We start from the raw sequence: 122,237 nt of genomic DNA, 5'->3' as shown, positions 1-122,237 counted from the left end.
CCATCAGCCCGGCAAATTAGTTACTTTTTTAAAAAGTGGCGCACCTTGACGATGTGTGTGTGGTTCAGATTCTGCTATTTGCAATGAATGTCCAATTCAATTCAATCTGCTGTTTGAGTTGAGCTTTTTGCATTTTTATCGCTGTTTTCTAGTCTGAACTAAAAAAGGATGTAATATTGTTTAATATTCACACTGTTTGTGTGGGACAAGTGAACATAAGCAATCTAGGTCAATTAAAGCGGGATTCACCAGCCCTGGTACTACAGTATATAGCCAGAGTGAGGCTTGTCTTACAGGTCTCCCAAATTGCAAAGATTGGCAACACTTCTTAGACATTGAAGAACTGAAAATGAAGAGATCCCTGTACTTGAAGATTAAAGATTACTTATATTTTGGTCCCTGGTGGTCTCTAAACTACTTAAATCATCTGCTTAACGGATGGTGATTTAGTGGTAACCCAAAACTTCTTCTGGACAGGGGGTCTCTGGGACCTGGGCCGAAGGCTTAATCTTTCAATGTGTGAGAGAGACAAAAAAAAACTTCAGTTGGTATTGAGGAGAAGGGGAGCTTTTCTGGGGTCATACTGTACACATTTACGGCACCGGATGAATTTCTTAGTGGTGGTTTTCTTATCAGAGACAAAAGTGTTTCTAAAAATATGTATTTTCCATAAGAAGCTAATATACTGTACATTATCTCCATATATTCCCATTAAAACTACAGTTTGGAGTTGTATATGTAATGGTAAAATTCACTCATGTCAGTTAAATGCAGTTTGTGTTTGTGTTCATGCACATGTAAAGTGAAAAAAATGAAAGCCCTTATCATGTGATGTGATGTGTGATGTGTTTATAAAAAAGTACATTAAAGCTGGCTTTGAAATTTGAAAATACTAACCTACTTATTTTTTCAGTTTAGTTGTTATTCATACTGGGAGTACTGGACCTGAAACTGACTAGTCAATATGGTTATAAATTGCAGTACTTCTGAGTCAATTCTCTTTGAGAACATAGCTTAACAAAGATATGGAATTTCCCTTGAATTATAGCCTACTTTTAATCATACTCTCTGTATGTAATAATATGCATTGTCACATTTTCATCTGTTCTCTAGTCGGATGTTTCTTATGTAATATCCCCAAAAGTTTGAACATATTATCTCACTGGTATTTATCATTATGTATAATTAATTACATATGAGAAAAAAAACGTGACACTATCGAGGTCAAATACAATAATAATGAATTATATTGAGCTTTAAGCATTCTGGTAAGGGAATGTCCTACAGTGGCAGGCTGAAGGAACTGAACATTTTTAGGCTTGAACAGAGAAGACTATCAGGGTAGCTGGTTCTCTGATAACTACGAAACAGGTGAGAGGGACCAAGTGGCCTCATTCTCATCTGTAATCTTTCTTATGTTATGTTTTTTTTTAATATGTAGGCTTTTTTTTCTGTAAATACACACCCTGAATATGAGAGAATCTGGTCCAGGTATACCATATAATAAATCCATAATAAATGCCTTTAATAACAGGTACAAAGTCTTCAGACTGCAGACTACCACACCACCAACAGGAAATAGAGGAGAACCAGTTGATTTCTGAAGTGCAGTTATAGTCATTAACGGAGCTTTATGTTACTGTGATTTAGAACAGTCCACTGAAACTGCGACCAAGGAACAGTCGGTCCGGGAGGAAGTGGGAGGCTTGCTTCTTCTGCACTTCAAACACAACAGAACAGACATATTTTGTTCTTTGCAGACAAATATAAAAAAGAAACCCCAGCCACAGGTTCTCCGTGAGGACTGTAATGTGATGTCTCCAGCGAGCGATACAGCAGAAGAGGAGTGAGCTGAAAAAACTTTTTCTCTGTACTGTCAGTCATTATCTGCTGCAGGGCTATCCCCCTTTGGGATCACTGACATCTTTTTCTGATTGGTGCCCTTTTTTGTCGGCTGAGTTAATCTTAGGTACAGTATTTTTAAGCACAAATATATCCGTTCTTGAGTCTTTCATGTTCAGTTTTCTGTTTTACTTTGACACTTTCCCATTACCTGCTAGATGGGTCAAGAATGGTGAACTTGCTGGGCCATAATTCCACTCTTTCTCCACTTAATACTGTAATTAAAACCATGTCGTTGTTCGAACATTTTGTGTTGCAGTTCACAAGTTTAGTCCAACAGACCTGCTTTGCTGTACACTCTGTATACAACACTGCACACATTAACACATTGTGGAAATGCTAAAACTGCGGGGGGTTTTTCACTGTTTCTTGTGGATTGAGGCCAGTTAGTACTCTCTGTGTCTGGTGGCACATATTCAAAGTAGATTCCTTGTTCTGCAGCTTGGCATAATTTGAATTGCCATTATGTCATTCTGTATAACTTCATATATAATAATAAAAACATGTATTGAGGAATGCGCTGGGGGTGACTGCATAGTCACTTCATATCATGTGACTGAATTCAGCGCAAATGTTTAGGGTTTATGTTTTTTTTTTAGGACTCTTGATTGCTCCACACCTCTTTAGTGATTAAGGAAGTATTTCATTTCAAAGAAAACATAGGTAATTGAGGCCATTACAACAGCCTTTGAACTACTCCAACCTCAAAGATCTTGATGTGCTGATTAAAGCTTTTGAAACAGCCTTAAGGACCCTTTAATTCTGGGTTGTAATGCTTGTGAATTCAGCTTCTGCTAACAGAGCTGCAATTATGCAAGTTGGCACTATTGTTTTAACTGTGAATTAGCATATGTGCTAGATTCCTCTCGAAGCAGGAAAAACAGTTTGGCCATGTGCTGTCTTAGGTCAAATACTCTACATTTTGTTTTGTTTTCCTTAAGCTGAACTCTTTCTGTTGTCATTGTGGTGCTTGTCATAGACTGTAATACAAGTTTCAAGGATCTTTTTATTTCACGGTACATGTCTCTCAATGTCAGCGTCTTGCTGTGGAAATTCTAACTCTTGAGTTACAGTCAGATCTCACAAGCTAACATCTCAAAGCTGGGTCTGATCAGCACTGGGAGGGGAGACCTTCCACGAAAGCCAAGGTGCTGCTTCACGCAGTGTTGGCGGACCATCAGGTGGCAGTCTTCCTTCTTGGGTACCAGTGGCCCAGTATAGAGACAAGACAGTGATCTGTAGGAGGGTCTTCCCTCTGGATGAAACGATAAACCTAGGTCAGGCGTGCCCAACCAGTCGATCACAATCGACCAGTCGATCACAATCGACCAGTCGATGCCGGAGTGCTTGCCAGTTGATCGATCGTAAGAATGTTTGGCGAAAAATAAATGGTCTATTTGACTGTTTACTTTTTTTATAGCCTAAAAAATCATCCAGATCTGTGCATGGTAATGTCATACATTTTACTGCCCTTGTATATGTTTAACCCTTGTTGAATGGCTTGTAAAGGTCTCTTCCCTGAGTGCTGGCTGACACTGAAAAAAAACTTCGTAAACAGAGAGTGTTGCGTGTGTGTGCTGCCCAAGACCGGTCTCTTGGTTATTGCCACACGAACCCCACATGCGCTACAGCTCACAGTGGAGCGAAAAAAAGACTGGCCGTGACAAATTCGCCAACAGTTTGATAAGTTTGAGTGCCTATTTGATAACTGTAGTGTTTGAGCGAAAATGATGAATGTTGACCTGCAGGGACACAATAAAAATGTCATCGACATGATCAGCAGTGTCAACGTTAAAAAAAATTACAAGTGTTCTCAAGTAAGCTTCTCAGTGCCAGTGCTCACATTAAGGTAGGGTATTTTTTTTTCTTAAATGGGGAACATTACTTGTTCACTGTAGCATGAGTCACTTGCTTTTATTTGCTGTCATTTTAGTGATGGTATCGTTATTGTACTGATGTGCCCACAGTCTGTTTTTCCTATATCAGAGCTTCAAATTCACACTGGTTGATCATGCTGGATTGGCAAATGGAAAAGTAGATCTTACATTTAATAAGTTTGGGCACCCCCGATATACACGTTCTTGAGAAAACAGATCTTATCTAATAAGATCTTTACTAATAGTAAAAAGTAGTGAGGTGTGTGTAGTATTACTGAAAGAGTCAACCGGTCTGAAAATGGATGGACTGTTATATAAAGGAGCTTTTTATATACAGTGTGTTACTAATTCACATGATATTTATAACAAGGTAATAAAACGCTAGCTTGCTTTTTGCTTTACTACAAAGTGTGAAAGACTGTACCCAAACACACAGAAGTTCACCTTGCTCTTTCATATGAGGCGGCCTGCGTGCAGCAGGAACCATGACTTACTTTGTGTAGCGTACTGTAGGTGTATGATACTGTAAATGAAGCTCATTGTTTCTGTGGGGGTGTACAGTGTCAGGAGGAAGTGCAGTATTAATCAGCTGTTTTCACCTCCAATTTCAAACGTATTACACATGGCATTAAAGTGTTGTATTGTTACTGCTTAAAAAATAAACGCTTCACACTGTTTTGTTTAATCTACTGCATGCTGCTGTTCCTGGGCTCATCTCTTTGAGGCTGGATAATACTGAATCCTGCAGCAGAAAGAGACCTAACTGACCTTCCCTGTGTCTGGGAGGGGTGCTGGGTGATATCCTGAAGCGAAGATAACCTCTGAGCAGCCGTGAGGCATATAGTACTTGGCACATTTACTTGAATGTAAAAGGAGCTAGCGTTGAGCAGTTAGAACAGTCTTGTTAAAACTTAATGATAGAAAAGTACTGTGAGTAAAAGTAGAAAGTACTATATGATAACACACATACAGAAAAAGAAAGAGAAAACAGAAAAACAGCAGATTAACAATGAAACCAAGAGTAAAACTATATTATATATTGATGGCAAAAGACAAGAAAATGTTTTTAAAGAAATGTTTAATGAATTTAGGCAGTGAGCACCACAGGTAGGGAGCTACACAAGAGAAATGACCATTTATTGTGTGGAGTTTGGCATCAGAAGAGTACAGGACTGAAACATCAGATCTCAGATTAAGAGTTGGACTGTGTTTATGCGGTGCGTCCTTAAAATAATCTGGAGCTAGACCTTTCAGCGCTTCGTCCATGTGCAAGAGAACCTTAATGTCTACTCTACGTTTCACAGGGAGCCTGTGCCATTTAGAGGGTGGGAGTTTATGTGCTGATGCAAAAGGTTGTATGGGTGATAATTAAAGAGCACAGATCTTCAGAAACCATTTGCCTGTGTGTCATCGTCTGGACTGTCAATGTAGGATAAGAGTTCTTCAGTTTTCTGGGCAGTCAATATTTTGTACATATTTCCAGAACGGCATTCACCAGACAGGACTGAGCTGTTTCAGCATAGGGCTGAAGAGCTTAGACAGCTTTATTGTTTATACAAATGCTCCTGTAAAGCCTGAACACGGGTCATTTCCAGCAGTCATAATTAATCATTTTTAATTTGAACATGGATTGATTAACCATTGGCAATAATTATGCAAGGGGAGCCCAACTCCAGTCCTCAAGGACTGCTGTCCAGCAGAAGTGACTTTAGACCTCCAGCTTCTCAAGAACAAGTAAAGGCTTCAACTTGTCCAGTTAAACAAATAATGAGTTCAGTTGGGTAACTAAGGATTCAGGTGGAAAGAAAAGCAGAAGCATTCTGGTCATCTGGGACTGGAGCTGTGCACCCCAGAATTAAACATGAATTAGATCTCTGCTGAAAAAAAAAAACTCTGAATACGTCGCTTCACTATTAATGGTGAAAAAAACAAAAGTCTTGCGGTCACTTCTGTTTAGCGCTGCTGATTCACTTACATGCCGACAGCTGAATTTCTTTCCGTAATAACTTCAAGCAAGAGTATAAGTCATGGTGTCCAGGAATACACAGGAGAGGAATGACCTTTAGAAATGAAAACAGTGTTCATATTTCGTGCAATGCGGCTCTATTACAGATGCATATCGGTGTTGGGCTCTCTCGTGTCTTCCCCCGAGAAGCACTGAAAGGAAGCGAAGCAGGCTCCATTGTTTAAAGCTGATTAAGTCTTACCAGTAAAGCAGGCAGTCTGTACTTTTTCTGCCTGCAGTGCTCGAGCATGCATCCTGTTTTCTGCAGTATCACAGTTGCCCCTATTCTAAGTACCCGGTGTTTTTTTTTCCATGCCTGATAATTTCCCCTCAGAAAAAGATGAGGGTGATTATATTAGATTAATATTCAGCATACGTTCTGAGCCGACTCTCAGAAGATGTTAATGGTTTTAGGTGTTCTTTTCATGGTCTTCAACTGAACCCGGCACACTTGCTCTTGACCCAGGCATTAGTATCGGCAGTAGTAAAAATGGGATATGACATGGTGAAATGTAAGAAAGAAATTTTCGTCTATGCACATTAGAGACAACAAATTACAACTGATGGTTCTCTACTCATTTATGTGATGTTTGTTATGAAGTATACTCTCTGAAAAAAACAAAAAGCAAACAACGGAGGTAACCGATCACACCTGGCTTGACTCTTTTTTGCAGAGTGACTGATATATGTGTAGTGGCTAGGCTTTTGAGGCACATTCTAGGAAAAACAATCCAAAATTTTACTTTTATTAAATAAGCAAACTACAATTATAAGTGCGTTTCTTCCCGTTTAATAAATATAATGGGCATTATATGGTATATAATAGATTGCAGTAGCAGTATAAAACTTTAGAATACTAGAATATCAGAATATTCTGAAAGATATCTGGATCTTACTAATAATTTCAAGTTATATTATTATACTCATCAAAACAAGACTGGGCTGTATACAGCTGGTCACATTGAATAGTAACAATATTTTCTTCACGGATGTATGATGCAGTGTTTTATATAGAGAGTAGCCTAACTGTGTTATTTGAAGAGTGTTTGTTATGAAGTGATTTGAAGTGTTATTAAGTGCCACTGCTCTCTACTGTCATGATCGAATCATTGCAGTTTTGGCATAGTTGTTTTTCGTGAAAGTATAGATAAGCCTGTAGATATCTACCTTCTGTAATTTCCAGTAGCTGTGTGTTTTTGCACTTCCATTTTAAGGTATTCTATTTTTAGTGACATTATGTCGGTTTGGTAGTTTCGATTTGTGGTTTTTATATGGTAACACAGAGTAAACAGTGGAGGCGTTTACAGAAACTAGAAGACAGAGTAGTACTTGAAAGCACTTCGGTATTGCACTCATGCCATGTCGCTGAATGTCTCAAGAATGTTCCATCATGGTGGTTTCCCAGTCCTGTCTCACAGAGAAAGTGAAAATTATCAATGAGAGAACTTGCATTTTATACATGCGGCTAGAATTTAGAATTTTTGTTTATGATTCACTGTGCCAGTAAATCTAAATGCGTGTATTTCTTTTAGCAGCATTCAACAGGTGCTACCGCAATGTCCTTTTTTTGCTCGCTTTTATGAAACAGTAGGCTGGCTGTTGACATTACTAGCAATAGCCTGCCTGCTGCTTGGATATTAAAGAAATTCTCGGAATTCTGAGATGCAGCAGGAGTACTGCAAATCTGACAAATGGGGCCTCTCGGGTTCAAACACGTGTTTCTGAAAGCTATAGTTCCATTTAATTTACTTAATACGTTGCGTTAATATACTGCACTTACACTATATATATATATTCTTATATATTAAAATAATATACTTCCTACTGTGCATTCTGCTGTCAAGGAAGCTCAGTTGGGACGAGTGGAGGATGGAACTGTTGTGGTATTGCACACTCCCAGTGGTGGTCTTGGTTAAAAATGAAAGCTGCAGTCAAGAACAAAAGAGTGAGGTGCGTTTCGATTTTGCGGCACAAGGAAAGGAAAGGAAAACGACAGGCTGTAAATGTGCTGCTCCATCCGCCGATGGGAGCCCTGGAAAGACATGTCCCGTTGTAGGTCCAGTGAGTGAGCTGGGTCAATAAACGGGCTGTAAACTGGTGAAAGGTTCTGCTGAAAGGACAGCGCAGATCCATCAACATGATGCAGTCTTTAGAAAGTTATTTGATATTTTAAGTACCAGTGAGTTCTTGATGAGGCGTGTGAAATCTAATTACTTTTTTAAAGGGTGGCAGTGGTTCACATTGCTGTTTTGTAGCCCTGGGGCCCTGGGTTCAATTCTGGACCTGCGGTGCTGTCTGTGTGGCGTTTTGTGTGTTTTCCCCGTGTTCATGTGGATTTTTACCAGGTTCTTCCGGTATGTCTTTGGACTCTCCCACAGTCCAAAGACATACTGGTAGGTGAACTGGCTTCAGGGGAAATTGGCCCTGGTGTGAATGTGTGTTTGTATGTGCTCTGCAATGGACTGGCATCCCACACAGGGTATATTCTGCCTTGAGCCTATCGCTCGTCAGGATAGGCTCCAGCTTCCCAGTGACCCTGTACTGTACATAGAGAATGATGGATGCTACTATGTCCACATTCAGCACTTCCTGTTGCCATTGTCAATTAAATTACCAATGCAATTAAAAATAAGCCAACAGAATGTTGGGATATAAACCATACTCCAAAGAATAGAACTCAAATCAAGGAACATTACAGTATGTTGCAACTGTACGATGCACCACTAAGACAAGACTTCATTTAAAATACTGTGTTCAATTACGGTCGCCAAGATACGAAAAAGATGCTGGTGCATCGGGATTCAGTCCAGAGGAGAGCAACTAGATTCATTCCCAGGCTTAAAGTAATGTTGTACACTCACAAGCTGAAAGAAGGGGGTTTCAATATTCGGGGATTTCAAAATCCTCATAGACATTGACATAGTCAACCCAAAGGACTTCTTCTGAATCAACTCGGAAACACACTAAAGGGCACAAAAGTAATCTATGGGGAGGTGCCATTAAAATGTAGAGCAGGAGGCACCTACTTATAAAAAGGGTTGTGGTAGTGTGGAACAAGCCATGCCCAGCAGATATCCGGACTTCTTTCAAGAAACAGCTCGACGAGTGCTTTGCCTCAACTAGCTAGAAGATCAAGACCAAACAAGCTCTTATCTGAATGGAAATGGCCAAAAGGGTCTTGAATTCCACCTCTGTAATTGTCTAGCCATATGAGTAATGACGATGGCTCACAATGTCAATTTCATCATGGAATTTGTATGAGAATTGTTCAGACTGAATGCAGGCAGCTGTATTTATACAGTATATTAAAATGACATGCATTTACTGTATGTGTTTGTGTATTTACCAGTGAAACTGACTCATAACTTATCTTGTTTTAAGATGTAAATACACAATAGGATGATGAACTGAGGGCGATGAATGTACTGTACAATTTGTACATGTTCTCCCTGCTCCGCAATAAGGTCTACTCAATACCTACAGATCACACAGTAGCTACTGGTTCTGAATTTTTACAGAGTTTTAAGTATTTGAACAGAACAGACATTTATAATGAATTAGGTAAGCAAGAACAATATTACCTCTTCCAAGCACTGAGAACCCTTTAACTAGAGTTTGTTTTTAATTGAATAGGCAAAGACCAGACAAAGACAAATAATTACTACTGTAGCTGCTTAGCATGATGTATTTTGCAACGGTCCTCAAAAAAAGCAAAAATCTGCATCTTTTCTGCGTCAATCAATATTCAGTTTGATTTTACATCTGACAAAATGTAGCCTTCACAGAATGAGAAGAGTTCCTGTGCAGTGCTGCCCTTCAGATGTCTTTATATCCCTTTTAATCATGCCTTGGGATGAAAAAAAAAGCTCCTCATATAAGGTCTTTATCTGCTAAAAAGATTTACAAAGTATGTGTACTGGTCTCCTTGCGTGCTCAGTTCGAAAGCAAAACAGCACAAGGGCTCAAGGACAGAAGATAATGCAAAGCAGAAAGCATATCACACTGGATATTCAAAGGATGCCGTCTGTGAGCCCAGGCAAGACTAAGCAAGAGCTAAGAGCCTGCGTTAAACCAAAATATAAAAAACTAACTGTAAAACCAGTTAGATCAGCTATTTATTCTGTGTAATTCTATATAATGCTGAATCACTGAGTTACAGGACCATCACTATTCATTCACGGCATGGATCAGACGTCTCCATACAGCCTGCATCAGTTCACCCCAGGTATCCCTTTAAAAAGCTCAGAGAAATCAGTGAGATGTTTGTGTACCTGCCACCCCTTTCTTGTATCTCAGACAAGTTTAGAATTAGCAAAGTCACTGAATCTGTGAAGGGAGAAGTGAGAATATTTCAGACGCATGACATAATTCCTGCACAGTCAACATGCGGAGCATTCAGATTTGAGTGGGCTATGGGGTCTTCTGAACTGTACACTCAACACAAGACGCAAAATTTAGAAAAAGACTACATGAATCAAAAGCTTTAGTGGGCATGATTCTATTTGTTATTGGACATAAAAAGGCGATATATTCTACTTATTCAAAACATAAATACCAATCTCAAGTTCCATGTAATTGTTTGATTACAAGACTCAATAAGAAAAAGCGTTTTGATCAGATTTTTGGGCCCCATTTAATTTCCAGGTATCTAAATTTTGCTCTTCACGGTTTCAGAAAAACCGCTGCGATAAATCACAAAGAGAACGACAACATAAACAGTGTGGTCTGGATTGACGCAATCGCCAGTCCGCAGCTCTTTGGCACCGAAGAAGGTCACGAAAAGTTAACAGGAAAACCCCAGAATGCTCCTTCATACGGCGCGGAGCGTGCTGAATCATGAACGGGACGAGATATAGGGGATTTTCGAGATGCTCTGCGCAGCGCTGTGGGCGTCCGACAGGAAATGGTAGGGAGGCGGGGGGGGCATGAGACTGCTGCAGCTGTACATTGAGGAAATGGTTCTGAGATGCAAAAAGGGGTTGGTGTGGCGGAGGATATGGAAGAATGAGGTGCCCCGCGCCGAGGAAAACAGACTTGTTTTCTAACGTGGGTGTCTCTGTGTGGAGGGTGGGGGTATCCCACTGCTAGTGAAAACAACAATGCAGGAGGGACGGTTACGACAGTCACGTTTGTTCAAAGTGGACAGGTGAAACTGGAGGCCTTCGTTAATTATATTCCGCGGCATAAGAGAGCAGTGGAAAAATCACGGCATCACCTGATATCACCTACCATTCTGCCTGGCCCTGGAAGACTTGCATAATTCTGCAGCTCACTGTCATGAACAACTCTGTGGAAGAAGAAATGGAAAACATTGGAAAGCAGTGCAAAGGCAGCAGGTGTGCCGAAAGCACGGCCGTTATTTATATTAATGGCCACACAGTGCATTTTGAAACTAAAGTTTTGAATGATGAAAAGACGTTAGATAAACAAGGTATTGCTGATGGTGACTTTTCATTTTTATTTTCATTAATGTTTTTAACTGTTTTCTAGAAAGGAAACAACGCCCTGATAAAGAAATGGCTGTAAACCTCAAAGGAGTGTAACAGTGGGGACAGAGATTAACTCATATTCTCACACCTGACTGCTGCATCTTCCGTTTCCAATCATTTTAACTCTCGAATTTCCTCTGAAAAGAACTGTGCAAACACGTTATATGTACTGTGTCAGTTATATGTATACTACATGCATCGAAGTTTCTTTATCATCCAGGTATTAAAATTGTTGCTGAACCCTGGAAAGCATAATCCTCTGGAAACAATCCTTCTGCGACTGGAGAACGTCTTCCTGGTGTATTGTAATACAAATATATTGCATCTATCATGTACAGTACCTCATGGTACCACAGCGTTTCATATAAAGAGCATTTGGAATACTATACACAGAAAATTTCAATTGCTCTGATGCAAATTAAACTGCTCTGATGGCATCACTACAACAGCTGTCAAAAAATAGTTAAAAACTAAACGACGACACCCCTACAGAAAAGTTTAGAACATAACAACTTAAGAAAAATTGCAAACAAGATGACATTTGCTCTTGTTGCAGGTTTGTTTTGGTTTTTTTTTGCGATCTAAGTGTCGCATAGCGTCTTTCAGGACACTATGCAGACAGCCCAACCCGGAAGGGAGCGAACAGACACGGGGAGGAGACGAGGAACAGGGCTGGTAGACTAACAGGGGGGCGTGGCGAAGGTGCTCGAGGGGGCGTGGTCCGGGTAAACAGCCCAAAGGGTGTTCGTAGGGAAAGTTGCACCAAACCCCCTTTTAAATAAGCAGAAATGTATAAATATGTTAGATTTTCTGTAGTATTTTTATATGCAGACCTTCATTTGTATTGTCAGAGAAATAAGCTTTGATGACATGTATGTAGAAATAATTATTTTCAGATCCAGTACGTCCACGTCTTTTTTGTGAACTTAAGAATCTTAGCCACAAGAGGGCGACAGTGCCAATAATTCGTTTGGAAGATGAAAAACAGGTATTCGGGTACACTATATTCTGAATACAGAATATAAAACTAGAATCATTAACAGGAACAATAAAACTGATTTAATAAGCAGCATCTAACGATTCTGCTCCATAAATAATCCATTCCTTAAAGACTTTTCTTGTAGGGGTACAGCCGCGTCACCCAGATCTGACGTGAATCACACTCCTAGAAAAAGCATGGCAGCCGTTGTGCGCCAGCAATCTTTCAATTAAGCAATATTTCAGTTCAGGTAGGTCTGATTGTGTAAGATGAAAGTCCTCATCCTCAGGACATTCTACTCTTACAGATCCAGGGAGTTTGAATGAACTTTTCAATAATAATAATCCCTTACACTTATATAATGCTTTTCTGGACACTCCACTCAAAATTCTTTACAGGTAACGGGGATGATGCGACGGCAGCCATAGTGCGCCAGTACGCTCCCCACACACCAGCTATCAGTGGGGAGGAGAATAGAGTGATGAAGCCAAATAATAATACTGATATGTAGTTAGTTGTAACAGGTAGTAAACATAGTTAGCCATGTGTTTTGTTTAATTTAGTTATAGTGTTTTTACGTGACATGCGTCATGTCATGCGTAGTAAGGCTGTTGTGCGTCATTCCTGTTCCGGTAAGGCGGGAGAAAGCAGTATGGCGTAAGACCCAACAGCCTTGCTTTGCTGCTGGTGTCTTGGCTGTATGAACGTCTGCCTATACCTCTTGCTGGACCTCGTCGTCTTCGTTAAAACCCACGTTTACAATGCTACGACCTGTAGCACTGTTCCCCCAATCAACAGGCTAAGGTGTCGCGTTTGGGTATTCTGGTCAAGGGTAACACCTGCTTGATCACCCTGGAGACTCCCCACACCAGTACTGAGCAGGATCAGTGTGCCTAGCTTTATCTGACCAGATCTGCTCAAAGCCAGCTAGAAGATAGTAACCAAATACACAATACAAATGTCAATAGAAGCAGTTCGTGGCATGATACATAACATTAAGTCTCAGTTAAAAAAAAATATTGCAATACGGTGTGTGATCCATAACTTTTCAGTTAGATACCTTAAAAAAAACAGATATTTCCTTCAGCTGTCTTCTTCAGCTAAACGTTCACCCATTTCTTGCTGTTATTTTGTATTTTAATCAGAATTTGTTTTGGAAAGAATGACAACTTCAGAAGTGTAGTTATCTGAATAGCGTTTGGAGCCGAATTCACTAGGTGGTGCTATAAATCAAACAAGTGTATTCCCTCCTCAAAATTCAAACTGCGTTTTACCAACGAAGATTCTTTTTTACTGCTTTGGCATTCCTCTTTGTAAGTGTACCTTTTCTTGAATAGTTATTTGTATAAGTCCCTCTTTGTAAAATTGTGCTTATTCTTGAAGTTTTTTGTATTAGTAAATCTTATTTTGTTCGTCAAAAGGTATTCGCTCAGCTTTTTGAATGGCAACTCTTAAAAGGCTACAAAAAGGTGATCATGTCCAAACAGATACTTTAATAATTAAAGTTTATTTCGTTAATTCTTCTCAGAGATGGAGTGTGTAAACAGTGGACTCTCCGCCCATCGAGGAAATGGAGTTGCCCATTTCTACTCAACTGATTTTTTTTTCTTGCTGTAATCTTATCAAACATTAAAGTACAAATTCTTCCTCAAACCCTCACTGTACCAGTCTATTATTGTTCGGGCTTTGTAGGACACTTTCGGCCGAACCCTGCGCGACAAAAACAAATCGGTGTTCCCCAGCTCCCTTCCTTACAAAGTCCTTCGTGGATGTCTTTTTTTTAAATCCACACAATCTTCCAAAATGTAATCTTGGTAAAAACATCAAGAGAATAATACAAGAAGATAAAACAGCATGTCGCACTATAACCATGACTACACAAGACAAAACAAAAATAACGGTGAATTCCAGACTGCTACAGTATACAGGTCTAATAAGAATATCTTAAACTCTAATATTTATACTGAATATTAGAATACTAATTTTCTAAATGCTATGAATATGAATACATGAGATGTTGTGAATATGAATACATAAATTAATCTGTATTGTTGACATAAGTTCGTGCTTTTTATATACAGTATATTTGAAAAAGACAGGTGTGGTGACGGCTGTTGGTTAGCCGTGGTCACGTACAGTACAGTGTGCGGCCGAGATGTTTTCTCCCAGAACAGAGACTCCACATTTTGGAGGGCTGTGCGCCAGCGAGCTCTGAAAAGCTTCAGAATCGCGATTCACTGCTTCCTTTTTGAAACCGTAGACATCGGTGAAGAGAAAACACTCTTTTTCACACCTTTTTACCGTCACACCACGGATCTTGGGTGGGAAAAAAGGGCGAGCCTGCAGTTCCATTCAGTTTTTCATCAAAATACAGCTCTCCCACCCTCCGCAGCAGGCGCAAGGAGAAGAAGCAAACCATCAATATTCTCAGACTGTTTATTGTTTATTCGCTGGGAATGCACCATTCAGTTAACAGTATACCCCTACTTTCTCAACATATCAGTTTATTATAATTATTAAAGTATATTAATATAAGCATATTAAACACCGTCTCGGGCAATCCAGGGAACTTGCGAAGGGCTATACATTTTTCCCAGCCCCTTTCTGAGGTCTCCGGGAAACGTCATTAGTTAAACTCAGACGGCTCATACAGTCTCGGCGCCGCAGTCTTCTCAGGAATTTTATTTGATCGATTTTCACGTCTCGCCTCCCGTTCCTGAGAGCTTGTTGTGACAGCGTGGACGTGGACTGCGCTCTGGTCCGCTCGACAAAGGAAGGGCGCCGCCCTGCGGCCGTGGGGTGGTCTGTCTCACACCTGGCTGCCAGCCCCGGACACATTGTAGCCAGGCGGTAGGTTTAGCGCCGTGTTTCGCAATGCTGACCGGTCCTTGACACAACCTTAAATAACTTTACCTATTAAATTGTATTCCTTCCAAAGCAGGATGGCCTTAAAACAGCTGGTTCTTGTTACAGAAAAAAAAAGGTTTGTGCTTTCAACCCCTCTCGATCTCAGACACGGAATTGGACCTTGCCTCCAGCTCCACCCACGCGTGTTTGCCGGGAGCGTGGAACCGTTTTGCACGACATCTTCACACACACACAGCCAATATCACATCTGCCTCCATAAGTTATTATTTATTTTCTTTTTGTGTTACTTTACATATTCTTGGTTACCTTTATATTATATACATGCATACCTGTATACTTCTACGCTTATATATCCTCTATTTTACCGGCACTCATGAGGTTTATTAGTGCTTTGTCGCTGTCGTTATTAGTATCAGTACTATTAAAAGGCTAAAAAATAGGTAAACCGACATCATATCCAAACAGATACTTTTAATTCGGTGATTATGCTGGGAGATGGAGTATAAACAGTGGACTCTCTGATCATCGCGGAAACAGAGCTGTATTTTCCTGCTGTAATCTTATCCATCTTTAAAGTACAGTTCTTCCTCAAACCCTCAGTTTGCCAGTCTATTGTTCGGGCTCTGTAGGACGCTTCAGTATTGCTGGGTCATGCAAAAGAGAGTGGAGATCGGTTGCTCGGTGTCGATTGTTAGTGTCTGAGGAATCGACACCAGTGGGTTTTCCCTCTTGCTCTTGGGTTTCGTTTTGTCTGATCCCAGACCCGAATATTGAACAGGAAGTCTGAAAAGGTGCTTTAAACGACGGGGGAATGCGTAAAAGTAAGTGAAACTCTCGTAAATGGTCTTTTTCCGATTAATCGTCCTCTGCAGAGTAAGAGTTTTTTTTTTTTGTAAAGAAAAATAGTTTTGCTTTTAACCCTTTTTGTATGATGTAGGAACTAAGGTATTCCGTTTCAAATAAAACGCTAATAATAATGATGTCTTTTTCCGGGGGATGTAGGAACGGTTTTGTCTCATCTGTAGGCTGGGCATTTTGTGAACTGGACGTGTCAACGATAGATGTATCGACTGGTTTGACAGTAGTATTGGTTTTGAATACCTGTCCGGTATTTAACGCTTTCTAAATATGCTAGTCTTTTTAAAGGTAAAATATACTTAATAATGCCGATATTATTATGTGAATATTCACAGCCTTTTCTATAGGTTGTAGGCACTTTTCTGCTTCGTCAAACTTTCCTGGTTTGTTCTCTGCGAATACGCAAAAAGTTTTTCCTCTTGCAAAGGAATATTAGAAATAGACAAAAGTTAAGAACAAATACTCGATTACAAATATCTCCCATACGTACGTATGTTTCGTTTCCAAACTGTATTTAACAAATTTAATGTTTTCTTAAATAGTGTGGTTTTACCATGGATAGCGCATAGTGCCCTTATTTTTGCAGTTGTACGTCATAGCAAAGGAGGGACATTTTAACAAGATTAACGACTTTTAGATTCTATTTCATAACTAATAAGATTAATTAAGACCTAAGGGGGAGGTTGTGTAACCCAGAAACGAAAAAACTGAACCCGATCACGCATACCAAAGTATGAAGAGCGCACCTCCCATTTTCAAAGGAGCAGTATGTCTTTCATTGAGACAATTCACACATGGCAAATTTGCAGACGTACATTCGCAACCTCCCAGGTATTCTTGCTCAGCCCATCTGATTTGCTGTAGCCAGTTGTGTGTTTGTCCTGGCTTGGCTGGCAGCTATATGGTATGTGGCAAGTCATCGATTTCAGCTGAAGCTAAACGTATTGGAAAGCTTGCATGAGCATGAAGAAAGAACTGTTCAGACGGTTCTTCCGAGTGCTCGGCGAAGCCTGGAGGGATCGAATTGGGAAGGTTACGTGGGTAGCATTGTGATTGCTGTGTGGTGACAGGAGGGCGCGAAGCACTTGGAATTGAGGGCAAAAGCAGACACGTGTACTGTAACTGCGTTGTGTACTAGGCTGTTGCACGTTACACCGTGTTACTGTCGTACTGAGGCCTCTGCCACGTTGTTTCTCCGCAGGCTGTCTGTAGAGCAGCTTCTGGAGAGCGGAGCCATGGCTCTGGAGTCCATCCGTATGAGCTCCACGGACCTCATCAAGAAGGAACCCCTGGACTATGGCGGCTTCGGCCAAGTCTTCCTGTGCTACCATCAGAGCCATGCTCTGGTGGTCTTGAAAACAGTTTACACCGGGCCACCACGCAATGAGTAAGTCAGACTCGGCAGTGTTTTAAAGGTGGCTGTTCAGGATCTGTTATTCTCTGTGGACCTCTTTCACTGGTGTTGGAGAAGCTGGCCAGGATGATGGACGAATCGGAATAGAACAACATCTTGTTTTCTTAGGATAACAAGATACCTTTAGCTTGCACTGAGGTGGACGCTTACATTTTTGGGGTTCAAAACTTTGAATGCCAAAATCTGAAATGCAGTTCCCCGTGTCAGTAGGGTGTCGTCTGTGTATTGTCAGCTGGGTGCAGGGCTTCAGTTTTGACCAATAAAAAAGCTTGCAGGCCCCACCTGGATAGCTATTGTAACAGTTAAAATGTGAAACCAATGGCTTTGCTCTGATTGAAATGGATTGAAACTGCACTCTAAGCAAGATTGCAAGATTTTGCAAAAGTAGATGGCAATTTTAAAAATAAACAGAAAATGTCCTATATAATGATGTTGTGTTTCTGGAGGACCATAAACTACATCTTCATGGACCGAGTGCAATTGCCTATAGCTTGGGGATGCATAAGACATCAGGGTAGTGTATTAATATAAGTCAAATGTTCATGATTTTACCCTGTTTAGGACTTACCTTCACTGTGTTCACATCTGTTTTCATTTATAACATTGTTTTCAGATGTAGTTCTTCTTGGTGTAGAATATATGGCATAGGTGATCATCACAAATCGCTACATAAAGAAATTCCCACCTTTTTCTGCTTTCACTTTGCGATGTATTATGTGGCCATTGTTGCATTTGTATTGCTTTATTTGAAATAAGTTGACAGAAATTAAGAGACTCACATATACCCAAATTAATTAATTAATTCTGCAACAACACCTTTGTAGCCCAGATCGAGCACACTTTTCTTCACAGGCAATTGAGAACAGTAGGCACACCTTTCCTCAGAGGCTTGTGAGAACAAGCTTCCTAGCCGTGCTGCTGAAGCTGGTATCCCTCCTGCTTTGAAGAGGCAGCTGGAAGAGAACCTCAGATCAATTAGCGACTAGCAGCCAAGTCAACTATATGGACCAAATGGCCTCCTTTCACTTGTAACTTTTATGATGTTCAATATCAAGTACCTTTTTGTTTTTTTATTTTTTCACACACTCGGATATCTGCCTATTTGTTGCAGAGTAAGGGTTCAAGCTTGACAAACTGTGGCTTCCAAACCTGTAAAACAGTTGTAAGAGTGATTCGTTTGTGAGTCATGAAATTTGTGTAAAAATGGCCAACACCCATTGGAGTTTTTTGTTGATCTTTATTTTGTTCCCTCAAATTGTCTGTTCTATCATGTTGGCCTGTGTTCTGTAAATACATTGACGTCTTTATAAGCATCATCTCTACAAAACCGGGTATGCAGAGGGTAGTTTGGTGGTTTTTGTGCTACAATGTGAACCAAATACTAAATCACCACTTCCTGTTTCAAGTGGTGTTTCACGTCAATAGATTATTAGAAACAAGGCTGGTGAAGGAAGTAGGAAAATTCTCTATACAGTATTGCTAGATATGACCTATAAATGAACAAAACTATGTATACAGTAGCCACATTTTAATATCTCATTTAATATCTCTGCTGTGGTTGATCCAATGGTTGTGGTAATTAGTCTGTAGCTCAGGAATAGTAATTCCTTGTGCTCTTGAGTGCTTCTCATCCCAAAGAATCCCAAAGCTCTATGCATATAGGAGGGGACTCACTACTTCATAATATTCTGAAGCCCATTTTTATTAACTTGCTCAAAAGTACAGAGTATGTTAATCAGGGTTTTTTTAAATCTATGCATTCCATAAGCACATTGTTTTTCATTGTATCATATCACCATTGACTTTGAACAGTGTACTTGGGTGATTTGTTGAAGACTAGATTTCAACAGTTTGGACACAAAAATTGCACATTGTGGGTAATAATATTAGTAAGCTGTCCAATAAACATATGTACAGTATGTATTTCAGTACTGTGTGATCTTACCAACAAAAATAGGTGCAAATAATTAATATTTTATTGCTTATTGTCAGTCTCTCATAAGAGAGACTGATAACAGATAACTGAGGTCTGTTTTATTACAATGTTTTCAGTTCGCTGATGCATCCTTTTGTTTTTTACCACAGGAGCAGCAAAAAATCACTAATTTATGAAGGGAACATAATGCACAAACTGAACCATGAACGCATTGTCAAGCTGCTGGGAGTGATTTTAGAAGATGGCGCCTACTCTCTAGTGATGGAATATGTCCCTAAAGGCAACTTACTTTCTATGCTAAACAATGTAAGTGTTATTTGTTTGATTTTTTCAGGATTTTGACGGTCTTCTTTTGTAACAGGTGCCCTGACATTTTACTGAACAAACACGACATGATCCAAAACACTATGCTCCAGATTCACTCCAGAATCGGCAGTGAAAGTCACATGCTAGTAGCTTATGTGATCAATGTTGAACCAATACAAGACATCTTTGACGTTGGAACAAGTAATGGGTTTATTCCATGCTCAAAAGAGAAGAAAGAAAACACAACGTTTCGGCCGTGGAGCCTTCTTCAGGTGGGAGGGACTTGAAGAAGGCTCCACAGCCGAAACATTGTTTTCTTTCTTCTCTTTTCAGCATGGAATAAACCTATTACTTGTTCCTTTGCAACCTACGCATGCTGATGTAGCTCCCCACCTGAACTATCTGTGACATTGGCTTGGCATCAGCTTGCGGATGTAGTGTGGGGATTCGGTCCCATTCCTCTTGTAGAGCCTTGCGCCTGATCGGTGGTCTCTGAGTTCTACATTCCTCACACCATCTGCGCTTAAAAGCCATCATCACACAACCAACACGAGTCTGTGAGTTCTCCTTCTAGGATGTCATCCTGTCAGGATGAACCCACCGGATGGGCATCATGTAAGTTCGAAGGACTTGATTAGATGGGCCAGATACCATTAGGCCAGAGTGGTCTGTGTATCACCAAATGGTCAACCACTCCAAGTGGAGTTGTGTGGCAACTAGGCACTGCAAGGACCCCCAAGTCAATTGACCTGTTAGCGTATCATTCGGTACGTCTGCGCCATGCTCGGCAATGTCCAGTACACAGGTTGACACAAAAGCATGGTCTGCACACAAGCTTGGTTCATCATTAGAGACCTGAGCCCATGGCCAGCTCCAGGGCTGACGAATCCACCTGGAGTAACCTTTTCCAGCCTGCAGCATACTGATGGTGCCAAGGTGTTGTGCTCTTGAGAAGGGGGACGTATAGGTTCCTTTCTGAGTTTTTCTTTCTTGATTTTCGCCAGGCTTGACATTCAACAGGTTAAACCAATTCAACACCTAGGCTCAAACCAGTGTTTCTCTACTGAGGTAATTTAGTGCTTATGCAACAGTCACTAAAATGTTTCACAGGCAGTCACATTGATTGATCAATTAATCAAAATGATGGCAGAATATTTAATCAATATTCCTAACCTGTGTAATTTATTTTTCTAAAAATGTGCCTGCATTCTTAGTTATTTTGACATTTGGCAGTCATAAAGTCTAGACGTTTGACTAAACGAAGCTGAAAGATGAATGAGAGATTTAGTGAAAGAAGCATTAAACATTAGAAGAGCTTTGAGTTTAGAAAGTTTAGAAAACCCTCAACTCATGAAAGGAGCTCTCTTTATAATAGGATGATGTTATCAGTACTGCTTTGAGTCATGTTATGTTGTTGAAAGAATGCTTTTGATAATCACAATTATCATCTGTTACTCCATATACAGTAGCTCATGTGGAACTCATAAGCAACATTTAAGGCAAGTTTAACTAACAGCAGGTCTGGCTGGAAATATTTCAGTAGAAAAAAGTGTGATCAGTCTGCACAATCCATATTTCATGTACTTAAAGTATGTGGTAACTTACCAGCCAGAAAGCACTGAAAGTGTGAAATGAAATATGAGTCTCCAGTGTTATTTTTTGTTTTGCGCAGTGTCAAGTTGAGGGAATTGTCAGGCTGCCTTGTAATAAATAACTTCAAAAGGCAAAGATGTTCTAGCTGTTTGGCCCATAATCATGGATTAACAGTAATCGAAAGCTAAAAATTTAATTTATGATTGGCTCAGTCCACCCATATTGGTCAAATGGTCAATGAAAACATAACTTATATGACATTCTTTGCATAAGTTGTCCAGGTTATCATTGTTTCAAAGTATTATTTTATTCGTTTTATTCGAGTTAAAACTAGGCTCCGATAAACAAACCAAGAGTATGATTGTGTCTTAATGTACAGTATAGGCAGTTCTTGCTGGACAGCAGCACTCGTGTGTTCTTTGGTTATTTTTAAATTATTTTTCTTCACTGTGCAGGAAAAACACCCTCCAGAATATGGTTTGCTTTTGTTTGTTTTAGGTGTCCGTGCCCATTTCAGTTCAGGGAAGAATTATTTTAGAGATCATTGAAGGGATGGTGTATTTAACCAATAAAAATGTGGTGCACAAGGACCTGAAGCCTGAAAACATCTTGCTGGATGACGATTTCCATATTAAGGTATTGACTCAGACAGTGGGCGACAGTTCTGCCTATTGTGTGCTGTGAAACTGACAATGCACAAGCCTTAAGATTTAGGGTTTCATGTTCTGTCATTTAATGTGGACCATGATTGAGGTTCTCTCATACATCTCCATAACATTATACATTGTGTCTTTATTTTAAAAATATGCATTCAAATCCAACATCCTTTTTGCCATTATTGCGTGTCTGTACCAAGCCCAAGCTGTAATGGGAAATGGCATAGCATAGCCATTCTGAGCTGATATGTGCCATGGGGCTTCATGAGCTGCAGATGGGCTCCCATAGTCTCTACCAACATCATGACATCAGTGAGGGACGTGCTGCTCTTCCAGTCCATGTTAACTCCCCTGTAAGGCGCTGTGGGGCTTGTGACCTGTCGGATGGTAAATGAATCTGACGGGGGGCCAGGAGAGTGTGTTGGGGGAGAGCATGCACAGGTCTTCAGTCCTCTTCCTCCCTGTACAGCGCAGGAGCTGTAGGAAGGAGCCGAGTCGATGAAGGAAACGGCAGATCCATATCGGGGGTTTAAAACAGGAAATTGGCGCTCAAGTTAAAGGATGAAAAGCATTCAGTGTAAATTGACAGGATTTACACCAACGTTTTATGGGGTTTAAAATTGTTTTTATTTGTGCTGACTTTGTTTTCAGGATTTTAATTTAAAATGTTTGCGTATCTTTCTTTACATTGCTGTATCTCTGATAAAAACGTGAATATTTAAACGTATTGGTGTGGTCAGCCACAAAATAAATGTTTGATGTGAGTCGGATATTAAATATTCTGTAAGGCGTGGGTCAATTAATTGCAGAAAGCTAATGATAAAAGTAGATTTTCTTTTTCAAATGAACTCCTTTCGTAAAGCAAAGGGAATTCTTCACATCTACAAGACCGCTCCTTAAGAAAATGTCCAGCTCGAACTAAGTGCAGTGTGTCAGGTTGTTGTCCCCTGTGAGACGGCCCAGCTCACGGAGTGGGGTTTTGTCTGCTGTCGTCCCGTGGAAGATTGCGGACCTGGGCTTGGCTACCTGCCAGACCTGGAGCAAGCTGACCAAGGAGGAGACCCGGAGACAGAGCCGTCTGGGGAACAAGTGTGCTGTGGGCGCCGCCGGCACCCTCTGCTACATGGCCCCCGAGCACCTGGAGAGCATCCACGCAAGGTCGACGGAGAAGTCAGATGTGTACAGCTTCGCCGTCGTCGTCTGGGTCATCCTGACCAGCCGGGAGCCATACGAAAGTGAGTAGATCCGCGGCATCTCGCTGCCATCCTGGCCAGATTGCAGGTCAGGGAGCAGAGACCTGCGGCTCACTGTAACCTTTCCTAATGAGCTGCCGTGGCAGTCTAACTCCATCCTCAGCTGGAGTGAAAATCGGAAATCCTGTGTCACCTTTAAGGGGCTGCTGTGCACACATATGCTTCATAGCAGGCAAAGGGTTAGGGGCTGCTTTTCTATCTGTACTGTTCTTTCAATTTTGCATTGCTAGGCTTCGAGAAGAGAGGTGGAGTTCACAAAGAAAGTTTGGGAGACGTCATCTTGCCCAAGTTCACTTTCACCTCAGCCGCCCTACTTCAGAATCATTCCTAATGGGGTTTTTTCTGTCCTACAGAAAAAGCTACAAATGCCACAGCGAGCCCCTGTGCCTTCCTTGCACTTGTCTTTTGCTGTCCTTCTCCACCTGCGCTGCTCCCTCCAGGTCAACTCCTCCCTTATCCAGGGGGGGAGTCTGAGCCAGAGCCCAGTGCCCGAGGGGCTGACTCTCACCCGGGCGTGTTCAGCCAAATCTTGCTGTGACTGAGCGCTCCCTGTACATTTTCAGGTCGTATCATTCTTGGGTGGTGTGACTCCTCATGGAAAAAGTGTCGGCCTGTTTGAACTGGGGCCCGTGTCGTTCTCCGGTAGCGACTGGGGCGATCCTAGGCAACAGCGGCCCGCAGGCGGCTGGGTACCGGTGACTGGGGTTGGGTGAGCTCGAGGGAGCTGTGGGCTCGGAGGCCCGGGGCCTCATCTCTTGGAATCACACCTCTCCGATTGGAGGTGCCCCCAGTGGATCCTGCGTGGACTTTCGAGCTTTCCACTTTGGAACAAGAGTTGCACAGCTGTCAGACACATTACCAAGGCGATTACACGTGTGTGTGTGTGTGGGGGTTAATGGAACAGTAATTGATCTCCAATTTCAGAAAAAGATTTTAAAAGAGAAGAGAAGAACATTCGAATGGTCACAGACAGGAGGAGGCCATTCGGCCCTCGCCTGTTTGAAAGATATCTGTTAATTGATCCAAGGAAGACACATTCCCGGGGCCTTGTGCTTCTGGACTCTTCTCCACCGGGCAGCTGGGTGCTTAGTGGTGACTTAGGTATCCAGGTCTTGGGACTACTGCTCATAGTGTTCTGTGGGGCTTCAGTGTCTTAAGCTAACTCTTCATTTTAATCAGGGGCTTTTCACTGTGTACATTTGGACATATCAGACTACTCCCCAAACCTGAGTAGCTGACAATTCAAATTCATTAAGAATCAAGTAAATAACTGAGCGTTTAGCTGAGCAGAAGAAATTATACTGTGCCTCAACAGGACTGGATTGAGGGATCTTTGCTGCAGATCAGAGTCACCTATTTCACGTAGGAACTGCTGTTACATACGTCATTTCCCCACGCGTGAAATTGCAAAAGAATTGCTTCTTGCTACTCCCCTGCAGTTTGCAGCTCTTCTCCTTCCTGCCGCTTTGAAAAATAAGTGCTCCAATTCCCTTTTGTGCAGTAGTTTTGCTTCCTCTTTGCATTTTAAATTTGGAACTTCCTATGTGGCGACAAGCCTGGCGAGGGGTGAGAGATGTTTGAACGAGACAACTGTGATGAATTGTGTGCGGTAGAGCAGAGGTTCCCAGGCCTGGACGTGGAGAACCACACACCTGCTTGTGTTTCTGCTCAGTTACACTGTTGAACCCCTGTTTTTTATAAGTGAAATACAAATAAACTTTCAAGTTGAAAAAAAAACTTGCAAATATTCTCATCGAGCATCTTGTTAGTTCAGTTAAGCCTTCAGTTAGATATCTAATCTTGAGCTATGATGGTCATTCATAAAAACTAGTAGGAGTGTGGGTCTCCAAAAATGAGGATTTTGGAATCCTGCATTAAAAACAAAACGGGAATAAATTTGTGTAAATGTATCTGTAGTCAACAGAAACAACTTTAATGGGATTCAAGGGGATCTGGAAAATGTGCTGAGATTTCTCCAGGTGATTCTCTTCACGGAACTGACTGAGTGCGATATACCGAAATAACGCAATGACGTTTCTTCCCAGATGCACGTAATGAAGAGCACGTGTGCATGTGTGTGCGAAATGGTGATCGCCCAGACTTGAGCGCCGTTCCCCGCTCCACACCACAGCCGATGACTACACTCATGGTGCAGTGCTGGCACCAGGATCCCAACCAACGGCCCAACTTCGCAGGTCAGCTTTAGCAGGGCGTCATGGGCACCGTGTGCAGTGACATCCATTAGCGTGTGGAGGCACTGTACCATCAACAGGAACAAAGTGCGCAGAGGGGTCAGATAACGTGTAGGTATTGTTCGCCAGTATTCTCTGCAGATCTTCTTTTTCCCGATTCTTGGCTGCGGTGTTGGGCTATTTTTCTCGTAAAATAGTTGTTAATTGTGAAGAGAGAACTTTATTGGATTTCTAAAATTCCAAGCGTGTGAAGAATCTCGCAGCCAACAGTGATGAAGTGTTCTCGGGAGAGAGAGAGAGCTCTGTAACGGAGCACTGGAGGGCTTAGCATCACAAGCTATGTCTCGGCCCATTTGAAAGACTCTTAGTTTATAGAAGAGATTATACTGTGAACACTCTGTAAGCCTGGAGCGTCTGAAGGTTTTCATTTCATCGCGGGCCTTAACGGGCTAAACCAGCTGGTTACTGGCTTAACTGGACCCATTTAAATGCTTTACTCCCAGCGCTTCAAAGCCTCTGCTTTAAAGAGAACTTAAAACCCAGCAGATGCACTGTTCCTGCAGCACCAGGCTTGGGCACCCCTGGTGGTAGTACTACGTTCAAAGCCTCGTAAGTATCGTAAGGCAGGGGGAAATTACATGCTTGTTATTTGACCAGAGGATTTAATATTCACTTTCTCAGAAATGCCGTTTGGAATACAAGTTGTGTGAATCAGAAATACTTTGCAGGCCCTTTCAGGTTATTATGAGAAATAAAGGACAAATCACACCTTTGGTTGTTTCCAGTTTGTGTCCCACCCCAATCTGACCATGTGTTCTGTCATTGCAGAGTGTTACGATATTTTCAGACCCTTCTATGAAGAGCAGCTGGAAAACAGCGTGGAGCAGGATGTGCTCCGCCTTAAGGTAATTTACATGATTTCAGCCAGTATGCTTTGTTGATTCCTCAGCTACTTTCTGATTTAAGACAGCTAGAGATATAATATTCTTGTTGCAATTTGACAGGATGTCCCATTCATTCAGGTCTCCATGCTTAAAGAAAGGACACCTTTTCATTAATGATTCTACAAGATAGGAAATAAGATCTTCTCTTATCAATGACCTCTCTTGTAGTAAATATGCTACTGGTCTCTGTTGATTTGTAAAGCAGACGGATATTCCAGACGGACAAGGTTCAGAAGTCTTAAGCTGCTCTTATGTGATTTACTGTACTGTTCATGCAGATTATCTTGACTACTCTTTCCAGAGCAGCTGTAAGCCTTTTTGAAATTGTTTAAACAGAGGGGGACTTAAACTTTTCAGCCTGAGGTTATTCTGGAAGTGTTTTTACAGCATCATAGAGTCTTAGACTGTGCGCTATGATTTAAATTTCTCATTCTGTCAGCTTTTTTGATGCTTCTAAAACATTGTGTGAAAATGAGTTAGTCTGATAACGGCAGATCTGATTTTGATAACCAGGGAGTAAGGCTAAGGGTGTCGCACAAACTCATTTCTCCTAGAGCAGGAGGGACCTGTTCATAATCAAAGCGATTCTGAACAAATGTAACCTCTCTGCATGTACAGTCTGTACTAGTCTGGTTACATTAATAGCAACTGTGTCCAATCACGGTGTCTTTCAAAACCTGACACCTGTTCAAAGATCTGAGACAAAGATGTCTTTTCCTTTTCCACTTTTGATCCATTGACAGTTCGGTGAATAGACAACTGTTATTTTTTTATTTTTCTATAGGTAATATTTCTAGATATTACAAATTAGCAGCATGTATATGTACTATATACTGTACTTGCAAATGCATGTCGTTGTATACACAGTGTGTGGGTGTTCAGTTTATCTCTAAAGAAAATACTGGATGTACAGTATATATCCACGAAAACATAATCTATATATCTTTTTATATAATACTTTCTCTAATTATAAGTTCAAAGAGACCTTTTGCCTTTTTCACTTCCTTTGTTCTTTATTCTAACCTTTTAGTTTCTACTATCATTTCCCTCTTTTCACAGTCAGTGATTTAAAAAATCCCTTTTTTTTTAAACGCAAATACAGGGCACGAATATGCCCAGCACTATCCTCAGAATCACTTCATTACAGAAACTGAATGTTCCCACACCTCAAAACGTGCTGAAACACAAACGAGGGTCTGAAATAATATTTCAGGGCAAATCATGCTCTGCCAGCACTTTCAGTCTGAGAATCAGGAGCTAACACATCAGTCCTGTGATCAAAATCTGCCCCCTGGTGTTTTTTTTACCGGTTATCTATTTTCATTCCTTCTCCCCCCCGCCCCCCCCCACACACTTTTGACACATGTATTGTATTGTCAGCAGTTCTATACTTTCTTAAAATACTATTTTGCCCCGTCTTTGACGTGTTTTGGATCTCATGCAAGCTTTTTTAGGTATTTATTTCTGATGCTAGCCCCCTACATCCTTCTGGATTAAGGGTCCGTTTTCTCTGCAAGTTTCACTTGTTCGCTAGACGTGCTACAGCTGTAATCTGCATTGTTTATCGATACAGGTGACGTTTTGTGCCCTAACACCGACGCCTGCGTACGTCTGCGCTCTATCTCGAGCTCAGAGGTGTCGAGCCGCGTCCTGTCCTGCCGTCATGGAAATTAAAAATCAAGCCCGCTCCGTAGTTTACTCCTTGGCCAGGGTCTGTCTGTATTGTGACACTGGTCGCAGTGGGGAGGAAGTGGCACACAGTGGGGACCTCAGGCTGCCTGAGACCCCGCCCCAGGAAACTGGCGAGGGCCCAGAAGCCTGCAGTGGTGTCCGGACGGAGTGGGCCGAGCAGGCCGACCTCCCTCATCCGTGAGGATTCCCAGGAGGCAGCACTGTGGAGCGCCTCTCGCGAGATCGCGGGCAGGCACTCAGCCCTGTGGCAGGGATTCAAACCGTGAGACAGACATACATACCCAACCCTTGAGCACACTGAGTGGCCACATTTCTCAATGGAGATGACGACGTGTTTCGATGGAATTATTCCAGTGTTTCCGTGCTTGTTTAATCGACTTGATCTTTAGGAAAAATTAGGTCAGCACATGACGCTGCAGTAGGAGAGCCGTGACGCACGCTCAGTCTGATGTTTCTTTGTCAAACAGAATACGTATGCAGGTCCAGAAGCTTTCGTGGAGAAGGTGAAGTCGCTTACAACAGAGGATTCAAGTTTACCAGCAGGTTTGTTGTTTTGATCTTATGAAGAGATGCTACGTGATCTGTGTTGATGTGATTCTGTACAGTCTTAGCCACCGATGTGATGACAGTTGCTCTGGCCAAAGAGTAGATATTTTTAGTTTTCAGAATTATACCAAATCGTGAGTCACTGGCAACCAGTCTCTGACATACTGGGCTTGATGCGCAGTTGCTAATTATTTGTAAATTTCTCGACGGTGAAATAAGGACCGATTTTAAGGCTGTCTGTGGTTAAAAAATTTGTCCGCGTGTATCAAAATAAGCAAGGTGTTTTTTTTTATATCTAACCAATATAAAAATAGAAATATATATATATAAAAACACCCCATTTGTAGAGATGAACAGAGAGAATGGGTGAAATTAGTTTCCTCTTTCCATATCTGTGGAAAAAACACTGAATAGACAAAACCGTACGTTTGGCGGTCTGACCTTGGCCTGGGCTGTGTGTCTTGGGTGCTCCCCGGCTCTCCTGAGGCGGTTCGGTTCGGTTACAGTAAAAGGTCTGATCACGCTGCCGCGAGCCCGGATCAGGGAGCTGGATGGGTTTTTCTGTTCCGCCGTCAGACAGCCCGGCTTCCCTGCGGAGCTCCGCGGACCGGCCCGTGGAGGCCAGCGTCGAGGACCTGGATTTCCACTCCGCGGTCGGCTCCATCCAGGCGGACGCAGCCCCGGACCTGGGCCTGCTGGAGAGGAAGCTGGAGGACGAGCTGAACTACCACAACTTCGGCAGCCGCCTGGACGAGCCCCCGCCGCCCCCGCCGGAGCAGGCCGGAGCCCGGGCCGAGCCGCAGCGCCGCGTGTCCTCGGTGGAGTCCTGGACGCGGACGGAGGCCCCGCCGGCCGGGGGGAGGTCTCCCGGACCCCCTCCTGCGCTGGGCCAGAGCCAGCCCTTGGGCGGCTCGGCCAGCGCCGGGGTGGCGCCGGGGAGCCCCTACGGACTCTTCCCCCCGGCGGCCCACCGCGTGAACTCCGGCCCCACGGCCTTCCCCGTTCCGGAGTCGGGAGCCGCGGACTTCACAGGGGGGGCGCCTTTCAACCCCGCCGGCTTCTCTCCGTTTCAGGACACAGGTAGCTCTTTCCGTGCTCGGAAAAAACGTTGGTTCGCGTCGGCCCAGAGGGAAAGGAGAGGCGCTGGGTGGGGGGGACTGTTTATGTGTAGCGATGGGAAAATGTTGAAACACGGGAATGCATAGCGGATTTACACACCAGGTTATATACTGTATACATCATCACTACGTACACTTACAAAGCCACAAAAACAAGCTAATTATGCTTTACAGTGGGCGGAGCAGCAACTCTGTGGCTGAAGATCTGCACCTGTGGCTGGAAGGTTGCCGGTTCAAATCCCACAGCCGGCAGAGAAATCCTACTCCGTTGGGCCCCTGAGCAAGGCCCTTAACCCCAGCTGCTCCAGGGGCACCATATGAATGGCTGAGCCTGCGCTCTGACCCCAAGCTTCTCTCCCTGCCTGTGTGTCTTATGGAGAGCAAGCTGGGGTCTGCGAACAGACAAAATTCTTAATGCAAGAAATTGTATATGGCCAATAAAGTGATCTGATCTTAAGAACAGGATCTGTTACACACCTCAAAAAGTGTTATAATGTTACATATAGAGTTATCAATATGCAACTATTTTCTATCTACCTATGTAGATAGGGTGTACGTGTGAAATATTTGTAATGGAAGGAACATTGTTCATTTAAGAGGTCCCAAAGTTATTGATCAAGGACCTGCAGTATGAACTGTTAAATATCGATAACCACTTCATGAAGGGTCGACAAATGCTGAACAAGAAGGGAATCAAAACTTAAAAGCTATGGTGCCTGATTCTTTTCGATAGAATGCCCAGCGACAAGTTGTACAAATATACAGTCTATATGGAGAAGGTCATTGGCAATATCCTACTGTGTGCTGAGCTCAGTCAAAACCTGGAGATGGCTTAGGGAAACCATCATCAGGCATTGAATATGCACCCTGTCTGAGCCTGCAAGGCCCAAACAGGAGGCAGTTTGCTGTAATGGTCACATGGGCCAAAGAAATGGCCCACAGACCATATTCTTCACCACCCTTGATCTCCAGGTATGGAAAACGTGACAACATGATGTTTTAAGTCCATGAAATCCAGACGTGTTCTGTGTTGTTTTTGTTTTTTTTAGGAAAACCTGTATCTAATAATAACATGGCCTGGCCTATATGCAATAATCTAGAAATTCCATACACTCCACAAGGTAAGATTAAATTTAAACATTTCACTTAAAAAATAATTGTATGCTAAAAATAATTGTAAACAAAATTCAATCAATTGTGGACAAAATGATGCACTATATTTCTATACACACATAGAAATAATATCATAGATATGTCCACAGTAGGTTTTTAAAGACTGATAAGAGTGCTAGATATTTATTTTACACATCATAACACTGCTTATTTGATACTTTTGTTGACACATACAATAAATGAGAGAATCACCATTTTTACTGTGTAGGTACTGTAATATTTTGGATGACAGCCTCAGTAAGTTTAAATGATATTTGCATTTGTTTGCTAAATAAAACAGATAAAACAAAAATGATTAGCACAAATGTTATTTATAGATTTTGTGAAGGCCTTTGGAAAGCAATGCATAAGTTTTATATGTAAAATGTGTAAAAAGATGTATGTTGTATGTGCATGGTGGCGCGTTGTTTTTTGTGCATTGTAAAAACATTTGGAGTGCAAGAGAAATCTATCCCCAAAATAAATCTAAATGTTAATCGGCCAAAAGACTGTTAAATGTACGTGTGATTTACACAAATGAAAGTAGTTATTGGTATTATAAACAGTCTTAATTGATATAACTGTATTACTAGCCCTTGTTTTATTCTTTCACATTTTCTTGTTCAAGCAGGCAGCTGGGTAATACAGAATGTCAGCGGGCTGCAGATTGGAGGTAACAATCACATGAGCATTGCAAGTCAGTCTTTCGGTTCACCCCATCATCCATCAGGCGCGCTGTGCGATAATATCTCATCAGAAATGTTGCAAAAATACGGTGAGACACTGCAATATTTATTCCTCCCTGCTTTTAGAAATCATTCATCACTAAGCTTCTCTTGTTGCATAACATGCAGTTTGAATTTAAAATTTATTTTATTTAAATATCTACTTTTGAATGCCCCAGAAGTCTAGGGAGTTGAATATGTTAGTATTACAATCCTTACACTAGTTAGCTTAAAGTAGGTAACTGCTACTTGCCAGGATAAATGGATGTTTTATAACTGAGAAATAACACACAAACGGTATCTTAACAGTGACATTACAATACAAATCAGTGCTGAACCTTTTTTGCACTCATATTTTAGAGGTATTAAAGGTTTAGAACAAACATCTTGGTATATAACTATAATGTAATAGTGTGATTATATACAGTAAATATTAATCCGTTAAATAATTAGGAACCTAATGGTAGCAGTTCTGCAAAGAAGCAAATTGAAAGGAAAAGAGTGAAAATAATCTGATACTTAAGAATGTTGTCTGTTATCCCAAACAGTCTTAATTCTGTTTTATTACACTGCACATAGTAGCGTTACTGTGAACAGGTGTAGTATACTGTACCTCTCCATTAAATCCATACAGTATAATTATTATAATCTTGTCTTGGGAAAACGTGATGAACTGCACCACAGTGGCTCCTGGGTCGCGGTGTTGATGTTCTTTTTCCTCAGAATGGACTGATCATCTGCTCCGAATCCTCAGGTGCTGATGGTGTGTGTGTGTGTGTTGTTTTTTTTTTCCCGCAGAGAATTACCCAGTGCAGGAGCAGCACCTGGAGCTGCTCAGGGAGAACCTGGGCAGGCAGTGGAAGCACTGCGCCCGCAGGCTGGGCCTGACGCAGGCGGAGATCGAGGTGATCGACCACGACTGCGAGCGGGACGGACTGAAGGAGAAGGTCTATCAGATGCTGGAGAGGTGGAAGATGAGAGAAGGCTGTGCAGGCAGTACTGTGGGAAAGCTTTACAGAGCCCTTGGAGACTCGCTCACTGATGAGCTGATCAATAGATTGCTGCATGTGTGCCAGGGAATGTCTACCCCATAAACTGAGCCACAGCACGTGTCAAACCATATTTTAGTCATACAGGAGAACATGTGACTTAAACTGCCTTTTCGTATGGACAAAGAGACGTATATATTAAAATATAATGGAAAGAGACTATAGGAGAATCGCTTTCAAATGTTTAATTCTTTGCTACTCAATAAAAACTTTATTTTTCTGCGGGGGCAGGGGCTGTATGTTCAGACATACAGGCAGGAGTCTTCGAGTCTTCGGTACTTGCACATTCTATAATCTCCATGCTATCTTGGCACCGCCAAAAATCTCAACCAAAATCTGTACAATAAACATAAAATGTCAGAAACTGATTGTTTAGCGTCCCAACCAACGTCCACAGGGGCATACAAAATAAAGTAAGCAATAGCAAGTCCGTTGCTCCCATTTCAGAAGTATGACGAGCTTCTTGAGTTCGTCAGCCAGTTTGGTACTTCTTGGGTACATTTGGCTATTTTGGTCTATGTTGGGGGCAATGCATGGTGACATGCAAAAAAAAAAGCTACAAGGCACCAGCTGTTCTCCCCAGCAGAAACCTTTTCCCAATGCCACGATATCTCAACTGGCGAAGTGAAAGCGAATGTGCATGGGATTATATTAGTATGCGGATCAGGTTGTGTGAACCCATTCATCCATTCAAGCTTCTCACAGCCGCCTTGTCCGATTCAGGGTCATGGGGGCGCACAAGCCTTTTTCGGCCAGCAACGGGCGCAAGGCCGGACACACAGTGGGCAGGACACATCCTTGCCGCATCCGAGATTTTCTGAACTTTCAAATGTTCGACTTTCAACGTGAAGCTAAATATCGCAAAGCTCCAACCAAATTTGTGCCAAGATCGATTTCTATATTTCGACTTTTTCATAGTGTTCATTTTTTGTTTTAGGCTTTTTTTTCTGATGCAAAGATGTCTATTTTTTCGTACTTGACGTAGGTGTAGCGGAGCTAGGTCGGATACGGTGATGTCAGCGCCCTCCCTGCGCGTAGCAGGGACCTCAGCTGCCTGGGCTGAGAGAGGTTTCCTTTAGCTCATGCGGCTGGTTCCCTGTTGCCTTACACCGGAGACACGGGTTCACGCCGGTCACATACGCAATATCTGTATTTATGTGTGATTGTAAACAATAGGTAGGAGTTCATGTTGGGTTCTCCAGGACCCCGTGTTCACTCCTAAAATCGCGTGGCTCAAGTCTGTGAACGGACGCTGGTTATAGTTAGACGCTATAAGAAGTTATTTTATCAATGGTGGTTTGATCTATTTCTGTTTTTTATAAAGATTGGATTTCTGTTTGTGTTAAACCTTGCTGCTGTCATGGATGCATGAGTCTGCTTAATCGATTATTGTGCTTTACGTGCTAAAGTATAAAAACGCCATCATGTCCTTCCTAATGACTGTGTATTGCAAATGCGGATGTATTGGTGCACTGTGACTGTAACCCCAAGACATCCATTGATATTGAGTGTGTCAGGATATGTAGAAAGTTCTTGCCTGATCAAAACACAATATGAATAAAAACATTTTAGTAATTATTTATAAAGGTATAAATCATTTTAGGAGCACCTCCCCATGAAGTTGACAGAAGTCCTGGTAAGGTGGAGAGGTCTGTGTTAGAATTCAAAACCTACGTTTGACTTTGTACCGTAACAGATCACACTGGAGAGACAGTTTCATGAGTTGGAAATATTTATTCCATGCTGAAAAGAGACATAACGTTTCGGGTGTGGAGCCTTCTTCGAGTGTGGAGTTCCTCCAGTGCATCGTGAGATCCCGAAAATAATCATCAGAAAGTATGTAAAAGACATTGAAGCGTCTGATCATCCCCAATTCTTAGTTCCTCAAGCAGGTGTCCTAGTAAGGTGCATATATATGATATGAAAAGAAGATAAAGCTGTCGTCATCATTACTGTAATGTAGTACAAAATAGCTTATATTGTGTATGCACGAAGATCTTTTTTTTTTGTTCGCTTCATTTCCTCTGTGCTTTATGAACAACCTTTAAGAGTCGTTAAAACTTCTAACTTCGGACTGCAACACGGTCTTGACGTTTTGCTTACGCACTTTCGAAAGCAAAAAAAAAAAAGGCAACACGACCAGTCTCACTAAATTTACACGGATGTTTTTTTTTCTTACAAAAAAAACACAATTATTGGACACCCATTTCATCTCGCGGAAAGTGTGTGATGGGGTGGGGAAAAAAAGGGGCGAAATGAAACATTTGTTGGAGTTGGTGGAGATTCAGGTGCGGGAGAAAAATGGCGTGGAGGCAGATCTGTCGAGGCTGGAGGTCGGCCCAGCGCCCAGCGCCCGGCGGCGGAGGTGCGCTCAGGTCCGGAGCGCCCGGCCAGCCGCTGCTGTACTGGTAACGCTACACTTTCAGTGATACTAACGTGTGACGAGCACAGGGACGACCAGAGACGTGGCGCACTTTCTTTTGCACGTTTGGTTATATTGCTTATATTGTTGGGTTTTTTTTTAATTTAAGAAAGCTGGCACATTCGCCGGCGAGTCCCTGTGTGGAAGCCGGACTCGTCACTGATTGGGTGACCAGAGAAGTCCTTGGGTTAATGTAGCGTGCTTGGGAAAAGGGGTTAAATGACGCGGTGAAACTGTTTTTCAGTTACAGTACATTCAGGCTTAAAAGGTTTCAAAACGGGTTGTGTTTAATGTGAGAGGGTGTGGGATTCTGACCCGGGGAACTGGAGACAGAGGTACCTAGTGACAAACAGGATTCCTTGCCACTTCAATGTAAATCAAGGCAACGCAGTTGACAAAATTGGACTCATGCCAACAATCAAAGTCCCAGCTCTGCGTTTATGAATTAGCTGGGTTAACAACACGGTAGTTGTTGTTTCTTTTTTCAGAACCGACATTCACAACAGCCCAAAACCAGACAGGTTTCTTTCTATTGCTGCCTTGGCGGACGGTGTGACGCCGGACTGATGCACAGAGATGATGGTCCAGAGGGAAGCCGGACTTGGCTTGTTGTGTTTGAGGAAAATTAAGATGTTCACAAAAATAAATCACTTGGCTGTATTGTGCAGTTCACATTCAACCTGTGAATGGGAAAATAAACTTTCCTGGGCGAGCTGTCGCGGCTTTCATTTGACTCTTGGCCTGTCTGTTTTTTTTTTAAGTTGTGTGGTTAGATAACTATAGGTTTTCTATAGGTTTGTTCGCTATCGTTATTCTTTTAAAACAGATACTTCACGCATTATTTTGTTGTTGTTGTCGTCGTGTTTCACAGCACCTCTGTCCAGTCAGCCAGGAGGCGGGTGAATGGAGTCGAGCTGCACTACCGACAGACTGGGCACGGAGGCCACGCAGCACTGCTGCTGCCGGGATCTCTAGGTACAGAGCTCACGAAGACAATCCTGCACTTCCAGGTCTCGTCATTCTGAGATTTTAAGTCGCAATTACAAGAAATAAAATCGGAATTCTGAGATACAAAGTCGCAATTGCGAGATCTGTGAACAGTCATAGCAACCGAAGAGGAAGTGTACTTTTTGCATAACCTACAGTTTATATATACAGTAGTTTGCAGAGTTACAGGATATTCACTGTACTGTATATATGTGAAACGGGTTGTACTATATTTGTGAGGCGCAAATGTTGGTAACATGCCCCTGCAACGATTTAGTTTTTTGAAAAACAGGCATGAGATTTCGGATTTTTTTCAAATAACAGTAAAATCTTTTTAATCAAAGCTCTCATTTTTCAGTTCATATCATTAGTATGAACTGTTATGATACACAGAAATAGTGTGTGTGATGACTGCAACACCATGAGTTTTGCAAATGGGTATTTAAGCACCCTGTTCATTGCTGTGAAGAGACACATGGGGTGTTTAAAACTGCGTTCAAAGGAATTTTTTGTTGCATTTTTGCAGTTTGAGGCAGGTAACAGAGGGCACATTCCACAAGCACACGTAGTTAAGATTGGAGGTGATACTGTACGCTTTGTGGGGTTCCCACATAATTGAGCTTTTTTCCTTCTAGAAATAAACCATTTGCTTTTGCCTGCGCCCTGAGTAGGCCCTCTGTGTTTCGAGAGCCTGGTGCTGTTTTTTCTTAGACTCTCCATTGGCTGTTCTGTATTGCTATTCTGCTGTTAAGGTAGCGGCCAGACAGACTTCGGCCCACAGCTGAGGTCTCTGAATAAAGAACGCTTCACCATCGTGGCCTGGGATCCCAGGGGCTATGGGCTTTCTAGACCTCCAAAGCGGGACTTTCCCCTGGACTTCTTTGACAGGGACGCCAAGGATGCTGTGGGCCTAATGAAGGTCAGAGTGCAGTTTGAAATTCAACCCTGTCTCGTTGACGAAACATATTATGTAGCAGGTCAAGTGGGTAGCTGTGTCATTAGCGTAGGCTGTAAAGGAACAGGTAAAGGTTTATTCCATTCTGAAAAGAGAAGAAAAGAAACACAGCATTTCAGCTGTGGAGCCTTTTTCAGGCGTGAAGAAGGCTCCACAGCCGAAATGTTATGTTTCTTTTCTCTCTTCAGCATGGAAAAAATATTCTGGCCTACAGTAAAATAAGATCACTTTATTGGCCATATACAATTTCTTGCATTAGGAATTTGTCTTTTCGCAGACCCCAGCTTGCTCTCCATAAGACACACAGAGAGGGAGAGAAGCTTGGGGTCACAGCGCAGGGTCAGCCATTTATACGGTGCCCCTGGAGCAGCTGGGGTAAAGGGCCTTGCTCAGGGGCCTGACGGAGTAGGATTCCTCTGCTGGCCGTGGGATACAAACCAGCAACATTCCAGTCACAGAGCCACCACTCTGCCCTTCAGGAAAAAATCAGTAGCACTGTTTGTTTTACCGCCAGTAGTCTGTTTGCATCAAGACCTTAATGTACTTCAGCAATACAATATATGCTCAGCCAATACAGCAGATATTATTCATGAGAACGAAAAGGTCAGTTTTCTGCCTTTTATGACAAGACGAGAACAGCGCCAGGGGTCAATAAAGAAAACTCCAGATTTTGGACTGCCCATTCGCGTTTGGAATCCTCTCGAGTGAAATCTCTTTGCCCTCAAAGGCAATTTTTATGTTTTCCACAGCTTCTGTGAATATTTTAAACCCTGTGGTCACAGGACGTGTAAGCCATGAGAAATTCAGTTCCTAATCTGTGTGCTGGGAAAGTTGGTTTATGATCATCTGAGTGAAATCTAAATGGCAGCTTGAGGGAGCACTGATTTCGATTGAGTTTGTGTGCTCCTCCAGGAGCTCTGAAGGGTGTGTCATTGATTTTCAGGCATTGAATTTTAAGACATTCTCTCTGTTGGGCTGGAGCGATGGTGGAATAACAGCACTAATTGCTGCTGCGAAGTTTCCCACAGCCGTCAGAAAGCTGGTCGTGTGGGGAGCCAACGCCTTTGTCTCAGAGGAGGATTTGAACATTTACAATGGTGAGGTGTGAGACCCAGTATCGTTTATTTTATTGATCAAGGGAAACTGGAGAGGATGATTTAGTTATAGTCTATCATTTTCATTTTCCTATTTATAGAGACGCTCACTGCTGTAAATTTTCGGCTGAAAATTATTTTCAGTGCGTCATTTGGCGTCTTAAGAAATTAAGTGCAGGTGTAATGTAGTTCTCTTGGGTAGTGAGGTGATTTCTATTTCTATTGATTTTTTTAAGGTGTGTTTTAAACTGTGAATCGGCCTGTTTTTGTGAACAGTTTTTCATTGTTAAGCCAGAAACTCACGAGCAATAAACAAAAAACACTTAACCATAATGCAACACCCAGAGACCCCTATCCTCTAATCGATATCCCTCCCAAATCCATCCCCCACCCAGGAAAGAGGTCCACCCCATATTCCATCATACTTGAGTTAAGACTCTGGGCTCGCAACTTGGTGGCTATAGGTTCGAATCCCAACGGAGACACAGCCCATTCACCTTTGAGCAACGTGCTTCAGCTGAACTCTGCCAGTAAAATACGCAGCTGTATGAATGGGTGCAGATCTCAGTTGCTTTGAGTAAAAGCATCAGCTGAATGAAAAAGATAATACTGTTCCTTTTGTTATTGAATAGCTCTGAGAGATGTTTCAGCCTGGAGTGAAAGGATGAGGGCACCGATGAGGGAGCTGTATGGTGACGAATATTTCGCTCAGACCTGGCAGGCGTGGGTGGACGGCATCAGTCAGTTTGCACAGAGACCTGACGGTGAGACCAGGGAGGCTGAGGATTTGGGGAAAACAGCTTCCGAGTCGGAAAGCTTTTGTGAGAGGATGTGAAATGCCCTGGCACAATAATCAGAGAGAGTCGAGTAATTGAGATATTCCCAACATTTCAATGAATAGAAAGTGTGTTTTATGGTAATGTTTTTTTTTTTTTACAAGATTCATAGCATTTTTTAAACCTTTTAATTACAAATATATTGCGGGAAATATTGTTAGCAGGTATTAAAGTTATAAAGTGAACTGAGTGCAGCAGCAGTAAAGATTCCAGGTGCAGCGTGTGAATTGCTCTGGGACGGGGCCAGTACGCACCTGCACACCTGATGAATTCACCTGCTTACAGTTTCTTTTTTGGAAGGCAAACCCAGACAGGTCCATCCCCAGATCAGGGTAAAGCTATTTTTTTTTAGTGTCGACGCGGCACTCCGATTCCTCCATTGTCCCTGTATTGTCTTTTTACCACGTTGAGATCCGTTTTGTTTTCTGCGGGTTTGGGCTTCAGGTAGCATTTGTCGGGAGCTGCTACCCCAGATCGCCTGCCCAACTTTAATCGTCCATGGTGAAAAGGACCCCATGGTGCCACGTTTCCACGCTGAATATCTCCTCCAGCACATCAAGGGCTCCCGGTGAGGCAGCTCGTACCCCCGCCAGGGACGTGCCAATACGGCAGCAGAAATTGAGCCGCTCCTCGTGAGACACAGCTGAGATGAGATGGGTTTACTGTATTGTGCTGAGTAAGGAGGTCGCAGGTCTCCTGGGGCAGAGGAATACAAATCTTCATTAGCCCAGCCTAATGGAATGGCAAATAACTGAAGTCTGCAATCTGACAGGAAAATGACTGGAAAGGTGGATGGTGCACAATGAATAATTTAAGTTTCTTTACAAGAAGATGCATTCGTTGATGCACAGCGGCAGCGATCATTTGAGTAATTAAGTTTTAACTGTGTTTTGTATTAGCTGCTTTACATAAAATGATCACGGCAAGATCACTTCATTTCTCCAAAAGAGTTATTCTGGCCCAGGGAGGGAGATGGAACAGCAGTTCAGATAATTAATGCAGCACAGTCTCATGAATATGAAATTGAATATGTTTCACACTAGAAACAGCATTTAGTTGTGTAATGTTTTCTTTTTTTTTTGTTTTAATAGATCCCATGTAATCTGCCAAAATGTGGGATCTAACATAGATGTAGAACCCATATGTGTGTGAATGAAAACTTAAAAAATAGATTTTATTTAAGATACATAAAATCTAAAATCATGTTATTTTTTTCAGGCTTCATCTAATGCCAGAAGGCAAGCATAATCTACACTTGAGGTTTGCTGGAGAGTTCAATAACCTGGTTGAAGAATTTCTTTGCCTTTGATAACTACAGTGGTGAAATAACCCTGAATTGTAAATGTCTTCTGGCATCAAACATCAAAAAGGACATATTACAGTAGCCTCAATTGGCAACACTCATATGTTCCCTAAAACTGATCAGGTTATTAAATCAGCTGTGCTTTTGATGTTTGGAAACAGAATACTGTCGGATGTTTGACCAGAGTAGTGTTTTGTAATATCTTGTACCATGTTAAAAGGTGCTGTATATGCCGAACAGTTTGTAGATGGAGACAAGTGTTTTGGAAGTCTGCAGATTTATCTGCAGATTGTATGATGTGTTTAAAATGATATGGGAAAATTATATGTTTTAAGAATAATATAAAAATTATTCAAACTATGTTTTGAGTATTCAGAAAAAAAGTTTATGAAGTCTTTATAGTACATACTTAAATGTAGTGCTATTTTCTGGATTATAGTTCGTTGTTTACATCCATGAATGTAAATATTTTTTCTCTGATATTTTGCACAACTCTGATAACTTGCTTTACTTACCAAATATTCAGCTGAGTTAATATTTGAGATATTTGTTCCAGAGCAGAAAGTTAAGACTAATCTTGGACCTGATGTTACTTTTGATAAGCAAGTTCCAGATGATTGCTAATCTTGGTCTGTCGAACTACCCCAAAATTCATTTTAAATGGTGGATATTCATAATCACACTTGACACTGGGTAAATTCTACAATAAACCTCTTCTGCACAGATTATGTGCATGTGTAGTGTTGAGGTTTTTTTTAGAAGAATCAGAGAGAAGACTGATCGAGTACAGTGATATACAATGGGGAATATACATTGAAATATGACTGTGTGTCTTGGAGGTCCACATGGAAATGCATGCAACTCTTTGAGATGTAAGCAAGATCAAGAGTGGGTCTCCCTTACGCCCCAAAGTTTTGGTAGTTTACTACTATTGAACCCTGAGCCAAGCTGTAGACATTTGTATTTAGGATCCTGTACGTCTGCTTAGCAAGTGGGAACTGGTAGTCAAAAGAGGAAAACACTCAAGTCATTTCAAGCATGTGTACTGTAAATGTGAGAAACACACAGGCAATATTGTGGCAGAAAGAAATTATTATTTGCGTGTGTTCTTATAGGGGTATGTTATTGTCATCATACCTTACTTTTGGGATTGAATTTGCTGATTTAAGAAACAATTACAATTACACTGGAAGGTCCACAGTTTAATGCTGGCACACATTTTATTAAGTTTTGAGAAACCTTTAATACCAGACGTAAATTCATCATTCACCCCATTTTCCTCACATAAGAATGGGAGCGCATACACTGCCAAAATGTTAATGAATTTCTCATCAGTGTGAACAAACAAATTGTAAAGAGATCATTTCTGTTTTCCACACAACCGCACAAAAAAATTCTGCTCGACATCAACCACGGTTACAAAATACAGAATTAAGCTGCATGTCTCAATGATGGTTTTAAAGGCTAAGACTTTAAAAAGTGTGCTTCGAGCTGAGGTGACCCACTGTGCCAGTCTGGACTCTACGCCTCGTCTTCCCCCTCGTCTTCCTCAAACTCGCCCTGCTCATCCGCAGTGGCGTCCTGGTACTGCTGGTACTCGGACACCAGGTCGTTCATGTTGCTCTCGGCCTCCGTGAACTCCATCTCGTCCATCCCCTCTCCCGTGTACCAGTGCAAGAAGGCCTTGCGCCGGAACATAGCGGTGAACTGCTCCGAGATGCGCTTGAACAGCTCCTGGATAGCAGTGCTGTTCCCGATGAAAGTGGCGGACATTTTGAGGCCCCTTGGGGGGATGTCGCAGACGGCGGTCTTCACGTTGTTGGGGATCCACTCCACGAAGTAGCTGCTGTTCTTGTTCTGCACATTGAGCATCTGCTCGTCCACCTCCTTCATGGACATCCTACCGCGGAAAATGGCTGCCACGGTGAGGTATCGCCCGTGCCGAGGGTCGCAGGCCGCCATCATGTTCTTGGCGTCGAACATCTGCTGCGTTAGCTCGGGCACAGTCAAGGCACGGTACTGCTGGCTGCCGCGGCTGGTCAGCGGCGCAAAGCCGGGCATGAAGAAGTGAAGGCGAGGGAAAGGCACCATGTTGACGGCAAGCTTGCGCAGGTCGGCGTTCAGCTGCCCGGGGAACCGCAGGCAAGTGGTGACCCCACTCATGGTGGCCGACACCAGGTGGTTCAGGTCTCCGTACGTGGGCGTGGTGAGCTTCAGGGTGCGGAAGCAGATGTCGTAGAGGGCTTCATTGTCGATGCAGTAGGTCTCATCCGTGTTCTCCACCAGCTGGTGGACCGACAGAGTGGCGTTGTAGGGCTCCACCACGGTGTCCGACACCTTGGGGGAAGGCATGACGCTGAAAGTGTTCATGATTCTGTCAGGGTACTCCTCTCGGATCTTGCTGATGAGTAAGGTGCCCATGCCCGAGCCGGTGCCCCCGCCCAAGGAGTGGGTGAGCTGAAAGCCTTGCAGGCAGTCGCAACTTTCAGACTCCTTCCGGACCACATCGAGAACCGAGTCCACCAGCTCCGCGCCCTCGGTGTAATGACCTTTGGCCCAGTTATTGCCGGCCCCACTCTGACCTAAAAAATTAAAACAAGAATCACGTGTTTTAAACACTGTGAAAGAGCCATGACTGATGATTCTCCCGGTAGTGCTGAACCATGTTCATTGTCTATCTCTTGTAACGGATACAAATACATTGCAGATTATTCGCCTGTTAATAAGTTTGTAGGTTTCAACAATGTTTTATTAGAGCAATGAAGGTGTAAAGAGGTCACAGATACTGTAGTCACTTACCAGGTAAGGGGAAAAAATCACTTATTTTTTGGCCTATTCATTCATTCAATAAAGGCAGCTCAGAAGCCTGCAAGCTGAACTGCTTGAACTGATTGAAGATTACCGTTTGTCTTTCTTATGAATAATGAGACAAAGCATTCCCTGTTATGAACCTCATGCCCCCCCAGATGAATTATTCTTCATGTATAGATAATTCTTTTTGCCACATGTTAACAATTGGAGGCCACAATCACAATAAGTGACATTATTAAGGGCCTTCTAGTTTCCCCAGACTGTAGAGTACAGGTCTTTCATTTTAAAACATATCCTTTTCATAATGGACAACCAGAAGGAAAATCTCTGGACTACATTTTTAGGTTTGTGTTGTGTTAATAAAGCTATTTTTTGATTAACAATTGTTTGATTTTGAAATAATTGTGTGACTTTATTGGTAATATTGTTCTCGGGTTGAGAGACTTAAAAGGCACATTCAAAGCGTTTTGAACGGCCATAATTTGTTCTCTCTGAAAAAAAAAAACCAGTCCATCTCATACTTCAAAACCTGTGCTACATTTCCATTTATTTCCACTTTATATCAACTATATTGTCTCTGGCTTCAATATTTAAATAGGTTCTGTATTATATTTTTTCAGCAAATCTGGAGTAGGTAACTCCTCCTCTGTCCCCATTTAGCTGTAATAATCAGCACTGCAATGCAGCTGTCATCCCCACTGTGACCTGAGTCACTCCTCTCAGCCGAGACGCAGAGACTTACACTTATCTTGCTGCGTCACACCGGGCCTTTTTTTTTAATTATTTCCCAGTTTCGAGGTTTCAGTATTTGAGTTCCAGTCTGCATGTGAGACGACACCCTTTCCTTTATCAAGAGTGGGTCTCACAGGGGGAAAGCAGCCCTGAATACTGAAAGCGCCCTCCTTCCTCTCTTGGCCGACGGTGAAGGGGAATGTCTGTGAGTGCACAGGCTGGCACCGGGCCCAAACCCACTCCCTAAACCCACTGCGAAGCTGGAAGAACCAGCATACTGTCCGTTTAGCCCACTCTTTGCTTTCAATTAATGCTGAAACAAACACAAATCTCAGGATGCCGAGGTCTGAACTGCAGGCGTTAACACGGTCTAATCGAAGCTTACCAAAGACAAAGTTATCCGGCCTGAATATTTGTCCGAAAGGCCCAGACCTGACGGAGTCCATTGTGCCAGGCTCCAAATCCACAAGAATAGCACGAGGCACGTACTTGTTACCTGGAGGAAGGACAAGGCATCCATTGTGAGTCGACAAAGCAACGCTTACCGCGTCGTGCACATTGCTTTCAAGACTAATGTAGCGTCGCCGCGTCCTGCTGCATTCAAGACGCAAAATGGATAACCCTGCTGTTCGCAGCGCCAAAGCTGCCGAGCTCTCTAAAAGGAATGCAGCTGAGGACTCTCTTAACTGTGTGTCGGGAGACAGCCGTTTGAATGTTGTCTGTGTATTTCTCACTGGTTCCCTTGGAAGATGGCCACACACACACCTAAAACGTGACATTCGTGGGGCTTCGCATTAAATTTCCCCACAGCATATTATGAGGAAATCAAACTGTAACCAAAACAATTCTGTAAAACATACAAAGGATGGCAACTGATATCTTCTGAGGGAAATTCTATTTGTGTAACAGCCTATTAACTGATATTTTATTTTCTGATAACAAGAGAGATTTGGATCCCATGAATAAGGGAAAATGATGACATTTTTGTATTCTCTACCACATTTTTGCATTAAGTGACATTATTAAGGGCCTTCTAGTTTCCCGAGACTGTAGAGTACAGGTCTTTACATTTTAAAACATATCCTTTTCATAATGGACAACCAGAAGGAAAATCTCTGGACTAAATTTTCAGGTTTGCGTTGTGTTAATAAAGCTACTTTTTGATTAACAATTGTTTGATTTTGAAATAATTGTGTGACTTTATTGGTAATATTATTCTCGGGTTGAGAGACTTAAAAGGCACATTCAAAGCGTATTGAACGGCCATAATTTGTTCTCTCCGAAAACAAAACCAGTCCATCTCATACTTTAAAACCTGTGCTACATTTCCATTTATTTCCACTTTATATCAACTATATTGTCTCTTGCTTGCATATTTAAATATGTTCTGAATTATATTTTTTGCAGCAAATCTGGAGCAGGTTAACTCCTCCTCTGTCCCTATTTAGTGTCTTGGGCGAAAAAAAAACAAGAAACAAAAGTGTCAACTGGACTAAAATTGAGAAAAACTGCGTCTTAACTGTAACCTGGTATCGTACAGAAGCCAGTTCATAACCTAAAACACGTTAATGTCTCCCTATACCCAGGGCAATTTTTCACTTCGTGCGCTGTCTCGGCACTTAAGGTGCTGAAAAATAGCGCTTTCGCTCCAATGGAGACAGCGTGGTTAATTATCTGCTATAGAAATCAATAGCCATTACTACGGATCGTGCTTTGAGGAAAAATATAATTACAATACACCAATCGTCATACTTAGCAAGGGAACGAGTCTGTTACCTTGAAGCATCTGAATAATCTTAATTTTAGGAAAGTGAAGCTTATCGGTTGCATTCGGCGTACGTTTCTCACGCCGCGCTTTCAATAAATGCCTGGATAAAGCGCAAAATGATGTCTTAAGCACACGAATACCCCGTGCAACCCATCCCGTTTAGTCGAGAGACGTTTTGGCGTTTTACCGCTGGCTTCATTGTAGTAGACGTTGATTCTTTCCAACTGCAGATCGCTATCCCCGTGGTAGCTGCCGGTAGGGTCGATGCCGTGTTCATCGCTTATCACCTCCCAAAACTGAAATACAAAATCACACGAAACTTCTATTTTCTCTTAACTGTATGCGAGACGTAAGGTGCCCGCATCGCTTTAGACCAACGTGCTATTAACTTTGATATTTTTTAATGAAACGGGTAAGAAATGACAGGGCGTCTAAAAATGGACCATTTAAAAAAAGAAGATGTCTGTGGACGTCTTAAAAAAGCTCTATACAATGAAACGCAAGGAATATTACCCCACATTCATCTCTCCCAGTGACACGAATCAAAGAAGACCGCACCCATTTCTCACAGAGAGAGGCACAGTCCTTTGTGTACTGAGTAGGCATGAAGAGCTCATTCACACATTAATGTGGCGAAATGGACAGATCACGCTAATGAAACACCAGAATTTAGCATAGTATATCACATATCATATGTGGGATTTATATTGTAAAACGGGAATGCGTTATATCTAAAATCACTTGACTAAGTCATCTGAGTATTTGAAAAAAGTAAAACGATTCATGATAGAAAATGACAGTGTGTGTCATCCCTACAAATTAACACTCTTGTGCATCAAACAAGTCTACAGACATAAACCTGCACCGTTTTAAGTTGATCTGGAGATGACGTGCTCTCTCCGTTTTCTTTCTTTTTTTTTCCTTCCTGTCATTATTTCCAACAACCGTCCGCGAAATGGGGCGGTCGGCCTGATTATGTGGGAAAACTCGTGAGATGAGGACAGAAGCACAGGGGACAAGCGCGTTTAACCCCCTCACCTTGGCCCCGATCTGGTTTCCGCACTGCCCAGCCTGGATATGCACAATCTCACGCATCCTTGCGGCTCCGTCGGGATCCTCGTCTTCAGGCTAGCGAGAACTGCTCCTCTCTCCCCGCTGCGGGTACCGGGGTCTTATAAACCTGCAGGTCGGGCGGTGCGCGCCGCCGCCGAGACGCACTTTCCACAGCTGATTGGGTGACGTCATAGCAGCCTGGGTTCTCGGCAGCGCGGCCCTCCTATCGGGGGACGCGCACTTGAAACGCTGAGAGGATTCCGCAACGTGTTAGTTTTTTTTAAAAATTTCTGTCTCCCCCTCTTAACTTTTTTTCTTAAGTTCAAGAGGAAGAAAAAAAAAGCATAGTCCAAATAAACCAGGTTACTTATTCAGTACCGATTTGTTGGCTGTTTCTACTGTAACTGGAATTCCAGAAGATGCACTGAAAGCCTTATATGGATGGGATTGGAAGTTGTTTTTTTTTTTAAAGAAACAATCTTACAAGACTGGTGTCGCTACAGTGGTGTCTGGGAGCGGCGTCTACAGTATGTGTGCGGACAGTGTCTTACCCGGCTCTCATCACAGTGCACGGTGAGGTGGAAACCGGAGGGCTGTCGTTTCGCCGGGTCTCGAATCTCATTCAGTTTGAAGTGTGCACCGACCGACTCGCACCGCCTTATCAAATGCACCTTGAATAACGAATCGGGGGGCAAACCGGCATTCTGGGCTGCGACACGCCTAAAATCCGCCACTGCGCTTGCCGAGGAAGCGAAGCGGTCGGTGCCGCTGGCAGGCCATAATTATTCCGCTCACATTGCATTGCGAGACGGGCGACATGACGGGGTTCTGCTCCTCATCCGGCGGGACGGTCCCACGTCTCTGCCTGCGGGTGTTGCTCTGAAGAGAGCGCTGCCCAGTCACGTCCCCGGCCTGAGGTCCAATCTGACTGCAGGTTCGCTGCGTACAGACACCCCGAAATCCTGCAGAGTCACCGGCCTGCAGAACCAGGACTGAACAAACCCCGCATTTCTCAGCTCTGCCGGCCGACTTGTCGTCGGTCTGTATAGCAGATGCACTGATTGATGGACCCCCGGAAGATCATTTTATTTTCTCTATAAACATACCGAATTAAAAAAGAAAGATAGTGTAAACTGTTATTTGTCATTCCATGCGTATAGCTACTGTTTATTAAAACTGTTCTATCTGAAATTGTAACGTTTCATACTAGGAAATATTGTCTTGAGTTATTAATATAATTGACACAAAATGAATTTAGCGTGTTTGCGACCGCACACACTGACTACCGAACATGTATTGCTTCTTTTTTTAAAAAAAAATAAATGAGTAAACTCATTCCCTGCACAGGTTAACAAGGGTCGAGTAATGCAGTGTTTGAAAATTTTGTGATTTAGACATCCAGCCGTAAGAGGCCAGTAGTTTCAAAGAGTCACCCGTGATGTCCCCTCGAAGCTTATTTACTTGTGAACAGGTAAGGGTACAGTATATCCTAAGCTGAAAGGAAAAGAAAGGAGTGGCACAACCTTTCGGCTGCGGAGTGTTCTTCAGCTGTGTGCTTCCTTGCAATTCACAATGTGAAGAGAAATTAAAAATAGATATATAAGTTATTAGTTTCCTGCTCAATTAAATATGTATATTAATTACTGCGCGCTCCTAAAACGCAGATGTTCTTATAATAATGATAGGCTTATTGGCACGCACACCACGCCGCAGTTCAGCGTGCAACAAGTCGGATCCGTGCCGAGATCGACTAGTCGAGCCTATTCGGCCGGAGCGCAAGCAGGAAGTGACTTGCACAAAGGTGACGGCATGAGTGGAGCTGTTCAGGGTCTGATCCGCATCAAGCAGCACGGGGAGGATGGAAAGTGCAAGTTCCAGCGCAAACGAAGGAACCATCTCGGTCCATAATTTTTCCGAGAAGATTCTGGAGCAGGTTGTTCACTTCCATGTTATGAAAATGAAGGACGGATTCTTCCTTTGGATCGGGGCGAGCTCGGTTCTTTCTAACCTAGCTGTGGCCATGTGTAGCAAATATGTGAGTTTTTTTTCTCTTAATACTACTACTTGCTGCTGCTACTAGTAATAGCATTGGTGCGTATGAATACTAAAATAGCAGAATTGCGTTCTCCGGTCTTCTTATAAAATCGTTACTTTAACTGGAATCTGGAAATATTGACACAATTGCATGTGGAATTAAGGGGTTGTCCGAATCGACATTAAAATAATCCATCACGGAGCAGCGATATCGCATTGAGTCCTGCAAGTACAATGAAAGTTTCTGAATGTGAGAGCTGTAGTTGCTGACGCAAGTATAGACGCCCTGCATCTTCAAAAAAACCTTATTCGCAGAATCGCTGATTTTGTAAAATGTGTGCATCTGAGGAAACAGTTTCTCCCACCCACTGTGTTGTATATAGGTTTATTACATAGAAGTCGTAATCACAATTCCTGGTAGTTCAGGACGATGAAACAGCATTGTCAAGTGTGTGTAGTGTAATAATGTGCCCCCTAGCAGTGAGAAATGGTACTGCACGAAATGGCAACCTTCCAGCCACAGGCGCAGATCCTGAGCCACAGAGCCACCGCTCTGCCCGTTGGAAGTCCAAGCTGCAGCTCTTTAACTACAGCGTGCTCTGTTGCTGATCTTTTTATGCTAAATGTTTCGTGTGTAAGTGCTGAATCTGGTTGTGGTCCTTGTCTCTGTGTTATCCCGGGCGTCCTGTGAATTTCTCCCTCATCTCCCTGAGCCCCCGCAAGGTTTATCCAAGAGGAGATGATGTGTTCATTCGATCCAGGTACTCAAAACCCTGAACAGCATTGACCAAATTGAATCAGTGGGCTTTTTCCAAGTAAGCAATGATTCAAGGAGACAGGGATACGGGTGGTAGTTTGGAATACGGGACAGACAGGTGAAGACACTTGTTTCCTCAGGAGATCTACTGTAGCTCCCCCAGACTCGTATTTAAAACTGGCTTGATGGAATTCTAAGATTTTTCTAAAACCTACTGGCAGGCAGAATGGCCCCTTCTTGTTTGTAGTCTTTTTATGTGTTTAATAGTTATGTCATGTAATACATAAGAATAACACTAAAGATAGGGGGTTCTAAAACATATCCGTGACAGTGAATATTGAGGTGCTCTCTTAATGCTTAATATCAGAGTTTGTTAGCAAAAGTGAATGTATGAATTCGTACATGAAAAGAAAATGTATCGACGTGTCCAGTTGGCAGTAGGATCTGTTTGCTGAAGTACAAGCTCTCTAATTTGGTCAATTAATCATACAAAATATTCTTAGATGAGGTACATTTTAACTAGCTTTATTTATATCAACAGGATCCTGGAGTCATGCGTTCAGAATTTCTTATGGAAATACTTTGTTTACTGTGTGTTTTATGTTTTATGTTTTCCCACCTCCAGGACTCTGTACCTTTGGCAACCTTAGTTTTTGGAGATTCTTCTGACACCTCTCCAAGTTCCCTGGCACAAAGATTAAGTAGGATTTTCTTCCTTGTTTTTAGAAGGTTTTCTTTATTTGCACAGAAACAACACTGATTCATTAACTTTTACGGTGCACTACTGAGATTAGGGGATGACAGTGATTTTCAAAGCGATTTGTCCAATATTGTAAAGCCAAATAATTGAAAATGTTTTCATTTAGATGTAATTGTGATTCATTCTTTAGCATCTGCCTTTTCCATTAATACAAATTCAAAAGCATATATGCTACTTTCTGTGCTCATATCGTACACTTTTTCTTTTTATGTTCTAGCCAAGAAGACAAAAAAGCAGGTCTTTGTCAGCTACAATCTTCCCTCCACTGAGGCCAACCTCACATTGCTCGTGGAAAACCGAGTAAAGAAAGAAATGGAACTTTTTCCCGATAAGTTCTAGACTTTTCAGAGTTCGCTTTTCAGATAAAGGAAAGCTCTGTATCTTTTTTCCTTGGTATTTTTCATGTTTTGTAAGAAAATGTAAAGAAAAATAAAAAAAATCCCCCCTTTAAATTATTCTATACATGTTTACTATGAGCAGTTCTTTCTCCTGAGTATTAATTCCAACATTTAAAGCAGTAAACCTATAAGAGTTTTCAATGACTATTTACTAGTGCCTTATTTCTTAGTTTCTGTCACAAAAATGAGATTTAAAACGAGATTAGGAAATTTAGCTATGACTTTCCCTTTCCCTCTCATGCACAAAGTCTATATGACTCACAAAGGGTGCTGTTCTATTAGGGTGCTATACTGCATGTACTGTACGTCAAGCATTTTTCAATAAATATCTTAACATCAATAGAGTTAGTATACTTGCAAATCATTTGTTTTAACATTGATAAACACCAATCCCATATCTCACACCACCACAATTTGAGAAGTTCTTCAAAACATGTTGATGTTCAACTTTTTTATCTTTATTACTACTATTTTCACAGGTTTACAAACAGTTGTGATACACAAGGTCATGTCATGCAGACACCGAATGTGTTTCCAGTACTGTATTCCTGGCTCAGTCTACAAGTACATCAAAGAGCCGTTATCCAAAGAACACACTTTCCGGTTAATAAAAAATAAGGCTCAGCCTTTTCTGCTGTTTATACAATATTAATAACAATAAAAAAAACGTTGACACTTTTGTTATACCAAAGTCTTTTTATCTGTGCCATGCCAGCACGGTTGAGGCAAAGCAGTTTTAAAATAATAAAGACCCAGTGTTTCAGATCTCAGTCTCCTAGAATACACTCTGTGAGGTTTGCAGAATTTTAATACAAAGCCTTTAGGGGGACAACTTTGACAAAATTGACCTTGAGGATACTGCCCTTCACATGCATCTTGTGAAGACTACAAAAAAGGGGGTTTCTCAGACACAAAATCAAGCACAAAAAAAAAAAAGAAATAAAAAGTGTTCTGTGTGTTTAGCGATGGGGAATGTCTTGGGAGTAGCCTTAAGGTGCTGAATGCAAATCAGTTTGCCAATACAGTGTGTGTGATGTCTTTCACGTTTGAAATACAATTTCGTTTTGTAAAGGACTAGAGGGCACATGGAGTTCATGCCACTGCAAGTCTTTGCTGCAGTTAATCCCTAATTACCTAAGTGATCTGCAGCACTTGGCTTAATAAAGCAGTTAAGCATTAATTTAGTCCTGAGTCTATTGAAAGGTCAGAACAGAATCCTGTGACAACATGAAATGTGGGCATCAAGGTGAACCACTCCTGGCCCATCCCATCATCAATCCCACCAGACACAGTGGCAGAAAGGTCACTTTTTCTCTTCCGTGTTCCCAGAAGTGTTCGGGAAGCAAATGGAAAACACTGAACGGCTGCTGTGATTCAGTAGAGCAGTGACTGAAAGTACGATCCATCCGGATTACAGCACTTGCTGATCAGCGGTCTGTAATGACCGATGCATTCCCTGAAATGGCAACACCTGCAGTATTTATAAGGCCCAGAATAAATACTAAAAAAAATCTTAATCTTCTAAACTTTTAAAAAGGTCGAACCCATAAGATATGAGAAAGACGCAGAGAAACGTCGACAGGAATAAGGACAATTATGCTCAGTGCAGGCGGACGGCCCACTCCATAGGCAAGGAATTTCACAGGCAGTTTGTCATCAGTCTGTACCACAGGAAAACTGGGCAGAACATCTTTTCATTCAACACATGGCAATACATTTTTTTTTTGGAAAGTACATTTGTCTTTGGTATTAATCCAATTCGCAATACCTCTTGGTTTTCATTTGGAAGGAAGCCTGTTGATTTTTTTTTAGACTGCTGTGGCTTTAAAAACTCTTAATTGCAAACCAGGACGTTACCACATTTGATGACCCTTGTTATGTCTCCACACAGATGCAATTGCCATGGTTTTATTTTGGACACGGGGGCAACGTTGTGGGTCCGGCGTCACTCCTAAGCTTTCAGCGGTGTTACAAAAGGCTCAGATTAAATAGTAAATGCAGCAGTCAGGGAAAATTCCCTTGAAAACAGCATCCCGTGCCGCAGGTAGTGATTTGTGATTGATGGGTGGGTTAAAAAAAAAAAGATCTGAGCTCAGGCAGCTACAGGCCCATAACTAAGTGTTGTCATCTCTGATGCACCAGGCTCACGCGGTCACTAACCTCACCACCACTCCGTTTCTGCCTTCCTTCGCAGCAACCCCAGTAAACCATCTCTCACCCCCTCTATCCATTAGGAACAACGGAACAAGATGCAAATGTCACCACCTGACAGCCGCTGTTTCATCCTGAAGAGCCTCTTTAAAGAAGCCTTTTAATTTCAGAAAGTGACAAATGCGCCGAGCGCTAATCACAGCCAGCGGGCTTCCTGCAGGCCGGGGGACGACTGGAGCCGTTGGAGAGCGCTCCCATTGTTAACGAGGCGCGGGGGTGCAGTGCTGCACTGGCCCAGGAAACACGCAAAACCTTGTGCTTCGTGTGTCAAAGCTGCTCGTGTTCTTGTGTTCGTCAAATTCTACCGCGAGACTATAAGGATCCATTTGCCACCTCGCACCTTGAGGGCTTGCCTTCACGTCTTTCTGTAAATCCGTCAGGCCTCTGCCTCTACTAGAGCAATATTGGCAACGGTAAGAATAAAGTCAGGTCTTGGAAGACAGCACAGTGGTCACCCTTCCTGCCTCGTACCTGTGGGGCCCTGGGGTGCTATCTGAGTGGAGTTTGTATGTTTCTCCCGTATTTTTTTCCTCTGGATGCTCTGCTTTCCTCCCACGATCGAAAGACATGCTGGTAGGCTAATTGGTTTTTGGACAAGTTGGCCCAGGTGTGAGTGTGTTGCCAGTCTGTGCTGTCCCGCCACAGTGAACTGGAGGAAGTCTGGCAGAGGCATTTACTGAAATGAAATTCAGGCATTTATCGAAAACGAGAGCGTCTCCATGTCATCTGTCAGCCCCTTCCCTCCTTTACGGTCTATTTCTGTGTCTAGATTCTCAAGGCCGTTTCTTCTCGAAAACCGGGTTCTGTCTCTCTGAAGCAGGCTTATGTGTCGGATGAGTTAAAATTCAAAAGTAATGTCTTCCAGACAAATAAATCACAAAAAAATTGAGCAGCCGCCGCTGAAGCAAAACCCACAATGAACACTTATCAATGTGGTGACAGCCGTCAGGCAGTGAAAATGTTCTAATACGGGACTAGTTTGCATAAGCATGGAGAAATGCGATTAGTGAGGGCAAGGGTAAATGTTTGAACCCTTCAAAAACCAACCTGTACCCACTATGGAATTTGGCAGCTGTCTGGAAGATAATTGGCTCCAACTTCCTTGTCATCTCATTCACCTGACTATAAAGACGTCTGCTGCTTTGTTAAAATAACTACAGGTTACAGTTTACTTTAGCAATGAATAAATAACTTGGTTTAATAATATTTATGGCTTATATACAAGTGCACTGTATTAAAAATTCTCAATAGTGGTTTACATTCATTCGTGGAAATCCTTCACCCTGTTTTCAGAGATTGCAGAGTACTTGGTTTCCAGTGGAATCAGAAAACAGGCTAAATTTCAAGTTTCAAGTCTCATACTTTCGAGTAAGTTTTGAGAACTCTCTGAAGAGGTCAAGGGGGTCTTTACACTCCTCCCAGTTTACTATTGCTGTTTCCTTGTGATTCAAGTCTACAGAGACAGGAGGAGAGCGTCGGTGGTCAATCAAGTAACGAAACACCAGAGTTATGTCTTTTATCAGGCCTAATACAGTGGCCATGAAGATTTCATTACATATGGACTATCTTAAATTAAAAACAAAGATAGTCACAAGAAACATTGTGCTTTATAATATCAAATACCTGTAGACCCATCGTTCTCTATAGTTTTAGAAAGGCTGTCTAGTGAGGGTTTCCTGGGGTGTTACACAGAATACTGGGCAGCCTACAGCAATATTGAAAGTATATTAACCCTGTACCTACAATGAAAGGATCCAACATTCTTCTCACTCTGAGTCCACAGGTAACGGAAACGTACAAGGTAACACACGACTCCAGATGGCCAGAACTTATTAGAATTTACCAACATGGGAGAAAAAAAGAACAGTAAAAAAGGTCATGTCTGTACAATACATTATTTTACATTCTTGTAAACAGCATTTTTAAAAAATGAACGACCCAAGTGAAGAAGTAACATTATATTAAAATATCCAAGAGCACAATACATTGGGCTGTGAAATCAGTAGGCAGCCAGGGAGCAGGGAAATGATCACAATCTAAAGACAGCATCTGCTGGAAGGGACACAATTTTCTGTGTAATTGTAAAGTTGTATTTTACAAACAACTGCTTGACTCAAAACATTGGAAAAAAAAACATAAAACCCCTGACTTGGTTGAATGCCTTGTTCCTTTCATTCATAATAAAGTGCCACTTTAATTTAAACATCTATGGTAACAGACTTCAAAAGAATTGATATTCTAGGGTCATCTAAATCAAGTGTTAAAAGGTAACACAAAGAATTTCTGCGATTAAGTTCATAGTTACACACCACTATACATTTAATTAACAGATATCAACAATACTACACTTACTAGAATTAGCTTAAATTAACAACTGATTGTGTCATTGACTTTAGTGCAAAACTGGGGTAATCTTTAGGGTTAACTTAAAAGTGTTGTCACATATAACTGAATAAAACTGGCAACGACTGTAAACACTGAGCTCCACTGATCCATGTCTCATCTGATAAACACGAGGCCATTGAACTCTACGCCCACATGAAAAATAAGAGGAAAACAACCCATCGTGATATACTGTGGCAGTACTGCATTTTGGGAGGCTTTCCTCTGACAGAGCCAGGCCTGCAGGAGAAATAAAAGAGATGGTTTTGTTCCCATTGGTTGGAGCAACAACATGAGCACTGTATCTGCAGCAGTATTTTGAAACCGTAGACTTCGGATGTTCAAGGAGCATTCTGAAAAATACAGTTTATTTAAGTAGTCTTGGGAATCCAGAGAAGACAGTTTTAAGTCTCTGTTTTCTTTTAAGTAGGATTTTATCTGGTGCCGCTGCCATCTTAATACCAGATCTTGATTTGCAACAAATCAGACATTTCTGACTTTCCCTTCTGGAATTCTTAAAGGTCCATTATTTGTAGCAGCTACTGTATGGCAGTTCATCTTGATTATTGAGTTTAAAAATAGCATTATGGATAAAGAGGTATATCCAGGTAAGTTCTAGAAGTCTTCCTCTTTGCTCTTGGCTTTTGGGATTCACATTTTCATGAAAAACAAAGGTCCTCGTAAAAAGTAATAATTCTCTGTCTGCACTCTTGAATTGAGCACCATCTGTTAAAATGATTTCATAGAACATTGCCGTATAACCAGGCTGCTTCAGTAATTATCCAATGACTTTGGGGTAAAAGATAAAATACCTGTGAGCCAGGCAAATACTTATTTACCTCAGTGATAGAAATTTACTGCCGCCTTCTTTAACTAAATACCTGGAGGTCGTGATTCACTTATAGTTTCGTTAATATGAACGCACGTGATGAACTGCAGATCTCCCAGCATCCATCTACAATAGGCGTTAAACCGAATGACAGATTTTCCAAAACAACATTCAATATTCAGCACAGATAATACAATAAGCAGTGACATTCAGTACAGGCAAATGGCAATTTTACACCATAAAAAAAACTAAGTGTCCTTAACATCCTTCAAGATCTGTCTGCCACTGATCTTCCAGTCCTTCAGGTCAGAGCATTCCCAGAGTGCTTTGCTGAAGACCCCCGCCTTGAAACAGACACCCCCTCACACAGCAGCTCAGGTTGGCGACCCAAAGTCACCTCCTCACGTCTGGCATCACGAGGTCCCGCCCGCCGCGGACTCTGCGGACCTCCAGGGATGATGGGAAGCCATCACGACGACGCCACGCCGTTGGCCGTGGTGTTTTCGGGGGCCGCTGCCGCCGAGGCCGGGGGGGCCTGGCGGGCGGGCGTTTCCTGTACCCGGGAATAATCCCTCATCTCGGCTTTGGTCAGGAGAAGGTGCTGCTCCCCCCCCTTCTTCGGGGGCAGGAGAGGCTTCCGGGTGTAGTTCTCGCCGTCCGCGAGGGTCTCGGGGAGGCTCTGGTCCCGGCTCTCCGGCAGCAGCAGGATGCAGATGATGCAGATGAGGGTGCAGCAGGCGAAGATGACGTGGTGCAGGAAGTAGCCCTTCTGGTTGTGCAGCTCCATTATGGGGGCGGTCAGCATGCCAAACCCAGCACTGGCGAGCACCAGGCCCAGGCTCCCGCCCCTGGGAAGAGAGAAGGGTCAGGACTCCCGCCTCCGAACACGGCGCAGGCTCACAGGACCGATCGCCCTCCTCAAGTCAAACAGCGCGTACCGCACCGCCGTCACCTTCGGAGGGGGGCGCTAAAGCCATTTCATCTCAGCAGAGCAAGTACAGACCTTTCCACTGTAACACGCTACAGGTGAAACTTAACTGGAGATAAAAAAGAATTTACTAGTCTTTCAGCAAAACATTTTCTTGCCTTTTTTTTTCACCTGCCACATTTTAATTTTGTGGTACGATTGGCAGTCTGCTACAGTAAATATTCAATTATTTTCCATCTTATTAAACAATCTTAACGGATGTAGATTTTGAAGGATGGCTGCTGGACGTCCCCAGGGGCAGACTCGAGTGACCTCTACCCCAGTGCGGACCCTTAAAAACTGTAACAGACACACATCCTCATTTCCTCCGTCATATTCATTCATCTTTGAGGATTAAGTTGTTGTTTAAATTAATTAAGGTGGTGATAAAAGTGCGTAGGAGTACAATAAAGTCTCTGCTTTCTCACGTTCAAGAATAATGCTCCACTAGGTGGAGCCAATACACTACAGGTGCTTCAGCTTATTCGGCTTATTGGCTGTTCTGATCATCTTAATGCGTTGTTTCTGCACTCTGTAAACCATCAGACTCAATATTAGCTTGCCTAATGAAGAAAAGGGACAATCACACCGGACTGGCAATGCTAAAACTACAATGTTTCTGACTCTTATTCGCTCTTTGTAAAGTTGTTACAAACGTATTTTTTTTGTTTACTTTTAAACTGTGAAATTTTCCGAATTTATCTGCTTGTGTGTCTACAGTACTGACTGACACGTTTGCGCCCAAAACAGATACAACTATGAATATTTTCACTGACATTTTGTTCGTATGAAAAGGAAAAGGTTAAGCCTTCTTCATTACTTTCAATGAACAGTCCATTATAGGTTGTTAGCAAACATATATTTTCTTTAATTTTAGTTACACTTCAAACAAACAGACTATTTTAAATATAGCAACACAGGATGACCTACCAATAAGAGGGATCCATTTGAATAATCTAATTTCATTTTGGTTGTATGAATGGTCTGCTGCTCAAGTGCATTTTTACCTTCACTTCACTATCGATTTGCACAGGTTGTAACAGCATATGACATTTTGTACTTTGTGTTGTACGGGGGATAAGCAGGGGTTAATTTCATGATAAAGGCAGTAAAAAGTTTGTTTCTATTCCCGTGCGGAGTGAACCCCTCACTCCCCATGCCAGCCCTCACACTGCTCTCTACTTTTGCATAGCAAAACTGCTCTTCGTCTTACACAAGTGTTTCTGATGGAATCAAAGATGAGGCCTGTCTGATTAAAATTTTTTTTTATGCATCTTGTGAGCTTTACATTTGCCTTAAAAAGCATAAAAAGAATGACACTCATAGTCTCCTGTACCTGTGCTAACTTGACCTTTAAAATGAACCTTTTGTCTTTTGGCTTAAGGTTTAACTAAACTTTTTTACAACAAAGCTTCATTCGACTTGTAACCTTAAACTTGGGTGTTCCTGCTTTGTCCCCTCAGTCCAAAGAGATGAAACCTGACATCTCTATTTGGCTGGTATTTGACACCTAAAGATGTGTGAATAAACAAATGAGTGTCCCGTGCTGGACTGATGTCATGTCCCTGGTGCTCTGTAGCTGCCTTGTTCCCTGTGCCTGTCTGCTTACACACTAGCTCACTGCAGATTTCCAAGGACTGAATAAGTAAGTGGAAATGGACAGATGGGTGTTCCTCTGTAAGACAGGGTAGGCATCTGTGAATGACTTAATTTACTGGATTACGGAAACTGCAATCAACTGCAGTGCTGCCAATGTAAGCACACAAAGGATGCATTTTCAATTCCAACCCTGTACAAAAAAATAAACGGCCTGAAAGATCTGCACGCTGAGACAAGGTTCCTCTAGTATAGAATTTGGGAACTGATGGGAAAAGTAACAACGTCTGGAGAGAGGACTGAACAAGCAGAGCTACTTGTCATTTTGGAATGTGAACGCGCACACTAAGCTGGTTGCTATCCTGCAAAATCCGGATTTTAAAACGGGAGCACAACAGGGTAGCACTGAATTGAGTGGAGAGGAGAAGGAGGGATCCGTTTTGGACTGTAATTACTGTCGGAAATGGTAGGGAAATCCATTATTAAATAGTTTCACGGAGCAAGCGGTATCGATTCCCAAAGCATCGGCCTGCAGAACCACTGTGGCACATTAAGTGAGCCTCTCTACAGTGGTATACAGCATCTCAAATCTTCTCTTACTGCAGTGCCTCTGCAGTGCTGCACCAGGCAGATTAACCTTAGTCTGAAGCAGCAGAAAAAAAAACCCAAGGATATTGCTGCTGGAATTCCTTGATGTTTTCATTACAATCTGGCCGATCCAGTAAGCAGATAACGTGGAACTGCACTGAGCATTTCGGAGCTTGTAGTGTGAGGTGCCGTCCTTCACTTCACTAATAGACTAGAGCTCACTGACTTCACAACATTGATTTATACACAAACAACACAGCTCAATTTCAGGAAGACAGTGGCAAGAGCAATACTGACGCTTGGTTTCCCAAATCTTACCTTATGACTGTCGGGGTAATTTCAGCACAGAAGAAAATGCTCAGGCTGCTGACAGCATGAGAGGAAAACATGCCGATGATGGAGAAAGCAATAGAGAATTTTTTGTTCAGGGTCTCTCTCAGCTCTGGATAGGGTGAAAAAAAGAGAACACAATTTGGTTTTGAAACAATGTGCAAGGACCAATTCCACAGGTTAATTACAATTATTGTGCAGAATTTAAACAAACAACAGCCAAGACACCAGACAAAGCACATTGCTATTTTTGAAGAAAAGTATGTTTTAGCTGCTTGAAAATGGCATGCTTTTCTACAGCTCCTAGGTTGACTGAGTTCTGTTGTTCTGCAATTGCAGTATTTTTTCTTCTCAAGAATCTTTTCAAATCTTACTGAGCTTTGTCTCAGGAGTACATGAGGGTGTTTAGTTTGCTGTGTTAACCAAAAAAAGAAAACACTGTCACATGAGATCTTGGACACTTTGAAGTGCAGTATGTCACAACAACCTAACAACCTAAGCTACATTTCCTTGGTGCAGTTTCACAAAAATAATCCTGGTAGTTTATCACAAACAGGTGTGACCAACATGATTCATGATATTTTTACACAATATATTTTTAAATTGTCTGCCGTGTAAGCTTTTAGTTCTTGTGTACATAATCCAGGTAAGCCTTACTCATCAATAGAATTACGAGAGGTTGTCAGATATACACAGAAGAGAAAAAAAGACTAACTCTCCTTCTTGTGAAATTACAAGATTTGCATTCTGTAGTTCTGATGCAGGGAAATGTTGGCCTTACACTCTAAGCACAACAACGGAAAATCTTCGCACACGCCTACAACACGAGCCCAGAGAGACCTGGATTTTCCTGTCCAATCAAACGATCCACGTCACGCTTTTGAAAAACACATCCTTCAAAGTAAGAGCTTACTGATATTTTCGTGCCTACGGTCCATTTCACTTTGTTCAAACTGATTGATTACTAAACAAAAGACAGGAGCATTCAGCCGCCTATCAAACTGGTAGCAAGTGCAAACGCGTAGGGAACTACCCGTCTCATATTCTAACAATGCCCGTCTCGTATTACCGCAGTACCGAGCGAGGAGAGGGCTGCAACGACCTACTGTACCACATTCTCAGCAGCCAGTTTACAGCTCAGGTGTAGGTGGAGGGGACCGGCTTCCTGACAGTTTCTCGAGTGAGCTGGAGTGACACAGAGAGTGACTCAGCTAAAGGATTTAAAGGATGACAGCAGCCTGGGTGGACTCATGAGGTGAGACCTTGCTGCACTGAGGAACCGTAACCTCGTACATTCATGCCACACCATCTCGCCTGTTAGGGAATGCTTGGCAATGCTTGCTTCTGGGCACCTCTGCTATTAATCACGGGAGTGATTCTTGTCAGCTGGGCTTCCTGAAGTGTTCCACCTCTGTGATCAGCCAGCACTAAGAGCTGGTAAACAAATGAAGGGCAAACAAAAAAGCAGGCCTCTCTGACCTTGAGTGTTTATGTTGCTTAGCAATGAGATGCTGGTGTCTGCAGTGGGCCCTGCCTCCTTTCTGAATCTCTCTCTTTTTTTTTAATTTTACCACTACTTAAACGAAAAGAAAAAAAAGTGCTTGACTTGCTCTTGTCAAAGAGTATTTTTTTCTGCTTGAGGAACGTCTAGGAGTCAAGCAAAGTCTTCTTCTGTTCATATAATGTACTGCTGCCCCCTTCTTTTTTTAAAACTTTTGGGCCAATCGTATTTTGGGGGGGGATTTTTCTCCCACCCAATTCAGAAAAGCCAATTGCAATTGTTTCTCACGTCTCTGCTGGCGGCTATGAACCCCGCGCCCGCACACAGGGAAGGGAAGAGCGAGGAAGAGGAGGCAGACATTGCCCACCCGCCCGTCCCGTCTCTTAACCTGTCCCTAGCAAAACAGGTCCCGCACAAGAGGATCAGCGCAAACGCGATCGGAGGCACCGCTGGCCTCCGAGCCCCAGGGGGCACTGTGTCGCCGAGAGCTCGGAGATCCCTGACCGACTAACCGCGCACACAGCTTTGCCGGGGGCTCAGCCTGTACTCTGCTCAGGTGCCTCGTCTGTTTCTGTTTAAGCTCGATATTTTTGTTTTTTTTGGGCTGAAAATGCGACACTGTGCTGCAATTTTTTTTTCTTGTTTTCTATCTTCCGTTCTGGTCCAACCCAAGCTGTTTGTTTGTCCCCCCTTAACCTCCAAGCTCTTTCCAAATCATACCCTTGCCGTTCAGACAGCACTTTTCTTGGAAACCTATCACCGTGCGCTCAAGACTCACATTTTAACACTACCCTAAAAAGAACCGCATCACCACAAAAGACAGTGGGGCGTTTTCCTATTTATCTGTGCTGAAAAATAATGTCTGCAGAAGAAGTTCACCTCTGGTGCATTCCGCTGAGTTTATACCTAGGAATGCAACAAAACAAGTTACTGTACTAGGAAACAACTCCATGGAGGTTCAGGGAGTTTCAGTGCCATTAGTTTTACGAGGAAGTGGATACACATAAAATCTTCTCATTTTTGTTGTTTTGCTTTTAAATATCTAAGCCTTTGCAAGGGAATAAAATTACACCTAACAGTGAAATTGCACTAATTTCATACACTTTGGCCTGAAACCAAACCAATGTATTCAGAGTAATATAAACCATTATTTTTTAAAGAAAGAAAAACACTTAAACTCCTCCTAAGCAAGAATGTGAAAATAAAGCATAAACCAAAATATAAGGTACTTATTTACTGATATCATACTGCATCACTGTCACCTACAGAGCCACAAAATTAACCATGAAAATGGGCTTCTGATTATCAATCGCATAATTATTATATGAAAATACTGTCCTGCTGCACCTCTGCCATGCAGAGAAAAGTCAACATCTACCAAAATTAAAATTGTACAGGTATTCAAAACAAATATGTATGTATGATTCCTTGATCTTCCTCCTTCTTTATCTCATTTGCATCCCTCTGTGTTAATGGCATATCTACACACGATGAGAACAACAGGAACACTCCAGCATCACAAAATCGTACCTCCTGTCTGTCTTGGTCTCCCTGACAAGTTGTAAAGTGTCCTTTAAAATTCCACCCACATCTGGACCAGGGTTGCTGCTCATATCCTACAGCGCGAAACACTCACGCCCAACTATCACGTCCGGGTGGATTAAAGGCAATGATTGTTCAGGTGATTACAATATTTGGAGCATCATCGAACCCTCTGTAGGATTCACAGCTGACGCAGACCCTGTTTTCATACAAAGTCTGCCTCTGCAGTTCACCAGGCCAGTCTCTCCCTAAACAGTGGGATTGTGAAGAGCTGGATTCACTACACAAAACCAGCACTGCATCGGTACTGCTTTCAATAGTGTGCTCCCAATGTAGATGGCGTTCAGAAGGGCGTTATTTCAACGGGGAAGAGCAAAAATGTACCACATTTGTGTACAAAGAACTGATTGGGGTCAGCTTTATCCACCAATCGATCGGTGAATTCACAGAAAATAACAAATCCATACCTGAGCTGACATGGAGTATTTAATTTCCAATAATCATTCAAAGGGTATAGTGGCTATCACCTCCCTTGGGCTCTTTTATACTGGGATTTTTACCCAGATAGACGGAAAACACTCTATAATGTGAAAGTGAAAACACAATTCTACAGATCCTCCTAAATGAATTCCATATTAGACTTGTGTCAAGAGACCAGTCATGCTACAAAATGAAGAAGTGGTTTAAACCTACAAGTCCCACCCTGCAATTTTTATACAATCAAGACAACAATAGCAAATATGGTTTCAGTTCATTATGCAACACCACTAACACAGAGGAAACATCTCAAGTGTGTTCAAAGAAAGAATGTGAGCTAGAATTCAGCATGTGAAGTGATGACTGACACTAATAAGAGGAAAAGGTGAAATGTGCACCCCAGTTCTCTCCACTGGGTAAAACCTCTACATCAAACCAGATTATTGTTAGGAGGATGATTGTTATTGTCTGGATGATGCTTCTTTTGTAAAAATACATTCTAAGACTAATAATAAAATAACTGTGCTGTTTATTGCAGTGTTTCACAAAAAATAACTAAACAATAAATATTTATGTTAAGCTTTTTCGTTCTCTAATACTTTTGCATCTGCTATTTACAAACAAGTTGTATACCCCAAATTCCATATCTAACACCACTGATCAAAGACCAGAAACAAATGGGTGTTTATTCGTACTTTACCTGTATCGTGATGAAGGCTGTACTTCCCTATCACTGGACACATCCCCAAAAAAAAGAAAAGAAAAGCAAGATGAACTCATCAGCAACATAAAGAAGTGCTGTCACAATCACACAATCGGCTTTTTAAAAAGCTTGACATCAGACTGGTTTAATATTCACTGGTTTTAGCTAAATACACAATACATACCAACATGCCCCGGACTAGATGAGATGCTACAATCATGATAAAAGCTGACACAAGGGCGTGTATTTTTACCATGCATTCCCTCATGACCAAACGCGGAAAAGAAGGTACAAATGTCAAACCTGGCACTAGAATACTTGAGGGGGAATAAACCCCAGTGAAACTTGAAACTGTATACTACAACGCTGTACGTTAGCCTGTCTCTTTAACCATGATATTTTTGTGTTATTGTTTGAGCTCAAAATGATAGACTATGCTTCAAACGGTAATTTTTTCTTGCCATATGGCATTCTGGTCCCACCCAGACTACCGCTGTTTTTCTTCTTTCACTTCCAAGCAAATCGTGCTCTTATCGTCTAGACGGCACTAATTATTTTCGCGAACACTGCGGCGCCGTTTTCCAAGCAGGTCGGCTGGAAGGGTCAGGAGGGGGCAGGAGGCGACTCACGGTTGAGGAGGCCGAGCTGCAGCAGGGAGGCCAGCGCCGTGAGGATCATGAACATCAGCAGGCCACCCCTGCGCCCCAGGCACCCCACCGTGGGGCACAGGGCCAGGCAGGAGGCCACGGCGATGCCCGCCATCGTGTAGTAGTCTGCATAGAAATTGTGGAACATGGTTGTCTCCCGGGCCTCGGGGTCCATCATGCTCCTGGCGAAGCAGTGGTGAATCCCGTAACCTGCAAGTCTGGGAGGCAAGGGGGGGAGGGGGGTGAATTAGTGGATCCCCAAAAGTGACTGAAAGGCAAGATGGCGAGATAAAATCATGATGTCTGAATGGGGAAAATTAGAAACATGTTTGTGGAAGAATTCTGGGGGAGAGTTCATACAGCACGGGACTGACCAAAGGACGACCATTATGATGATACAGGTATGTAAAATATTTGGAAGTACTGTGTACCAGTAGAGGCAATAGAGGCTTCTAGAGAGGACAGTTCAGTCTTCCCGGCTGTAACCCCTATATTCGCTAGCTTCTGTATCAACGCTAAACTGATGACAGGCTCGTCTTGTGTAATGTGTGCAATATGTGCTGAAATTGATTAGCATGTTGTCTCAGTGTGAGGACATCCCAATGTGTCCAAGAGAGTCACCCGATACAGTACATCGACCTTAGGTGCTTGCAGGATAGATTTACTGCTTCCTCAGTAAATTTACTGAATAATGTATCAGCAACAATCAGCAACAAATACACCCCACTCCCACCAAGCAAGCAGCTGAATAGATTTCCTAGTAAGAGGAGGAAATAATGCTCTTAAAATGCAATTCATGTTGCACAAAGCATTTCAAAATTGAAAAAGAACACATTTCTATGGTGACCACATACACAGTGAATAACAAAGCAATGAAGAAAACAATATAGTAACCTGCCAGAATGGAAAAGGTGTCGGGAGTATACTTACGAGTTCACACAGAGAACCACAATGTTCTTCCACAGGTTCCTGGTGCCAACCATCTTCACGATGCAGGTCTTCTTAGGTTTCTTATGAAGTTCTCGTTCCAGTTCTAGAATTGGACAGGAACAATTGCCTTTATATTCCATTAGGTTCCGTAAGCGTAAGAGGATTCCAAAGCCTTTTAAAAACATTCTGTTGGAGCAGCAAAAATCCCCAGACTAAGGGTGTACAAGAAAGCTGAAAATAGGCTTAAGATATAACTTAAAACCTAAATTAACAGATCCCTGTGCTGTTGCATATTGAATCAATGAAGGTGAAAAATAACATCTCAGGGAAAACGTGCCTATTATCCACTGGAATTCATTTACACACGATGTGCTTTAGAGTCGACAGGATTCAGCCTGACAGGGATAGATATGCAGTGTGAAACACCTGAAACGAGGGGATTGGGGACCATTTCTTTAACACAAGCTTCTAAGTATGGTCACATAATCATACAGCTAAACAACGAGAACAGAGGGAATTCAAACATGCAAATGGTTTATTTTTTACCTGATATCTTAAAGCTAAAATAAACACTTGCACACTCTGGCAAGACCATTGCAGTGTGTTCATTCCACTTATTTGAGGAGAAATGTAACCTGTACAACTAAACACACCACTGCAACTCCACTCAGTACAGCAAGAGACAGTCAAGTTCTTGAAGGTTCCTGCCCCAGTTGTACAGTGAAACCAATGTGCATTAAACTGGATCTGAAACTCCACCTGTTCGGAGAGGATCTGTATCACACTACAGGCGACTGCGCAATGTCAGTCTGTCAGTTGTCGACAGCTGAAATAGACAAACTGGTCCCTTTAGCAAACAGCTGCATTCAGCCTATTCTGATCCTATCAAGTAACAACTGTATGTGCAGGAGTGTCTGCAATTCTCTCAGTGTGTACACATGACATTTTGGTTCTTTTCGGTATTTGGCAGATGCACAGTATATTTTACTCAATGCTACCACACTGTTAGCTGAAAAAACAGGTGACAGGTCCTGTATATATAATTAAGTATATATATTTCAGAGAGGTTTAGTGGTGCTGGTGAGGGAGTAGTATTTAACCTAATAATGTAACATCTGCTGTTCTGTGTTTCTGTGCTCTGTTATGCATGAGACCCTGATTTCCAACCTCGTGTAAACATAGTTCATTACGACTATTTTCCATATTTATCACAAACTGGTTTTCTTGCCTCATCAGAGAGCTGGATTGTGCTCCTGTTTCCCAATTACATAAACAGGCTTTTTATTACAGTCTCTTCGAAAGCAAGTTGCATTTCATGTTTTTAACAACAGAGTGCAGCTTGACATGTTCCAACCAGTCAATTCACACTCAGCCTGCACGCAGAAGTCAGCAGCAGTACCTAATGACTTCTAATGATTGGTTTCCTTGCACATGTATGCCCCAGGATTAGAGAGTGTTTGATCTGTATGTGTTTAAACAATGATAAAAATGAATAATCAGCCATTCAAGGAATCTGCCAGCAGTCACAAATCGCTGCCGATGTGCAGGGTTTGGAATTGAAGAGGTTTCTATGGAAACCACATTTCTGCAAATAATCTAAATCATCACCTATACACACAGCATCAGACTTCCTAGCTTAGAGGATACTGCCTTTTATTCAGCAACTGCAGGTCTTAAATTGATGAATTGCCCTAAAATAAATGCGTGTCCAGTAACAAAGGCATTAGGTACTGCCTACAGCTGTCTGCACTGGCAGTTTAAACATTTCAGAGCCTTTCCAACAAACTGACTTTTTACAGTAATGTTCCCTGATTTTTTTTATATTTGTGTTTCTCCTGACCTGCTCTCGGCGCCTGTTCCTGCATTTTAGCCCACAGAACAAAAATTTCTGAAGCAACTAGAAATGTTTTCCTGAAATGAAATTCACGTTTGGCTGTGAACTCAATGAGTTTATTTACATTTCTCTCAAAAAAAAAAATCAACAGCTACGTGTGGTGAGTAAAGCATTTCATAATTTTCAGACAAATGGATAACTCCACACATTATCAAAGACAAAAATTAAACTGCACTGTGTTAAGTAGCAGGAGAATCACCGCAAATAATAATAATGCACTATCGCATACTGCCACACGAACTCTACTTGTGAGGATGGATACTTTATAAAAAAGCAAGTGGATTTAAATCCAGCCGCTATGGTGGCTTGTACAATTACAGACAACACTCTACTGCCGACAATCAAGTTCAAGTTTCAGATCAAACCATAACAGAGATCAAGTGACACAGATGTGTAAGTTGTTCTGAAAGTGGTTTGTTTCTCTTTGCCTACAGCATTAAATATTAGTTATTTTTATTGAAGCACGAGACCATTTGAGCGAGCTGTGAAAAGCATCCTTCCCTGAGGACCATCAGAGCTCAACGCAGAAAAATAAAAATATTTTTAGCACGGCCTGTAACCAACTTCATTAAGGACAAAAGAGAAATGGACTCATTGACGTGGGCTGCCAGCTCCCCACCCCACACTAAACACCCCGTGCATAAAAAAAACAAACAGCTTTGAAATGAGTTACATTTCCCTTTGCGTCTCCCCATTCTGCTACAGCAACGATATTACAAGTAACTACCGCGATTTGCGTTGTTCGGCCCTGAAGCCTGAGGTTGTGTCCTTTCAATCTGCCACCACAACTGGCGGTAATGACTTTCAATCTCTTTCAAACAGCCTTAATTAACTTGGTTGCGGCACAGGCAGTGATGTGGTTTCATACATTAACCCAGCGGTTTCAAACTGTTTCTCTTTTCAAAGTAAAATGGCCCGGGCAGTGGAAACACTGATCTGCTAAAAGTTATGTACCACTACACCTTTCTTCTGCTCCTCCTCCTGCGAATTTCCCATTTCCAGATGGAAAGCGACTTCTGACCTGTTCATGACCCACTAGGAATGGACATCGGAGAATCTTCCCACAAATTTAATCTTGTTTAATCTTGCCTACAATTTATCACACTGTAGACTATCCACAGAGTGCTGCCATATTTGAAGGGATATTGCTCTATGGTCAAAATTAACTATACTGAAATTTGAATTTCTATAACATGACATGTTTGTGTTCCTGTGCTTGAGGGAACATCCCCTTAACACTCACTTTTTGTTTACTATTCTGAATTAAAATCCACATGAGATAGATCCAAAATAACTAGTTTTGACATTCACGGACTTAACAGAGTATGCTCAATTGTGTGGATAACCTCACATTATCTGTTACTTAGTTATTACAGAATAACTAAAGTCACCCTGAGGGGACAATTTCTCATATTGTCTCATATTGACAGGAATACAAAAACGCTGCAGCTCACAGTAAGCTTACCTGAACTAATATTAAAAATTAATGAAAATGCAAGCAAAAATTTGGAAGTTGGAAACTTCTATTTCTAATTATTTTAACAAACACTGAGTTTATTGGCTGTATCCTCTGTTTCTTACCTGACAAGACTCCATTTGCATCGGACTCTGTGTTAACTTTGTTTTTTTTAGCGATCCTGTAAATCAAGGTTTGGGCTCTTTCATACTGTTGAGTGGCTAGTAACCACCTCAGGGACTCTGGGAAAACCCTAGAAATGAAGAAAAACAAAACCAGTCAGGAAAACTGCAAACATTATCCCCCCCGCAACATTGATACATAAAATAAAAATACCTTTGAGAGTTTTCTACACACATTGCATGATTTCAATTAAACTTTAAGGAGAACATGACAACAGAAGAGTTGAAAGCACACAAAGTTGAAAATGAAAAGGGTCTCCCTATAAATACGTGCAACATCCTCTGTAAACATTTAAAACTATTATTTCCATTTCCTGTATTTAACATATAATAGGATAGCAGGGCTATTTTTCCAAACTTTCAGCTTCCAGAGACTCACAGCACACATTTTTATTTCTTGTAAGGAAATTCATTTTTATACATTCTTTTATACTCTGGACACATGGAGTGAAAACACCTGCAAAACTAATTTTGTCTCTTTTATGAACGTTCTCTTTTAAGAAAACGATATTTGAGTTACTGTCTTTGTGAGGATATTTTTGCCATTTAATCCTCAAAAATATAGTGACACCTTTGCACACAAGCTTGTATTCCTATATTTCTACTTAGCAATGGAAACATTTGAACACATCATGAGAACAATGTTGTTAAGAAAAGAAAATAGGTGTTTTAATGTAGGAGCCTACTATAGGACTAGGTAGGAACGTTCTGACTTAATAAATATAGCATGCTTTATTTTTTATCAATGTGTTCCAGAATTCTCCCCTGCATACACAAGGAACATCCCACATGTGCTTCCGAAACACCAGGCCTTTTCAAAACGCACATATTATTCTCCTCTTTCCACACCAACGGGTGCTGAAAAGAGCCCTGTAAGTGGGACCAGAGGGCCTGTGTCAGAGCATGTTTGTATGATGCACACAACCCTCCGCTTGCCTGAACGCATAGTGGGAGTAAACTGCAGCACCACACTGCCTCTGCCCTTCAGCTTGTTTCATCACCTGGGGCAAGAGATTCATGAGATAAATATACAATTTATGAGAAAAATAACATATATATATAATGTTATATACGAGAGATTTGTATTTGTATATAAATATATCTGTATTAAAAATAAATATAAATACAGTATTTATATCTGTATGTAAGAGACACAGTATATAAAATAAATATATATATATACTGGGAATATGCACAGGATGGCAGACATAGTGCGTTAATGATCGGCTCCACAGGGCATTCCTATTCGCCCTCAGAACATCCTTCAGGGCCTCAGAACCAGCGTCCGCCGTCATCCTCACCAAATGTAGGACATCATGAGAATGAAGGGACAGATGATGACAGCCTGCAGGACCTGCCAGTCGCGGCACAGGGCGGCCAGGCCGGGCATGAGCAGCTGCCCTCCCAGCACGATGAAGCTCGCCACCATGGTCACCGAGAACCGCCTTCCCGGGGGGCACAGCTCAATCCCTGCGGACGGGGAGAGGAGACAGAGCTTTACCTCGGCGCCCCCCTGGAACAGCAGGCAGGGGGCGCCAGGGCGCGGGGACGGGCCGGCAGGGTCAAGGACGCCAACGTTGCCGGGGGCTGTGGGGCATTTACAATCCTGAAAACAACCCCTTTCACTCTGGGCTGTCGTTTCGTTCCCCGTCTTCTAGCGACATGCCTAGTCGAGGTTTCACGAAAAGCTCCAGACTGTTTTAAGGAGCTAGCAAGAGACAAGACTTTGGGGATTGGACACGTTATCCAGACATGACATGTTACGGTAGCAGATCCAGGATCCGGTCTCCCATTTTATGCTGGACAGGTGTCTGAAATGCTTAACTGCAAACCTCTCCTCTCCCTCTCTCTCTTTCTCTTTCTCTCTCTCCAGGACGGACATGTGTCAGCTAGACCCTTCCAGGGTGACAGGGTATGGATAATTCAGGGCTTGACACCAGATCCATTCAGCCCCGTAGAGAAGCTTGGAATTTTAATTAGGAACCCCCGAGGAACTGAATGATTCCCTCTATTCATCAGCACTATCCATGCTTGAATAACAAGGCGACTCGGTCCTGTCACAGAATGTTAAAGAGCACTGCCTCAGTTGTGGCACTGTTACAGTCGCACTTGCATACAAACCAATTCATAAAACTAAAAACTTTTGTTTTTTAGACTTGTCTTACCATATACTTCATAGATTTTAGATTCGCAAGAGGTCATTAAGTTATACCTAGAGATTTTTCGTGAAATAACAAGTAAAGATATCTATTGGTTGTTACAGCCAAATATTAGCATCCAGAAAATGTTCTGACCAATATGTAACACCTTCTGAGACTAAAGAAATAATATTACATTTAGGTTTTAGGTAGTTTGGAGAGATTTTTCTTTTTAGTGAGAGAAAAGTTCTTAATACATGCCATAAGGGCACTAATAATAAAATGAGGAATAATAATGCATAATCACATAATGAAATAATCACATAAAAACTTCTGTGATAACTGAAACTGCTGGATAATCATATAATGATGCAGAATGATTTTAATGCATTTCATGATCATTTTTTCCCGACACAACAAAAGAAGTACAGAAAACTGAAATATTTTTGAAACAAAAAGTTCAGTAAATTGACTGAATTCCACTACAAACAACAGTGAGACTTTCATCATAAAGAACACATAACAGAACAAGTGTTCATTTGTTTCCATTAATATTTCATTTGGTACAATAGGAAGGACTATTTAGTTAAACTGGAACATTTCAGGTCAATAACTTTTGAACACGACCTTCCCTTCTTTCAGTAATTCGTGTTTAGAAGCTCTAGGCCAGAGGTGAGTCACTGTGTAACTGTAATCGCAGATCTCTGTTTGAGATGTTTCCCAATGCTACAAACCCTGATGGATCTCCCGTACATCAGTTTAGGAAAGTTTCTCAAGAAAACTAATTGTAGAAAGATGCAGATTTACTACGGCTGTGACAGAAATCTGACGCCAACTAACACAGAAGTAGCAAATAAAATGTGGTCAAAACACACCACATGAAATAAATCCCATCCTGCAAAAGGTTTTTTTATTCTCTGCATGCTGCCTCACTGTCTTATTTAGCTGTCACAACTATTTAAATCATATGCTTCTGTACAGCTCTCTATTTCATTTTACAACGTTAAACTGGTGCACCTAAATATTAAGATTATCAGTGCTTGTAATACCTCTTAGAGCTGGGATTGTGTGCAACAGCCAGAATTTTATACCAATGAAATGTTTGGAGTAGTCTGTGGAACACATGCAAAGCTATACAGTATGTTGTCATTCAAAAGAAGAGAATAATAAAGTAATGCGATTGAGGAGAATTGTTTGTACAAAGAATAACTGTACAACTTAAATTTCAGTACAATAGATACATTTTTAACCTCATTTGGTAATCAAGCCAGTAATTGTTTGACCTCCAGTGTTTTACTTTTACAGCCCACATACGGTATTATTTCCTCCACCTGCATCGCGAGACGATTATGAGACTCGTTTGAAGGTGTGATGCCAGTACTAAAAGTTACTTCAGTCCGGCTCAGTAACTGTGCTCGTTTTCTGGAAACTCTGCTGGTTATGGGAATCCATGGAGTAACATCAACATCACGCTCTAGCCTGATCGCATCAGACCTCGAAAAGCTATGAAATGATGCTCTATGATGATAAAGCAAACAACATATTGGGTATAGATGTAGCTGCAGACATTAATGTATACATTTGTATATAACTGGATATATGACACTTCATCCTAATATCACATTGTATATGTTGAAGACTTAAAATACTGCTTGGCTACCACACTGTACTGTATTTATAAATATTATTGGACATAAGTTTAATATATTGCTATTAATTTGTTACCCCAGATCCATTGGAGCTGTACCCAAATCAAAACATGGACATTGTGTGCTGCATTCAGTAACTGTGAAAAAACGAACTATGGAAAACTTTGGGAAATAGCAGGACTCCTCTTTTATGTTGTATAATCACTGATAAAGTAGATTATGGATAACAATGCACCTACAAGCTCTGCCCAAAGACATGTGGCCATATAGCACATTATATTGCAATATAATTAAAATAGAAATGGCAATTCATTTTTGTTTTAGAGAACCAATTAAATAAATCAACAGCCTAAAGCAACAGGTGAATGGCCTTACATTTACCACAAGAGGGAGTAGTCTTTTTTTTTCAAACTGGTTAAAAGGGAAGAAAGGGAGAGAATGAAACTGATGGTCTGGCCTGAAAAAGGAGGCTTTAGTACAAGTATCCAAAACCCTCGTCTTCAGAATGAACAGTCAAACACGAACCACAGGGCGCAAGAGGATACGTCGCGGATGTGTCTTTACAGCTGAGATCAGGAAGCCCTTCTTATCCAAAGGTTTATGGTTATGTGGAACAAGCCGCCCAGCCATGCTGTTGAAGCTGATACCCTGACTTCTTTCAGAAAAACAGCGGGAGTCGAGAGCCTTCGATCAATTAGCTGCTAACTTCCAAATGGGTCAGATGTGCTGAACGGTCTATTCTCATCTGTTAATTGTTTTGTGTTCTTAATTACACTATTCCTGGTGTGAATTCCGAAATAGTTGGCAATGACTTTATTCTCATCAAGCTTTATATTGGGGGGGGGGAAACGGATATGTCTTTAAAAAAGTACTCGGGATTTAATTTCCATACAACACCATAAAAATCATTATAAAAAAGCTGATAATGTTAAAGCAAATAGCGAATTTTTAGATTTAATAAATGTGAACATTCAATAAGTTACTAAACTGAAAACAATTTCAAAAGGTTTTTCAAAATGTAATGGTTTTACTAATTTATAGATGTGTATTAATTATAAATATAATATGTATATATATAACCTCCACATCAAAACCATATTAGTGCAATATGAATATCTTATATAATATTTAGACAAAGCAGGTCTATCTTTCTACACTTACATTAATGGCTGCATTACTGTCAGGTATTTAAAAATGTATGTAGTCAAGGCTGAGATGGTAGCTTTCTGGCAACAATGCTTTCTGTACTAAAAAGAGCCTTGACATAAATGTTAATAAAAGCTTCAGAAATTCTTCTTTTACTTCAACCCGAAATGCTCCTTCCATCGCGACAGACAACCTTTATGGAACCCAGCCGAGACTGTGCATAATTTAAAATGTCAATCATGTATCTTTTACAGCTTCCTCGCAACATCCCTTATTAAAATTGGACATTTTGGGTCATTACAGCTCAGTGCTAAACAACAAAGCGAAACCAAGCAAGAACTGTACGTCCTCAGTGTAAAACAGTAAGTCAAGGTTCTGTGGAGAGCATCAAGCTGAAGAAGAGGTGAGATGATTCAGCACATACTTGAACTTTACCCAGTGAGAAACTGCCTACAGTACATAGCCTTCTCATCTGCTCCATTAAAGGTGGTGTGGGCTCATAGCTACAGCACCAGGACTAGGATTTCTGAGCTCTCAGGTTCAAATTCACCTCCAATCAACCTTGAACGCTTCTTTGAGACCCTTTGTACCTTCGACAAGAAAGCTGACCCAAAAACATGAGGACGGGCACCTTTTCCCAAAAGACAGGGCCCCATACATTTTCTGTGTTTTCGGAATGAAATACATCGGGCCTAATTTCTGTGTACTGTCATTTTTTTTTCTGTGAATAGTTCATTACAGCCATCTAATGATGAAGGACAAGCAGTCAGCTATATGCAGACTGTGCAATAGTGTCCAGTGAGAGAGGATTCAGGCCTGGCAGAAAAGGGAATATATCCGTCTTGATGCAAACTACCTCTCTCTACTTCCATCAGCCTATCAGGAGCTGACAACCTCCCAGCCTGAGATTTTGGTTGAGCTTGTGCAGTAGTTAAAAAAATGAATTTACCGACACCGAAGGATGTAAGCAAATCCAAACTGCCACAGGCGTCTGGTTTAATGATGTCAGTAACAAAACACAGTACTGGCATGCACATGAAATACCATCACATTTAAGTTGAAAAACAATATTGAAAACTCAACCGATGTTACATTTCTGTCGCTTCTGCAGCAGAACCCTATAAAGGTCTTTAAATGAAAAAAGAAGAACATGTTGCTATTGTGACATAAACAGTCCATGAAGATGTTTCTATTTTCAGTTCTATCGAAAATCACTCTGTTAGTGAGCCAGGCTCCTCTCAACACTTAGAGGAGTGTAGTCAACAGACAGCTGTCAAAGCAGAAAAACCACAAGAACTCTGAAGGTGCCTCCACAATGCTTTAATTTATTTTTAAAATATGCATACATCCCTTTCCAGGAGGGAAATAGAAATATATCCAGGATTAGCAAGACAAAACTTTCATCTTTCTTTGTAATCCTGACCAGAAATTCTATTCATTTTACAATTCAGTATACTGCAAAGCTTGCCTTAAAAAAATCCAGTTTAAGAGTCACAATCTGTCTTGCCAAAAGTTATGTCAAAGAGGCAGTGTTCTTGGATAAAGATGCACCATAGCAAGTTCTTTAATGTTCAGAATTTAATCAAGCAGATTTCCATAGACTTACTAAGATAATTAGGCTTGTGTTGAAAAGGGAAGTATTATGAAACATTACTTAGAATGGAAAAATACCAAAACATGCATACTGTACATAATATAATGTCTTATATAAAATAATACAGTCACACACAGACAATCATTCTTCCCTTTCAGCCAATAAATACATTGTGTTAAACAACTATTTTCTAACTGGTTTATCCAATACAGGGTCACTGGGAAGGCATACATGTAACTTATCCCTGCAAGCTGTGTTAAACACTAAAAAAATATACAGTACTGTATGTCCACTTCATAGTGAGACAGGCAGAGTCAGCTATCAAAGCTTTCAAAGCAAATAAAAAGAAGACAGGAAATTAAACGGGCACTTGGTTACAAAGAATGAACAAAGCCCTTTTATTCCTACAAAATATAAAATCTCAACATAACTAAACAGAAATGCCTAAAAACCTGTTTGTTTTCAAATAGAAAAAACAATTACTGCACCTATTCTGCTGTTCCTACATTCTTTCTTAAATTACCAGCTTAATTTCAGACTTTTCAGTATCAAGTGTGTCCGTCTGTCGTAATATTTCTTTGAAAACTAAATGTTCTAAAAACTAAACCTTCTGTTCAGAAAAAATAGCCTTTTGTAATGATCATACATCTTATCAGGGTTTCATCTACACTTTTCAGATTGCTGGTTTTACAAAGAAAAGGTTAATACTAGAGAAATACTTTTGAGAGAAAGTGGCTTCAGAAAACAAATCCGTAAAAGCAATATGGCACAAACAACAACCAGCAAAGCAGAACAACAGCGCATTGTAGAACACTCTCTTCAATCCTGTTTCATATGACTGCTTATTGTATTGTATAAAGTAAACAGATTGATGACAGGAGTCAATGAGAAAATGTGAAATGCCATTTGTGGAAAAAAAAATGGAAACATTTGCCAAGATCCAAATCAAACAAACAAGGACATACTGTACTTATTTTCGTGATTCTGTTTTTAAAACTACATCGTGCAGTAATGTGCAGTAATCAAGGTATTGTCTTTCTGGTTCTATAATTGAAATGAAATGAATGAAATAACTCGGCCATCTGAACAGAAAACAACTGGAAAAAGAATTTACTGCCGTTTCATAGGGCTGGTGGTATTGAGACAGTGACACAGCCGAGAACTTGAGTGTAACAGTTCAGGTGAATCACCTCAGGGGAACCCACAACCTCCCAGCTGAAAGCCCAGGACCCTGATCACTGTGACACACTGCTACTCCATGAATATTCATGTATGATCTAAAACAACCGACAGAAGCGAATTAATCAAACTAAAGGGCTCGAGTCTGATGGCAAAGTGCGCCGTGGTAAAGTAAAGTGAACCTAAAATTAATGTGACCTGAAAAGCAAAAGACAATTAACTTCTCCACTTAGTAATTTATTTTACGAAGTGAGCAGCTTGTGGAAAAGACAGATACGTCATCTGAATACATCTGGATAAGACAAATCACATTTGGAACAATCGGTGCCGAGATGGTCACAACTGTGCTAATTATCCTTGGTCACTGTTGTAACAAACAGGTTATTGTAGCTCTCCTTGCATTTAGTTTAAGATGTACACTAGTAAAAATAGTGTGAAAACTTATCAGCACACTGCAGTAATGCAGTGATCCAAGCAGATCACGTTTAATTCACAGAAGCAGGTTTTTTTAAAATCCAACATTGTTTCATTGTCCAAACAATTTGATTTAGTGAGTTAAGTGTAATCTCGTTCACTTGTAAATTTCTGTTGCTTTGTGTTTAGTATTTCAATTAAAATATTAGAAAGTTGACAAACAAAAAAGCATTCAGCCCCCTTAGATCACTTGGCTACTAGCAGCTAATTGATCTGAGGATGTTATCCAGCTGTTTCCTCAAAGAGGGATAAGAGGTTAGGGTACTACTTCAGCAACGAGGAAATACAGGATAGTTTTTCAAGCGCAGGAACTGAACAGATCCAGAGGGTTTTGCTCAGTTTTCTTGTCCAGTTCCTGAAAAAGATTTAATGTTGATGTCTTTTTCCCACTGACTTGTGTCGCAATCAGAAACACAAACAGAAACACCATTGTGTTTGTTAACGCTGAACAAGTTGACAATTCCTCCTTTGTGCTGCCAACCTTAACCTCAGGTATCTCAGTCACTAAGTTGATTGTTGTAACTGGGTGTGTACAGTTTCCTTCTACCAGCGTCAAGATTTTTATGAGTCACTTTCAGCACATCCAGATGAGGGATACAGCACATTAGCACACAATTGTCAGTGAAACCTTATTAACTGGGAAGAATCAAAGTGGATCTTTCACCACCATGATAAAACAGATGGTAGATTTGTATAAAAAATTCCCAAAGAGTCTGGAATCATGAAAGACAGAGTGTATAACAAACATTTATATTTATTTATATTGTTGATCTTTCTTTGGTTTATCACTACTGGCTGATGTGGTGTATCTGGGATACTTCATGTGTATGAAAAGAAATATGTTTAGCACATCAGACCTCAAAATGAAGTGAATAAACAAGTGGAAATTATTTAATCTCATGGTGGCGAAATCCTTAGTTGCAAAATAATCTTGAAAGCAGTGTCATTCCTTCCGAAAACAATCATAATTGCGTCAGTGTGAAATTTCACTGCTCATCTCCCATTTTGACTCTAGGCAGCGCCACATGAGTCTGCTTAGTAACCATGGAGACCATACACACCTGCATGGGCAAGACTACTAAAAAATACAAAACACAAAGATGAAAGAAATCTACATCTAACCTTTTAAATTCTGAAGAAAAGGCGATGAGGAATCCAAAACAGAATTACAGCTAACATCATTTCCAGTCAGCCACAGTCTCTCACATGACTAATTTACCTTAATGGCAGCCACTCCTTTTAGCACTTCTGCAGAAACACCAAATGCATTATTAAAATAAGCAGGCATAACAATTAATTGATCTTTCTGTTTATAAAGAGATCAATATAATGCCTTAAATACAGCAGTAAAACTGGGCTATTACTAAGTGGCACATTAAAATGTTTGCATTTGCGTACTTTAATCTCATCTTGTAAAATCAGACAAACTGTGCCCAATTTCTGTTGAGATGTGTGCAGGGGGGGTTGTGTCAGTCTTTTGGGGGTGATGGGGGTAGTGGTATAAAGCACATTTTAGATCTGTGATGGAGGAATGTTTTTCTAGAAACTCCTTGAACTCCCTTCATTCTCCTCCTATCAAAAGGGCAAAGGTCATGCACAAACTCTAACTTGCCCTCCCGTACAACTACAACAACATATGCTGATGCGGCCTAAATACCGCTGTCATGGAGTACCACTCGAACAGCTTCATAAAGGCATGAAAACTACCACCGCCATTTCAGGATTAACACACTCTCCCAAAGAACAGAAGGATCGTCCTACGGAGACATAAAGACAGAAAAAAAAACGATTTCTTTTCAAGAGCTTGCTGTAATTATTTAACAGCAAATGTCCGTGCGCAGTTGAGGGCTTAACGTACGAGCAGCACGAGGAGAATGAGCCAGCAACTGTATTCTGAAACCGAGAGAAAGTAGTTTGTGGATGTCTTTATGTTTTGAACTCTGTTCAACTGGGAAAGAATTTCTGGCAAATAAAATCTAATAACCTCTGAGTTAGTCAAGGCTTTCGACTAAGGTCAAGTTAAGACCTCTGAAAAACATTCAGAAGCTCAGACTTTAGAAAGATCTTTTAAAGAGTTATTAGCTACTAACAAGACCAAAACCTGCAGTTCATTCTCACTGTTTGGAGGTCAGACAGCTCTAATGAAGAGATGGAAGTTGTTGAATTCTAATGTACTGAACAGGAATGTCGTAAATATGGAGCGTAACGTTTTAAAGGCACTGATTTACGGCTGGTCCAAAAATCATTCACTTCTGCAACCGCTGCTTTTCCATTCCTAGATACTGCTTTTTCAAAGCTGACACAAGATAAAATGTCTAGGCGGTGCAGTGGCTCTGTGGCTCAGGATCTGCGCCTGTGGCTGAAAGGCTGCCGGTTCGTATCCTGCAGCCAGCAGAGGAATCCTACTCCGTTGGGCCCCTGAGCAAGGCCCTTAATCCCAACTGCACCAGGGGTGCCGTATAAATGGCTGACCCTGCGCTCTGACCCCAAGCTTGTTGGAGTATGGGAAAAAAGACAAATTTGCAAGAAATTGTATATGGCCAATAAAGTGATCTTATCTTAAAGTAATAATAATTGTCTTGAGGCAGACAAGACCGCTCATGGCAAGAAAACATTGTTCTTATGTGTGTAAAAATAGTGAAGAGCTCACAGCAAGCTCTGTGACCATATCCATTTGTTACATGTCAATAGAGACACACAGCAAACACGTAAAGAACTTAGAGTAATTTGTGTGACCTTGATACTCAGCCAGAGGCTGCTCTCTGTGTTAATTGAATTTGGTTAAAACCTCGTTTATCTGAATGAGCCAGCCATCTCCCGAATGGAAAAGGCATGGGAAGGTGAACTATGCCTTTTATCTAACACCAGCTTAGGTTTCATTTAAAAACGGCTTTGTAAATAGAAACCAAATAAAACCGAAGAAGGATTTGTTACACTGGAGTTCCAGCAGACCATGTCCAGTGACGAGTTGAGCAATTTGACAGTTTCTGGCCTATTTCTTTGTTGAGAAAAAGTAGGTGTTGTCTTCACATGACAGTGTGTGCAGTGTGTGAAACGAGCTCCTAAAGCTGTTGCTTGGAACAATTAAATGCTTCTTCTGTGACCACACAGCTGCTTATCAGAATTCCCAGGTTTTTCGAAGAAATCTCAGACTTGTGCAAATGCTCGAAATATTTTCTGAAACCAGACTGTCCAATATGTATTCCGGTAAATAATTATGCTTAATGTTCACACCGTTAAGATAGAATTACATTTTTGGTCTACGTTCAATGAACTGCAAAACTACTAACAGTCTTCACTTGAACCTTACAGACCCATACTATACTATTTCTTCTGTACAATCCAATTTCTTTTCATACCTTTTCATAGCTGTGTTCGAGGATGTTGCACGTTAAGAACTTAATTACGACTGCACAGGGTAAAAATTTATAGATTCAAACAATTGTGGTTTTACCAGCATTTCACTTTCCAAACTAAAAGAAAATTTGCTGTTTGAATTCTGAAAGCTGTCAGGCACAGTATCAACTGATGTGATGTACTGTATCAGATGTTCATCATTTTGGTCACAACTGTGCTTCAGGAATCCACCCATTTGATCTCATTAAGGTTAATGAAATCACTGTCAATCCAGCAGCAAGTTACCAAGGTAACACTGTCAAGAAAGAAGGACGTTTCCAAGTGTGGTAAAAACGCAATATTTCCTTATGTTAGCACACAAAGACAGAACATGCTGAGTAGAACATGACATTGTGCAATGATATAAGAATGTATTACATAAACTTAATCATTAGGGAGAAAAATACTAAATTACAAAGACAGACAATAAGAAATCTCCACCCTGCCTTGGAGACCGCATTAGCCAAACCCACTCAACTATTTAACACATGCTGGACTTTAATACGCAACATAAACCCCAGGGCACAGACCTCAAACCAGAGGGTGTAGACCCAGTGCTCTAAGAATACAACAATTTCTACATCAAACTTTGGTGGGAAGATTTTACACAGTTGACATCCATACTTATAAAAGGCTGGCTCTTCCTGTAGGTTTACCCCCTTGTTCTATATAAAAACAAGGACAAACCAGTGAACTGTCCTGAAATTACAATTAAATGTTTAGGCTGCATAGAGTACATAATAGGGATAACTATAATATACTGTAGAATGTTTCTTGGGAAGAAATGATTTGTATTTTAAGCCTTTGTGAACACAAGTGTTGAATAATGTAATATATACCTAAAAACATTGCTCTCTCACTTAAGTGTCATTAGGCATCTCCTTGTGGTTATTATATAAACCCACGTTTTTATGCAGTAGATTTGAATCTTAACATTTTACTATAACTGAACTAACAAAACTGATAATGGTTTAAATCGAAGTATTCATTATTATTCCCTGACACGCATGGGGGAAGAAAACGACATCAAACTGCTTTTGTTATTTTAAGATTTCCCTAAATGCAAAACTCAGAATGGTTGTTTTTATTGTATATATTCTTTTATATTTTCTCTTTGGGATTCACTTTCCTGACTCTCGCATAACGTAGAATAAATTAACCCATTTATGAAAAAGAACAGCTTTGCTTTCTCTTTCCTGGCTTTTGATCACTGGAACATCACACAGCGACTCCCACATTCTCGTCACTGCAGTTAGTGAGCTGGAGAGGAGCAGTTGCTGGCAATTCTGAGCCTCAGCTCAGCAGTTCCCGAGAACACTGCTGCTAGAAAGATCCCTTTGTTGCTGAGCGTGTGGTAAATAGGGAGAAAGAAATGGGATGCACCAGGAACAAGCGTATTCTGTCTTCTTGACTATGACAAACAAAGTATCGGTGCCAAAGAAGATCTGCATAAACCATTAACTGTAAATCAACAGCAGCTTTTCTTTTAGGGGCTTTTGTGTTCTGAGAAAGGGTGAATTGTACTGTACCTTCTTCCCTTTCTTGCAGCATATCCCACAATGCCTTGCAAAATACCCTCAACTTTAGCACAGGCAAATGTGATTCAGTTGCTCTCTGTTCTGCTTCAAAGGGTAGAATTCTAACTATGAATGCCGGCTTTGGGGAAAAAAATGTACTGCATTTCTTCCATCACAAGACAAGAACTGAGGTTCATTGGTGGGGAAAAAAGACAATTCACAACCTAATGGTTAAAATACCCTGGCATGAATCAACAGTACACAAAACAGTCAGTTCTTTTTTTCTTTTTTTTTTTGGAGGCACAAAAACAAAAGAAAAGTAAGGCATTGTGTGGCAGTGTGGAGGAGTGCTTAGGGCTCTGGACCCCAACTGGAAGGTTATAGGCTCAAATTCCAAGTGGGGAAAGTTATACTTCACCCCTGAGTAGGGTCCTTACAAAGGGCTTCAGGAGTCTTGAACAAGGGAAACAGCCGTGTGGTTGAAGCTCTTTCACGAAACAGCAGGATGAGATCGTCAGATACTTGAACTCCAGATGAGCTAGACAGGCCAAATGGCATCCTACCATTTGTAAACGCTCTCATGTTCCTATATTGGTCTCTGGGGCCTAAAGTCAAACGCTGGGTGCGAATTACGAAAGATGAAAAGTACAAATGTACATCTTGGTACTCCACAAGTTTCCAGCAGCATGGTGCTGTACATCGAGCCAAGGAATCATGGGGGACTGGTGACTGCTTTAATGAGGAGGTGTGTAACGCAGGGAGACATGCTTCTCAGCAGTCTCTTTCAATTGTTAAGGCGAGGAAGACAGGGGCTCGTTGGGCACTCATTACACTTCCTCTGAGCTTTTGATGGTAATGAGATTGTACCATTACGCATGCATCATACCGATCACAATGGCGTTAGAGAGCTCACAAGATGCCCTAATGTTACTCTGTTTGGGAAAAGTGTGTGCTGTTGCAATGGAAAGGTTTTCTACACATTTCAGGAGAGTGATTACCGAAATTCATAAGTTTACAGTACCTGAGACCATGGTCGTAAGTCATGCCGCTTACAGACAGGAAAGCAAACAGGGGAATCGTGAATAGCAATAAACTCACTGAAGCCAGGTGATAACTGATTTTAGAGTTTTTCCGGGTGAAGAAACTTAGGAATTTAGGAATTCTATGGCCAGTGTAGAAGTTGACCTTCATGGCTCAATTTCCAGCTCATCGAACCTGAATCAGCCCATTGACTTTAACAATTTTAGTAATCTTTTCCTATGCTCCCAATATTATTCATGTTCAGCTAGTACTGAATAAATGTCCACGACACTATCACAAGATGAAGCCCTGCCATTCTTCACTGCTAACTCAAAGCTAATTCCAACTGCCCTGAAGAGCTTCCGTGTCAGTGCACATAGGATACAGACATCACTTGCTCAGAAAAATATTCTCCAGTCACGGCTGAAAAAGCCATCTGACTAGGACAACTCCAAAGACTAGCTTGATGTTAATTTTTATACATGTAATAGAAACACAGTCATTAATTACCTGAAACTGGGCTTCAGCTTACCAGAATCTGATTCTCAAAAGATTCTTTAAATATATGGAGATAATTGTTTTACTTGAAAGAGCTCATGGTTTCAGGTTTAGAGTATGATCCAATCATATTGTACATCCTTTTTAAATCCGACATTCTGAAAAACTTAACATTTTCACCGTTAACTTTTGATCAGGCAATACAAAAAATTAACCCACTTGTGTGTGGTGTAGAAAGAGAGACTTAGAGGTCCTACACACTACTACACAGGCCTGCTCATAGTGGGCTAGTGACTTGCTCCACACTTGAACCTGCAACATCTGGACCACAGAGCTCATCCTGCGCTTGGGCAACCTTGCTTGCCAGCTGAGCCACTTGGGAGATTTCATCTGTCTCTCCGCTGCCAACAGCAGATGATCTAGGTAATATTTAAATAGGAAAAAACGCAAAGAACTCACAGAGCACAGCTTAAGGAAACGTTCTGGTAGCGGTGCAGCGGTGATGGGGAGGAATGCAGGCGACAACACCACTATCAACAAAACCCCCACGCAAACAGCATTTCGTCAGTTGTTTTCAACTGACACTGCGCATCCGGCTCTCTTTTCTATCTCGTTGGCAATGGCATGCTTGAGTTTGGAGTTCGGAGCTTACATCTCCACTGGGGTACAATTCCCCAGAATGTACAAGGACAAAAGTCCAAATTGGAATATAATCTTTTTTTTAAAAAGGTTCATCGCTCGTTGTAAAAACTGCTTCCGAGGGTACAGCAGCTGCTTTCAGAAACCTGACCATAGAGAATCACACTCCTCCTGTCCCTCCATCATAACAATACACATGAAGATTCGGCCTGTGCCATTCAGCACTCGCCAGTAAGAACAAAATGATTAGGAGCTCCTGAAGGTTTGAAAACAGCAGGATGGGAAATATAGAAGAACGCATGTGCTAAATGACTCCAATACAGATCCCAGTATTTTGTTCAACACACAGTTATGGCCCAAAGTAACATGGCTGTTTCTCACCAGAATGAGGACAGTAATTATTAGAAGAACTGCAGTACGACTGTGGTACGAGTACGAGCATGTATCAGTGAGCTAATACAACCCCAGACAAAGAGCTGCTGTTGGTCCTCGTGGCCAGCTCATATCCGAGACGAAAGACTCATGGACCACACCCTCCACTTGCCTTCCTTACACCACCAGTGACAAAACAGTTTCACTGAGTCACCTGCACAGGAAAACAGATTTTGTTGATAGGATTATTTATTCCGATTTTTGTAAGTTTCATGAAATAAATCCGTAAAATAAACACCACATGCCTTTTGCGCAAAAATATAACTTTTTTAATATGGTTTGCAACTATAAACCCCCAGTCCGACTTATTTGTGGGTGATATGTTCCTCAACTGCTATCATGAACTGCTAACAGATTATCGGAGTAGAATTAATTCGGTTATGTCAAGAAAAAATTCTTATTATTGCAATTAGTGTGATATGTATATTGAAGACAGAAGGAGCAAAGCTTATGAAAAACCTTGTTTCCTCAAACAAGTGATCTAATTAAAACCAGAACCATAAAGAAACTGAATATGTGACACACACGGTTAGTAAGCTTCTTAATCAATGTCCTCTGTTGACAACAAGGAAACAGCCTAAATCATTTGGGACAGAAATATATCATTAGAAGACAGTCCTGCTTGGTTAGTAATCATCCCCACCAATATCAAGTCCTTGAATTAAATTTCCCCAGAACAATGAGGAGTAAACAGTAGCTTTGATTTCCCTGTTGATTTTGATTAAATCAAAGATTTAGGTCAAATGCAGTTCAGCATGCAGATCCGATCCCCATTACAGAAGTGCTCTGGAGAATGGGGAGAGAAGAAAACAGCCCTGCTGTATTGATCAGCAGAAACAAAGCTGTCAGCGAGAGTGTCGGAAGAGGTGCCCATCTCTGCCAGGATGTGCTCAGCGAAAGATCTGGAGATGCAAATGTACTCACTAACTGCTGCACTACATTGCCAGAAGGAAAGACCAAGACACGGCCAGCCAAACTTGCTTCTAGAATTCATAGCTTTTGATCAGCAAGTCAGCGGCCACATAACCAAGCAGATTAGACTGACAGAAGCACCTGACCTACAACGGTGGGAGATGTATACTAACATGTTCTAACATAACATATTCTACATACTGTACTGGGTTGATGTGAATGCGAGATGATATAGTAGTGCAGTCTGTAATGGGTGCATGTACAGTACAGTATATACTCACACTTAAACTTGCAGGGTTTCACCATCTGTAAAGAATTAATGATGATTGCACACTAGGTACTGTGGTTCTGGGCAAGCAGGTATGTTTTACGAGCTGTATTGTAATGCCAGATAAAACGGAGAATACCTTATCTAATAATGTTTTGCTTATTCCCAGAAACACTGTGTCTCAGATTTCAAATGTTCTCCATTTAAACCTATCAACAGATATTTGAACCAATGGACAAAAGGCAAATCACATCATTAAAATTTAGTTAAAGCAACAGGAAGTTCTTACAAGATGAAGATACCCCAAACTATCAGGGTCTTGTGTGATGTGGATGTGTAATGGACAATTAAGCACAACAAAGGACTTTCAACCCAACATACATTCTGTACAGCCTTCACAAATAATATCAAGGGAAGGAGTACTTAAGAAGACACATTACCTGCTTCACTGAGCACTATTACCTTTCACAACACTCTACTGTCTAACTACTGTACTGTATTTCCAAGAAGTGTACAAAAACAAACATTTGTGAGAATTTACATAATTACTCAGCACAATAAAGTAAAAAAAATTCCAGTGAACAATGAAATAATGAATACAACATTAAAAGTTTTACAGTAAACTGGTGTTGAGTGCAGTGGGTTACCATAGTAATATATATCTGCTGGAACACCCCGTTCCAATCTGTATAGCACAAAGTAAATAGTGCACACTGTGAGACGATATGTACAGAAAATTGTCTGATACTATAAAAAGCATCAACTGGGATTACCAGGATAGTGTAGGTGGAGGAATGAAAAGTGGAAATCTTAGATCTGAAACTAGATATTTACTGTAGAACGGAAGTCAAAACGGGTTTTACAGAAAACAAACTGGGTAGGCCTCACCCAAAAAATACTGACATGTTTTAGTGTTGGTAAGAGGACCACTAAAAAAGACAGTAATAACAATAAATACAAGAGTCAAAACAGATGGACGTACAAGGGCCATGAAGCATTAGCAAAGGACATAATCAGAATAGTGAAAACTGGAAAGCACTTCTGGAGGAGACTGCTCACAAACAACACAAGCTGGGAGCAGGCCGATTCGGTCAGCTTCAAAGTTGCAATAATTAAAAAAACGTTTTTAAAAATGCATAAAGCGTAATAAAGTGATTTTTGGAAAGCAGGCAGCACAAGTATTGAAGACAAAAGCCCTACTTCCATTAAGCTTGACAGTTCCCTGTCATGTTATTTCACCAGGGCTCCTACTCTGTCTCAGTCCATCTAGGCGAGGCCAGAGTAATTCAGTTCAGTGACACCGTTTTAAACACGTATAAAAAACCCAAGACAACATGACATTTATGGGGAAACGCCGAGAGAGGAAAAACACCAGCAGAGTTAACTTGACATCATGTTTTGCAAAGCGTGAAAGGGCAAGAATCTCTTCCAGCCTGAGGACAATCTGTATTCTACTCGTTGCAACTTGCCTTTGATTAAGTGCCAGATCTGCAGCTACAGCTGAACTCCTATCTTGAACCAAAGTACTCTCCTCAACAAACACAACACTTCGCAAAAAAGCCCTATGAAAAACAGGGTGTGAATGCAGGCCTTGTCTTTAATACACACAGCGCCGAGAAAAAAAAAGTTAGCAAATCCCCAGTTCACGGGAATTACAATTTAAACCGTGAAACTTAACGTTATATTAAAAATGGTAATCCTTTAAATTAACCAAAAGGGTTCATATTTACAAACTCAAGGTTTTAGCTGCAATGACATGTGAAGTAAGGGGGACAACCAGGTGGTTAAAGAATGGGGTGGAAAGAGGATTGGTTTTGGGCAGCCCTGCCCTATACAACGGTCAGAAACTTTCTGAGCTCGGTCTACACTATACACCACACTAATAAACAAAACTCACAAAGTTTCCTTATACAGGATAGGATAATATAGAATACTTCACACCACAATCAAAGAGCTTTCCGTGGACCTCAAAAAAAGTGTAGTCAGAGCTCATTAGTCTGGAGAGGGATATACAACTGTTTTTAAACTTCTGGAGCTCCATTCACCCACTGTCAGCCTCATACAAATACAAGAGTGTGCATACTGTATACAGTACAACTCAAACTGGGGTATTTGCCATTGCATCATTTCGTTAATTGAATAATACAGCTATCTCTTGTGTCTTTGTGTTATACATTTAATCAAGTCATCTTCATTTTTATTATGACTTTCATATTTTGTATGACTGTAAATGATGTCTGTTGGACAGAGCCTCCCACTTCAACCTCCCCTCAAATATGCGTGAACTAATTCTTTCCTACAGCTACACACTGTTACTTTCAATCACTTTTATGGTCTGTTACTGTTACACCTATGGATACAGTACTTTTTCTTAACAATGTTTTTGTTATTTTTTTATCTGTCTTTGTTTTTGTCTTCTGTTATATTTTGTACCACTTGCTCCTTAAACTGCTCTCCTGGGATGAATAAAGTACTTTGAAGTGAATATCATGAAGATCTAATTACATTTCAGGTCTAGAATATACAAGAACACGGATCAGCCTAGGATCGCACAAGTTTATTCGTGGCACTGCACTTTGTATGTTTAGTAAAACCCTAAACAAATAAAGTTACCCACCTATGATTTTCATTGTCCTACTAAATGAACAGCATCCTTCCAATAACTTTGGTTTAAAGCAGTAAAGACAAGATTTCTTTGTGAACAGCTATTGGACTTTGCAGAAGATACTGTAGGGCAAAAGGCCTTAAAAATGTCCATACAATTGTGCTCCAACGTGCTGAAGCTGAACATTTAAATACCGGACACCATGTTTTCACGATTTATGAGCATGTCCTTGCTTTGTCTGATACAGTCATTATAGAACCACCTTTCTAACAGACTATGCTTGTCCACGTGATGTTTGATGGTGGCATTCCAAACTGCTGGAAGAAAATAGAGGTAAATGGAAAATTCAACATGATCACTGTCCTTCAGAAGATCAGCCAAGAATAATTCACAGACAGGTTTAGAGAACAGCCCATGAACTTGCTGGAATTGTTACCCAAGGGCTATTACATTTAACAGAGATTCTGATTCAAAACATTACTTTTTAGTCCACAAATGCACTTCTGAAGAGGCATGTCTCTTAAGCAGCTTGAAAGCAAATCCTTTTCTGTTGTTTGCTGTTATATGGACAACAATTCCTTTCAAACTAAGACATCCTTCTTAGTCGCTTATTTCTATAATACAGCACCAATTCACCCCCATTCCACAGCGTATTACAATATTTTGCATGAACCTGCCCTGGGGATGTGAGCAGTTTCTGTTTAGGTTTGTATGAGGTGCTTTGTTTAATTAAGTCTCCCTCGATTTTCTTATCCTCTAAATATTGAAAACAAAAGGAAAAGAACAGTCGAAAAGACAGAAAAGAAAGGAAGTTTGTGTACCCACTGTACAGACTATACTAAACAGTTTTCCACTTGAACATACATGCTTTTAACTCTACAGGCAGCAAAACAAAATCTAAGACAAGGCAAGTAATTACAGTTAAAAGGCACCAAACCTCATGGCGGAATGTTTCAAAACAAAATTTCTGATTTTCAGATTCTCTTACAAACATAGTGAAATGAAACTGCCAACTACTTACAGTATATATATTCATATCCCTCAATTCAAAATCAGCAGTTAGTCGACTGTGCTCACTTCTCCAATCTTTGCATAAACACAGGATGGGTGCTTTAAGCGAACACCTTGCTCTGTAACGTGGACTTTCAGAGCCACCTGCTGTTTTTTACACTACAAGTCCTACCCCAGAGTTATCACTGAATGCAGGAGGGATTGGACTCTAGCAGTAACACACATGAAAGCTGCACAATGGCCTGCAGACCATTAGGGGTTGCTGATGCACAGCTTGACCAAACACAGGCCACCCTGCTCTCTACCAGTCAAGCGTTCCTACATGGGGAATCCTGGTCACGTAGCTGCGACAGGAACAGGCTCTAAGGACTATAGGCCTCTTCCGATGCTACAAGAGAGCGCTTCTACTGGCTGAAGAGCTCTCAAGTGCTCATATTTATACCTGATGTAGAAAATCCAAAGCACACTTGACGGTTTTTTTCTGCATCCCAAGAATAATTTCTGTTTTCTCCACAAATTTCATTCCACCACCAAGAGAGGGTATTTTTCATCCATTCCGGCTACTAATACGGTGAATAAAGTAAATCAAGTCAATACGCCAACGACAATCAGAGGAGATCAAAATCTATAGGTGTATTTGTTGAAAGGCCCATTTACCTTGTGTTATCACATGGCTTTCTGAAACTGCGCCAAAAAGACAGCTTTGGAGACTATTTTAAGACGCCTTTTAAGATATTATATCTGCAAAGCCTTCAAAGAACATATATAGTTTCCAAGGTAACACCAGAGAACACATTACGATGACAAGGAGTCAGCCCACCAATTCTAATGCCCTTGGCTGCCTGCCAGAACTCCGGACATTCATTGCAACAGTGCACTTTAAACAGGCACTGTGTCTACTGCAAGGTCAATTATGAGCCAGTTAAAGGCATTCTTCCTGGACAAACATTTAGTCTGACATCGCTTAGGCTATTTTAGAAGCTCCATCAATCGCCAAACATACTACAGGACGTAAGTGCACAATAATTGACCAAATTAATCTCCTAGACGAATAGGCTGTGTTCATTACGACACCCACCACTCACACCACACCTTTTATTTTCTACGAAATGAAACCTTCTTTTTACATGTAATGCTTCACTTAAATACGTCCTAGCATAGGCTTACAGTGAAATTTTCAAGCAAACTAACATCACCGCCACTGATAAAGAATGAAATGCTAATGAAAATGCAGATTCTCAAATGCTACTTCCAGTCTGTCTAGGCTCAAAACCATTCCTCTTCCACCATCACAAAGAGATTCATCAAGAGTTCTCCCATTCTCTTTCCACTGTGAAAAAAGCAGATGTTGCATATATGTAAACATATTGAGATGGACTTCAGTCAGTTGTCGATGTCAGCAAAGTAAGACTTACACAATAATCTTCTAAAAGGCCCATCTGACCTTTTTAGAAAGTGCCAGTCTTTTTCTGCTACAATAGTTTTATTGGAGGTCATTGACTTAACAGACTGCTGAACTATGGCACACTCATGGCCTGGAAGAAAACAAGAATTCTGAGTAATTCTGAGGAAACAGAGCTGCCAAAACGGGATATTTGTGTTCTTCACTGAAGGTTGAAAACAGACCCAGTTTTGCACTCTAGAAACCTTCACGACTGTCATAGCTGATACTTTGTACACCCTGCTTATCTTTGGGGCACCTTGTTGTTTAGGGAACAATAATATGACCACAAGACATTAATCCCACAAGTCAATGAACCTAATGTTTCCATTTCAAACCTGCACTCAATTTAAGCATGAAAAACATCACGGTAAGCGAAAACCTAAATAAATCGAAAATCAAATCATTTAAAGAGATGTATCATAAAATAACATTTCAAATCTCTGCCTTGAAATGTGCCTAATTACATTAGTTCTATGGTGCAAGAGACATTCATTTAAGACAGGAACCCTCACACTCTGGATGGAGAATAAACTCAGAACAGGTAACAACAAACCTCAGCAACTGGAAAGTAGTTGATCTGTAATTGTAGTTAAATATTTTTCATAATTACTAGATTTTTGTCAACGCCACAGAGTTACAAAATCCAGAGGACTGCAAGCTGTGTGACTGAGATTTTATTTATTTCTGTTTTTTCTCCAAGAACATCTCCTAACTAAACTATAAGAGGCTGGGGGTCAGCAGCGACGCCAAATTCAAATGTTGTCCAGATGCCCAAGTGCTGCTGCCGAACGGGGGTCCCAGAGAGACACCCGCAGTGATGGGGGGAGAGGGAGGGTGGCGGAATGGCATCCATTTACTCTCCCGCTCCGACAGGGTGACAGAACAGAACCTTTCCAGCACTGAGCAGACACGACTGCAAGGGGGCCCAAGCACAAGTATCCAAAATCCTCAAGAGCACAGGCAAAACCAACCCAGAGGACTTCTTCAGAACGAACGGCGAAACCCGGACCAGAGCGCACGGGCAGGACGCACGGTGGAAGCGCTTCAAAAGCGAGAAGGGGAGGCTCTTCTTCACCCACAGGGTCGGGAAGGTGTGGAACAAGCTAGCCAGGTGTGGCTGAAGCCGATAATCTCTCTTCTTTCAAGACACAGCTGCATGAGATCCTTCACCAAATGGGCTAGATCCTTCGAGTGCCCTTTCGTGACTCTATGATGTCACTTTTTAATACTTCCTTTCCTCCAGAAAATTCATGTTGAGACAATGAACAAGAAAGGCTACCAAGTGGAAATGAGTAGGCAGTTTAGAATGGAATTATAAAATGTATTCACCTTATCCATGTCTTACTATTAATCCTAAAAGTTTTAAGTATTATTAAATCCAGCTCTGTTTCAGCCTCAATCATTAGTGCATGAATCACGGTTGAACATGGAATGGCTTGACCAGGCGCATAAAAAACAGAGGTTACTGTGAATCTGTGAAGGAGAAAATGAACAGACAGAATGTGCTTCTCTGAAAAGGACACAGCTGAAGTCCCATTAGCACTTCATTTTATGACAACAATTTATGTATCCGACTGTTGACACTGACAGGAGGAATGATCAATTACCACATCTGGCGAGTCAGTACCGCAGTTTAGAGAATAAGACGTACTTACTCATTACATACAAGGAAAGCGTGATCCCTGCTAGACAAAATCCTTCAAAGAACCTCAGCGAGCTAAACATCGGCACATCCACAGAGAAAGCCACCGTGAGGCCGAATATCAGCATGAATACCACTGATGTAATTAGAACAAGATGCCGCCCAAACCTGAAAGACAAAATGGCAGATAATTAAGAGTATTTACCATACTGATGCCTTGTGGAATTTGCAATGCTTTGGCCCACTTTCACCTTGCCTGAAGGCACTGAGTTTCCCCTTCAGCAGTGCCACAGGGGCCTCTAATCATAGCCCCCTGTAGCACTGCCTGATGCAGAGCTTCTGGTCATCCACGAGCCCAGAGGCTCCGGCTGCCCATAGCCCATCCCTGGACAGGACACCAGGCCATCGTGAAGCAGGCACACACGGGGACAAACCCAGAGACAATCTGCTTGTCCAGCAAGAGGTGGGAGGAAACCAGAACATTTGGAGAAAACCCACAGACAAGTACAACATTAAAACGCCACGCGGAGGACGCTCCAGTCTCGAATCGATCCCAGGACCCAAGTGCTGTGAGGCCAAAGTGCTAACCAGTATGCCGCTGTGCCACCTAGGATGGCCACAAAACCCGACTGGTGTAAAAAAATCCAAAGTTATACTCTTAATCTCTTCTTAATCTACGTAGCCTGAAGCTCACACAGCTGAGACAACACCAGTTTCGGAAATTGGCACAGTGTACACCAACAGTTAGAAAAATTAAGTACAAAATTAAGTAAACATGGTAACAACTGTAAAGGGTTATTTTAGTCTGTGAACACTCTGGATAACGTTCATTATAAAAGCATATCAACACTGCACATAAATGCTAGCTGTCACAATAAAATTAGTGAGAGGAGCCAAATGGCGCCTCTCCTTTGCAACTTTCCTTATGTTCTTAAGCCTGAAACGCTGCCACGTCTGGACTGTTCTAATGAGCAGGGCCTGCCAGCAGAAGGCGGAATAAGAAATGCCTTCTACTGTACACTGGAGCCAGGACACCCCCAAAAAAACCTTCAAGAAATTTAAAAACAAATACAAAATGGAGGTGGAGGCCATTTGGTCCATCTAATTGAGCTAAGAATCTTGTCCAGCTGATTCTTGAAAGAAGTCAGTCCACCTGTGCCCTCCAGTTTGTTTTTCACTATTCATTCTAAAGAAATCTGTGGGGTGGAGTTTGTCGATACCTTTGGTCCCCTCGTAGTCGTCTGGCTAAAAGTGATCAGTTCCTTCAGCGTTCATCTTTAACGTAACTACTGTATAAAAGCACCTGACTACCCTGATTTTTCATCTGCGCTAACAAGCCCCTGTGGAATGGCATAGAGCAAATGACAGCACTTACAAACTACCTGTAAATACTGGTAAAACACGGGAATAAGGAATGGCACTTACCAATCTGCTAGTACTCCCATCACCAAGTATCCAAAAATGGAGCCCACCAGTAGAGAAAATTTGGCAATGTGGACCTTCCAGGCTGATTGGCACACCAAGTCCCACTAAACAAAACCAAAACAAAAGCATTTTAACCATTTTTTTTCCATTAAGGCATGAGTGGTGGCGAAGATAACTCTCGGGATTTAGGATTTTTTTGGAGCTGTTTCAGCATCAAACTTCACGTGGAGATATTACTGCCCGGCAAACTACCTCCAAACCTGAAAGGGTACATCACGTTAGAGCTACAGGAGCAGCAATACAAGTTTTCTGTGGTTTAGACTACTTGTGTACCAGCATGCATGCTGAAGCTGCCGTTCTTAAGGTGGCTAAGGGGATGGAGCCCCTATCTGGTTATCTTCCAGTGTGTGCAGACTGAGCTCTGACCTCCTCTGGACAGTACTCTCACGCCCAGGCACGCCTGTTTCTGCTATCTGTGCGAGTACCACAGTCCCGCTTCATTCTTTCTCTGGACAGTCATACATTCTGACCACGGTTGAAAGCAACCCTCCAACTCCCCCTCCACCTCACCCATAACTCCACAAAAAAACAAAACAGAAGAAAGAGTTTGGTAAGGCAGTCTTTTTCCTATTATTACATTATAATGTTATAGAAAAAATTTAATTGTCAGGGACTCGAGAACAAAAAAAAAACTTTTGGCTTTGTTCATTTTTTAATACCCTAAAAAGGATTCATTTAGAATTTCTTTTTTTCTTTTTCACCCATTATCAGTGCTGTATTTAAAAGCGTTCTTCAGATACTTCCTCTTTCCCTTCAACCCAACACGTCACGCGGTTTAATAAGCAAGGGAAGGGAAACAAATCTTTTTGTTTTGGCATCTTCGGTGCTCCCAGCTGTCAAAACAATTTATGGCGTTTTACAGCACAATAAACCAGGGTCTTCACGGCCTTCAAGGAAATGTGAAAAAAGGAATGTGGAAAGGGTTTTTTTTAAGATAAGATTAAGTTAGCAAAGGCACCATATTGCTCTGGGTCTTTCAGGTTTCATCTAATTTAAAGTAAGGTGAAAGCATCCATAGTTAACCTGAAAAAAGTGCAGTAAGTGAATTTAAGTACTTTAATTCTTTACATAAGTATAATTCTTCCTGTAGGAGAGCCTAAATCATGCCCATATAATTCCATGAAATCGGTGCCAGGCCGACTGGAGCACAGGAGCTGTATTTAAACCGAGGTGCATTAGGTGCACACAGCCTAGGCTGAATCAAGCAGCGCAGTAAAACACCCACAGCCTGACATTTCCAAGAGAAAGGCTAGCCACATTACAATCACATATCAGATGGGGTCCTAGGTGTTTCATTTGCATGTAATGTAATCAGCATTGAAAGAATATAATTTTGTTCTCCCCCCCATATAAATTGTTTCTAAAACCCCATTCATTTCAGACCAAATTGGCAAAATGACGCATTACTCAAAACCCGAATCCCTGACGCACTCTCATAGCTGGTGGCTACTTGCCTTGTAGGAATCAGCACATGCAGGGATTCACTGCACCTACCCTAATTGTGAACTCCATGCAGCAGGTTTAATTTGAATGGTATAGCTATACACTTTGGTAGATAGCCATACATTTTGGTAGACATCAGTTCACTGGGCCCGAGCTGATCCTGTCTGTTGTGTTTAGGGTTTGAGAGAACATGTGACTCCCTGGCTTGGACTGGACACCAGTCCAATGCAGGGGCTACTTCCAGCAGTGCTGGTCTCCATTCATACAACTGGGTGAACTATAGCAATTGGATTACAGAGCCTTGTTGGAGTGCAGAGGGGACTTGAACCCACAACCTGTCAGTTATGAGACCAGATACTTACCCACACACAGTATGCTGCCACAGCTATACATTAAAGGACTACTATTTATACCAAAGATGAAGAAAAAAATCTGGAGATTAACTCCTGAGTAAAACAGCATCTAAAACTCAAGTTTAGTAGGCTCTGGGAGGATGCAACACAGACACCTACAGTACTTTCATGTTTATTCAGTTGTTCCCTGACAAACACACCACAAATCGGATACAGGACAATGGCCAGACTTCTTTTTATGGTAAATGTTTATTGTAGCACATGAAATGAATAAGCAATTTCGTGGTATCCTGAAAAAAAACCATAGTGTTTATAGAACTGGGCGTTTACAGCCAAAGACGTTAGAACAAGACTATTGCAACTCAGTATGCAAACAACAAAGTTTGTCCAGGTGTGGCTGAGAGGTATCCGAGCTTACGCAGGATCAGACTAACAAAGAAAAGTGCTGTTTCATTCCTGTTTTATAACAGAAGCTCTTTGGTAGCTTTCAGAGAGTGTACAGAAAACTGGGTCTGTATTACTTCTATAAGTGAAGCTTCCATGTCCAACTGCCCCTGTATTCAATTCCCAGGCATGTTAAGAGACGCATTCGGATATAGGCGCCCTCGCACACACTTCATTCCTTAAATGTTATGTAGTGCATCAATATACACACTCCCCTCCTGGAAATACAAATATCTGAGAGAATTGCCAAAGAGAGGTGGTGAAAATCTCCCTGGAGCTATAAACAGAAACATGGGCTCATAAAACCTTCCAATTAGAAGAGGACACAGGACAAAGGACCTGGCTTTGAAGGACATGCTGCCCCCTTCTTCAGTGTGTCTCGGCACAGTTTAATTCATTATTAATTTTATTTGGCAGATGCTTTTATCCAAAGCAGCCACTTGCACAGCTGGGTACTTTACTGGAGCGATTCGGAGGAAATTTCTCTCTCACACAGTACAACAGGAACATCCCACCTAGGATCAGAGGCCACAGTCTTCCAGTTCGGAGTTCCAAGCCCTCCAGTCTCAGTCCCAGTGACTTCACCGCCCGCCGGGTTTATCTCGGGCTCACACCTTCCTCCACCTAACTGAGCCCCAGACTGAACTAAGAATTCGATGAACCGGCGTTTCTGAATTGTTTTCAGCTCTGCAGCTATAAGGGGTTTGAAAATTAACTTCCAAATATGTTAAAACTTGAAAAACTGCAACAGAAACTATTTTAAAGGGCTAACCAATCACATTAGTAGTTCGATGAGGCTAGAATGAAAACCAGTAGACACTGGGGTCACAAAGAGAGGTACTGGGAAGGCCAGCTGTAGACACCACTGGATGAGAATAAAAGAAATCTTACCGTGTAAGTAAGCTAAAAAAAACGATATCTCCTACAATTTACCCTAGCTTCCACTTTTCTACATGTGGCATTTTATGACACCTACACAATTAATCACATCAAAAGCGCTAAAACTAAACATTCACATGTGAAACTGTAGTTTGCATTGGGGATTTGGCATGGAATTCCCTTGTTTTTTTATGTTAAACTGAAACCTGTTCAGTAAAGTTAAACTATCTGCAAAATGTCAGTCTGCTTCAGGTACAGGAAGTACAAGTTCAGTTCTTGAAAATACTAAATGGAAAAAGATGTGTAGCACATGTAATCCAGCAACATTTGAAAACTTTAAGGGTCTGAATACTTTTGCAAGGCAGTGTATATCCCTAAGGGTTTACTGAACTTGGCTCATTCTCCTCTTAATCCTGTTTGTCCTAAACTAAAGAAACTTAGCTTCTTTAGCTATTATGTAAATGACAATTCCCTCAGACAAGAAATCAATTTTGTAGTTATTCTCTGAAGAATTCATGTACTTAATATTTCAAGCCATTACTTTATTACTGATTTATTACTGAACTTGTTTGCACTGCTTTTAATTAATGCTACATAACTACCCTAAATGAGTGTTTCTTTTTAGATTAATTTCCTAATTTGGATTTGGAACTCAAAAAGGTACTCTGTAATTTGCACAAGTCAGCACATTTCTAAAGAGGCTGTTTTAGATTGAATCAAGATCATAAAACAGTTTAAAAGCTTTTTTGATTCCAGACGTAAGCAAAAGCAATTTCCAGACGTAAAAAACAGAAATCTACCGTGATGTTGGAGGAGAGTACTACTGTATTAATGTATTACTATAAACAGCCACTGCTGTTTGTATGTTTGTATAATCCAGCTACTTGGTCTAAATTGATGCAGTACCATTACGTTCAACATAATTTTGGCCCATATTTGATTAAATGATTGTCTAAGACTATATTAAGAATCCAAATATTTAAAACAACTGAGTTTATATAACTCCTACTCTATCTGCTGCATCTGAAATATGATTAAAATTTCTGTCTTGAATCCCAGCGGTTACTGTTTAATGTGTCAACACCAAAGATGTCATTATATTCAGCACAATGGCTTCGTACTGGCAAAATTTAACACTTCTTAAACAGACTGTTTCTACTTCCACGGCTATAACCTGTTGCTACTGTAAAATATTCATCACACATGGTTTTGCAAAACAGTTTGTATATCAAGCCAAAGGAATAATCTCAAATACTGTCCACACACAAATTAAATTAAAAAATGATGCATCTAACACGCATATAATTTTGACCACTGCACAGTTGATATGCATTATTTTAAACTGCCTATATACTTAAAATGTATGCATAATTTCAATTTTGGATGAACATTTATGGGTAACTAAAGCTATTCCATTCTTTCCATGGTTACAGAATCCATCGGATCCACAGCTGTTGTACAAGGAGAAGCTGCTTGTCCTTGTTTCACAGTGACACGATGGTAAGGACATTCGTACTAGGCAGAGAAATGACTGGAGATGATCTCCAGTCAGTCTAGAGGACTCTGATCCGCCCGGAAAAACAGTCTCTGATGTGGAAAGCAGGGTAATGTCTGACCACCAACTAAAGTTTGCAGAACTTGCATTAGAGTTTGTCATTTCTGTCAGAAGCACTGACACTACAAATCATGAGTGAGCACGGGAAGAGCTCTTGCTAGCTGGGAGCCAGAAAACCTGAAGTCAGCAGAAAACGATATGACGAACATTCAAAGCTATTTTATGCCAAATCCTGATAATCTAGCGAGGATGAGGCATTCAAGCATGTTCTTTCAAAAAGCATGCAAACAAGTCAAGAATAATGGTAAAACTAAAGATGTCTTTCTTTCCTGAAAGAAAGAGCTTTGTAAAATAAATCCATATAGATGAAGGTCCTGCAGCAAATGGCAGTAATAATGGAAGCTACTTACAAATAGCCTTCAAAAAATGAAAATAAGAGTTGCAAAGGAAAACTTCGACTGGCACACAGCGTGGATGAGTGGGGTCACATTAGTCTCCTCTACAGACCTCTAAGTGAACTGAAGGTGAGCTGCAGTCCCAATCTCTCAAACGTCTTATTAAACCTCGGTCAGAAAATAAATTCACTGGCGAAGTAGAACATTTAAAAAAATTTGAATGAAGCAAAAAATCGTGAACTTTGCGAAAGTACGTTAAGTCGCCGTGTTGTCGCAAACTCCTAGTCTTGCCACAGGCGAGAGCGAGACATTCATTGTGACGTGATGCAGCCCTTCCTGCTCACTAGTCAACACAATGACTCGTATAATGCGATGGACGAGCAAATAAGTACAGGTTGTGCAGCAGTCATTTCACCGCAGAAATGTTCCAACGTGCTCTGCATGCAGAATTAAGAAGTAGTATTTGTTGGCAAAACCCTAAGTCAAGAACAATATTTCTATCGGATGAAAGGAGGTGTATTTACAAGCCTGCTTCTTCGCAGTGTAATAGGGCTGCAGCACGTCACCGGAGGTCTTGTTGCCTTGGTCTGCATCTCAGAACACGGTGCTGCGCGTACCTGGAAATTTAATCCATTTTGTGTTGTACATTGGAAGTTTTACCTGCATTGTAGTTTTAAATGCACTCGTCAATGCCAATTCCTTTACCTCCTAAATATAAAAACAGTTCCAGCTCCCCTTTGAGATGCCATGTACTGTGCATGAAGAGAGGCGGTAATATTCAAGCACAAGACTCACTGTACAAGTGGAGACGAGGAGTTTGCTTCCTCCAGTCAAGACCTGCAGGTGCCTGGACCGGAGCCCACCTGCTGATCTCCCTTAGGTGGGATAATATCTTCAAATAAACACAGGGCTTCTATGGAGTGCCTGTGAACCATTGCTGTTTATGAGACAATCGGTTTGATTAATTCATGGGGTGAATGTTGACAGAAAAATCAACATGAGTTGGTTTCGTTATGTTTGAAGGCATGGGGACTACTCGTAAATCGGTACACAGTCCACTGACCATTTACCCTTTTCCATCCAATCTACTGTATTTGTACCTGAGGTGCAACGGCCGTTCCCACGAGTTCCTTACAAGAGTAAGGCTTGTCCAGTCCCCATTGCTCTAGGGGTTCAAAAACATTCCCCATGGCTCTGACTCAGACCTTTTAAAAGCCATAGCAACTAGAAACAACAATGGTCTGCAGGTCAAAATTTTTCTCTGATGGCTAAAAACCCTCACATCTAAAAGGTAGGAGGTCAATGTGTGCTTGATTAATTGTAAATTGCAGATTAAAAGGAATTTTATTAGTCAGACTAGATATGGGGACCATGGAGGTCAGAGCAGTCATGCAAGGCTCTTCCTGGCAAGACAGTTTCTTGTGTTCAGCCTGACTCTCTCCTTTTGTCAGATCAATTCATCTTTGTGTCAGAATGGACGCAGTATCCCAACACATTAAGAGCTAACAGAGAGCTCTTTCATGGAGTGGCTTCTATTCGTGTGAAGAAAACAGGGGAGTGCAAGAAATGACAGCTCCAAGCAAACAAGGCTGAGTTACTGTACTTCACCTTCAGTAAGTGAAGACTAGTGACCAACCAGGGCTTTGCCATGTCAAAGGCGTTTTTATACCTTCCAATCAAGCAATTTGCATTCATCACCTTAAATGAACAATAGGGAAAATATAATTTATATCTCATTATCGGGTGATTTCATGCATCCAATTTAAAAATAAAAATATTGTATTCAACCCACTGATTTCAAACAACCATGAGTACTGGGACAAATTTTATTTCAGTACATTTCAGAATGCAAACATTAGAACTTGGCTGCATATCATCTAAAGCCATAACTATAAGATGTCTGTGGCTCACCACACTGCTTGTGTGATCTTCTGAAATGCTTCATCTCACTTTTGCTGTAGTCACTTTGAGTTCTTTCTTATTCTTGTTTCCAACGTATTTTTTTTTTCCTTCGGCATGTAAAGTTATGCTCAATGGGATTTAAATCTGGAGATTTATAACTCTTTTCCCCCGACGAACACCTTGGTTGCACTGTATACTCTGGGTCACTGCCATGTTGCATGTTCAAGTGGTACTCGATAGGTATGGAAGCATGGTATGGAAGCAACAATTGAAAATGAGAAAAATGACAATATTTTGTAGCTTAATATTAAGTTATAATTGAATATCTGGCTTTTGAACTATTGGGCTAACAATTAATTCACTCAGTATCCAATGTCTTGTCGAACAAACATGTTACTATATTTTAATAACAAAATGCTTTTTCCCTAGACCTTTAACCAAGCTTGTTACAGGACATTGTACAGCAATGTGTCGAGAATAGATAAGAGTTGGTTGTGGCATCACTACGTCATACGCTGAAGCTAAACTAGAGAACAAAGAGAATGTGAAGCCTTAGAATTGAACACATTCTAGTTAAGCCTGGAAAATATGTGGTTTCGCAAGACAAGTGCTCTGAAAGGTGTATGACAACTAGTCACAGGAGAGAGGCCGATATGATGCTGCAGTTTGCTCAGGGGCATACTTAAAACTGCAAAAGACAAAAATAACCTGCATGCTGTATAAGTCTCCCTCACCAAGACCCAAAACACAATGGCAAAAGCCTCTGAAATTCATGGGTCAGCCCTGCAAAATTTCAAAATATCTCCAAATACAATGTCCAGATGTACCCATTCGAGATTTGACACTGGATAGCACAGAGGCCATATCTGCTCCTAAACAATGTTATCCCCTGATAAACTGTTACACTTGCCTGAGCACCCCAGATAAGCAAGGGCACGTTGAAATCCCACAGGGCTTTGAGAGACACACTAATTGACACTACACTCCTCTCTGGAACAAGCTACATAAAAATGAAAGACTGCAAAGTCTGGAAGTGATTAATACACATTAACAGTGGTGGAAGTTTTTTCCTTCTCTCAGGGCTATGAGCCCTGCTTTAGTTGTGAAGACTCACGTTTCCTTTACAATTCCAATGCATTCCATCACATCCAACCATAGAACCTGTAAAAGATCAGATTTTAAAAGCCCAGGGAAAATCGTGGAGTTCACATGACTTTTTGGTATGTTTGCTACTTCCAGTCAGCTGTTTCAGAAGCAACAACAATGACAATAGCACTAAAACTGCGACAATGGCAGCGCTCTGTTCTTTATAAGTTTAGTTAGGCTATATTTATCACATAAACAAAGTATCTTTTAAAGACAATCAGAAACTCCCTTCTCTAAAGAAATGCTGTTTCAGTCACATTTAGTGCACAGTCAGACATTTGGCTTAGCTTGCAATCACGGCAAATTCCCCTTTGCCAGTCAATAAAACAGGCGGGTTAGAAACTCGCTAATAAACACTGCACAAGAACAAAAAAGAAGCACTCTTAATCTCTTCCCTCAGCTGCTAATTTCCGTACATGCATATCAGCGTTTTTACACTTACACCAAATGATACCGTTAACAATGATCCCCTTCTCAAAACAATCGGAGGAACAGGAAGACACGTTCCGCGTTACAGGGCAAGACATGGAAACGACCGCAGCCACCCCTGGGATGTCACTGTCGAGTGCTACCACAGTAAAAGCGATCCGAGGGGCAGTCAGCTGGCCGGCTGTGTGCATTCCGCTGCTGCAAGGACACGCATCTAACCAGCGCAAATGGTCACTTATCTCTGTAAATGAATTGCGACTACATATTCTCGCATACTGTAAATGATACTCGTTATTTTGTGTGTAACTCAAAATAAACATCAGCCTATGTATCTTTTTGAGTCTTACACAAATACAGAATGAACAAGGGTCCCCCCCCCCCCAAACAGGCTGGCCTGTTGCTGTTGTTTAGAAATTCCAAATAGCCCCTAGGGTTTAAAACACTGTTGCAGGCTTTCCAATTTCTCATTTCTGAAATTGACTCGGTGTCAATAGTGTGCTAGACACCTCGTTACGAGGTACAATTATAACCAAAAAGGTGATGTCACTCGTGCAATTTTCAAACAAGATACAGGTGATGTGATCCACAAGCTTAACATGGTAGAACGTCAAAAACTGAAAATTCAATCACCACAACAGTTCTGAATAAAGACTTTGAAAAGAGGCTTTATTCAAAACCTTCATTCACCCTTCACCAGAAGGCCTCTTCTTCCTGCCAAGGGTGTTGCAATCCAGAATCCATGCAGGAATATAGGGTGCAAGAAGGGGAAATACCAGTGCATAGCAGGACACATACTCACTCCCACACGGGGATCGTTTAAAGACACCAGTGGACACATACAGCTTGTCTATGGGAAGCAGGAGGAAACCAGACCCCTGGCATGAACCCACTTTAACACAGGAAGAACTTGTAAACCCCCATCCCAGAATCAAACCCAGGATCTAACATTCAGCGGTGCTTCTTGTCATGCCAGCTTTGGATACAACTATAACTATTCATTCAATAAAATTATCATAAGACTGCAAATAGCCAAAGTTCATGAAGACGGATGGGTTTTTGCAGTTTTCAGTGACCGTCCTGAACGTATTCATTTTAAAATGCTTGGACGTAGAAGATGTTTTTTTTCAGAAAGCCATTCTAATGACACGTGTGGAAAAGCAAAAAAAATATCCATCATTGCCCTCTAGTCTGAATTTATCTGGATCTGTATGGTTGGCTACTGAACCGGTTTAGGGATTGAAATCAATTGCTAAATTCACCTTCAAGGTTCAAGACAAGACCTGCCTGGCTGAAGACTTAACTGAAGTATATCAAGTGTAAAAAGAATTTAAAAGCTTCAAGGTAAAAAAAAACCAATTATTGAAGAGTCAGTTTTTGCTTTAAATGACTGTGCTTAGGGGCAGCACGTTGGTGCAGTGGTTAGTGCCTGGGCACTGGGTTCAACTCCAGACCCATGGTGCTATCTGCGTGCAGTCTGCATGTTCTCCCTATGTTCACGTGGGTTTCCTCTGTGTGCTTCAGCTTCTTCCCACAGGCCCTGGTGTGAGTGTGCGTGTTTGGGTCTGTGTTTGCCCCGTGTTGGACTGGCGTCATGTCCAGTGCGTGTCCTGCCCTGTGCCTGGTGCCTGCTGGGATAGGCTCCGGCCCTTCTGCGACTCTGAACCGGATGAAGAGGTTAGGAAACGGATGGATGTTTCCGTTTGGAAAGACGCGTCCTACTGGGGACTTTAAGAAATGCGAGATGGGCCGGAGTGGAGCTCTGACCCAGTTTACATCACTTCGCCCTTTGCCCTATATCTGTCCTGAGATAGTAACAAGAGAAAGCACAATTCTCTCCTCTGAATAAAAAGGGTAACCATGACTTGGCAATACCAAACAGGAACTTCAAGTGTAAGGAGGTGCCCTGTGTCACTTGCTGGGAGTTGCATTCTTCTGCAATTTTGTAATAATCATTTTAGGTTATCGTACAATACATAAAAATAGGGGTAAACCTTCACAGTCATCTGTGGTATTTTTTTCTTTTTCTTCCATACTTAGTATAGTAAAAGCATTTCCATTGTCCATCTTTTTTGTTTACCTTTATCATGTAGCAGCCTAGACGTTCCTAATTATAGGTAACTTTTCTGGTGCCTGGGTACAAAAACAGCCTTCATCTACTGGAACACAAATGTCTACAGCCTTTATATAGGTTCACATAAGGGTTAGACAGAATTATCAGTAATAACACAGCTCAACACTGCTCACAGACATCTATGTGAGGGTGTTACAGGGGATGGCTTACTCTTTATAATGGGTAAACATCTTCAAAGCAACAAAAATGTCAAGAACTGTATACCACAGGAAAAAAAAACACTGAACCCTCACTGTTCTGTAAGCAACTACAATACGAACCGTCACACCAAGCAAATGTCCTCGAGTTATTTTTCTTTAATCCTAGGTTACAGTTTAGAATTCCAAATAACAGCTGAAAATAGAAAACGGCAATCCATTAACTACTTCTTAGTAAAAAAAACATGTACTACTTTGAATGTCTAATGCCTGCAAGTTTTCTTCCATGTGGAATTGTGCAAGAATTGTCTCTGAGACATAAATATATCTTATCATATGGTCTGTACGTATCTATTCCTGCTCTTCCCTGTTAGTTTAGCAAGACCTAACTTTTTTAAAAGTTGACTCTGTTACAGAACACTCCTCTGGTTTCATTCAAATTATTGTCTCCATAACTTTACATAAGAAAGGAGTAAGAATTACAGTTTTATAATTAGGTTGGTTTGGTTTTGTCACCATTTTTGGGTGGAATTTTGTATCTGGGAATAACATAATACAAATGGGAAACAACACTACATAAATCAATGTATGCATTCTATGTTGCTTTCTCTAGCAACTGAAAATAGTTCAAAAGCACTTGCTAAAGAAGCAAGGAGGATTCAAAAACAACCCATTTTATATTCTAAAAATACACCATAAAATGAGTCATTTTTTGGCATTCTGATCATAGGTCTTCAACAGAAAAAAGGCTCTAACTATAATTGAGGGTTAAGAAAGCTGCCACCAACACTGACACATCTAACATTACTTGATTGCAATATATACTTTTGGACTATGAAAAATGAAATCCATTATATTTTCATTTTATTCTCCTATTTGTGGTTTGCAGTGGTTGTGCTGTCTGTTTTGATGAATCAGCAAATGCTTTTTTGTGCATAATGAAAGACATTTGGGGTTTGCACAACTAGATGTACACTCATGTGCATGGAACAGTGACTCCTTTTATTTAAAAAAATTGAAGCAGCTTTGAGGGAAATTTCCAAGGATTTATCTAAACCGTAAGCAACGTTTAGGCAGTGCAGAACTTTCTGAAGCAGGCACATGCTGTATTCAGGAATGAGTCTGTGGCTCTCAGCGTTGTCATCACTGTTAGCTGAGGAAATCAGGCAGCATCAATAAGGGGGTGACAAGTCAGGTAATGACAATCATCAACAGTCACGATTGTGGAAAGGAGAGGGACCCACTACAACAACACAGGGCTTGTCAGTTGAATATCAGTATGCCAGTGTCACATGAAAAAATAATGATCGTGCCTGACAGCTGTTACTAATGGAAGCAAGGATTGGAGAAATCCGGCTTCTTTTCCTCCTCATGACTCTTTTGTTGAGCCATTCCAACTGTGGTGTTGTATTGATTAAAACCAATTATTAACGAGCTGTGAGCAGCTCTGGTATAGCTTGGTCTGATGGGTGGAACTGCACACACAGCAGAGTAACACTGCTTATATAACAGGACAGCCGGATCAGCGCAGGATACTTGGCCGCGTTCTTTGTTCTATATATCGCTATGGCAGGCAGAGACAGCAGTCATTGCAACATCCAAACGAGTTGGCATCGATGCCCCCGGCTAGGTTACCCTGAACACCTCAGCTCGTTACACGATTTATAATGCATCATCAGCCGAAAGTATCACCTTCCTACACATAACGCAATCTGACAAAAATGGCCGAAGTCTCCACCGAGGGTTTCCCATTGTCCTTAACACCTAATCAGCAATTAAGCGCTTAGACAAGCGAGACTGATGAAACGCTGTGCGCACTAGGGGGCACGGATACGGGTACTGAGTTATATTTCATGTCAATACGAACTCCCCGGCATATTGTGTGTGCCCGTTTTTAGACACCTTTTCATTAACCGTATCAACATATCTTACTATTGTGAGGTCTTCATGCTGTCAGTCTTGATCCTAATCAAGCTGATTACAGCTTTCCAGAACAGTGAGCTTTATGCTCCCAGTCACTCTGTAAATCCGTGTGCATAACGCAGGTGGATTCCACGGATTGTTTTGGGGGGTTTTATCGGTTGGGGGGTTAACTAAAGATATCAATTTGGGAGGCAAATAACAATACGAAGAGTTGTGTATTTTAGGTACTTTTGTGTCGCATGCTAACCATCGTGATTCTTGTTTGAAGTGCTTGCCGTCTTACGTGAGGTGCCCAACCTGTGCCATTTTAAAACGCTGTCTCTCCAAAAATGCACTTTTTTTTTTTTACTGTGGTCCACCATCACGGTCGCATTCGGTATCGAAATACCAAAGAAATGTAATGCACTTAGCCCGGGCGTGTAAGATTACTAAAAACAATGTATCGTTAATATAAATGGAAGAAAGGCGCAACGCGCTACTTAGGCTTGTAGCTGAGGCTTAATTCAAGTTACATACTGTATCTTACCTTGGTAACCACATTTTGCACGAGTCCCGTATGCATCTGGTATTTCCACTCGCTGCACATGCATTGCGTGTCGTTGTTATCGCCGTGATTGTCACTGCCGCGAGAAGGCTCTGCTAGCGAGCTGGCGTTTGTAATGTTCACGGGCGACAACGAACTCGCCGTCCAGTTCCACGCGTTGACGGCCGGGTGGGTCACACAGGTGCTAATTGGCTGAGCTAGAAGGAAATAGTCAGAGAACTGGCTGAATCCGATAAATAGCACGGGAATCCAGGTCAGGACGACGAGCTCTTTCTGGTATTTCCCAAAGCCCCCGAGAAAGGGCCAAACAGAACCGTCAATATCCCACAGCAACCGCGGGGCAGCCGTTTCGGACGCCACGAAGCCGTTGTTTTCGGGTGGGTGATCCTCCGTCTCCAGCCGGACCACAGCCATCGTTATTGAATATTCAGAGAGAGACTCTGTGGCACTGGCGACCCTGCCTGTTGTCGTCTGCACGGTGCGTCAATGCCTCGTTACAAAAGAAACCCCCTACGCAGTGAAAGACACGAATTAGGCTTCGCAAAAAAAATCATACAAAAAAAAATACCCGATCACTCCGAAAAACAAACGGGAAAGAACGCGCTCGGGGGTTTCACCTTTCCCCTTCAAAGTGATCTTTAAAAAACACCCTTTCTTGTCAACAGCTGGTCGACCGAAGCGAGCCGGCAGAGAAACTCCCAATGAGGCTCGGCAAAGGAGAAGTAATACCCTCTGTCCTCCTGAGCGCCGGCGTTGTTTTCCATTTGGCTAAAACCCTGGCGAGCAATTCCGACAAACAGGTCGGTAAACTGTTCCGGAAAGAGTCCAAAAGCGACACTACTAACCCTGCCCCTTCCCTGCGGGAGCTACAGGTAACACACCTGTGTAAACTCAGACCTCTTGGCATAACAGGCATAGTTCTGCGTAATCGCAGCGCATACCATCGCATCCGGAATCCTGTGGATTATTACCAGGAAGGAAATTAAAAAAAAGACTTCTATTTCTTACGCTGCGGGCTGGCGTGCTCGCCGACCACCCGGCTATATTGCTCCCCCGTGGCGTGGAGAAGTCACGAGCAGCGTGCGCGCCTGTGTCTGTCAAGCTGACACCGCGCTGCGAAAGAGCCGCATCCTGGCAGACGTCCGCCCCCGGAGCCCAGCCTGCCGGCTATGATTGGAGAAGCCAGCCCGGCTCCTGGGTCCTGCCGGCACACAATTGGGCATTGGACCGCAGGAAGGCAACAAAGACCCCCTTTGTTCTCTTTCTTTTTATTGTTCCCCTCCAAATGATGCGATACAGGGGGCGAGAGCGAAGCGCGGAACTCCGCGTCAGTCCCGACGTGTCGCCCCCCGCGCTAACGCGGCCCCTCGTCCTGAATATTTGTTCTTTTCCCGGAGACGCTTCCCGAGGAGAAGGGAGCCGGGAAGTCAAAATGACGTAGGCGGTAAAATTAGCCGGGCTTGGGTTTCACCATGCTTCCTAATTCGGCCCCAGATAATGACAGCAGAACCTAAGGGGGGATTAAAGTCGGATTCAAAACGTCTGCGTTTATTGGTGGTCTGTAGTGTCACCTCTTCTCACCCTTTTTCGAATACAGCTCTTGAACAGTTAAAACTAGAGGCAGCTGTGGTGCAGTATCATTCGTATTATCATGCTGTAGCCCTTTCCCTAACCATGCCTATCATATACTTCTACCGAAACTGTCGAGCAGAGAGAGAGGTTAAATATTTACAGTTCAGACGCCGCAATGTGGGCAGCGCCGTCTACAGCTGAACCCGTCAAGTTCGCATGCCGGCGGTGGAAAGCTTTCTAAAACGCCAGTTTGCCTGCTCGCAGGTACACACACAGAGCTATTCATCGTGTTCGTGCTTAATACAGACACGGCTTTAATCAGTAAGAACGGAGTGTACGGACGCTACACGAGCTGCCTCGCTAGTTTTAACCAGCCGGTGTGGGGTAGTGGCGCTGGTGATTTTGTTGAACTAATAAAATAAAATAATGGAACTGGCGAGTTCAGTTTCAGCGGCTTGTGGGTAAGGACGTTTGTCATCTTCGTGTTACTGATGTGGTTGAAACCGATACCTGATCTTTGGAGCAACTGCTGCAGATCCTTGGATTAGCTTCTAACTACCCAAACCAACATATTATACGGTGTCTTATTTTATAGCAGTGTATAATGTATCTATTAAATCACATTGACACCCCCACCCCCACATCTTTTTATATAGGGTGTCAGTTCGTGCCAATTTCTGGAATTTCTAAAACGATTAGAGTTATAAATGGAAATCTTCCAACATCCAAAAACACAACTGATTGTTTGGTTCATTATTTAGTTGATGGGTCTAAATATATTTCATGACAGTAATAATTTATTCTTTAAAAGAGAAGGCAGATCGAATGCCAAACACAAATAGCTGCGTTTTAGTAGTCTCTTTTTTGTTTTTAATCATTCTGAAAAAGCTGGAAGGGCCATCTTATAGTTTTAGTAGTCACGCGAATTCTGCTTAAGACACTATTTAAAAGATTTTCTTTTTTGCTATCTGAAAAACAGACAGAATTACAAAACGTGCACTTTTTCCGATGGCTAAATATGAAGTCTCCTGACCCGTTTTATTTGCAACCCTCAATAAAAGAAAACACGCAGTGTGTATACGTACAATTTTTTTTCTGCCGTGTAGCTCAAGCAAAACAGTGACACGATCCGCATTGAAACTCTTGTTTTTGACGTTAACCTGGCTTTTTTTTCTAGGACGGGGTTGTTGCAGTTGTGTTGTTTCCTTCCTTAAAAGGCTTAAAATACTTTTTTTTTTACCAGTTAAATATCTTCTTTGAGATGTGAAAGCGCCTGTTATACAATCTTCCCAATGACCATAGAGGGACTTTGGAGCGACCTATTTTTCCTTAAGAGGTACCGATCAAGCTCGGCATCCTCTAGTATCTGTGATCTGGCGAGGTCCGGATACGGGGGCCAAATATGGTACTTTTGTGGAAACTGTCAGCAGATGTTCATCTTTCCGTCTGTTTGAGCTTTTGTTTTTAAAGGAAACGGTAATAATGACGATTCCATGTTACTTCAACTTTGCTTTGGCCTGTTATATTTGCGATTCACTCTTGCTGTGGGGATTTAATCATACTGTACACGTAAAGACAGGAAGACTTTAGCTTTTCTATTGTACAGTTTACAGCAAGAACAGAACTATGAAAAGCTGATTGAAAGGCTCTCACGATTAAACAATCTCTTTATTAGTAAAGCATGGCGTGTTTTTTTTTCATACAGCCTTTGCCTCCACCTGTTGTCTAATTTGTAGTACTGCAGACAGAGAAAAAACGTGTTGTTTTGGACATGTATTGATTATTTCTACTGTGTGCGGTTGTTTAGAATGCAGCAGGTTTCATGAAAGGTAAAGACGTGTTGCCCGGCTTCAGATAATATCAAGAAACGTTGTTTTTTCATAACATTTTTAAGGACCGAGTATATGGCACATTTTAGACCTGGAACTTCGTCAAATTTCCGGTACGCAAAAGCAAGTACACCCCATTGACAGCTGGCAGCGTTTTATTTTGGTCTCTAATATGGCATAGGGTGACCAGACGTCCTCTTTTTCCAGGACATGTCCTCTTTTTGAGACCTACATTATGAGTCCGACCGGGATTTATAAAATTCCAAAAAGTGTCCGGTATTTTGTTTTGCTCGTTACGCAGACTGTGTAAACAAACAGAGGCCTACATATTTTCGTTCGTTTCATGCATTACCGGTAGATGTTTTGAACTTGCAAGCAGCGTAGCTTGAAAAGTTTGTGTGTGTGGCTGTTTTTATGGCCATGAGAATTAACAATGTTTAACTTGTTTGATTATATTTCAAAATTTTTGCAACCAATGAGAACTTCTCCTAAGTTATAATTTTAATGTCTTAATTTTTCCTCAGATGTTAAGACTTTTGTTGTGTTAAGATGAAAAAAAACTTTCAAATAGAGCTATATTTTTTATTTTTCCTTTTTTGCCATTACAGAAGAGAAATAGCAACCCTGCAACTGTTAAAGGTTTACTAAGAAGTTTAATAAAAAGTAGAGAGTTTAAAATGATTTTTGATTAGAAATAAAGATTCATTACTTTGGAGGCATGTGTCGAGTATCGATCCCCCCATGCTCTTTTTTGAAAACCAAACTATGGTCGCCCTATAATAAGCAATTCAGATTTAATGAAGATTAAATAAAAGTATCTATTCAAGGTAGTTTGAAATACTGCTTTAAATAAACTGCTATGTGCTTTGAATCTTCAAAAAAAGAAAAAAGAAAACTTATTCAATTGCAAAGAAAAAAGAAAACTTATTCAATTGCAAATTACAACCTAGAACGCAGAGGCATCTTTCCTGAAGTTTCCATTGCCTTTCAACAATAAGCCTCTAGCAAGCAACAATGTGTCATCTATTTTGCGTTTTAATTTGCGACTGATTAGACTTAGTCCAGGCCCTAGCACATTTTAAGAACCAGTATGATTTCTTCCTGGCATTGGAGAAAGACATTTCTCGGGTTCTTCCTCTTAACTGAAATCCAGAAAAGTGAAGCCTTCAGTTCTGTTACTATGGTCCCAAGCTGCCTCTGTGTATTCACACTGTTAGACACACTGTTAGACATTAGTTCACACTGTATGTATTGTTAATCTGTCATTATGCGGACCGGTGAAAGTAAATTTTCAAATCTGCACCGTGTGAAAGCTTTTTCAAGAAGGTGACAAAACCGTGACACTGGTTTTTTAAAAGATATTTTTCAATCCGTGATCCCAGTACTTCAGTACAGATAGTACAAATCGTCACCGTGTGTAGAGTGAAGTATCCGGACGCGATGAAGTGCGCCTGCCGTGGGAGTGGAGTGCTCCCCCTAGTGGACAGAAGGAGACATTTCAGGTAATAGTTCTAGTGCAGAGCTGATGTGATGCTTTTAGCTTTTCGTGACAGTGGTCATTTTTATGCTTGTAGTGCTGTACACCACGGCTTACTTCACTATATTGCTTGCTCCTTGTACTCTGGATAGATGTTAACTTAAATCAGAAGGTTGCAAGACTGTACCAAACTGAAACTGTACTAGAACAGATTATAAAGCTCAAGTAACTGAAAGACAGTAACTGTTTTTAACAATGAAGGGTGTAAATACACTAAGAATTCTATCAGTTTCTTAAAAGTATTTTAATACGTTTTGTGACCTGTAAGAAGTAGCATTTAGCAGAGCCCTGTTTTATATTCTAAAAAGAACAAAGAGACCTTTCTAAGCTCATTTTTTCAGCGGCCTTGAGTAACAGTCTAGTATTAAGCATGGCCTCGCTGTAATGTCTCTTTCAAGGTCAACAAACAAATGAGTAAAAAGATGTTTTTCCACTAACGTGACCCTGTCAAGATGTACCTACCAAATCTCCTGGACTTTACAAAAACAAACAATAGTCATTAATAATATTTGCCCCAGTAGTGCTTTCATGTCATTTTCAATTACAAATTAGTAACTAGTAAACTAGAAAGTAGAACTTTGGATCGGGCATTTATCAGATGTTCTGCTTTACAATGTCAATGTTAATACACACTTTGTGAAACAGCACTGTGTAACCTGGATCGCAGCATAATTGCATTAGGCTGCTGAGAAGAAACCTTAGCCAGTGGATTTTAGACGCGATTAGTTGCATAAAAGTACACCAAGGATTACCAGTATTGTTAAATATGGCTGAGCCTAGGCCAAGTCATCCCGATGGATTTCTTCAGAATAAACAAGCCTCCAGCAGGAACTATGTGAAAGTGCAGTTAAAAAGCTGGGATCAGGAGGCACTTCTTAACCCAAGGGGTTCTGGGAGCGTAGAGCAAGCTATCCAGCCATACTGTTGAAGCATGAAAACAAACAGGTGGACAAGAGTCTCGGATCAATTAACTACTAACTCCCAAATAGGCAGCAGTTAAAATTGGCAGCAGACTACCTCCCACCTCTCAGGGCCCAAGACTGACTCTGCACTGAATCGCTGTCTGGATGGGTTTGTAAGTGTGCATGGCCGTGTGGGTTTTCTCCAAGTGCTCCTGTTTTCTCTCAGTGCTCCCCGCTATTGAACTGGGAGTGCAGCTCTCCACCAGTGGCCTTCAGAGCACCGTGCCTGCAAACCCCTGTCCCCCGCTGGCTTGCTGTCACTCCATTTTGATTTCGAGAGCTGTGCTGTTGGAATAATTATATTTTGACGAATAATCTCACCAGGACAGATATAGTGAAAATATGAATGGTTACAAGAAAGAATCGAGGGGAGCTGCACAGTAATCATTTCAGACGCATTTGAGTATAGAGTGTCATGGGAGATGAGTCAAGTGAGATGTGAGGAATTATTTTCTCTTTTGCTGTGCTGTAAAACAGTGCAAACGGTGGCAATCTTATGAAAGGGCAAATCTGAAAAATGTCTTCAGTTTTGCCACGGTTGTACGCTTTACTCTCTCACTGTACATCCTGATTTTCCTGTGATGTCATTGTGCTTTCATTTGTGTGCCATTTTGCCACAGCACAGGTACCGATGAAAATCTGCCTAAAATGTTTGCCTACTCATTTCAATAACAACGAGAAAAATGAAACTGATTGGCATCAGGACAGAGCAAAGTGAAAGAACGCATGACTTGAAACAATTAAGTTTGATCTGTGTTTTACTTTTGCTTCGGAATTAGAATTGACCTTCAGCTGCTGAGGTGGGAGGCTGTCATAGAAAACGTGTCTTTTAAAAAGGAGATAATATGTTGAATATTCTATCCAATCAGTCCAAACAAGCCAATACCTCCAACAGCTGAAGTAATATATTCTGTCTTCTTTTCATTTTGCCACTTTTGATTTTCAGCAGGCAAAGAGTTGCTCATGTTCATATGGTTTTACTGACAAGCTGCTAAAGTAAGCGTTAACATTCTGAGTCCTTACACCTTGTGAATTTGTTGTTTTCCAAAGGTTAGTGACTCACAGACGCCTCATAAACATTCCTCTTGTGGGGTTTCCATGGATACACAGGTGTAAGTTTTATATAAATCATTTAGAGTATGTACTGTAAATGATATACAGTATGATCTAAAATGCGATTAAGGCATACATTAATTATATGCTTCCCTTTTAAAAACAAGCGGGCAATTGGTTCCTTAAATGGCATTTAATGAGCCTAGGGCACAGGTACTGTATGCCAAGCAAAATATACTACCATTTGAATGGTTTCTAGGTTTTAAATCTTCCAACAGACCTTACGATTCCTATCACAAACTTACGGCGAAGGCAGTGTAAATGAGAGAGAGAAAAGACAACCATTTTGTACATACAGTATCTCTATAAAATCTCATCAATAATGTTCTGCTTTTTGCTTCTAAAAAACTCCATCTGACATTTCCTGGCTTATATGAATATGAGGTTTGCCTGTTCTTTTTAAATTTACAGGTATTTCTATATCGGATCCTCGATGCAAAGAAGTAGCTTGGGAATTTTACATAGGTATTTAAATAAGATGCATAAAAACTGAACAGCTGTGGTTTCATGTTTATAAAGAATATTATTATATTATTCTTCTTTCAGTAGTTATTCAGTTTGAAGGTTTACACAAGACATTTAAAGAATGTGTGCATTTCATGGATTATGACTATTAAATACTTATTTTCAGTACATTTGAAGACATGGAAACATGTAGTTTTAATAATATTTATTTTATTTTAAAATGGTCACTGCAATTATAACTTTATTAAGGTGTCTTACTATTAAGACAAAATCAGATTGTGAAATCCAAGACACCAAGTCCTTTTATGTTTATTACTCATGGATAGTACAGCGCTGTTGGGAAATGACAGAAAAGTAATCATTTTGCTAGAAATCACAATGAATTTATAATATATTGAATGTCATGCAGTATATGAAGTTCTATTGTTTGATTTATTGTTAAGAACTGTACAAGATCTTCACAAACCTATATTCTGCACTCTTTAAGAATTGAGATTACAGAGCCTGTGCCCCTTGAACATTTATTTAACCAGAGAATTAGATTTATCGATTGAATCATTCATTGTATTTTTTTCACTAGGTTGTGTGTGGTTGGCCTAAAAGTCGTGTAGATAAATAATTTGTTAAGAACATTCTGATACAGTAGTATTGTGTGTACTTTAGAGGTTATTGCTTAGGAGACATGCTGAAATCCATTTTTGAGATATTCATATTATGCAGCACTCCAAAGACATGCTGTCTAGGTGAACTGGCATCTTTTAATTGTCCCCTGGGTGTGTGAGTGTGCACTTTGATGGATTGGCATCGTGTCCAGGGTGTATTCTGCTTTGAATACAAACAGAAAGCTGATTGTCATTTTTTGACATGAACCAAATGTGAATTCAAGGCTTGAGAATTGATTTGTATGAGTCATCCAACACTGTGAACAAGCTTGCCAACTGTTTTTGACAGAGTTGCAAGAGCTTTGGTGTCAGTTATCCAGGACAATTATTCCAAGCTAATTAATCTGTAATGCTAAAAGTGTCAACAGAGCTATGTGACAGAAACTCTGATAAGCCCTGTTCACTTACCATAACACATTTTTGAATATCTATAATGCTATCAGAACCAGACTAAATATATCAACCTGCTGTGAATGCAGGAAATGTTTTAATCTCTAGACACCTGCTTGTGTGAGCTAAATTTTGTTCTGTGCTCGCCTATGATTTAATTATGTAATTGATCAGAATTAAGGTGATGATGTTGTTGTTGTGTTTATTGCATCTTCTTAAGGAACTGAATAAGAAAAAACACGAACACAAGATGATTTAACCTGACCCTCATAACCTGTTTTACTCAGGTGACAAATTGCATACTTCCTTTTGTTTTTGAATGCAATTGTGTAAATAGGACAATGGCACAGTGGTAAACATTGTTGTCTTAGAGCACTGGAGCCCTGGGTTCAGTTCCAGTTCCAGGCCTGGGGTGCTCTCTGCATTGAGTTTGTATATTCTCCCCATGTTCAAAAAGGTTTCCTCCAGGCACTCTGGTTAATTAACTGAGAGGTTAATTACTTTGTGGGAAAAACTGGCCCTGGTGTGTGTGTGTGTGTTCGTGTGTCCGGTCCAGGATGTATTTGCACCTGTTGCTTGCCAGGATAGACCCTGTCTCCCCCAGTATGAATACAGATTTCACAAGAAAAACACAACTGAACGACTGAAATGTAACAAAAAAAAACAGCTAACAAACTATTTTTTATGAAATATTTGAAAATGAAGTAAAAGATCCTGTTTTCATGTTCCAGCTTGGGGGGGGGGAGATAGGATTGAGTATGGATCCTTTCAGTGTGACTTCAAATACCAAAACCAGCTGTTTGCATTGCTCAGTCAATGAAACAATTGTTTACACCGTCTGGCAAACTCTGATGCATCTGTGTGTGATACAGACTAGGGCCAGTCATTACTTTATTTATCATAGTTTGTTTTGGCTTGTTTTTTTTATCTTTCCAGCTGTGGAATAAGTAGATATCTCCATAATCAGAACATAGAGAGCAGACTCCTTAAAATGATAAGAAATTAAACTATAGATCGGGGATCTCCAAACCTAGAGTCTTGTACATAACCTGTTTCTCAAGATTGAGAACACATTCAATTAAGAGAACTCTTGTGTTTGAGGATGGAAGTGTTATTAGGTTTTAATCTCAGATGATCACTAAATTACTTAAATTAACAAATCACCTGCTTAAATGGCCACAAAGAAATTGTCCCAAATCTTTTAATACCTGGTGATTTCACAGGACATGCAAACAGAGTTGGTTAACCTTGCTCTGGAGAGAGCTGTAAGCGCTGTAATAAAACCCTCATGATAGTACATTGTTCTGCAAATCATCCTGAGTAAACAATAAGGTTTTGTTGTGCTGTGCACATAATCTAGCAGAGAGATCTATGTGCACTTGTAGGGGTTCTTGTTTGTCATTTTGGAATCATGAGGTGCTGTGCATTACTGACTTTAACAGGCTGTTAAATAATCCTGAAAGGACAGCATGAGCATAGAACATAGGAACCATGAAAGTCAGACATCAAGTAGATTATTAATTTAAAAGGAATTATAATACCTTTCATAGCAAATATATTTTCAATGCAATTAGTGTAACACATCAAAGTTAAATAACAAATCAAAGTCTATTTTCATTATAGTGCTGACAACCAATGAAACATGCCCAAACAAACAAAAACTAGAAACAGGTTTGTATACCAGGAACTGTTATGCATTTTTTGCAATGTTATTTAAACATGAATAGATATTTCCATGAAAATTTTGAGATTCAGGATATACAAACTATTAGAATATTTACAAATGGCTCTGCCATGTAGCAGCAGCATGGTCAATTTGTATCCAGTGCGTTTTCAGAAATTATGGTGCACACAGGCGTACGTTTACCTGATAAGGGGGCCTTTTTTAGAAAGCATTGCTCTGTCGTTGTTTTTGTAAACAGAAATAGATCAATTATTTTTTCATGATGTTGTCTTACATGAATGCATATCACAAGCGGCACCAGCACTCATATAAGCTGTTAGAACATGTCACAGCAGTTTGCTTCATGGCTCGTCTGCAAGCTTGAGAGAAGGAAATTCTCTGGGCAAGATGACTGCAGTTAGAGGCTAATACTGCTCCCTCTCCAACCAAAAAAGACATGGCTGGTGCTCTAAGACAACCAAAAAATGTGAATCATAGTCTCCAACACTCAGTCACAACTTTCACAAGCAGCAAGCAACATTACCCTCCCGTTATTTTCATATGAATGGCTCCAAGACTCCAGTAACGACACTGCAGGGTAGAAATTTGTCACATTGGTTCAACATATCTTGCCAGGGAACACCGATAAATCCCAAACATCATTAATAATTTAGAGAGCTGCTCTGAAATTGCTTTCTGAAGAACAGTAATGTGGGCATAGGAATGTCAGTCACTTTCTAAACCCCAATTCAGCTCGAGCCAGTTAATGAAACTTTGTCAGCATCTTCCGTCCCCTCATTTGGCCACAATTGTCATGCTTTCTTAAAGATATGTCATAGCTTCCTGCCAGCGAGTCTTATATTATACAATGCATTTTTATTTATTTTAATTTTCAGTTCTTTCAGATACTTCTTCCTCTTCAACTGCAGACCTTCATATTTGTTCAAGATTTTGCATTTTTCATAACCAGTCAAAAAACGTTAACCCCTCATTGCTCTGCACTCGTCTGGAAAAAATGAACATTAGATTGCTCTTGATGAATGAACAAGCTAGCAGTACAGTTATTTACACTTATGATCACCTAGGGAATATCTCATACTGTACATGACTGAAGTAATCACACAGTTACTAATGGCACACTCAATTAGTTCACTTTCTTAAAGTACGTGTATTATAAAGTGGTTCCACAATTACATATGTAATGTTTAGATTAATGTGCCTTTGTGGCCTCGTGACAGTATTATCATCGGTTTGGGCTATTCATTTTATGCTGTGATCTGTATGAACTTAAATATCATTTAAAATGATCTGGTTTTTGTTTTAATTAGGGTCTGCAAAACCAGCCTTGGAATAGTTTGTGAATAATGATGACAATAGGCTGTCTTGTACTTGCAGTTTCACTTCATTTGTCATTTCAACACAGGAACAGCGCCCCTCAAACAAAAGCACCTCCCTCGATCTCACAAAGCACCCACGCCTTTGTAATTTTAGGCTGTCAGAACACACATCTTGTTTTAATGCAGGAAGTTAGTATTGTCTGCTTTTTGTTCATTCTGGGAATAACAGAAGACCTATGTCCATAAGGAAAGATCGTCTCTGGCATGAATTTCAAGTCCTTTTGCTCTTCATCTTTTCCCAGTGTTTTACAAACATATATATGTACTTAGCAAATGAACACATATAATAAGAATGGATGGTTTTATTTCTGTAAACTTTAACATAATTTCATAAAAGGAAAAATAGAGCAGAAATATTGTTTTGGAAAGGACATAATGAGCTGGCAGTTTCTTTTTTCCACATTTTCTTTAAGTTGGTGCCAATGGGCTTGAACTCTGTGCCCAGATATGTGCTCAGATGCCACCATCTTCTTGGATATCTTGTTTAAAACCTGAGGTGTCAAGGCAAGTTACAGCAGGCAGGGTTTATAGCTCTCTGTGAAGAAGCGCAGTCTTTCATCCCAGAATGATTAACTTGAACTTGGCAGAGTTTCCCTAGTCCTGCTCAGGTCTTAGGTAGGGAGTGAATGAAGGGAACCATTTTGTGAAAAATATAATTGAGTCACCACACCCAGCTCCTGTAGCCAAAAGATTTAAAGAGTCCCACCCTGAGGAGAGACGCCTCTGCGGGTAGCATGTTAGGACAGGGGGAAGAGAACCCCAAGCAGTTTCACTGTCAAAAGAGCCCCAGGCATCAATGTCCAACTTGAAAATAGTTGCTGTAAATGTGAACAATGTATCCAGGTAAAACAGGGGGAGACGTGTTGATGCTTGAACAATGTTGTCAGTCAAAAGTGTAAACAAAAGAAATAGAAATGATTATTGGAAGGTCTATCCTTCTTGAAGGTAAATCATCAAATGAAACGTTTACTTGGTAATCCTAAATTTTCTGAATGTCTCTCCTTCTCACACATACTGTACACACCCCATTTTGGTCACAATGAAAAGGGTATAAAAAATCTTTGCTAAGCTGTTATCTTGTTTCTCTCCCCCTTTTCCAAGATATCTCAGCGGTCCTGCAGCTGCTTGGAAATCTTTGCTTCATCTGTTCTGTATCAGCAGCTGCACATTGAGACCAATTTTGCGAATGTGTATCTGACTGTTCCTGAAGGCACATTAACACCTTCACTGCAGCACGGTTAAACAGCAACACTAGTGGAACGCTCATACGTAACTTACTTTGAAGAAATGTACACACCTTTGCATAGTTTAGGGTTTAGGTGTTCTTCTTTGGCATTTTCTATTCACGTATTTATTGTTTTCATTAATATACAGTATATAATGTATTACCCAGAGGAAAAGTGCTTTGCATACATAAGGAAGAACCCAGTTCATCCACAACTGAAGTGTAGCCTCCACCTGGGTGGCCTGCAGCAGACATTATGTGCCATCGCTTCCCCTAAACAGCAGCTCAGATAGAGAAGAGAGAAGTATCTTCCGCACCAGAATTAAAAGGGAACTTTAGGGAGGTCAGCTTTCTCCAGTCAGGACACTGGGGTTAACACTTTTGCAAGAAGAAAGGGGTTTATTGATGACCAAGCAGCCTGGACCTTGGTTTAGCATCTCATCTGAAGCATGGCATCTCCTGTTGCACAGTGCCCTGGTTTCGAAACTGTAGCTCAGAGGAATGAGCGCCCTTACTGGTCCACCAGCACCACAAGGAGCGGCAATCTGGTATTTCCACTGAAGTCTTCCATCCCAGCAATGACGAGGACCAGCACTGCTTCACTTCCGATGAGATCATAACAGTTCTGCCTTGAAGAGCTGTCAACAGTGCTGGCATCACGAGCTCCCCTCTCGAGTCTTACAACAAAAGGTAAATGCTCCGTTGCAGCGTGCAGATGAGAGCAGCCTCCATTAGCTAAAACCTTGATTCTGATGCTGTTGTGATGAAAGATGACCTTCCTAGGAGCAGTAGTGTTCGCCACATCTTTAAAACTGGGGGGTATCACTGCCTTTACTGGGCCTTGGGCCAGAGCAGCACAGGCTGACAGGATTCCCAACAACTGGCATTGGAGCATGTCAGCAGAATGACATACAGTTCATTAAAATGTATAAATGCTCACTTCTCACCAAATCCTTCTGATACCAGTTTTATTTTCAAACTTTTATGTCAGGGATTCCAAGAATTAACACTGCTCCCAGACATGAGCATGAAACGTTTGAGAAACTATATAGCAATACACCAGGTGTTCACTTAAAAGACAAATTATACAGTAGGTAGCCAAACTGACAAAAGTCACAGTATAACATTAAATATTTGGATTACTGTTCTAATGCTACGGTTACCACCCTCAGTTGGAACGCCTTATAACGTAGACTTTTGCAATTGCTGTATTTTGGAAACATGATTTTGACAGGTTCTATTCTGACCAATTAACATAAAAAATGTCCACACCTCTTGGGAATTTTCCTTCAAAACGTTTCTTGTTTTACGCTGGTGGGGTTTTAATTGAGTATGTTCACGCCCTTTTCTTATTTCGGTGTTGGAGATAAATTAAACATTGATAGACATGCTCGGCAGTTACTGGATTAATGATTAACGCTCCTCTCTGATACGTATTGGTGGCTGAGTTTATTACTGGAATATCCGGGGCTTACTTTTCAAACATGATTATTAGTGTCCCACAGTTACCATTTCCCATTCTATTTTATAGAGTTATGAAACTGTATCGAGTTTCAGACATAACCATGAACACATTTTATGAAACCTTAATATGTAGCAGTTATAATGTTCCAGAGGATTATCTCTAATTTTAAACGTTATTTACGATACGGGGAGAAAATGTATATATCTGCAGCTGTGTATTATTGTAGTGCTTAGATTTAGTTCACTTCAAATAGACTTTGAAGGGAGGTACCTGCAATTAAATATCATACTGTACCTGCTTTGGGTCTGTCATGTCTTCTCTTGTTTCACTTCAGCGACCAACAAACATACAGAAACAATACTATACATTTTACTGACAACAGCTTGTGATTATTAACAGATATTTGATCTGATTTCGCTTTTTAACCATATAAAAATATATGATGCTTTTGTAATTTAGGAACAAGTAAAGGTTTATTCCATGCTGAAAAGAGAAGAAAAGAAAAGTTGCCTGAAAGAAAACATAGAACGACCTTCATAATCACCTTCCACGATAAAATACTGAGATTATATGGGAACTGGAGTGATAAAATTGAACAAAAAAGTTTCAATACTAAAATAAAAGCCAGATGACTTAATTATTTTGGACTACTTTTATCCACTTATTTTGTGTTTTTTCTAGAATCTTGTTAGATGTAGTCAATGTCCCGTTGTGGTGTATTCTTTGTTTATAATAACATGCTATATTTGTATTTCAATTTCATATAAGAACATGGATTTAATGTATGTTCAGCTGCGTATCTCTTTCACGCAAGAGGGCACAGCGTTTTATCTTTGTGATTGGCATCGTTATTCAACTTGCTCTAATCAAAATGGAGAATCTCGTACCCACATTGATCATGTGTATTCATTCTAGTCTCCTCATTTTT

General features: G+C 41.2%; 5 protein-coding genes across 9 annotated transcripts; 3 read left to right on the top strand and 2 right to left on the bottom strand.

Moving 5' to 3' along the window:
* Positions 1-14,793: 14,793 nt before the first annotated feature.
* Positions 14,794-34,132, top strand: ripk1l (receptor (TNFRSF)-interacting serine-threonine kinase 1, like). 3 transcript variants are annotated; one of them, XM_069190912.1, is made up of 12 exons: positions 14,794-15,102; positions 17,180-17,365; positions 19,478-19,634; positions 21,726-21,863; positions 22,887-23,118; positions 25,182-25,331; positions 26,157-26,233; positions 28,432-28,507; positions 29,087-29,590; positions 30,678-30,749; positions 31,409-31,555; positions 32,304-34,132. In XM_069190912.1, exons 2-12 carry the CDS (start codon positions 17,214-17,216, stop codon positions 32,597-32,599), a joined length of 2,001 nt encoding a protein of 666 aa, XP_069047013.1. In that variant the 5' UTR covers positions 14,794-15,102; positions 17,180-17,213; the 3' UTR covers positions 32,600-34,132. The 3 variants fall into 3 exon arrangements, with proteins under 3 accessions (XP_069047013.1, XP_069047012.1, XP_069047014.1); XM_069190911.1 differs by lacking the exon at positions 14,794-15,102 and adding an exon at positions 15,610-15,941; XM_069190913.1 differs by lacking the exon at positions 14,794-15,102 and adding an exon at positions 15,611-15,941 and having other exon boundaries at positions 31,412-31,555.
* A 679-nt stretch (positions 34,133-34,811) lies between these two features.
* Positions 34,812-40,879, top strand: bphl (biphenyl hydrolase like). Its single transcript, XM_069190910.1, has 7 exons — positions 34,812-34,962; positions 35,848-35,951; positions 36,716-36,882; positions 37,862-38,015; positions 38,645-38,776; positions 39,293-39,416; positions 40,067-40,879. The coding sequence occupies exons 1-7, from the start codon at positions 34,856-34,858 to the stop codon at positions 40,155-40,157; spliced, it is 879 nt and encodes a 292-aa protein (XP_069047011.1). The 5' UTR covers positions 34,812-34,855; the 3' UTR covers positions 40,158-40,879.
* Positions 40,880-41,347: 468 nt separating this feature from the next.
* LOC102688593 (tubulin beta-2B chain) lies at positions 41,348-47,649 on the bottom strand. The gene is made up of 5 exons (XM_069190908.1): positions 47,067-47,649; positions 46,501-46,764; positions 45,650-45,758; positions 44,080-44,190; positions 41,348-42,733 (listed from the first exon to the last, which is right to left on the bottom strand). Exons 2-5 carry the CDS (start codon positions 46,555-46,557, stop codon positions 41,673-41,675), a joined length of 1,338 nt encoding a protein of 445 aa, XP_069047009.1. The 5' UTR covers positions 46,558-46,764; positions 47,067-47,649; the 3' UTR covers positions 41,348-41,672.
* A 526-nt stretch (positions 47,650-48,175) lies between these two features.
* On the top strand, positions 48,176-50,526 carry psmg4 (proteasome (prosome, macropain) assembly chaperone 4). The gene is made up of 3 exons (XM_006634564.3): positions 48,176-48,550; positions 49,932-50,007; positions 50,284-50,526. The coding sequence occupies exons 1-3, from the start codon at positions 48,374-48,376 to the stop codon at positions 50,403-50,405; spliced, it is 375 nt and encodes a 124-aa protein (XP_006634627.1). The 5' UTR covers positions 48,176-48,373; the 3' UTR covers positions 50,406-50,526.
* A 374-nt stretch (positions 50,527-50,900) lies between these two features.
* On the bottom strand, positions 50,901-108,617 carry LOC102691745 (solute carrier family 22 member 23). Of its 3 annotated transcripts, XM_015354679.2 has the most exons (11): positions 108,038-108,617; positions 107,012-107,539; positions 93,689-93,792; positions 92,277-92,431; positions 70,001-70,169; positions 68,643-68,770; positions 65,168-65,270; positions 64,220-64,455; positions 63,588-63,620; positions 59,356-59,479; positions 50,901-56,734 (listed from the first exon to the last, which is right to left on the bottom strand). In XM_015354679.2, exons 2-11 carry the CDS (start codon positions 107,441-107,443, stop codon positions 56,356-56,358), a joined length of 1,863 nt encoding a protein of 620 aa, XP_015210165.1. In that variant the 5' UTR covers positions 107,444-107,539; positions 108,038-108,617; the 3' UTR covers positions 50,901-56,355. The 3 variants fall into 3 exon arrangements, with proteins under 3 accessions (XP_015210165.1, XP_006634628.1, XP_069047008.1); XM_006634565.3 differs by having other exon boundaries at positions 107,012-108,617; XM_069190907.1 differs by lacking the exons at positions 107,012-107,539; positions 108,038-108,617 and adding an exon at positions 102,308-102,397.
* Between the last annotated feature and the right edge of the window lie 13,620 nt (positions 108,618-122,237).

Source organism: Lepisosteus oculatus, chromosome 6 (genome assembly GCF_040954835.1).
Source record: "Lepisosteus oculatus isolate fLepOcu1 chromosome 6, fLepOcu1.hap2, whole genome shotgun sequence".
Classification (NCBI taxonomy): domain Eukaryota; kingdom Metazoa; phylum Chordata; class Actinopteri; order Semionotiformes; family Lepisosteidae; genus Lepisosteus; species Lepisosteus oculatus.
The sequence above is the reverse complement of the archived record's forward strand: the minus strand, read 5'-3'. Positions and strand labels throughout refer to the sequence as shown.

Coding starts and splice junctions, on each gene's coding strand:
- ripk1l (XM_069190912.1), top strand. CDS start 17,214: ATGGCTCTGGAGTCCATCCGTATGAGCTCCACGGACCTCATCAAGAAG. Junction 17,366..19,477: donor ACCGGGCCACCACGCAATGA/GTAAGTCAGACT, acceptor TTTTTACCACAG/GAGCAGCAAAAAATCACTAA. Junction 31,556..32,303: donor AGAAATGTTGCAAAAATACG/GTGAGACACTGC, acceptor TTTTTCCCGCAG/AGAATTACCCAGTGCAGGAG.
- bphl (XM_069190910.1), top strand. CDS start 34,856: ATGGCGTGGAGGCAGATCTGTCGAGGCTGGAGGTCGGCCCAGCGCCCA. Junction 34,963..35,847: donor GGCCAGCCGCTGCTGTACTG/GTAACGCTACAC, acceptor CGTGTTTCACAG/CACCTCTGTCCAGTCAGCCA. Junction 35,952..36,715: donor GCTGCTGCCGGGATCTCTAG/GTACAGAGCTCA, acceptor TCTGCTGTTAAG/GTAGCGGCCAGACAGACTTC.
- LOC102688593 (XM_069190908.1), bottom strand. CDS start 46,557: ATGCGTGAGATTGTGCATATCCAGGCTGGGCAGTGCGGAAACCAGATC. Junction 45,759..46,500: donor GAAACCAGATCGGGGCCAAG/GTGAGGGGGTTA, acceptor TTTGTATTTCAG/TTTTGGGAGGTGATAAGCGA. Junction 42,734..44,079: donor GCCGGATAACTTTGTCTTTG/GTAAGCTTCGAT, acceptor TTAATTTTTTAG/GTCAGAGTGGGGCCGGCAAT.
- psmg4 (XM_006634564.3), top strand. CDS start 48,374: ATGGAAAGTGCAAGTTCCAGCGCAAACGAAGGAACCATCTCGGTCCAT. Junction 48,551..49,931: donor TGGCCATGTGTAGCAAATAT/GTGAGTTTTTTT, acceptor TCCCACCTCCAG/GACTCTGTACCTTTGGCAAC. Junction 50,008..50,283: donor TTCCCTGGCACAAAGATTAA/GTAGGATTTTCT, acceptor TTTATGTTCTAG/CCAAGAAGACAAAAAAGCAG.
- LOC102691745 (XM_006634565.3), bottom strand. CDS start 107,443: ATGGCTGTGGTCCGGCTGGAGACGGAGGATCACCCACCCGAAAACAAC. Junction 68,771..70,000: donor CTCATGATGTCCTACATTTG/GTGAGGATGACG, acceptor CTTCATTTCTAG/GGTTTTCCCAGAGTCCCTGA. Junction 65,271..68,642: donor TGCAAATGGAGTCTTGTCAG/GTAAGAAACAGA, acceptor GTCCAATTCTAG/AACTGGAACGAGAACTTCAT.